A 144,179-nucleotide genomic window follows, 5' to 3' on the forward strand; every position below is an offset into this window, starting at 1 on the left:
AACAGCATCACCCTGGCTGTGCTGAAACAGGTGAGAAGCAGGCACGAGTAAGCTTGGGGATACGCGATAAGGTAGGAGAAAATTAAAGGGGGGACTGGGGTCGGGGCCGGTCGAGTGCTTTCCGTTGTCCTTTTAATTAGAGTCAGTGACTGGTAGCCCGACTGGACGTGGTGAGAGGGGAGACCAGGCTGGACAGGTGGACACTGGGCTCCGAGTGGACAGGCCGGCGGATGCGGCGTCTGGGCGGGGCTGAGGTCCCGGCGGGGCTGCAGCGCAGCCACCCGCAGCCTGAGCGCACGGGGAGGGCGGGCAGCGGTAGGGAGATGTAGCGGTGCCCCAGGAGAGGATGAAAACGCGGGGAGGGGGCGGGACGGGGGCAGAGAGGGGAGGGGAGGAGACTGAACTGCTCAGGCCCAGCGGGTGATGGTGACGAGAGGAGGAGAGAGCAAGGGGGGACGCCGAGGGCGGACCGGAGGCTCTCGGGGGAGCCAGAGCCCATGTGTGCGTGACCCGGGGAGCAGGTGGCCGAGGCCTGGAGAGTCAAGGTCACTCGAGGTCATGGACGGATGGGACGAGGAGCAGGGAGAACCAGGGAGGGGAGGGCAAGCCACGTGGGAGGGGGACGGGTCAGAGCCTGCGGGGTGGAGCCGCGGGAGTGACCCGACCCCGGTGCATGGCACAGAGCACGCTGGGCGCCCCTCCCCCGCGCATGCCAGATGAAGCGGCTTTGGCTCCTCCCCGTGACCACGTGAGCAAGCCTCCCAGGGCCTCGGGTTCCTCTTCTGAAACCAAGGTGATGATACACAGGCACGTGACTGTCGCGTGGCTGATGCCCGGTAAACGGCGCCCACGTCCGAAGACCTGGAAGGTCAGGGTGGGCGTCCAGTAGCTCCCGAGGCTGCGCTGCCGCCCGCTGCGCACAACTCACCCGTCTGGAGCGTGCGCTGCAGTGGCGCTCGGCGCCCACGGTCTGCATTTCCCGGCACGGCGCCCTCGCAGCCTGGGCAAAGCCCCCGTGCCGTACGCAGGAGCCCCGCTCCCCACCGCTCCCGGTGACCACTAGCCCGCCCCGAGGCCGGGGACTCGTGCCTCTGGACGCGTCGGGTCAGTGCAGTCACACGATGCGTGGCCTCTGGGTCTGGCTTCGCCCGCTTGACGTGTTCAAGATACACCCACGTGCCAGCGCGTGCCAGAGCCCCCCGCTCCTTCCACGGCTGAAGGAAGCCCACCACGTGGACAGACATCTCGCTGATCCGCTTCTCTGGTGATGGACACCTGGGCTGTTCCACGTTTGGGCTGTTAAGTGGAATGCTGCTGTGGACCTTCACGTAGGAGTTTTGTGTGCACGTGTGTTTCCACCTCCCTTGGACACACTCCTGGGCGTGGCCTGGCTGGGTCAGGTGGAGACTCAAGGCTGACCTTCTGAGGAATGGCCAGACTGTCTTCAGAGCGGCCGCCCCAGGTCGCCGTCCCCACCAGGAGTGTAGGCAGCCGGGTCCCCTCCTGCGGACTTCAGACTTCAAACCACTTTGGAGAGGGTTCAAATGCGTTTATCAACGAGCTTCCGGGAAGCGGTGGAGACGGTCACGTGTGGCCATGTGAAGGCTGGGTCAGCACAGGAGGCTGAGAAAGCCCAGGGTTGGGGGGTGCGGGGTCACGTCGGGCCCCCTGGGGCGAGGCCAGATGGGATCTGAGGTTTCAAAGGATTGACTCAGGTGGAGACAAGGGAGCCAAGGGAGCAGCGTGGGGACTGCCCTGGGGCTCTGGAGGTCACAGCGGTGCTGGTAGGACCCAAAGAAGAGAAAGGAACCCACTGCCCGGGGACCCCAGGACGACGCGCTGCTACTTCCGCCACCGGGCGGCTATAACCCGAGAGCCAAGCATGCTGTATGCGGAGACCCTGGGGGCATCTCGGGGTGGTGGCCGGTGCCTGGGCTGCCCGTGACCTGCTGTCCACTTCCCTGACCGGCCAGGCCTGCGGAGGATGGAGGCTTCGCGGGCCACAGCGGGAGCTCCAGCGTGACCTGGGCTAAGGTCTCCCTTTATCAGCCGAGCCTTGTTCCCCTGTGATATAGTTTCAGCTAAAAAGCAAGACACTTGCTGTCCTGGACCGAGTGGTGTTCCCCTGGGAACGGTGGGAGCTGCCCTGGCTTTTCTAGAACAGGAGAAGCTCTGCTGGGACCCACGGCAGCCTCTGGGGAGCCTGCGCGACTCCCCTCCCTGGTTAACGTCAGGGTGGGGTTTAGCTGAGGACCTGCGGCCACACTCAGGCCAGCTTCTGGGAGGGCAGGTACCCCACCCAGGCTGGAGGTGGGGACCGGCCAGCGCCCGTGACGGGCTGAGTCGTGCCCCCACGAGATGCGTTCAAGTCCTGACCCGAGTACCTGTGAACGTGACGCTGTTTGAAGCTGGGTCTTTGTGGATGTCACTGGGCTAAGATGAGGTCATTGCCATGGCCCTAAGCCAAAATGACTGGTGTCCCACCAAGGAGAGAAAACAGACACACGGGGAGAAGGGCGCCGAGAAGACGCAGACGGCCATGTGCCAACAGAGGCAGAGCCGGGCGCCTCTGGGACGGGCGCCACGGGGGCTGGAAGGGGCCTCCCCCAGTGCCTCCAGAGGGACCCGGGCCCCCCGATAGGCAGGCTCCAGACTTTGGGCCTCAGGACTGTGAGAGAATCAGCCTCTGCTGTCAGGACCCACCCAGTTCATGGTACCTGTCACAGCAGCCTTGGGAAAGCAGCACCTGTGCCATCAATTTTGCTGGGACACTAACCAGAGAAGGAAGCCTCCAGACCCTAACGCACACCTAACGTGGCTCTTAGGGGACAAAACAAACCCAAGGGCAGTGGCTTAAAGGTGGGTGGGCCACGCCGCCCAGGGCTGGAGCCCCAGGTTCCGGCCACGTGCTCGGCCCTCACGGCCAGGACAGAATCTGACCGGATTCCTCAGCGCTCACTCCTGCAGGGGTGCCTTGTGCAGGGGCGGCGCCACTTCACGCCTCCTTCCAGTTAAGCGCCAACCACTTCTGTTTACGAGTAAAATCGAGTTCGTTAAATACCGCATGTAAGGGAGAAATTAAAACGGCGCAACTTCAGCCCCCGCGGAGCCCAGGTGATCAGCCTCCAGCCATGTGTTAGGAAAAGGCAGCCTCGCGTGACCTGCACGCAAGGAGACCTTCAAAGAGCAGCACTGCCCCCATCCTGTCCTGTGGGGCAGTTTTCAGACTGTCCAGCGCCTCCCCCTCCCTCTGGTGGATTTCCAGAAAACACTGGAAACTCCTGGCACCTTCCAACCCAGAAATGAGAGAGGACCACCCTACGGTGATGTAGCATGCAGCCCCTTCACAGGAAGCACTCGGCAAACTGCTGGCGTGTGACCCGCGGAGCGGCGGTGGTGGCCACACACCTGAATCTTGGGGAGTAATGGGCACCTGTTACTTCTACACGGACTTCCATTTTCCCGCAATAAAGTCACGCCACGCGAGCAGCAGCGGCCAGGCGAAGGGCCTCGTCCGGGACCGGGAGGCCAGGGGGCCGGGGGGGCCGGGGGGCTGGCGGGCTGGCACGGCTCCTCCCGGGATGGAAGGCCAGCGGCCCGCGTGCCCGCTGCCCTGCCCCCCGTCCTCCCCCAGCCAGCGCGGTGGCTCCCTGGGCCCCGGGGAGCAGGGCGGGGGGCAGTCCCATCCACCGCGCCCTGGGAACCTCTGCTGGAGAGGAACCTTGCGGGGTGGGGACGGCAGACTGCGGGCTGGGTTCACTTGCTTTCTAACTACTGCCAGATAAAGGAGAAATTCGGTGACGGATAGACTGGACAAAACGAGCATCACGGGGGCGGGTGGGGAAGCCGCCACCGGCTCCCCCACCCCACCGGTTGGCGAGTTCATCGTGGAGCCCGTGGCGTCGATGTGAACATGTCAGGACATTTCAGGCCGCATTTAAACCTCCCTCCCTCCCCTTCCTGAGGAACTGGAACCGTAAAGCTGGGAAGGACATCACGTCTAACACTCCCCCTAGGAACTTGGCCAGTTCTATGGAAACGTTAGAACTCAGAGGAGGTTTCTAGGCCCCCGTCACAGGGCTGCGGGCCCTCAGGGGGAGGCGCCAGCTCGCAGCTGCAGGGACCTGCGGTCTGCCCTCGCCACCCTGCAGGCCAGCCGTCTGGAGGGCCGGGGCCTGACCAGAGGACCCTGAGGACCACGCACACACAGGGACAGACAGACAGACTGGGTTGTCTGCCAAGACACACGTCCACCGCTCGTCTCCCTGAGATCCGACCGAAACGTGACAAACCCTGGCTCCCGAGTTACCCGAACGTTCCCTTAAGCCACGCTGACTGTGACAACCGTGCCACCAGCTCCGTCCTCAGGTCGAGGGTGGAAGCGCTGGGGAAGGAGGAGCGCCGGGAACCCTCTGCCCCGTCTCGCCCGCCTGGCTTCTCCCCTGAACACAGGTTTCTGGCCTCCTTAAACCGGGTGGCGTGTGGGAGAAGGGCAAGGCTGCATCACAGAAGCCACTTCGTTTGCCACGCGACACTCCTAGAAGGACCCACAGAACCCAGAGAGCAGTGCTCAGCCATCGAGCCCCTCGCTCGGTTTACCGGGAGCTCCCGGGACAGGAGCCGGCAGTCCACGGACGGCAGGCGAAGTGGAAGCCGCACCTGGCAGCCTTTCCTCCCACTTCCTGCCCCCAAACTTTGTTTTCTATTTTTATTTATCTTGCAGTGTTCCCAAACCCTAGATTTTAAAGGCAAATGTGGTATTTTCCAGTGTCAAAAATTCAAACCAGAATTTTAAGATATAAAAAAAAAAAATCAAAAGAAAGTGTAAAGGTAACACACACATGAAAAAAACACATCACAGATAAAGTGACATGTCTGTAACATAAGAAAAATAGTTTAATAATTACAACAATGTAGCATGAGTAGTCAAGGCCAGGACACCGCCTGTGGCATTTCGTGAAGCGTCCCCACAGCTGTGAACGGGGACTCCGCGTGTCCGAGCAATGAGGGCGGGGCGTGGAGGGGGCATCGGGAGTCCACAGCGGAGGCGCACGCGGGCCGCAGCGTCCCACCGCAGAGCGCGTCCCAAGGCCGCGCACGCCTCCAAGCGCTTCCCGTCCCAGGCGAGGCAATGGCTTCGTCTCCTCATCCACAAAAGGTGGGAGCAGAGGTGACTCCGGCAGGCAGGTGGCCCTTCCTGACGTCCCCATCCACCCCCCAGCCCCTCAGAAGGTCACACGGAGAAACGGGTGCAGTCCATTTACGACAGGACAGGTTTTTAGAAAGAGCTGCTCAGACCCATCCTCTCTGCTCCCTCAAAAGCTTAGTCAAACCTTGGATCTACGGGAAGAAAAGGTAATGCATTACACAAGCATGTCAACGGTCACCCCTTCAGGAGAAGCGGTGCTAAAATCAATAGGTAAGGCAGGTTCTGCAAGAGCCCCGTCCCAGGATGCTGGCGGCAACATTGCCGTCACAAAGTGCTGGAGAGATCAGGTGATGAATGGTTCCTGAGTTAGAATTTGCTCGAGACAGCAAACTTCAGTACACTCGAACTGGACTGCTTCCCACTGCAATGTCTTATGCATCATCGAAAGATACTACTGTAAAAACAGGGCTTACCAAAAAACCCTAGAGACAATCTTTTCTGGCCCTAGCACTAATGAACACAGTGCTAAGTACAGGAAGCTGGCAATTCTCGTAACAAGGTCGAGTGTGGGCAGTTCAACGTCGGGCCCCAGGCACACCCGCTGAGCAGGTAACGGCCGAGCCGGGGAGCCTGAGAGTAAGGCCGTGGGCCGAGGACCATGGGGGCCACGAGGACCGAGCCGCTCAGCTCGGGGACATCGGACCGTCCGATGCCGTGAAAGGGCACAGCTCACAGAGTCACATCTGGTGCCATGTGGGCATTTCTGAGATGTCTCCGACGCAAGGTGCTGGGATTCTGGTTTTTAAAGACACGACACTTGTTCTCTGTAGTAAAAGATTATCTCACTTTAAAAACGGCCTCTTCATAAGAGCAGAGGGCAGAGCACAGGAATCAGCTGGACCCGAGGCCGGGGCTATGGAGAGGACAGGCTTCCTCCTCTGTGTCCCCTGCTGTCTGGACACCGGGGTGGAGGTGGGACGGGGGAGGGGCACGTTTCAGCTCCCACCCCTTAGGGGAATCTCATGTGTATATTGCTTCATTCTTGCTGGAACAGTGGAAACACTGCCTTTCCGGCGAGCACAGGAGGCCTGCCTGCTGCACCCAACGGGAGAGCAGGTCTCGGGGTTAGACCGGCCTCACACAAACCCCACCCGCAGGACAGCTCACCCTCGCGGGCTGTGGCGACGTGTAATAAATAACACACTTTATTTACAGGCTCTAGTGAGCTTGCTCTCTCGGCGGGAGGACAAAACAGTGCACCTGGCCAAGTTATTAAACCAGCCTACACGTCAGTCCCCCCCAGCGGGCTGGATACCCTCCGACGCTCAGGTGTTCACAAGAAGCGGACGCGTGCACACCTGTCGCTGGACACAGTGGCAGCAGACGCGATTCCTCGGGTTCGGGGCTGAGGCCCAGACCCCCGAGTTCAGCCAGAGTGCCGCACGCCAGTGACTGCGATACTGCTTTACCAGGAGACTCTCCAGCGGGATGAAGGTGTCTCTGCAGGTACGAACAAGGTGAGTTGTTTAGGCAGACTGCAGTGGGAGGCGTTTTCGGAGCACTGCGGTGGCGGAGAACAGAGCAGGCATCTCCCAGAGACACCTGTGCGCTCTCCAGACTCTGCTTTCCACGAGTGCGTGAGCACGCGTCCCAGTGCACGGGACCAGAGAGGTGAGTGGAGGGAGACTGCAGCACAGGCGTCAGCCCCGAACAGCAACCACGGATACGCATTCAAAATGGAGCATTTACAGGCAACGTATATGTAACATTTATATATATTCAATCAAAGCCTGAAAGACCAGACGCAGTCACTGCACTGACTGCAGAATGAGGTACTGAGATGTTGAGAGGAAGGCAGCGCAGTCCGGCCTCGGCGTCTGCACCTCACGCTGGTTCTTCAGGAACGCCGCGGCCGTGATCAGCTGCAGCTTTTCTACGCACAGGAGGCAAGAGGACTCCCGTGCAGCCCTGCTCTGTGGTCCTGAGAGTCACTCGGGTGTGGTCACGGGGCTCCAGCTTGGTCTCGTAACCGGTCTTCGAGAACGTTCCTTAGAGGTTGGTCTCGTCCCAAGCGGGGTCGTTCATGTTCTTTAGAACCTTCCTCACCAGCTTTTCCAGGTCTTTGCGGGCTCTCTGCTCCTCCTCCAGAGACTTCTTCATCTTCTTGTTATCCTGTAAGTGAAGCAGACCAGCGGGTATTAACTGCCTTCAGTGCTGAAGCGGACCCCCTCCCCCAGGAGACTTGGGGCCTCACTGGAAGAAATCCTGGGCTGGGACCGCCCTGCGCCGCGGCCAGGGGTGCGGTGACCAGGACCCCCCAGTGTCTGATGGACGCAGAGCTGCTCCTGGGCACCAAGACAAATCACAGACGGAGCAGGCCTAGGGCCCCCACTTGTAACTGTGAACAAGAGAATAAGTGAACGGCTGAAAATAACAGAAGGCACACCTCGCGTCCCTCCTACTTCCTTCCACGTCTGCGATGACCCATCTACAGAGCTCTATAAGAAGGGGGGCAACAGAGACTGAGTTGAGTTAGGACCCGTCACCCCCCCCCCCCCGCACGCACAGACGTATGCCGCTGCTGAGAACGAGGAAGCCCTCGAACGGGGACGAGAAAGTATGTGGACGGCCAAGGGCAGCTCTGAGCACATGGCTGGCGCGCCCGCCCTCTGCCCAGCCCAGGCCACGCCGTCCTCAGGCTTCTCCTCGGCCTCCCCTCCTCGGACACCAAAGCCACTGATACAAACAAGTAACGCACAAACACACAAAGTACGCTTGGCTAGTTAGCCAAGTTTAACTGACTTTCTCATGTGGCTTCTCAAGAACAAGGACCATGTGTTTGTTGCACCAGAAAGTGGAAGAGAACGGTCACAGTGGGGACCTATCAAACTGTTTAACTAGATGGAATTTTAGATCTCTTGCCTGATTATTCCAGCAGAATCTGGGATGGCTTATGATGTCAAAAACAGTGCAGTGAAAAGAAAGCCGCTTTGAAGATTCACTTCCTGGTCTATCACATTTACAGAAGACCAGCTGTTGTCCTGCTTCTGAAATCTGAATACTGAGAGTCAGGCTCTCTTTTCCGCATTACTGCGCTTATGGACAGCTGGATTCACTTCTAACGCCGTGTTTCCCTCTCTTCCCCCGTTAAAAGGAAGATTAATGACGGACGACGACCCACCTGTCGTAACTCCTGGACTTCATCCTTTAGTGCATACACGGTGTCGACAAGACTCCTAGGCAGAAGAGAAGGCGCCCTGAACAAGGACCGGGTCAGAGGGGACGCCCGGAGCCTCCCCGGACGCACATGCTGCCCACCTGCCCTGCACGCCCAGGCCCTAGGTCCGGGGAGGCCCACTTCTGCGCACAGGGGCGCTGACCCCAGCCAGAAAGTCCACACCCCGGCCCTCCTGGAACCATCCTGAAGCCGGTGCCACCCCTCCCCCGACAACCCCCTTCCCCCGCCCGCTTTAAAGCACTGGAATATAGCTTACTTTTCTTCTATCACTGTCTGACCGTTACTTTTAGTTTCTTCAACTATAATTTTCTCTTCTTCTGGAAGCAAAACTTGTGGCGCAGATTCTTTGCGTGAACCTATCATCATTTAAAACAAAACAAAACACCCTCAGGTAAATACCATGGCAGAACTAAAAGGAGAACTTGACTATACAACACTACTTAATTATTAATATTAAATTCCAGGTGTTAATTCCAGTACGTTAAAAAATATATTTTCTAGGTAAAACAGGGAAGGGCAACTTTTGAAAACTCCCTCTCTCTGTGTACTGAACCCAGCCTTCTTCATGCCTAAAGCATGACCGAGGAAAGGAAACATTAGCTTTCTTTGCCATTTATTAAGCTTCAGTTTCTTAATCTGGACCATGGATCTTTTAAACCCTGAAACCTTCAACAGAAGGTTCTGACCATCTTGCCCGGGATATTTTGGAGGAAATATTCGAACCTTTTAGGGATATTCGTATCAACCAAATTTTGTGCCATTTTATTCCAGGAATTTTACAAAGACCCATCGGATCATGCAGTAGACATATACCAACTGTTTATCAAGTCAATGAACTGGCCCTTATGACACGTAGCTCCCCAGCAACGGCTAACAGTGTTACAGCACATGGTTAAGAAAAGTGCATTTTATTACTTGGTTCTCTTACGAAAACTTTATTTACATTCCCTGGCATATAAACGTTTTTCCCAAAGGAAGGAAGTAAACTGTTTACAATATCAGAGGAATGTTTACGTCATTTAACCAAGATCCAGCACAAAAGCTTACCCAGGACAGTGGCCTGATAAACATTTACTGCAAAATACGTACTTCAGAAATTAACTGGGAAACCCAAACGTTATAAAAGGTGAAAAACGAGAATCCAATCTTATTTAAGGGTGCAAGGAAGAAAATAAACTTTTTAAAAGGTTATACTGTACAGCACTAACATATATCACTTATATTTTTGTAAAATTACATCAGATGCACATTCGAGGAAGGACAGAACCCACCACAGACCCACTGCGGCTGGTGTTGTGATAAACGCAGCTTCTCTCCATTAAAATACACGTGACGTCGGATATATGCTCATTAATCACGGAGATGGCGGTTCGGCTTGCTTGATCTTGTTTTTTTCCTGCTTTACCCTTAGTTTGCCCTCCCAAAGGTCTGTCACATTGTAAGATGGCACTTGTGCATCCTCACGTCGTGGGGACATTGCGTATAACACACGTTTTCAGGACAGGACTTAATGGTTTCACCAGCGTTTTACTGCAAGCTTACACTCCTCTGAACAGAACAGGGCTGGTGGTTACTGTCAAAGCCTGATGACAAGAGACTCATTCGATGCTCCTGACATCCAGAGAGCACGTCCGTCACCCCCAGGGCAGCTCATGACATGGAGAGGAGGACCGCCGTCTACCGGCCCCGGGAGCCTTCCCACACGCCCCCTGCGTCTGCAGGGCCCGGCTCCACCCCCACCCCACAGGCTGGGAAGGCTGCTTGGACGCCGACCTCCTCCTCCTTTGCTGTCGCAGGCAGAGGAAACTTCAGCTCTGGGTGGGCAAGGACAATTCCACGTTACACAGTACGAACTTCTAGACAGATAAATAGGTACCTCACACCAGTAAAGGAAGGGCTTTATGCGTCCTGAGCAGAACTTCCGTATTATAATCACAGGCAGTACTTAGAATTCTGTCACAAGCCGTAACGAGCTGGCGTATCGGAGCGTATCTGTACTTAAGTTTGTCGATTACTATTTCAAAGACGACCCTCCGCTAGTGCCTTCGTGTTCACACCGAGGTGCGGGCCCCCAGTAGCTGCAGCTCTGGCTGTCGGGGGAAGGGTGGTGCCCAGCTCACACCCCACCCAGCACAGTGACCTGCGCGGCCAGGGGGCGACTTCTCAGACAGAAGGCGACATGGGCCCACAAAGGGACACACCATGAAAGGCTTCGTCACGCTGACAGCCGTGGGCTGCTCCGGGGCCTCCGTGCGGGGCTGCGGGCACGGCGTCTCCCAGGCCTTTCTCAGTAAACGGGAAGTGCTCCTGGGACGTCTGGGCCGTGTGGGAACGTGCTGCTTGAGAAGGAAACGCGCACGTGAAACACGACGGAGGAAAAGCACAGGGACGCTGCCAGGTGACGAATTCTGAAGGTCGAGAAATTCCTGCGCTTCCGACACAAACGCAAATGCCAGCCGTGTTTTTATCAGGAAAAGTGAACTCGGGTTATTTTCCTTAAAAACAGACAAGGATTCCTAAAGATTCAGAGGTGTGTACCACACGGACGGACAGTGAAGGGGCCCACTTAGTTTTCCCTGTAAAGAGAAGCAGGCAGGTGACATCAGACCACTTAGCGCCTGAGGGTTCCCGCTGTTACCTGCTTTGCGCCCAGACGTTGCTGTGTTACCGCCAGATCAAGAGCTACCCGTGGTGTATCTGTCACGTTCGGTTTCTAATACAACATTTCTTCACGTGAACTAGCTAATGAGACAACAGGCTGGAAATGTTTTCTTACGTAACAGTGCTTTAGGGAAGACTAAATTCCATGTATTTCAATTACTTTTGCATCTTCTAGCTTCCTAGGCAACCTATTTACATCCCGTGTTTGCAGCAGTAAATTCTTCAAATAACACATAAAATAGAATCACGAGGGACGTCGACCCTGTGAAGCGCGGGTCGGAGCACAGCGGGCTGTCGTGCAGGGCCCGGGGCTGCAGGGACTCACTCTCACGGGTCCGTGGGTCTCGATAAACTCGGGCCTGTCACCGATCCGCGGAGCCTCGATTCCACCACGCGTAAGAGAGAACAACAAAACAACCACCTCTGCAGAGCTGTTCTGGGGATTAATTTAAAAGTTGCATCTTATAGATATGTTTTACCAGATGAGTTTGTAAATATAAAAGCCTTACACTCCACTATGCGATGTGACTGAATCAGGGGAACTTATTAAACGTGTGGGAACTGGTTCAAGAACTGCCCAAGCAAGACAGACGTTGTTCTTATTTTTGCCAATACACTTAAAGCACACAAGGAGGCGACAAATGTAAGTATGAGAATGTTACGTTATAGACAGGATGTACTAACTGCTGGGTTCCTGAAACGTGCCACGGTGAAAAATGTCATTTATGGATTTGATGGTGAGCCAGGAGGCTTGTAAAGGAAGATTATTTATCAGCCTGAATAGAAATCCATGGGCCTCCTAGTTTCAACATAACATATTTTTGTAAAACAACTGAAAAAAATTGATAGTCTTTCAGTAAAACAACAAAGGAATATTCTCCAGCCAGGTTTATAAATAAGTTGACTATTTCTCTAAGAACAAAGTTCTAGAGAGTAGATAGATTTAACAAGCTCTCTCAAAGATCATTTTAGTATTTTTAAAGGTACCACAGCACCTTTTCTCTGAATTGGTTAGGTTGGAAAAACCGTTTAACAGCAGAACTACCACAGACTGCTCTCTCACTTTACTTAAAATCCTCTAAAAGGGGCCGAGACACAGATGAAGTGTGTTCACGGATGTTCCAACACACTCAAGATCTGTGTTTCCCAAACTCTGTACTAAACACAAAGTTTTGTGCTTCCAAGAGATAACTGGGATTCTGCAACACGTAACTGGGAAATTCTGAATGCTGTAGCCACCTCCTGGAGATTCACAGTGCACACTTAGCGTACTGAAGGTTTTCAGGAAAAATACCCATTTAACTTGAATTCAGCATTTCCTAAGCTTGTCTGAGTGCTGAACTTTACCCCCCCCCCCATCATCAATATTAACATTTTGCAGTTTTCTGGTTAACAGTTTGAGGAGTGCTGGACTGGCCTATAATCCCACCTGTGTCTATGAACACACACACACACACACACACACACACACACACACACACACACACACACGAGTGCTGGGTGGCTTTGTTGTTGTTCAGGATGGGGATGAATACAATGAAATAATAATCATTAGCGCCAACCCAGCCGCCAGCGCCCGCTGACAGGGATGCGGCAGTTCTGCACTGCCACCAGAAGGGGCCGCTCTGTGCCCTCAGCTGGAGACGGAGCAGGTGCTGGGGGCCATGAACTCACTCAGACGTGTGATCCAGAAGCTGGAGACACGGTCAGAACCCTGTCCTCTAAAACAATCACAGGTCGCCAGAGAACTGTGGACCTTAGGTTGAGAAACACAGATGCGTGCAGCACTCCCACCTCCTGGACAGAGGACCTGCCCAGGCAGCAAGGGCCTCAACCCAAGGTGCCATTGTGGTGGTCAGCCTGCCACCCGGTGCCTCACCAGATGGCCTGCGGCTCTCACACCCAGGGCGCATGCGGTGCGTCTGCCCTGCGAGGGGGCTGGCCTGCACTGAGAGCCTAAAGACAGGGTAGGTTTGTCAGGAGAGAACATCTGCCTATCTAGCCAGCGGTCCAGCACATTTCTAGCAAAATTCACATGACTTCTTAAATTCGTAATCTTTCTAAAATCTGCATCTAATTATACTCAACAGAAACTGAAGTAACTTTCAGAATGAAACAAAATGTTACATTTAAAAAAAAGTCTACTGAGTAAAATCTCTCCGAAAGGCCACTTTGTTATTTATGGCTATGATAAGCTTCTAATTCATTTTTCTTAAAAAACAAAAACACGAGGACCCTCTTTAGAGAGGGATGTGCATTTGTTTATCGTTTGCACCTTGTCCTGGCCCCATACCTGCCACAGGTACTTGTTTTCCTTTCATTCTGCTTCTCCTAGTCAGCTGGACATGCACTTTACCAAACAAAAATTAAAAACTGATCTCAGTCTCGGTAAGAAACATTCAAGTCGGGGCTTTTTTCCGTTTATGCACACGTCCCCACCCCCATCAAAAAAGAGAGAACTCTTCTTTCTGAAAACAAACATCCCAGTGATTGAAAACTTGTTTTAAAAAAAATTCGAGGGGAACCGATGAAATAAAAATATACAAAGAGTCACCTTGCATCGTCCAGAACACACTTAACCTAAGAAAGTGCAAGCTTTGCTATCAAGGCAGATAAAAGGTGTTCTACTGCCCGGCCTCCCTGTGGAAGAGGTTACATTCAAACAGCAAGCGTCAAGCTGCAAACTCTGCTACGCCCTCCGCCCCACATAACAAATATTAAAGGCCACAGGCTAGCAAATGCAAAATTTATTTCAACTGTACATAACAGATGTCTTTTTTTATATATATATAAAACAAACACTTCATTGCCATATGCAACCACAAACAATATGCATACTGTACAGTGCAATGCAACATTCAGGTGTACATCCCACGGAGTCTCAAACGGCAGTCACCCAAGGAAAATGGCTTTCCCGTTCACAAATAAAAAGCACAATATATAGATTTTTTTCAAGGTCTTATACCACTATATACAAATCACTGTGTTTTCGCAATTTTATGCAAAACACATAATTAATATAGCTTATATACTTGTGGCAAGTGTCAATTCAATGGGAACACCGTTTAGGCCATTTGCAAAAGCGCCTGGTAATGGCTTAAACCTACCTTCTAGTTCAGATTCTTCACCCTTTCGTTATAATACTAACTGTACACATAGATATTACAGAATTGCATAAATGTAAGGTACTATTTCAGCATGACTAAAGTTCCACAAAAGTAGAAACACTGGCCTTGGGATGCCACATCACTACTGCCACGTGAGAACTGTTTTCAAGCCAGTGGCACTAATACTTCCAACCAGGTCACAAGAGCTAATGGTGCCAGACATCAGAACAAATCCAAACAAACAAATAGCCAGGTTGTTATTCTGCAGTGATCTTAGCATCAACAAAAAAATCATCGTCAAAATGGCTTTAACTGGCACAAAAAGGAATGATGAGAAAATGTCAAAACTTTGGTGTACAGAATATCAACGAAAATGTCTCATCAGGACAACCCAAATGACACTTGGTGTTAAAGAGAAACCCAAGTGCAGCAGCTGTGGTGCACACAGCACATGACACGACAAACCCAAACTCACTAAGGCATGGTCGAGGCATGTAAGCCAACACACGTTATCACAGTCTCCAAGCAAACAAAAGACCCTCTACTGTGAGTATCAGAAAAGCTGCAATGTATTACTTGACGTGATATAAAGTAAAACAAAACGCTTCTAAATTCATTGCATGATATTAAGTATGTGAACCTTGGAGTTAACCTATTTCTCCCACAATCCCATTTGCTATTTGGCTGAACGTATATAAGCCCGTCTCTACCACGGGTGAATTCTGGGCTCCGACGAATATTAAAAGATTGCTCCTCAACTTTCTTATTCATACTAATTGATACAAAAATTTGAAACCTCCAGATGGCATAAGCAGTTCAGTAGCTACCTGGGAACAACAGACAGACGTTTGGATTTCCTGGTTTTCCTAACCACCTCCCTGCACGCAGTTCTGAGGGTGCCGGCTCCCTAAACAATGGGGGGGGGGGCCTCCTGCCGGGAAGGATGGAGGGCACCTTGGGCTGTGAGCAGTGGGACCAGCCCCCCGACACAGGGCGGAGCACAGCAGAGCCGCTCTGTGCAGACAAGGTCAGAACACCGAACACATGGTTTTGGCGGGGGAGGTGTGGCGGGGGCAGAGGGTCCCGGCCACCCTGAAGGGAGGAGAAGGTGTTCCTCCCACTTATTACGGCATCTCGTTTTCTGAAGCTGGTTTCAAGGAGTCCCTAACACACCACCTCCGGTCCCACTTGAACACCAAGCCAGGCGTGCGCGGGAGGGACCCCGCTCTCCTCTCCAGTGTGGACCGGGTGTGGACTGAGTGCTGCCACCGAATGCAACAGGGCGCATTCAGTTCTTTCTGAAGCAGAAATCGGTCTGAGGGAGGGCAGTGAGGTCTCCTTACAACGAATCCCAGGGAAGCGGGGGGTCCCTCCAAATCTGAGACGTTCTTGCAAGTGAGTTACGTGGCAACTCAGCAGGTTTTCGGGCGACTCATAACCCCGTTACGATCAAGAGTGAGGGTGACGTTCCACCGGGGGCCATCAGGGGAGTCTCACGGCAGCTCTTGCTGAAAAGAAGCCATGCGCCCGTCACGGGCAGTGAGCTCGGACGTGGATGCCGGGAGCACCGCCTGCTTGGGTCGGCACACCGACCGGCCGGACACAGCCTGACCCACGCGCTAGGGGGCTGGGCTTTAACCCTTCGCTGCAGCGGCACAGGCTCGCCACGTGCCTCTCAAGAGAAACTCCTCCAACTAAGGGAAGTCTGGCGTGGCGGCGCGTAGGGCCCGGCCCGCGGAGAAGCGGGGCCGCGGAGCCGGCCGCCTGTGGCGTGCGGACTCGCCACTAGTGCCCCCGCCCGGCCGGGCCCCCACGCGCCGCCACGCCGACAGAGGCTCCTCGCGGCGCCCAGGGCCCTGGGGCAGCCCGGCACTCGGCCGTCTGATCTGGACTCGGCGCTCTCGGGGCACGGGTCGTCTTCTTATCTCTCCACAGCTACTGGGTCGCCGCGTCCAGTACACACACAAAATTACATCCCTGTACGGAAGGCCAGGGTCTCCTCCGTGTCGCTGGCACTTAGATCACAAACCTGTGTGGTTTCAGTATAAAATACAAAAGCGTTCGTACGGCTGTATCTAAAAAGAAATGAGACAGTTGCTACACTGAGAATAAAAAACCAAACCATCCGGAGACGTAAAGCCACCACTGCCCGCTGAGAAAGGACCCTCGGGTGCAGGCTGTGTGGGCACCGTCTCCTTCAACAGTCAGTAACTTGAGTGGATGCTCCAAATGGCAATTAAACCGCCACAAAGTACAATGGGAAATATCAGAAACGCTCTCAAAAGTTGTTAAAATATCACATAAAAGAGACAAGAAACAGCAAGAAAACATCTAAGAAAAGCAGGCTGCGGTACAACAAGCATTGTTAAGATAAGCTCAGAAGTGCATTAGTTCTGGTGAGAGATATATGAGCAACAGCTCTTACGAGATGTAGAACCCATCCTGTAACTATGGGCTGTCCATATACTGTCATAGTCAGAGTCTTCCGAGAGGTCTGAAGGCTCCAAACGAGAAAGGCTGCTGCGACGACCCAGGGAGTCTAGACTTGACTGGTCGTCATCAGCCAAGACGTGATTATGCATCAGGTCAGTGCCTTGCCACGCTAAGACGGGGCGGGGGTGGGAGTGGGACGACAGCGGGTGGGGGGACAGGCAGAGGTGGGTGAGCAGGAGGACGGCAGGAAGAGCCACAACCGAAAACATGGAAACAAAAGCAAAAGGTGATGGGAAGAGAAGGGAAAGAGAAAATACTGTTAAAAAACGGCAACAACGTTCATTTCCCCTTATTTATGGCTGGGTTTTATCTACGAACTTATTAATTAGCACAACCCTTAGACTAAAACTAGACCAACTGTTATTTAAACAAACATAGGTCACGAGTCTGTTTCCAAACTGTTCCTTTTTAAAGCTACTGCTATTAAGCCCTCACTTACGAAATCTTTTACAAATTAAGCCCATGTTCACAAGCAAATTCTAAAGACATCTGACAAGTAACCAATTCTGCCACACATTCGATTAACAAACAGTCTCACTTGGGACACTTGTGAAAGGAACCGTTCATGTGTTTAATGCGGATATACTGAATGCAAAATACTTTCCAAGGATTTCTGGTGGACTTCTTCAGCTATCTCTTCACCAGACTTGAAATCACCAGAAGCCATCTTAGCAATGGGGGTCGAAACTTACCTTGTCACATTGTAGTGACTGAGAAAACTTCAGGCGGAGAACAGGGTTACACAGGCCCCTTCCCCCTCGCTCCCCTTTCCCGCCACCCCAGGGCGCTCACCCCCACTCAGCCAGGGGAATGGACATGGCGGGGAGACACGTCTGCTCAAACGCCATCAACCCGGACGCAGACCCTCCCGCTGCCATGAAGGGAGACGTGAACAGGGAATGCCCCTGTGTCAAAAGCAGGACGGCAGAAGGAAGTGGGCACAAAATGGGAGAAGAGGAGTGAGCCCATGAGTGGCTGGCGACGTGAGCAGTGATGCTGGCCAGGCGGCCGCGAGTGGGACGCGCAGGCTGGAACGGGCCCGTGGAGGGGCCGGAGGACACACACGCTTGACGGGGACCAGGGATGGCTCAGCACAGCAGCCACGGGCTCTGTCCTTTTCCTGCTCTGGGCAAAGTTAAACCCATTCCCAAACCAAAACAAGAGCGAGCAGTGGGCTCGGCTGGTTTTCTTCGACTACATCCCTATGGTCCTTGGGGAGGAAATCAATACTAAAGATGTCTGGATGGTGAAGGCTTCTTGGCATCCAAACATATACTGAACAGAACTGAGCTTTAGGTGAGATATATCGTCCCAACTGTTCTTACTATGCATTTAATATGGACAGAGCTGCTCTGGGGTCAGATGCACCTGACCCCATCTCTAGATTCTTAGGTACACTGCCTGTCCAACATAAAGGACCCATTTCCCCGTCCTACCTGTTCCTGAGAACGTTCAGTTTAAGGTCATCTATGACTGTAAGACCTCTGAGGCCCCAGACTGGTTAGCCCATAATATCAGTGAAAAACAAAAAACACTGTATTGTCCAGTGCTTTTCTTGCATAGAAGTGGAAACACATAACACAGGCAACGCGATGAGACCTGCACACACCAGGGCCACAGGAGAGCAGGGCCCCCGTCTCCTGGATGAGGCAACGCAGCTCACACAAAAGCTCACACAAAACTCACATCACCAGGTCGGTCCGCCTGAGATGGCCCGGTTAAAATTTTATTTCAAATAGTTGAAGTGGAGATGAATAATTTTTTAAAACTCTCAAATTCAAAACCCAAAAAACAATGGCCACATATAGCCTATTACCTAAAAATACAGTCTCTTAACAACTATAGGAGACTGTAATATCGTAAATGACAAATTACTGCTCCGTCACCTGCAGGCCCTTCCATTCCTCTCCTGCTCTGCTGACTAGTCACTACAAACAGGCGTCTTCATCAGACGGAGGACGGACCGAAAGTCCTAACATCATAGGTGGGACACGTCAACCACCAGCCATGAAGAAGTTTCTAGATCACCTGCAGATTCAGCCGGGGTTAAGCCCGCTGGCCCTGTCCTCATACCTGTAGTCATCTTTAACGGAAGCTCAAGCGGTTGTCTGTCCGCCTTTTCTTTTTCTCCCCATCACTGGTTTACACCAGACGTGACACTGGGTTGAACCACCACATTGCAGGTGGTGCCAATGAAGTGAGTTGAGCAATTTGCCAAAAGTCAAGGTGGCCAAAAACACAAAATCTAACAGAAACCAGTTTTCATGCCAGGAGTAATATATGTCATCCAGTTTGAAAGAAAGGGAGGGAGGGGAAGGGAAGCTCAGCCCCTTTTCTCCTGGACAAACCACATCCTGACTACACCTACTGCAACCACCCTGCACCCCACACTCCCAAATGCTGGGGAAGCTCCACACCAGAGCCCGTCTTTTTAGTGTTCACACAACAGATTAACATTGTTTCCACATCAGACATTATGCATAAGATGCAGGTAAACTCAGTGGTACTGAAATCTACCCGATATCACTGGTGTGTCTACTTCAAAAAATTTTTAAGTGCAATCATTTTTTAAAAGTTGGGGAGGGCTAAAGGAACTCTTACTCTAGGCTTATATTTTTGACAACTCTAAGGAGCAGCCCCCCCCCCCAAACTCCAGTACCACACGCGTAGTGTAAACAGCTTAAACAACTGAGCTGAGCGAGTCCCCGCTGTCTTCCAACCCGAGGGCGCTTGATAAACTCTGGCAGTGCCCTACACTTCCAGGTTTCCCAGCGGAACCTTCTCTAGAAACCAGTTGTTTTACTGACAGCTCAGATCCCTTCCCTTGACTGAGGGACGCTAGGCCAGGCCCCGGAAGCGCCCTCACCGGGGACCATGCCCACGAGCCTGCCCAGGGCCCACAGCTGTGTCCTTCAGGTCATGATTCTAAAAAGCAAAACAAACCACCAGAGTCCCAGCGGGTTCCCACGACACTTACTCGAGTTGAGCGTCTGCCGCGTCTTGGCGCTGGTGCAGTAAGCCTCGATGACCTTCAGAATCTGGGCATCCTCCTCCAGCGCAGCCGTGCCTGCAAGGGACACACAACCCATCACAACCCAGAAGTAACAAGTACAGTTAACCGGACAAACACAAATCATCAACTCAACCAACGATGGTGACAACTAACAATCCCTCCTTTTGTTTTCTCGCCAGATAAATGTTCTCTGATATTCACAAGATAGTTATATTCAGAAGGATTTTTATTTTTTTACCTGCAACATATCTGGCAAAGGGCTAATATCCTAAATATACATATAAGTTGTCTTACTAACCCACAAGAAAGACAGTATCCCCCACCCTGAAAATGAAAAAAGGCAAGAAATAGGAACAAACAATTCACAAGAGAACAATCAGAAAGGAAAAAATGTTCCTCCTCACCAAGAAAAGGAGTGAAAATTAAAACTACATATCATGTTTTCACATGTCCGCCTGACAAAAATCAGAATGCCCGAGAATTCTCAGTGTGGACGTGGATATCAGAAAGGACAAGTTCCCTCCATCCTCATCTGGGAGGGGGGAGTGAAGACAGGTATGAGCCCCTGGCAAGGCCATTTGACCCTACTTACCAAAGGCTTTAAAGCGAGCATCTCCTCTGATCCACAAGTTCCTACTAGAGAGTTAATCTAGGACACTCCAGAGCTCTCCCGTAAACTGGGCTCCAGACCCGGCTTCCTCTGCACTCAAGAGGCCACGTGCGTGGAGCGTGCAGCCAGCAGAGCAAGGGCCCCTAAAGGTCCTGGTACCGGGCGCAGACCCTCGCACCCAGCATAGTTCATACCATCCTGTGGTTCAACTCTGCTTTCTGCTTTATTAGACTTTTCTGCATCTGCTAAGATATTACTTAGAATATATTTTAAAATGCTCAACTACTCTAACAAAAAAATGTGGGAAGAATGGAAGACTAAACTATTTATAAGCTGTATCAAAAAGCCTGCACGCCATCGTATGATATAGACACACACAAGGCGGGCCGCATGCTCGCTGCTAAGAGTCAGCGTCAGCACAGAGAGCTGAGGGGCGGCTGAAAAGCCGACTTAAATTCCGCTAACTGGGACCGGCCATTAACGGGTTTCCGCAAGAACAACGTTTAACTAGTCTCGCTCCAGGACACGCTGGGAGGTAACGCCCACAGGCAGGGCAGGCCGCTCCCCTCTGCCAACAGGAGGGCAGCCGCACGAGTGATGCTGCCTGTCCCGCTGATGCAAGCAGACCTCCATCTTCAGACATGGGTCAGCACGCTCGTGGCACGCAAAGCGCAGCGCCCGCACACAGAAGGCGCCCGGCAAGCGCTGGGGGTGAAGGCCCACCAGGCCTGGCTCAGAGCTGCACATGCGGAGCTGGTGTCCACCCCCGGCCGGACCCTCTGCACAGGTGGACCCTCCGCACGGGGGTGCTCGGCCTCCCCCGCTCCATAAGGCGCCCCGCAGGTGCGCTCAATATCTAAGGAAGTGACCAAGTAACCGCAGGACAGCAGGACGAGCGGGGCTGTGGCAGGGGACGTCAGGTGGCCCGGGCGGAGGGAGCTCACCCGGGAGCAGCCTCCGGGCCATCCCTGCGCCCACTTCCCGAGGGCCACCATGACCCTCGCCAAGGACGGGCGGCGGGGGGGGGGGGTCCCACTTGCAGCCACTGCACCAAGCCGCCTCCTCCTCGGGGTGACGCTGGCTACTCGGCTCCAGTCTAAAAGCCTTCTTCTGGAAGTGAATCCAAAATGGGTGTGGGCAAAAGGAGCAAAGGTCCGGAAAGTCACAGAGCCCCGTGGCAGTTCTCGGGGCGGGGGGAGCTGCAAAGGCGGCCCGCAGAGCCCCTCCCGCCTGCCGCGCCGGGTCGCTCTTGCCACGCATCCACGCGGGAGGCCGAGGACCTGGAGGCGCCGTCCACGCCGCCCACGGCATCTCTGGAGTCCTCACGGAGCACGGGGGCCCTCCAAGCACAGGGTCGGTCCCACGGCGGAGACCCGCAGCCGCCGCCCAAGCCAGGGTGACCCCGGGTCGAGGGGCCCCGCAAAGACGTCCACCCAGGGAAGGCCCACCCAGGGGAGGCCGGGCGGGTCCCGTGGACCCGCACCTCCCCCGCTCCAGCTACGTCCTTTAGAGGGGACCCTCAGCTGGGCCCTGGCTCCCGCGTGCGGCCCTGGAAAGCCCGGCGCCTCCCTGCCCACGCACCAAGAGCCCCGCGTCCTCGCAGGTATACTCACTTTTCCTCAGCGCAAACTCCTCGTCCGAAGGCTTCCGCTCAGGCTTGCGCTTGGGGAGCAGCTTTTTCATGGTCTTGGGACTCTTGCTGAGATCCTAGGGAAGCAAAGGGGGAAAGGCTGACAGACCCCAAAGGTAGGAACTTGCGCGGGTCCGCGAGGAGGGCCACTGTGAAGGTGTGAAGCGGCAAACACTCCGGCACCGCGGGGGCGCCTGCTCCCCTCGAGCTCTGACCGTTCTTTGCCGGCTGCTGAGCATCATCTACAGCCAACAGGGCGCAGACTCTGACAAGAACCCTCGTGTCACCTGGATCCGGGGGCACCGGGACGACAGCCACGCCTGGCTTGGAAAGGCCAGCTGGCCGAGGCCTGCGCAGGGAGCTGTGCGCTGCTAACTCTGGGGCAGGCCCCCCCGCTGCAGCCAACCAGCCAGAGAGGGGCAACTAAGGCCACCATTAAAAGAAAGGCAAGTAAACACAACTCCTTCAGGAAAGCGTCTGAAGCCTCAAGGGAGAAGAAAAGGGTCTAAGAGCAGCCCACGGGATCGAGGGCAGAGGCGTGCAGAAGACAGAGCCCCCGCTCGCGTTCCCACCGCCCAGAGCTACGTTCACCGCCTCAGGGTCTACCCCTCCCCTGCAACACAGCGCTCGAAACCCCCCCCACCCCCCCGCGAAGGGGAAGGTGGAAGACAGAGCAGGCCCAAGCCCAACACGGTGGGCAAGGTTTTGACTGTCAAGCGTATACTGAATTTTCATGTCAGGAAAGGCTAACTTCTGCATCATTTAAATTATATAAACCGCTGGTGAACCTTACGATGAGAACCCAAGACTCGGAACATGACTCGTGCTATGGGATGGATCAGACTGAAAAGCAGAGAGAACAGAGCCTGAGTTTTTAAGGTGTCTCTTCAAAATCTTCCCCGTGAAAATGAAAATTTTAAAGCTCCTGAAAGTGCAGCAGAAATCAGTCCCTAAAGAGGTGAAGCCAGCATGTGTCCTGTGGCTTCCCTGAGCCCTGGGCAACGGAGGTGAAGCCAGGCAGAGCGCCCACTTGGCAGTGCTCTGTTCGGCCTTTCGTCTGTGACCACTTTCCACCAGGCGGTCTGCGTGCTCAGCACACTGGACGTGCTCACGGCCACACCCCTCCACGCCTTCCTCTCCCTCCTCCGCCCCACTCTCCCTCCCCAGCAATGAGATCACCAGGGCTTGCCCACACGCCTGCAACACAGACATCAGCACTCTTCCAGGCGCTGCCAGGGCGAGGAACGCTCCGACCTGGGCACAGGGACACCCGCAAGGTACACGTCACAAAAACCAAAATTCATTAACAGAAACATAAAGGATTAACTATAACTCACGCTGTGCTCTTCTATAGGTCTTAAAACACCTAGGGCTGCCAGCAAGCACGGAGGGGGTGTCTGCTCCAGGGCCTCTGCAAATGCAGCCTCGTGGACACGCAAAGGCTCACACCAGGCTCACAGCCACGCCCGTGGTAACCAAACCCCACTCACACTCATCATTTCACACCATCACCAGCCTCCTCAAGGGCAGATACTCCTGGACCCTACTTCTCGAGTCCCTTCCCTTTCTCATCAGGGCAGGGAGGGAACAGCAGACACGTGCAAACACTGTCCGAGTGGAGGAGAGCGGGTGCGCTGTGACCACGCCACGAGGAGCGCTGCCCTCACCCACCCCTTCCCCGTAAACGTTCCCTCCGCCTTACACAGGTGACCAGGCGGAGGGTTCCCGGGCAAGAGCTCAAGCCTGACAAGGGTCACACGGTGTGGCAGAGTGGCACGCACACAGTGAGCGGAGACCCATCACAACCAAGTTCAAAGTTCTTTCAGCGAGAGGCCGGGAGGCCCACGCGAAGCCTCCCAGCTCCGTGGCCTCTGGGCAAAGGGAACGGAGGGCAGGTGGGCACAGAAACAGCTCCTCCGTGACGGGCACAGAGAGGGCCCCGCCATGAGGGTCTCCCCAGGGCTCCCAGGACCACAGGAAGGAGTGACAAGAGAACAAAGGCAGACCCTTCACAGTTCTGAAGAGGCCGATCTGCTTTATGTCACAGACGCAAACACGGGATGGCCCACGTTTCTGAACTCCCTGGGCTGAAGCAGGGAACGGCCGAAGTAGCACGCCCAGCCGTCAAGTCGGGGCTCACCTCCTTGTAGCAGAGAGCAGCTGAGGGCCGGAGAGGGGGTGCGGGTCGCAGGCAGCTCAGGCTCCAGGGCTTGGGGGTCTTCGGAGGCTCCAGGGGCCCCCAGTTGATGGTGGTGTGTGGAGTGCCGTGGTGCGAGGGGTGAGGCAGCGTGTGGTAGGCGGGCGTCAGTGGCACGGGCTTGCTGTCCGCATGCTTGCTGGACGGGGTGACCGAGTGGGAGGGGAGCTGCGCGGGGCACAGGGCGGGAGAGAGCAGAGACACCGTTCAGTGTCAGGGGAGCCCTGAGCAAACACACCCGGCCCGCCAAGACGCCCCACTGGGGCAGCCCCAGCCTGTGGGCAGTGCTCTGGACTCTCCAGGTGCTCAGTCTCTGGGCCACTTGGGTCGAGCGGGGAGCCGCCGTCCCGCGTGCTGCTCCAGGCCGCAGCTGAGCTGGGGTCAGGAAGCAGCGGGGCGCTGGGGGTCCAGACCCGGAAATTCCACCCACCACCTTTAACCGCCATGGACTCACGTTTGCAAAAAGGTATTTCATTTAGTACAGATACCAGAACTGTATGACAGAACGGGCATTCCCTGCACTGAGAATGTGATTATGGCGAGGGTAATGATTACCTCCCCAGCTGTATTACTGATTCAAGGGTGGCCAAAACTAGGGCCTGATCCCTGTTTTTGTTTAAAAAAAAAAAAAAAAAAAAAAAAGCTCCTGGGACACAGTCAGGCCTATTCCTGTCAGTGGCTGCTTTTGTATAACAAAAACAAACTGTAATTGTGACAGAGACCATATTGCCTAAAAACCTCCAATATTTACCGCCTGTCTTTTATTAGAAAAATTTTGCCAATCCCTGGGATAAAACATTTTCTCAGAAAAATCAGCTTTAATCAAAACAAAGTTATATAAATCTAATTTCTCAGAAGGACCTTATTAATGGGGTTTATATTCCTAGAAAACCCAAAAGTATTCCATCACACTGACAATTAAATAAGAAAATGTTAAATAAAATAAATAACGTTCAAAATTAGCTAAAGAACTCAAATTAGCCGAAAACAATACAGTATGCTTAACAGGAGAAGGAGCTGAGTGGTTCTGTGAGCTGGAAACCTGAGTGAGATCATCATTCGGAAGAACTGAACAATACCTGAAAAACAGGCTTAAAGGGAAGCCCAGGCTCTAGCTGAGGCTGGTGTCCAAGGACAGAAGCAGTGGACTCTCTGCAGTGACCACACACCTGTGCTGGGTGTGTGTGTGTGTTGTAACGTGTTAATACAACCACTACAAAATAATTTTTTCAAACTAAATAATTCACAAAAGGAGAAAATTGCGCAAAACATCCCTTCTAGCAATGTCACGGTAAGTAACATTTGCTTTTATTTCTCCTTGCTTGTAAAAGTCAAGAGAGGTAGCTTTATGCTAAAGTTAGAGTATTATTCAAGCTGGACACAGCAATCACAGGGAGAACACAGACACCCCCAGAGAGAACCTCCGTAAGAAGAGCACACAACACTTGACAACCCTGCGTGTGGGGCACAGTGCCCTCCAGACAGCGGGGCTGTAACTCCCTTGCCACTATGTGACAAGAACAGGAACGAGAGCGGCCAGCGTCCCGATACACAGCACAGTATTACTTGATGTGACTTTATAAAGGTTAGTTTCAGGCTGTTACAGACAATCTGAGCGAGAAGGCACTTCCCTTTTCCTTATAAACACACACGTGGACGCACATATGTCCTTGGGATAAATTTAGTCCCGTGAAAGCTAAGCATCTTTAATATTTTTTAAAAGTATGGAAAAGTTATAAATGGTGGAGCCATTCAAAATGAAACATTAGCTGAAGCAAATGAGCAGTTTTAACCCCCAAACTGTTGAGAAATGGCCTAAGGCACTGCACCTGTGACCAGCACGCTGCGCCATGGCCACCGTCCCTGAGCTAAAACTTTAACCCCAAGGATGGCGACCACAGGGGGTAGAAAACTCCCAGTAAAGATCATCACAGGCTGGCAAGGATGGCAAGAAGAACCCACCAGCCAGAAATGCTGTGAGACCCTAGTCATTTGTAAGAAGGCTCTTGCCTGGTTCTTCAATATTATCTGGTAAAGATGACGAATGATCAGATGATTCAATACCAGTAAAGAGAAGTTTTAAACACGGACACTTTGGTGCTGATATATGTTGAAATGCTTAAGTATCTAAAAACTTAAAGAGCTATTGAGCTTTTCTAAAAGTAGAAGATACAGATTTCTTACAATCAAAACAATGAGTCAAAAATTACATTTTAATGCCTTCAACATGAATCTGGTCCTTTTTGTCATCGTAAGTATTCACTGTTTGTTTTTTTGATGAAACACAATAAATACAATTAAAATGCTCAGAAAAGCCCTCTATGGACCAGTGGCTCTCAGGCTTTTGGTTGAAACCAACTTAGGTTACACGACCCGCTCTGAGCAAGGCAGCTTCCTAGCCAGGGGCCATGAACTGTGTGTGTGTGTGTGCGTGCGTGTGTGTGTGCACGCAGCTTCCTAGCCAGGGGCCATGAACTGTGTGTGTGTGTGTGCGTGTGTGTGCACGCAGCTTCCTAGCCAGGGGCCATGAACCCTGTGGGTGTGTGTGTGTGTGTGTGTGTGTGTGTGTGTGTGCGCGCGCACACGCAGCTTCCTAGCCAGGGGCCATGAACTGTGTGTGTGTGTGTGTGTGTGTGTGCGCGCGCACGCGTGTGTGTGTGTGCATGAGCGTAGCGATTCACCATCCACTGGCAGTGAGCAAGTGCTTGCAGAGAAACACAACGCACATGTGCTTTCCTGACCCAGAGGCTGACTATGCCTTAAAGCACTTGATCACTTGCTGGCAACCAAACCCAAGGCTGACCCCGGAGTCTGGAGAGGGACGGGGGCCCTTACGGTGTGAGACGGCACAGAATGAGGCTTAATGGTGGGGTTTCCCGCAGAGGTGACCTTCGTCTGCTTCTGCAGATGGTCCACCCACTCGTGCAGGTCCTGCTGGTTGCTGCAGGACACTAAGATCCGCTCAATCATGTTCCCTGGAAGAGAGAAACAAAGCTAAAACGGGGAGCAGGCAGAACACACACACACGCACACGTGCACCCCCGAGGAGGGCCAACAGCGCTGCCGTGTCAGCCCCCTGGAAGGGTCGGCAAGGGCCTGCACACAGAGGGCCAGCTGCCTGGTCACCCGGACAGAGGGCATCCACAGAGTCTGTGCCTATCACCTGATATTTCAAATGCATTTCTATGATTTTCACTGTCCTCAAGCTTTGTGATTGTCATTCCTGTCGTTGGTAGCTTTCCCTAAAAAAGACCCCCCCCCAAAAAAAAACAATTAGTGCTTTTCTAGTAAAGAAGATACCATTAATAAAGTAAATATTACATGATTTTAGAAATAGCAGAGGAACTGTCTCTGTAAAGCAAAAATGCTCTTTTGTTTGTACCGAATGCATGTACAATATGAACCTCTATCTCAAACAAGAAATCGTAACACTAGAATCAAGAAATGAGCCAGCAAAAAGGTACAGGGCGGCAAACCAGAAAAAAAAAAATTTCATCTGATGGGCTACTCTAAACATCAACAGCAGGACACAAAAACATTACACATCATGATAAAAAAACTAGAGTCTACAGTGGCTATTTTAAATGATGTTCTTTATGCAAAGGAAGCACAGATTTGCCTTAAAGAAATGCAGAGGAAGTTCCACGTCTGAAAGCAAAGTAAGGAGGAAACTGGAGCAAGAGGAACTGTACGGTAGTTGTGCGTGGTCGTCACCAGACAGGAAGTCGAGAGCTGTGCTGAGTGCTGCACAAAATGCAGAAAAGAGCAGCCAGCCCATCCGCTCTGACAACAGAGGGCCTGGGGAGGGGAGCGGGAACGTCCACGGAGAGGGGCCGGAAATGGGCCGGAAGGGACCAGCACAAATAACAGACACACCACGGAACGCGGTGGCCAAGCAAGTCCTCAGGGAAAGTCTCTCCCTGAGGACTGGGGCCAAGCCGCCCCCGAGAAGCAGGACTCTCAGTGGGGTGGCGGCGGGAGTCCTGGCGCCGGCAATGCCACAGCCCACAGGGCTCCTGACGTCTACAGGGCGGGGGCCAGGGGTGACGCCGAGCATCCCACAGGGCACGAGGCGGTCTCCCCACCCCTCCCCTCCCGAGACAGGTATCATCCAGGCCACGGGCCACCGGGGCTCAGCAGGCGGGACAGGGTAGCACCGGCACAGCCGTGGTTAGATGCAGACAGACGCCCTTCCAAGAGTCCTAAGGCACAGGGGTGACCAACAGCTCCGAGAACTCTCCAGGAAACAGAGCTGCAGGGCTGCATTCAGCGCAGCGGCAACCCCGGCGGAAAGGACGTGCTCACTGTTGCTGGATGTAGCGCTTTTTAACATCCCTTAGAGCCAGAAATGAATACTGACAGTACGTGGACCGTGGGTCACAGCACTTGGAGAGAAAGCCCCCAGGAACCCGTGCACAGGGCGGGAGAACAGTGCTCTGCTGGTGGCATGTCAATGCCAACATCCTAGGGGCCTAAGCCTGTCCCAGACGGCAACCTCAGCTCCTGCAGGCCAAAGCAGGGCCCCGACTCAGCCTCCTGGGTGTACAGCACGAAGCTGGAGAACACTGATGGAAAAGGACCAAGGCCACTTAAAGCGGGAGCCGCCAGTTTGGGGGAACCTGAGCAGGTGCTCCCTCAGCCAGACATCAGTCAGCGGCAGGCTTACAGATTAAGAGGTATTATTTTTCTAGGCTTGCCCGTGTACAGCTGCTTCCTCAATTTTAAAGTGCTCCTTGTGGAGTGTGCGATGACACTCCCCTTTGGGTGGCAAAGCTTTCTGTGCAGGTACAAACAAGCCACGGACACTCTGGACTCAGGACCCACTAGAGCTCTGGTCGGGGACAAAACAAACAATGTGCTACGTATGCAGAAACGCAGCTCAGAGAAAACAAAGGACGACTTCTGTTGAAACAGCATCTGGTGACTAGCCAGGCCTTGAAAAATTGATGGGAAAGGCAGAAGCTTCTGTAACTACACAGAGAGAAGGCAGTAAACCTTGCTAGAAGCTCCTACTAGACAGACAGAAAAAGCATAAAGCACTTAATATCACATGTGAAATTAGCGCACAAAAAAGAAAACATTTCCCCTTGCGTGTTCTTCTTAAATCAGCTCTCATATTCTCTCAAAGAAAAACAGAAAAACGATCAACAACAGAAAGGCTAAACGATCGTCCACTACCACGTACACCACCCGACGTGTGCCCAAGACCCACCTCGGCCGCGGGTCCCCCTCCAGCTAGCCCGCTGCTGTGCCCACCACGTACCAGCCACCAGGAAAGAAGCGGCACACGACTTGGTGGCGACGGGCTGGCACCGCACCTCAGCAGTCTGTGTCCTGGGGGGCAGCTCCGCAAATTTTAGTCTCCTTCTCTTTTTGCTTTGGATTAACACAAGTATCCTAATTTGCACAGTCACATCGAAATGCACAGACAGGACTTGTGTGTACGTGTCTGGATATAACACTATACATACAACACTACACGCAGCCCACAAACAGATGCATGCAGTATTGAACGCAAAACTCAAAACAAGCCTGGAAATGATTCTCAGATCCACAATAAACAATTGAATACAAATTTAAAATGTGTTTTACCTGGTATATAAAACCACTCATCCTAGGACTGGCAGACAACATTAGCAAAATATTTGGGAAGAGCAGAAGATATCGTTCATTCTTTTCCTAATGTAAAAGAGCAAATTCAAATAATTGTTTTAAAAACACGTATTTTACAGTTGTGAGAAGATTTGTAGTAGGCCTTAGGAAATATTATATCATACTTCCTGTTTAGATATTTCTCTCTACCAAATTTCATGAGCTAAATTAAATGGAAACAAAATTATGATAAATTCTTAGACTCACAAGTAGCTCACGTTAACATCTGTTTATAAAATTTGATTAAGGAGTTTAGCTCTGCCATTAACTCTTAATTAGTAAAATCTTCTTTCTGTGGTTGAGAGAAAATGGAGGAAAAGAACCTGTAAGCTTTTAGGGGCAGTGGGTAACCAGGTGGGCCCTTCAGGCTGAAGGAGGGTGGGATAAAATGCGGAGATGGATTTAGTCCACTGGTAGACCCTGGCACTAACCTAAAATCCAACACGTCAACTCAATGTTTCCACCCACCCCATAAACTTTACCCAATCTACATGAAAGACCTAAAAGCACTGTTTATGTATTAAAACTCATTTGCTTCAATAGGTAAGAAAAGCCCCACAAAGACCACAGTGAAGGACAAACATTCCCAAGAAACTAAAAGGAGTCACAGAAAGAGAAACGCAGGCAGCACTTCCATGCGCCGCCATCGACACACCGCTCACAAAAGTGAAGGAATGCTGGGAAGCCGTGTCCCAGGCAGGCGCCTCCCAAACCGGCCACGTGCAGGGGCCCTAGGAAAGCCGTGCTGGGAATGGCGCTCGCGCACTGCGGTACCTCGCTCCCAGCGCACTGAATCAGGACCTGGGACATGTAAATGACGTTGCCCAGGGTCTTAATGTCATCCCCCTCCCAGCTCCGGATGGCTTCCGTCAGGATCTGCAGCTCCAGCTCCTTCCTCTTCCGTACCTCCTGACACTGCGCCTGAGAAGCACACAACACCGTTAGAAGAAACGGGACTCCTGGAACCTTAGGTTCTGGCCATATTGCTTTGTATCTTACTTCTTAAGACAGATCACCTGGTGAACAATTTGCTTACTTCACAAGTATGGAATCGAGTCAAGAGAGACAAAACACGCAACAGCTCTAGAAGGAAAAACACTTTTAGAAAAATATAGCCATTGCTGCCACTTTTAGAAGAAAAAAGGTGGACTGGGCAAGAAAAATATTTTCTGCTTTTACTAGTGAACGCAACAGAGAAGACTGAGAAGAGGGGAAGAAAGAGTAAGTTCCACTTGTGCTGTAAATAAGACACGTATTCCAGAAACTCAAGTCAGTAAGACAGCATGACAACAGACAAAAAAACCCAACAGCATTCCATTTCACACTCAGTCACTAAAGACACTGTGGGATGCGGTTAAGAACCTGTTCTGAATCACTGTAGTAGCTCTAGCATTATGTGGTGCCTTTTTAAAATGTAAACAATTATCATTTCATTTTCCTGGTGTCCACAGTCCAGTAAAGCCTGAGAGTTTACCAGCCATGGCATAACTACTATATTTTTATTTCATCAGAGTAAATCCAAATTATACTTCGCAAGTAATTTTTCTGCATTCGTTTGCCATAATAATGTCTGACGGGGAAAAAAAAACAACGTGATATGCTTAATCACTTACTGAAAGGTTTTTGAAGGCAGTCATGGATTTTTGAATGTCTTGTCTATCTGGATGATAATCCTTTGAATAAAAGAAGCACACTATTAGCTTTCATAATGAAAAGTTTTTCTCAGAAAGGCACTCTGTAGACTGGCGCGGGCCTTCCCTAGACTTTTCAACCTGGAACCTGTCCTATTCTTCGCAGCATTAAAGTGCCGTTTCTTAGTCCTCGAGGGGGTCGTGGAGCAGAGTGATCTGGGCTCTGCCCTGGGGAGGGAGGCCGGCACACGGCCATGCCCAGCCCTTACGGGCCTCTGCTGCTCTGGCACCAGAGGACAGAGGGGAACAGCTGTGAAGCAGACTGGATGGCCTGCCCTTTGGGAAATGGTTCCCTACGGCCTAACCAAGCCAGTAACCTGAACCCAAATTTCTCCCGGGCCCGCAGCCTGCTATCTGAACACAGAATAAATACGCTTCATTAGCTGATTCTTTCGCTGTTATTACTCTATGACTTACGTACTTCACAACACTGTAAGTACGCGTTCCTGATACGACACCTCAACGCTATGAGCGTTTTCTAGCGACGGGAAAATCCCCCGTCAGCAGCAGTGGGTGGAGAGGAACTGAAGGAGCAGACGCTTTTCTACAGCTGAGATAAGGGAAAGCAAGTTCACATTTAACAACGTCATTCTGAAAACCCCGAGTTACAGGCCACTGGTTAAACCCCCTCTGCAGGCTCTGGCCCGGGAGCCCTCTCCCGGGCGTGGCTGGCTGGCAGGCGGGGCAGGCATACGTACCTCCATGTGTCTCTCCAGCTCCTTGAGCAGTGCAGGGTATTTGTCCAGGCGCATGAACGGCTTGCTGAGGCCGGTGGTCAGCACGAGAATGCCTGGGCTGCTGGCGCCCTTCATCTCCATGAACTCGCCCAGCTCTTCACTGACCACGCGCAGCCACGCGGGGAGAGGAGAAGAGGCCACCGTTAGAGCTCAGAAGGGCCGCGCCCCTGCCCCAGTCCCACCAGGACTACGAAGTACCACGCGGTGTCCCTGACGGTTCAGAGGCTACCGCTGTCACAGCCCAACACGTGCTGGTTATCTCCAAACGCCAGAGCGGAGATCCCCACACAGCTCATGTTCTCGCCCTCAGTCTGAGCAAAACCACGTGTGCCTAACACAGAGCACCTGTGCTTTCCCAGCCACCCCACCCCCCCACCCCCACCCCCCCCACCCCCACCCCCATCCCCATCCCCATCACGAAAGGCCACCTCAGTGAGGCACTTTCCTGTGGAAGAGTGTGAATGTGCGTGGCCTTCTGAGCGCAAGAACAGGGCCCCGTTACCTGGAACCTCAAGACAGTAAAACGTGTCAGGAGATGCGTCCCAACTACCACCAAATGAATCACGGCGCTGACCCTCCAGGTGCTTTAGTCCCCGAAGGCGGCTGCACGATGCAGCACGATAAAGTAACTCACACATCCTCGGGCTTTAAACTTTCAAAAGCATTTTTGCATCATCATTTCATTTAACCCTCCCAGTGTGTGTGAAGAAAGTTTTCCGCATCTGTAGGTGAGGACACCTAGTATACGCTCAGAAGCTAACTCAGCTCTAAAAGCACGTCTTCAATACCGTACTCCTCCTCTGTCACCCTCACCCTCACCACCTTCCACCTAACGCTCCAGTGGCAACGCCCTCCTGAGCCGCCCCACATCGTGCCCTGTGCCGCCCTGGGGGCTCCAGTTCAGGAAGACCCCAGGAAGGTCAGGGGCACAGCTGTGGGTCAAGCTCTGTCACTCACACATTTGTGGCTCACGTCTGTGACTGAAACTCTGTGCTTCTGTCTCTGCACTGAGGGACAGATGACGTTTATAAAGGGTCCATGGGAGGAAGCCAGTCTGTGCCCCTCACTGCTGCCGAGACGTGTCCCTCCAGACACCGGGGGACGGAGGACACCTGGAATGCAGGCTGTGAGAAGAGGCGGCACCCACCCACTGGGAGGGCAGGACAACCTCGGGGTCCTGAAGAATCACCGAGCCCATCCCCCCCGGGTGCCGGTCAGCTGAACCCGCCTCACGCCTCACCTCCACCCCCATCTGTACGTGGCCGCCCGCCCAAGCTTCCTAGGACCAGCAGCCCCACTGATGGCTCCTGGCGAAAAACGGGAGGTATTCAGGCTAAACCGTCTGAAACTGCTAGTTCAAAAGCGGTGAATACGAGAGTCTCCTACGGTACAACCTAGAGTGACTTTCTGTGGGACGTGTGACAGCAGAGCTGGTGCTGGCACTGCCCACCTCTTACTCTCAACCCTGCACATCGATTCTGCTGACATATCCAAAGGGGAAGGTACCTGACCCGACTAAACCAGCTCAGAAACAAAAGCTTCCAAGTGTCAGGCTGCAAACAAATCCATCAACCCCTGGGAAATCAGCCTTATGTCTCTCAAGCAGTAAGACCTCTCTCGGAGACAGCTCCTGTCTGCGCTGGGGCTCGCGACAACGTGGGCGGCCTGAGCCGGAGCGCGTCCTGGCTGCGTACGAAGAATGACAGCATAGTTAACAGCACCTGCCATCTACCTACCTACCTATACATAGTTTTCTTCAAAAATCAACCTTGTAAATAAATATACATACACATTTAGGAGCTATGATCAAAATCAAAGCAAATTATAAAACGGGAAAATGTTCACAAAGTCCTCGTTATAACAACTCAGCATATACAATACACATTTTTCCCACTTCCATCAGAAGGAAGGCTTCATGACGACTTCCTTCCTGCGAGACAGCCTGCCACGGTGGTGCAATTTAAAATATTTAGCACAGAAGCAGCCTAACTACTTCTAGGGCTCTATGTGCACACGCGCGTTCATAGGCAACGCGACCCAACACCTCTGTGCACAGAACTCTGTGCTTTCGAAGAACGGCTTTCCCGGAAAACCACAGGGCTGGGCTTCCGAAGCCAGGCAGGCGATGCTCCGGGACCCTGCTGTGGGGCAGCCTGGCGCTGGCACTGCTGTGCACGGTTCCATGCTCTGCCATCACCCTGCCTTGCCCTCCTTGTAGGGCTGGCTCTTCCAAGCCCGACCCTCAGGGCTGCCTCCTGGCCCACCTCCCCAAGCTCGGGCAGAGGAGACGCACAGGCAGGAGCGCACGTCAGGGAGAGGGACAGAGCAGGGGCAACGGCACCGGACACGCACTGTGCATCCTTCCCGCCCACGCCACCCCGGGCCTGAGACAGGGGTCATCGTGCACGTCTGCAGACGGGAGCCACTGCCAACAGTGGCCGAGCCCAGGTGGGGCCCCCTACCCACGCGCGGCCGCTCCACGTCTTGTGCCCACCAGGCCCGCCCTAGCCCTCAAACATTTTCACTCGGAAACGTTTGCCTCTTCAGATCAGCCCACCCATCCCTAACACGTGAGCAGAGAGAAATGATGGCTTTATGGAGGAGAAATTTATACTTTACCAGCATTTCTCTGAATGTTGAACAAATGATCAAGCACAGTCCCATAAAAATGAACCTTAATGATATTAACAGTACATTTCGACTCCTTTAAATATAATCCAGTTGGGGCCTTTTCTACCACAAGAAAAATCGTCACAAAGTCTCTTCAGGCCATTTTTGATACTTCAGTATTATACGTGCAATTTCATAACCATAGTTATGGCAGACAATAATGAATAAAACTAAGCAAATTATCCTCATCACCCACTCACCCATCCCCCAAAATTCCCTACAACTAAAAATTTCTGTGAAATTTTTGCAAAAGCAAAAGTAACTTCTTTTAACATTCACATGGCAGCCTTTCAATGCCAGACACGTGCACAGTTAAGAAAGGAAACAGAACTTTTTATAAATCTTTACAGATCACTGAAATCGTTTTTTTTTTAGTTTCAAAAACAAATTTAGTACTACAATAAAACAAGACAAAACGGCTGGTTACAGCTTTTCTGACAAAACAAAGGCTCTTTCAGCTTAATTTCTACTGAGGCCGGCGATCCTTACACAGCGTACCGCCTCTGTATTTACTGAAATGACACCATGGGCCGCAAGACGGCAACCAGGGGAACACACAGAGAGCCATCAAGTAGCCCAGCAAAAAGCCACAGGTAAAGTGCTGGAAAAAACGAAACCCGTAATTCACTCAAAACAGGCAGCCATGAGCCTATGAGGCTACTATCACGTGATAATGCAAAAGGTACACGTCAGTTATAATTCAACAGAACTGGTGCTTCTTTTTTTTGCCATCCAAGGGCAGCTGAACTTTTTTTTTTTTAAACATCTTTATTGGAGTATAATTGCTTTACAACGGTGTGCGAGTTTCTGCTGTGTAACGAAGTGAATCAGCTATATGTATACATATATCCCCATATCCCCTCCCTCTTGAGCCTCCCTCCCACCCTCCCTATCCCACCCCTCTAGGTGGTGACAAAGCACCGAGCTGATCTCCCTGTGCTATGCGGCTGCTTCCCACTGGCTATCTATTTTACGTTTGGTAGTGTATATATGTCCATGCCACTCTCTCACTTCATCCCAGCCTCCCCTTCACCCCGTGTCCCCCAGTCCATTCTCAACGTCTGTGTCTTTATTCTCCCCCTGCCAGCTAGGTTCACCGGTACCACTTTTTCAGATTCCATATATATGTATTAGCATAAGGTATTTTTCTCTTTCTGACTTACTTCACTCTGTAGGACAGACTCTAGGTGCATCCACCTCACTACAAATAACTCCATTTCATTCCTTTTTATGGCTGAGTAATAGTCCATTGTACATATGTGCCACATCTTCTTTATCCATTCATCTGTCGATGGGCATTTAAGGTTGCTTCCATGTCCTGGCTATTGTAGATAGAGCTGCAGTGAACATTGTGGTACATGACTCTTTTTGAATTACGGTTTTCTCAGGGTAGATGCCCAGTAGTGGGATTGCTGGGTCGTATGGTAGTTCTATTTGTAGTTTTTTAAGGAACCTCCATACTGTTCTCCATAGTGGCTGTATCAATTTACATTCCCACCAACAGTGCAGGAGGGTTCCCTTTTCTCCACACCCTCTCCAGCATTTGTTGTTTGTAGATTTTCTGATGATGCCCATTCTACCTGGTGTGAGGTGATACCTCACTGTAGTTTTGATTGGCATTTCTCTAATACTTAGGGATATTGAGCAGCTTCTCATGTGCCTCTTGGCCATCTGTATGTCCTCTTTGGAGAAATGTCTATTTAGGTCTTCTGCCCATTTTTCAATTGGATTGTTTGTTTTTTTGATACTGAGCTCCATGAGCTGTTTGTGTATTTTGGAGATTAATCTTTTGTCCGTTGTTTCATTTGCAAATATTTCCTCCCATCCTGAGGGTTGTCTTTTCATCTTGTTTATGGTTTCCTTTGCTGTGCAAAAGCTTTTAAGTTTCATTAGGTCCCACTTGTTTATTTTTGTTTTTATTTCCGTTACCCCAGGAGGTGGGTCAAAAAGGATCTTGCTGGCTTTGCAGACGCCGCCACCCCAGAACCTCCCGCGCTGCCCAACCATGGTCAACCCTACCGTGTTCTTTGACATCGCCGTCAACGGCGAGCCCTTGGACCGCGTCTCCTTTGAGGTGAGGGACCTGGAAACCAAGAAGTGACTGTTCATCCAATCCATAAAGCTACGTTAACAGATTGGAGCTGTTTGCGGACAAAGTTCCAAAGACAGCAGAAAACTTTCGTGCTCTGAGCACTGGGGAGAAAGGCTTTGGTTATAAAGGTTCCTGCTGTCACAGAATAATTCCGGGATTTATGTGCCAGGGTGGTGACTTCACATGCCATAATGGCACTGGTGGCAATTCCATCTACGGGGAGAAATTTGATGACGAGAATTTCCTCCTGAAGCATACGGGTCCTGGCATCTTGTCCATGGCAAATGCTGGCCCCAACACAAACGGTTCCCAGTTTTTCATCTGCACTGCCAAGACTGAGTGGTTGGATGGCAAGCATGTGGTCTCTGGCAAGGTGAAAGAGGGCACGAATACTGTGGAAGCCATGGAGCGCTTGGGGTCCAGGAATGGCAAGACCAGCAAGAAGATCACCACTGCTGACTGTGGACAAATCTAACAATAAGTTTGACTTGTGTTTTATCTTAAAAAAGGATCTTGCTGTGATTTATGTCACAGAGTAGAACTGATGGTTCTGTATATACATTTTCAAGATTCATACTCAGAATTCAAACTAACACAATGTAAGGATCATAAGACTGTAAGTAAGACTTTAAAACTGCAAAACACTACGTTTAAATCAATGCTGAAAAAGTATACTGACATATATACACTAACATGTATAAAATAGATAACTAATAAGAACCTGCTGTATAAAAAAATAAATAAAATTAAATTTAAAAAGAAAAAAGTATATTCAAGCAAAAAAACAGATTTATCTACCCCTCAGTGTGGCGGCTTTTAAGACTACAACAAACGTAGGGAAGCGGGAAAGAGGCCACAAGCTAGGGTCCCAGAATGGAAAGTGAAGGCCAACAGAGGCCCCCAGCCCCCCGCGAGCCTCCTCTCAATCCCCCAACTTACGCTTCAGAAGCAGGGTCTGACCTGCGGGCGGAGTGGGCGCTCTCGCTGCCCCAGGACCTCAGGAGGGCACGCAGGCAGCGCATCCTGCGGCCTCCACGCTCTCCCGCCGTCTCCGGGCTCACAGGCCCAGAGCCTGACCTCATTCCACCCGCCTCCCACTCCGGGACTCGCCACGTGGTGGAGGGCAGAGGTCCCCACTCAGAACCGCATCTGTATTCTCTCCCTGCTATTCTGGGGAAAAGCTCCACTGAGGTTTCAGCTACGACACAAACAGTCATTAAAGTAATAGTACAGAAGAGAGGAAAACAGCACATGCTTGCGAGCATTCCCCTTGAACGTCTAAACATTTTAGGAAACTTCAACAGTCTGAACTGCTTTAAATGTCACCTTCGGCACGGAGCCTCACAACCACCCTCTTTTCGTACTTTCAACCCACCCCTGGGGGATCAACCCCTGACCAAAAAGGGGGAAGGAGAGAGCAAAATTAAAAAGGTGTGCAATTTTACCCTAACATTCTATTTGCTGTTTATCTCCCCCATGGCTGTGTCAGCAATTCCTGAGGAATTTTCAGAGACACAAATGTAATCTCTGCATTTCACCGGTATGGAAATTCCATTTAACTTGTCATTCCCAGGAGTGGATGCCAGAGCATGTAACTGCATCCATGCTTCACAGTTTAACTAGGAAGGTACATGCTAACACTGCCCACACTCCCAGAAGCGTGAAGAAGAAGACCCGATGGGTTTTTCATTTCTGTGGTCGCCGTGTGTCCTAATCTCTCTTCTTTCCATCACCGTGTCAAAGACTGCTTGCTTCGCTGCAGGACTGGAAACGCTTTACTACAAATGGAGGTTCAGTATTTACGCACACAGAGAAGCAGTAAACACCCAGAGTCCAGATAAGATAATAAAGCAATTCGCATTACTGAGCCTTCATCGTGCTCACTCAGTCCTGACAGTTTACATGTTCTGCCTCACGCCTACAGTACCCTATGGCCAGCGCTCTCAGAGAAGAGGGGTGACCTCCTGAGACCCATCTGCTTCAGAGAGGCAGTGAGGGCTCAAACCAGGTCTGACGGGCCCAGAGGCCCTGCCACCAGGCCCACACAACCCAGGCGCGCTCACAGGGATGCTACGCTGCAAGCTCAGCTCAATCTCGGCAATGCCTGCTTCCCAGCAGTTTCTAAGCTTCAAACCGAAATGCTTAGGAGTGCGTTGAGGTTAAATATTTAAACCACAAGCACAGTGGCGTTTACCCTGATGCGACTAACACAACTTCTTCATTTACGGGTTAAACAGTGATTGAACCGCTACTTATGGCTGAACTGCCGTTTTCAGAAGAAACCGTAAATGTTTTCTAGGACACTTATTAATGCAAACGCGTGCCCTTCTGGGGGCAGAAACAGCCTCATCACCCACTCCGTCTGCAGGCCGAACCCGTGGTCCTCGCCGCTGCCCAGGGTGCCCAGCCCTCCTCCAGGACACAGGTACGGCCTTGTCTTACCAAACAAGCTGGAAATCAATCTGTCCATTGTTTCACTTGTTGCACCGCTGCTTCGGGGTGAAAAGCTAAAGCTAACGGTCTCCAACTTCATGTTTTCCTAAGAAATCCAGGCCTCACTGTAAATGCACATTTAGTCCTACAGCAAGTGTACTTCTGTCTCACGTGGTCTGGTGTTTACGCGCTGAGAAACGCGATTCCAGCAGCCCGGACTCAGCCTGCAGCCACATTCCAGAACACTTACCAGCTCCTTCAACCCACTGTCCAAAGGGTACGAGCTGAAGGGGAGACTTCAAAACACATCCTTTTCTATTATAAAAGCACTAAGCAGGATTTCAAAGACTTCCAACCAGTACTTCTCAGGCACTAATTCCGAGGGTAATTAAAATGATCATCTTTGAATAAACGCGTGAATGTTCACACTGCATTGCACGTAACATCTGACAGAAACAAGCTGCTCCAGGGGGGACCCCATGACGCCACTCCCCGCTCGGGGAGGCAAGTCCCAGAGACGCACCTGTGCTCCGTGAGGACGCTCACTGCAGACGGGTGGTTGGCACAATACGCGAGGTACAAGGTCTTCATCTGCGGCATCAGGTTTAAAAAGCAGCCTCCGACTCTCTGCTGGGCTTCAGGCATCCTGGAGAGGAGAGGCACAAGGGAACCATCCTGAGTGCCACAGACAGTAGTGGACGTGGGGACCATGCGGGAGGAGGGCCTGTGCACCACCCCACAGAAACGGCACACACGAGTCCCAGACTGTATGTGCTCCGAACACGAGCCAGCGGGGGGAGAGACCTGCCTCGGAAGCCGCTCTGCCATAAAGCAGCCAACCAAGCCCGTCCTTTTCTCCAGCGTCCAGATGCCAGGACCTGTGCACAAGTCCAGGATTCCTTGAGCAGTGAGGAAAATAATGTCATGAAGCCTTAAATTGTGTGTAAAATAAGGAGAAATATAACATGTGGTTACTTGGTCGGTAAGGTTTTCTACTGAAGGAGCATCAAGACAGGCAGATGAGAAAACACGACAGCCCTCTTTCCCTTTGGGCGAAGGCTGGAGAGAATCAGTGGTAGGCAGAGAGACAAGCATGCCAACGAAACCTACAGGCCATCATCGCCATCATCGTCACTGACGTGGGAAAAAGACTCGTCCAGAGCAGGAAAGGCACCTTAATCCTGCGGGAGGACGGGCCAGCTGCCAACAGCACTTCCCTAACGCAGCGCCTAACTCTGACCGGGCGTGTGCTGCTTCTTGCGAGTTTCACTGCTCAGTTCACTGATTCAGATCTGAAGCCACAGTAAGCTAGCACCCGCACTTCTAGCAGACTCTTCTCCAGTGTGAGCTTAGCCCTAAGTGGGTTTTCAATAGCCTCCAGGGATTAGTCCCAGTTCCGTGTATCTGCAGGAGAAACAGTCACTGACTCAACAAATTAACTTCAACCATTCATTCAGGCACTGCGAACAGATTAAAAACAGAGAAAGAAATGATCTCTACCTAAAAAGCGACTGCAGTCTTTTAGGGGAATACAAAACAAGTTCAAAAATGAACTGACTATAAGACAGAGATGGTGTCTCAATTTTCTGAGACGCAAATTGCAGCAGCGCTCAGAGGAGGACAGCACACACCTCCAGGAGAGGGAAAAAGACTGGCATCCTTTCCAAGTCACCAAGGACCAGGCATCACACGCAGCCAAGAACGCCTTCCTCAAAGACACACTGAGACTACCTGCTTGCTACCAGGGTCCAGGCACCTAAGACACATCTATTGAGACTATGACACACTGACAATGGAGCAGGTGATGGTCACACTCAGACACAGTGAAACGGGAGGACGCTGGCTTCTACAACAAGAAATCCAGCAGGGAACCCCGACTGCCCAGCTGAGGGGACTGCTGAAAGCAACGGCAATGATGGGACGTCAGAGATTGGCCAACAAAAACAGAACACTGCCGGAGACAGGGCACAGGAAGACGAGAGATGCACTACCTACATGATGGAGCTCCTGCAACGGCACACACCCTGCTCAGTGCTGGGCTACGCGCTGTCAGGACGTCACTGCCCACCTGGCCCAACACCACAGCCCCGATGCACTCAAAGGAGAGTGTAGTTAAAATCTAGGTCTAGGGACTTTCATTTCTTACATGTCCATGGATTATATACGGACAATGACTTCACTATACAAGGTTTTCTTTCTCTTTTCTTTCCTTCCTTCCTTTTTCTTTCTTTTGACCTGTTGAGCCTTGGTCCTACAGTTTTATGACCTCTCTTGGACCAGTTCTGCAGGAATTCACTACACTTGCCCCCCATCAGTTTATAAAGCCCTCATAATCCATCAACTCGCCGGAAGGCACCAGCAGACAGAGCTCAGAAAGGTTACATGGGCGGTCCTAACACGGAGCCCAGGTCTTGTGCCAACACGCCTCACACGTAACACCTCCTAGAGCACTGAAATAACGGGGCATGCAAAACTCACAAAGACCATCAACATGGAATATGACTTAAGAACTGAAACAGAGGATCTTCATTGTGGTTCTCTCTTGTTGTTCTAGAGATGGTTTCTAGAGCATGACAACGTGTAGGCAGGGCCCCCAATGGCTGTGGAGGCCACAGGGCTGCTTGTCAGCCACATCTACCTGCAGCCTCCTGGTGGCCCAACGCCCAGCTCTGACAATGGGTACGTGGTCAGCAGTGGTCTGATAAGTATGGTTTTACCACTGACCTGATGACAGGTGGTTTTACCAATCAGTGGTCTGATAAGGGGGGTGTTATCAACCGAGGATCTGATAACAGGTGAGGCGTTATCAATGGTCTGATAATAAGAGGCGGGTGACACAAACAGTCCAGCCAATAGTCTCTGTAGCAAGAGGGGATAGCCAAGGGCCTTTCTCCTTCCCTAGAGTAAAAAGGAATGAATCCCAGGAAAAATCCGAGAAATCAGAACTGCTACACCATTCCCCCGCCCCCCCCCAGCACATTTATTCCTGCCGGTAATGCCAGCTGGACAGACAGAGGGTTCACAGTCCGGTAACCACCGATTTCCAAGGGGACACGAAGATCAGCACGACGGCACGGCTGCGCGCCAGGTGAGCCTCAGCACGCAGTTCACAGACAGCGTCGAGAGAGGTGTCTACACGAGTGGCCACAAGCGCCCACTCGTAGGAGCCTCAGGGGCCGCCGGCAGCCCCCGGCAAGTCCTCTCCTGCTGAACCCCAAACCCTAAACGTGGACGACCCTCCTAAGGGTGCCAGAGCCCCGGGAAGGGGCAGCATCTGAGGCTCTGGCGGGAGGAGTCCCTTCCCACCAGCCAGCAGCTCTCTCAGGCTCCCCGCCCCGGGCCATCTGCCCGAGTCCCCGCACACGCCACTGGTCTGCCTCACTTTCTGAATTCCCTAGACTCTTAAGGTTCTAGTGCTGGACATGTGCTTTGAAATCACGTTTCTATGGAAGCTTGCAGTCTCAACAAGTGAGGAAATTATGGCAAGAGCTACTCAGGGCCTCCCAGGTGACAGCACGGCTGGCCAGGGGCAGGAGGTCAGCTCTGACAGAGTCCACCGTGGAGACTCCGCCACTGAGGCCAGAGGTGATCCCATGATCGGAGTCGCCTGGGTCAGTGCGCCATCAACCCCAAATCACCTCCAAATAGGCTCAAGTCCTATGCTCTGCTCTTTAATAAGGACGCGGCCCAGGCAAAACCAGACGTGTGCTCTGCATCTAAGCCAGTCTGTTCTACAAAGTTGAATATTATCTCTGGATCACCCATGCTTGCTATTATTTGGATGGTTCAAAAAAACAACTTTCAAACAAAATGAACTACATCCTCTCGTTCAAATTTGTATTTTGATAATCATCTAAAACAAATACTATTTTACTGTGAAAATGTTACAGTAATGGTCCGTTATAAAAATGAACTTATTTATATCTTAAGATACGCTTTATAATTAACTTTTGAACAAAATCAATACACAATGTGTATTTAACCAACAGCAATTACACTAAATGCTTATTTATTAAATATTTTCTTCTACAAGCTGAAGCCCTACAATATATAAGAGAACTGACGGGAACTCAGTCTACAATACACTAAAAAGGAGTCTGCAAGTAAACAAAGCGCAAATGTGCATGTGAAGAAACGCGGGGAGAGGGGCAGGCTGGGACTGGGACTGACTGTGTCCACTGGGCTGAAGGAACCAGCGGGGTTTCAGTAAGAGGAACAGCAGGAGGAAGTGGATCCAAACGGAGGGGTCAGCAGGCAGGGCCGGGTGGGGGGTCACCTCTCGGCACCCCTGCTCCCCACCCCGAGGGTGGCGGGCAGTGACAGAGGCCGGCACAAGGCGGGGAAGGAGCGGGAGAGACGGGCGGGAGCCCCTCGGGGAGGGACCCCGTCAGACTGCCACCACGCGGGAGCTCATCTCCTAACTTAGCTCTCCCCCCACGAGGCGGCCTATACAAGCACCTCGAAGGCCAGTCTGTAAAACGCAGCTGTGAAGCAACACGTGAGTAACCGGGCGCCACCCGAAGCTCCTGAGCAGAGCTCTGACCGGAGGCTGGTGGAGAAATGGACACGCAGGGGCCACCTGGAGGTCGAGGCCTGGTCAGGAGTCCGTGCAGGACACAGGGAGGACGAGGCCGGCCTGAGCCAGGGCAGTGTCAGCACAAGGGCAGGGCAGATGCTACCACAAGAAAGAGAACTCCTTTCAGGCCAGGAGAACGCCTGGAAAGAGAATACCAGCTACAAGAGCTCTGGGCGTGGGGTGACCCGTGAGGGAGGGGGAACAGGAGAACTAGCAAATGCATGAACGAACGAATGAATGAGCACACAAGTAAGTGATGAGACAGGCTGGACCACCCCCTGACAAGGGCGGCTGGCACAAGCTGCAGGGACCTCGGGGAACACACTCGATCCTAGAAAACCCAACCGTGGAGACATTCCGTCTAAAGTAACTTTTACAAAAGAGAAGTCAATTTTACTAACAGGAAGGGTTTCTAGCTACTCTTTGGAAATCATCCTACAAGGTGCCTGAGGGTGGGGCGGCCCAGCCCTGCCCTGAGGCTCCCCTCCTGCCTCACAGCTTCAGCCGCAGCCCACTCCCCCCTCGGGTATCTCTCCCCCTCTAGAACCCTAATCCCACATTTGGGCTTGGCTCCCATTCCTGGCACAGAGCTCCTAAAACCCCTGTCATTTCCTGAGTGACAGGAGCATCTTCTGTTACCCATACCACGCCCCTTTAACCACACCGGGGCTTGGGCTGATCCCCCAGACGGCTTCAGGATGGAGGGGGGGGCCCTGCCGGGGGAACCCACCATGTGATTGGAGGGTGGGGACTTCAGCCCACCCCAGACCTCCACGGAGGGGAGAGGGGCCTGAGACTGGGAGGATCGCCAGCGGCCAGCGATGTATTTAATCAATCTCGGCTCTGCAACGAGACTGCCGTAAAACCCCCAAACGCCAGGGCCCCGGGGCTTCTGGGCTGCTGGACACATGAAGGCGCTGGGAGGGTGGTCCCCAGGGAGGGCATGGGAGCAACGTGGCCGCCCACACGGTGGCACGTAAGGCACGAAGCCATGCGCACCCCAGGCCCTGCTACACACCGTGCTCTCTCCCTCTTCAGGGTTCTTCAGCCCTGCTTCCCCGACCCCCCGCTGGCCCCAAGCCAAAGAATCACCACTCAGGGGAAGCCTTTCTTCTTTTTCTGAATAGTCAGTAGATCCCTCCTGTGAAAATAGTCTAAAACACAGCTTTTACTATAAAAGTTGGTATACCCCAAGGATTCAAAATAACCTAGTTTCCAGAGACTTCCCAGGCGCAGTCAGTGGTTAAGACTTTGCCTTCCAATGCAGGGGGTGCAGGTTCAATCCCTGGTCAGGGAGCTAAGATCCCACATGCCTCGCGGCCAAAAAAAAAAAAAAAACCAAAACATAAAACAGAAGCAATATTGTAACAAATTCAATCAAGACATTAAAAATGGTCCACATCAAAAATAAATAAATAAATAAAATAACCTAGTTTCCACCTTTAGAAATGTGAATTCTAAAATTATGCTAAACCTGATCCTTTAAATACCATTTATATCAATCTGAATTTTGCAATTTTTAGCATCTTACTTACTTGGTACATTCTTCTAAAGACTGTACAAGCATTTGCTGGAAAGAACATATTTCTTCTAGATTTCCCATTAAATATGAAGTGTTTGCTGAACTTAACCTAGAGCCGAGAAAACAACAGGAGAAATAAGTGAGCAGTTTTACTTACGTTCCTCTCCTCTCCCAGCCCAGCACCCTATTAAAAGTCTAATAAACAAATTGCTCATGTCTATAGGAAACTGCTAATTCTGTTCCAGTAGCTCAGCCTCTATTCTCTGAAAATACGAAGGGACAGCCAAGGTGACGACTCTTTCACACTTGACACAATTATCTAACTTACTTCTCAGTGGTCTGCAGTGGCCGTAGATAGGTTGAAAGCACAGTCTGAAGTTCTTTAGAATATTCATTTTCTGTTTCCAAAATATTCTGTAGCACCTACAACAAATGATGAATAAATATTATTTGACACTGAGATGTATGAGCATTGGCAAGTTCATCACCATTGCTCAATTCACACTGTGGCTTCTATGTATACTAATTTGTTTACTATCACCAGTCACTCGCTGTGATTAACTACTGAATCCACGTAATGGACTGCTACCGAGGCCACACAACTGCCTTCATCTCACCGCCAAGCACACCTGACGCAGGTACACCTAGAATGAGGCCAGAACGAATTCAGCATCAGATAGGTAATGCCGAGTCCGTTTAGGAAAAAAGAAGGACCCACTGATACTCGCAACAGCGTGGATGACTCTCTACAACACTGTGTCGTGCAAAAGAAGCCATTCACAACAAGGACATTCCGCACAGTCCATCTACAGCAAGTCCAAGAACAGGCAAAACTAACCTATGATGGCAGAAATCAAAAGGCAGGGGTGGGAGGAGGTGACAAAGGGGAAAGGGGCATGAGATAAATTTCTGGAGTAATGGACAAGTTCTACATCATGGTTTGGGTAGCTGTGACACAGATACATATACCTATCAAAGCTCACTGACCTGTATTCTTAAAATCTATGCATTTTGACATATGGAAAGTCTATCAACTAAAAAAAAAACATGAAGTTTACCCTTTAGACGGCGTCTAGTAAATCTCAGTCCATTTCTGGGAACCTCAGACCTTCATTAGAGAAGATGATCAACTCAGATCATCCTATAAACATTAAAAATTAAAGGTCTACCAGTGTAAAGCAACCTTTATATAGCCACTATTGTATTTAAACATAGGAGGATAATTATAAATCAACCTTAACATAAAAATGTTTCCTGATACCCTATAGCAAATATAGCCAAAATCAGTTAACACCTCTTAAAAACATAAACACAAGTACAAAACAGCCGAACTAAAACACGTGCCCCTTTCCATCAGCGATCGCCGAGAGCAAATCTCCTCCCTGGACAGGGCGGGACGGCTCCGGGTCTGCAGGTGGAGGCTGATGGAGCCCAGGTGCAAAGGTGGCCTTCTACTAACTCCCGATGCACGCTACACTCTGGGCACGGAGCAAGGTGCCCTACCCATAGTATCTCCAATCCTCGCAAAAACCTTCCTCTTACAGAGGAAAAGAGTAAAAGCAGAGAGAGGTTAAGTAACTTATCCAGAGCCAGAATGTGAGCCTTCAGCTGACCCTGCACTGCCCCACGCTGCCTTCTCCAGCCACAGGCTAAGGGCTCCAGTGGAAGCAAGTAAGATCCCTTCCTCAGCTATGGTTTCCATCCCGCTCTGTTAGAGAGCCAGCATCTTCTTCAGTCAGAAAATCATACTATGTGTATTTTCCGAGGATCTACCGCATGCGCTAAAATGTGCTGTCCGTCTTCCAAAACTGACACATCATCCTAAATTAATCCTGCCGAAGAAATTATACAGAATAAAGGTATCAAACACACTTGGTTTTCTCCCACGATTTCTGATAATCAAAATGCATGTCTAAACGTTTAAGAAAAAAGCAATCATTAAGCTAGATTTAGATTTCAACACTAATACAAGCAACACGGATTATTATTCTGCTCACTGCTGTTTCCTGCATTCCCGAGGAGAGTACAGTCATTCATGAGTAAATGCAACCCTGATTCGATAACTCGCATACTACACTATGTAAGATGAAGAGAATCAGGCTCTTTCACTGACTCTCAGCTCTGGTTTCGCCCCTGAATGGACCTATTCACAGATGCCTGGTGGAGCGGGCGGAGGGGGAGGGGTTTCTCCAGGAGACCCTCCCTTTGCGGGGAAATGTGGGTGCTGACCTTACAGTTACAACGCCTCCCCTCAAAGAAATACTCAGTGGACCCAAGGGTCAAAAGGCTGGAGAACAGAGAGAACAGTGTGGCCCTGCCACTGCATCCCCACAGCATACACTTTAATCCACATCGTATCCTGCAAAATGACGTGAAGCAAACAAGCCAAGCGTCATGAGTCCCTGAGCTAAAACAAATTAAAGTTAAATCTGTCACAGGTGTGCAAGACAAAAAGCCCTTTCCTGATGTGAAAATGAACACTAAACTATGATTTCATGTCTCAGTTACAACCGTTAGGAACTGTTAGCAGCACTGCTTAGGACATGCTTGGACACCTCTACACCTGTTTTCTAAAACAGAAAACAGCTCCTGTGCGAGGGAAGAGGAAAATCCCTGCGTGGCAACATCAGGCGCACGGGCACGAGGAGAAGAAGAAAACGGCATTTCTTCCATCACAGCATGAAGCAGAGCAAGCAGATACAAAAGCTTCCCAGAGAATGTACCAGAAGCAATGCCAAAGAAAAGACTGCAGCGATTATGAAAGTTAAGGTGGTAAATTTCAACTACTAGTTGTAAACATGATCTTCAAATAAGTGCTCAAGTCAAGCTCTATAGTAATCCCACCCAAACCATCCAAGTTACACTTAGCTTTTCACAAACACACGACCAAGACTTGCTAAGTGAGTCATGCTGGCGCCAACCATCCACGCTGCCAGGAGGCCACATGTCCCTCCCCGAGGTCAGCGGCATGTCTGTGTGCTCCAGCCATCACCTGTCTCCCCTTTCTTGACTTCTGCACACTCTGGCTGCTGCAGGACCCCATGAGACCTCACAGCCCGGCTGCCACAGCTCCATCACACAAAGGCTGGTCCAGAGAACGCGAGCAGCTTTCACAGGAAGAGCAGCCTTTACTCGGCACCGTGAGGAACAGCCGGGCTGAGCCCAGCCGACACAAGCTCTCCCCGAGGCGGGAGGCGTGGAGAGCCCAGTCGGGTCAAACAATGGTGCCACACAGGAGGACGACATTGGGCAAGCCGCACAGACAATCCCTGAACTGTCAGCCGTTACAGCAAAGCAAAACAAAGGACCAACTCATTACCCTGCAGACCACAGAAACTCACTTCATTATTGCCGGCAAAGGGGCGTAGAGCAGCGCTCATTTTACAAATGAGTCACAACTTCCACTGCAAATTTTGGTAGCTGCCATATGTTCTATTTTATGTGTCATTGATAGTCCTTTAAAAATAAATAACTGATTTACGTGTAAGAGAAATAAACAGTAACATTAAGTCATCTGACCCAGAAACAATAAAAGATTATCATCGCAAACTAAAACCCAATTTCAAAACCATGAGCCTGGTTCAGAAACACAGTAGGAGACACTCAAGAATGGCACAGCTATTCTTACCCCTCTCCCACCCACCGAACTAGCCCCATGAACCACAAGGAAGAATAACCATCGCACGTTTCCTTTCAGCCTGGTCTATTTAAACTGTATTTTAGGGGTTAAAGTTTCAAAAAGTAAGAGAGGACTTGAGCGGCTCATAGCTCCCCGCCCCGAGGGAAAGCAGAGGAAGGAAGGCCAGGCAGGGCAGGAAGCTGTGTCTGCAGCCCTGCCCGCCCGCAGAGCCAGAGGCATGAGGACAGGGCTGCAGCCCACTCCCCACCCCCACTGGCAGCCACTGATCTAACGCAGCGTGCTGATTTCTGCGTGCTCTTAGCACTTCACGACATTAACTCGCAGAAAGAGTCTGAGGGGCGGGGCACGCAAAATGTGTATGTTACTGTACCTTTCAGAAGGAGTTATGTTATTTCAGTATTTCTAAACTTGGGAAGTCATGAGGTCTTGGGACGTGTTTCTTCCGAATGCTGAAGGTTTACTACACAAGAGCTCCAGCAGAAGCTGCAGGGCCGCTCTGGTCTGTGCCGGCCAGGGGCTGCCCTGGGAGCCAGCAGACCCGGGCGTGAGTCCCAGCTCTGCCATGTCTTCACCAAAGGGCTCTTACTGGTCTGTGACAGACACTCAGAGTCCACTCCCTGACTTCAGGTAGGAGGCAGCTTACAAACCTCCTCGGACTCTGCCTTCCAGCCCAAACCCGCGAAAGTCCTACTTGGAGCTCCGTCACGTGACTCCATTCTTCAGGACGTGACTAGTTCACAAGACGGCCTTTCCCACGACTGAACAGCTCAACTCTTTCTTCATTCACAGGCCAAGCCTCAGCTGCTACTCTACCCAGCTCCTGCTACCAGCGGGAAATCTCCATCTATATAAAACAAGGAAATTACATAAAAACAGTGGGAGCAGAATTTGTCACAGACACCAGCAGGCCCCTCGCCGTCGGTATGAATGTGGGTGGGATACAGGAGAGGAGGGCGCAGCTCCTCAGAGAGCGCAGGGAGCTGAGCTGCCCTGTCCCGGGTGAGAGCCATAATGGGCCTGAGCCTCTGTACAGGTCCCGGGCGGAGACACCAGACGTCAGGACTGAGAAGCAGTCTTGGCTAAGGTGGGCGAGGTAAAGGGACCATAAAGGATAAAAGAAGCCAAAGCAGTGCTTAGGTCAGTGTGGCTCTAGGCCAACCTCCAACCACCAGGCAGAGGCTCCAGGCAACTCCAGGAGCCAAGGGGATGGACGGGCACAGATTCGCTCTGGAGCACCGGAAAGGTCCGTGGAGGTTTCCTACAGCATTTTATGCAAGATGCACGTCTATTCTGAACATTTATTAAAACCACTGATTGCTACCTATTATATTTGCAATCTTTCAAAGACAAAGCTACCTTGCCTTTTCATTGTACTCCGGGGAGTAGAAGCAAACAATGCCTCATTTGCTGTCCATAGATAAGGAGTACTGATGTAACCCTGGAAAATAAAGCCACAGTGCATCACAGGACACGGAAGGCCATAAGGACCCATATCTTCCCAGATGGACATATTTAAGAAACCTCGTTCTCTACTGGTGACATCCCCTAAAAGGGGTGTCAAAAGACCATTCACTCCCTCTGGGGGTGGCATCTAGCTTCTAGAAGAGAAGGACTTTCTCTGATCTCCACCAGGAAAGGCGTCTGCTACCAGGCTGTAGACGCAGTCAACTCCTTTCATTGTCAAACCCATCAAGCTCGGGCAGGTGACAAACATGTTCCCTTTCACTGTATGATCCTGTCGCCCTTGACTCCAGCCCTCCCAGGTAATTAATCCTCAAATGGGATGCTTGTTGGCAAATGGGCCTAATGCCCCCAAGGCTTCTAAACACTCTTCCTAATAACCATGAAAACCTCTTAAGGGCCAACATTTCACCAGGCACCTTAAGGCCCACTGCTAATCCTCGCAACAACACTACAAGGCCAAGGCCAGCATTTGCAACGTCCTTTTACAAACACATGACTGTGCGAGCAGCTGGGGGGCTTCTGCCAGGCCAGCCCCCCAAGAGGACGCCCAAACACTACACACAAAGCCAGAGCACCCCTCCCCCCAGAACCTAAAGAAGGGCTCTCCGGACCATTCACTGACCTAAGCCTGAAGACAGGCTGACCTCAAACACCTTCACATTAGAAAACAAAGTTAACAGTGCTGGCTGGCTTTGCCACAAAAACTAATCAACTCTTCACTTAAAGCAAAGCTACGGGTTTTTTCTTCCATCATGACTCTCCGTGTCTGAGGCCCGGACTCCCCCACCTGAGGTCTCTAACGCCCTGCTGACATTTCCAGCACAGTCTGGGCTCTGGTGCCAAAGTAATCCTCCAAACATCTCTATTACTTGCATTATCAAGTAATGAGATTCTGCCACACTGTCTGGCACACTTCCTTCTACTTGCAGGGACAACATTTTTACATAATTACATCACATTATCTATGTAATTTTATGTTCTGCTTACTGCACCTAAAATGAATATTTGACATTTTTTAAAGCTTCATGTGCATTTTTAAGAATTATAAATGGATGTACTGCTGGCGTCTGAACCATTCTTGTACTGCTACATATTTAGGTTGCTTGCAACTTATTGTTGTAACAAAGCATCCTATGAAAACACCCTTGAACAAGCATCTCTGAATACCTTTCAGGTAACTTTTCTGGGGTGGATTTCAAGAAGTAGAATTACCACATTAAAGGGCTTGAGTGTTTATAGAATTCCATGAACAGCTGCCATATTACTTTGGAGAAACAGTTCCTGGTTCTGCACGTGAGGAATGTGGAAGTCGTCACTCCACCCTAACAACAAGTAAAAAGCTCAACAGACTGAAAATCGACAACTCTTCTCGAGTCCATAAGGGGAGGGGACACAAGGCTACTGCCCCCAAGATGTCGCACTGCCTGGAGCAGAGATGCTGGGGTGGGAAGACCTGGGCTGTAGTTGATGACGTGCTAGAGGCTCAGTGCAGACCAGCCTGAGCTATAAACCCTGGGGGGACACAGTCACGGGGGACCCGTACCCCCAGTATCAGGAAATTTACCTCTAGGAGCTCAACCAGGTACCCAAAGTAAATATCAGAGAAAAGTCGACAATCTGGATGATTCCAACTATAAGGCAATAAGAAGATTAGTGACTGCCAGAGGTAGGGGTTAGGGTGGGGAGGAAAGAAGCCGCAAAGCACAGAGGATTTTTAGGGCAGTGACATACTTGACACTGTAATGATGAATACACGCGCGCACAGAGAGTGAACGTTAAAGTAAGCTGGGGAGTCTGGATGAGTGTGCTGTCAGGGCGGGTCCATCCTCGGTGAACAATGTCCCATCTGGTGAGTGATGCTGGTAATGAGGCAGGGTGTGTGGGGGGGGGGGGGAAGAGGGTACGTGGGTAGTCTAGCTCCCTCTCAAGTCTACCGTCAATTTAAAACTGCCGTAAAATAATAAAAGTCCTATTTAACAAAGTGTCCAAAGAACGAAAGAAAACTATGCTTAAAGAATTTTTTAAAGTATAAGAACAATGACTCAAATACAGTCTGTACTGAACTATAAAAATAATCAAATGGAAATTACGAATTGAAAGGTAGGCACTCAAGATCAGATTTGAGCTAGCAAAAGCAATAATTAGCAAACACAAAAAACTCCCTAGAACGGAAGGGAAGAATGAAGAAAAATGAACAGCACCTCAGAGACCTGCAGAAGGCCAGCATGTCTGCCAACACGTGCACGGGGCGGGGGGCCTGGTCCCGGAAGGGGAGGAGAGAGAGGTGACGCACGGCCATAAGTCACTAGGAGCCACTTCCTGCTCCCCAGTCTTGACCATCACATGACGGCGGAACTTCCTCACGGTCTCTTGACCTCCACGTGTTTGTGCCTCCACCTAGAATGCTCTCCTGTGCTCCCCACTGACCCCAAGTGGAGAGCTAAATCTTTCACAGGTCATCAGCCCACACTGGTCTCACCTCCTAGAAAGTGTTCTTATCTCTCAGTGGGGTTAAAGATATCTGTACTTCTGCAGTTTTCTGTGAAAACAGAACTATACAAGGAAGTGCGAAAAGTTTAACACATTATCTATTCTATTTGTTCTGCGTGTCATACTGTGCCCCACATTTTACTTTTCTGTATAATTTATAAATATGGAATTCAGGAAAGCTGAAACTGACTCCTGGCTTCGTCACTAACCAGTTCTGTTCACTGCAAAGTGAGAGTGCTATATGCCGAAAGATGGTTCCCGCGAGCTCTATACGTCGATGTCCGTCACGACCGCAATTTTAACATGCGCTGTTCATTCATAGAGCTTTAGGTAAACAACCGTTTGGATGTGATTCTGAAGCCAAGGCGTTTCCCCATCATCCAGAATGAAAGAGTTGGCTGACTCCAAGACAACAGCACATGTGACACAAAGGCTCTTCTCCCTGTGTAAGCGCAGTTAAAGAAGGAAATCTAAAGCAGCACTGGTTACGTTTCAGTCCAGAGAGGACTGCACGACACACAGTGCCGAAGAAAACAACCCACCAGGGTTTCTAGAAAAGCACGGCTACCTACTTTTACAAAACACCCAATGGAAGCAGGGTCCCCGGAGACCAGCGCAGTGCTGCTGGCACCAGTTCACACAGCACCGACTGCTTTCCTCTGATACAATTATCTGGACAGACACCAGTGCAAGAGGAGGCTCCCCCTCTGTGGCACGTCACTGTGGATGAGGAGTGCGCTGCTCGCTGCAGCCTCCCCCGGAAAAGAAAGCAACGCCTCACCTGAGAATGTGCACGAAGAAAAGGCAGCTCCGTAAGTTGAAAGTTTTCCCCCTAACAAACCCTGAAGCGGCACAGGACCCCACACATAACGCATTCCACGCACTGAAGAGCACACATGTGCGCAGAGCCACGTCCCAGGAACAAACCCCCAAGAGACAAAGATTCGAATGAGGAGGGTTTGGAGAGCAGAGCTCGGCCAGGAAAGGCAGGCGCCCTGAGCCCTCGGGGCACAGGTTTTATGTGCCAGCGGGGGTCGGAGTCCAGATGAGGCCAGTGAAGAGCGCTAACGAGAACGGGGACAGACCAGTGAGACGGTGGAGAGATTCAAGGGAAGGAGGTGACCAACACGAGGAGAGGGGAGGCCACGGGCCACCAGGGGTGCGCTCAGCGGCCTGGCGCACGAAGACCGGGCAGCAGAAGAGGTACAGAAGTGAAGTCCTGCAAAGAGGAGGCCACGGATCGGGGGCAGGTGTTGAGAGGAAACACCGACGGGGAAGGGTTCCTGCCGTTCTCTTCACCGCTGTGTAAGCAACACCTTTAGCAGGGCCTGGCAGAGCGAGCCCCTGACAAATCCTTAAGAAATGAACGAGGGTCCCCAAGGCCAACTTGCACTGCAAGATTTGGGGGCAAATGCGTAGGAGAGAGCTGAGCGCGCAGCCCCAGGTCACTGGTTCAGGTCTGCACGACTCTGCACCATCTCTTCATAAAAGCACCGGAGACGGAACGCTCGTGATGAAAGGGCTGCTGCCAGGAAACGCTCAGCAGCCACTACTTTACTTCAGATCCTCAAAGGTCTCGTGGCTCAGATTTACATCTCCAATCAAGAAAATAAAGAAGACTGGGAGTGGGGAAAGAAATAACTAAGTAAGTGCACACTTCCCACAGAATTCAAAACATAGCTGTGTTTAGAAAGTTCACCTTGCTGGCTTATCACACCAGGTAGATATACACCGGCAATGTAAAATTTACCCAAATCTAGACTATCATTTCCCATTTCCAGCAGATGGAACAGTTCAGGAAAAAGGAGGTTTGGATTAGATATTAGATTTAATGCCACAGGTACTTTTTAAGCTCACAAACTGCTCAAGTTTCAAAATGCAGCAAATTTTAGGATTCTGAAACCCTTGTCTTCACTATGTACAATGTCTACACACTCTCCTCTAATTTCATGCTATTTGATATATATACACATATCAATCCCAGAAAAGACTACGTTAACATACAAAATGAACTAGAAACTGTACTGATCTGGAAAACTGACCGTCTACTCCCAGTATGAATATAATGGCCTCTGACGCACATAAAACCTGTAAATCACATTATGCACCTTTTAGAATCCCAGTGTTGAAGAGCTGTAACCGCATGGGGAAATAATCACAACGCCCAGCTATGCAATAAGAACAGGGTACTATTCCACACCACATTCATACAAAACTACAAGAGTATTACAGAAATACGTAGAGGTCAGAAGGAAACAGAGCAGAATAGTAACGGTGGTTGTATCTGTGTGGCGGACGATACGTGATTTTTATATCCTTCCTCCCTCTCTAGGCAGTTTACCTACATTCTACACTGCTCAGTTTTAGAGACATTCAAAAAAACAAGTTATTCTTCAAAACTGTTTTGCGATTACTCACCACGTTGTAATAGCTTTTGTTAATGGCAGTTGTATCAAATCCTTTGGGAGGGCTCTTCAAGGCTCCAGATTTGGGTGACACGGGCTTTTCTGAAATAAAGACGTAGGGCAGGTTTACGGCTCCACCCTAGAGAGGACCACGCGCGGCAGCCCCGCACGACCCCAGCTTCTGGGCCCAAATGAGCCCCCAGTCCAACGGGCGGCGGGACAGAAGCCCGTGCAGCCAGCAGGTCCCCAGCCCCATCTCCACCACACGGTCGGCTCCCTGAGCTCAGAGGCCTCCACAGCCGTGCCTCCAGCCCGTCCTCCCAGCCCAGGCTGAAAATCTGACAGATTATGCACCACTGCTGTCAACCAACAACAAAGAACTAATCTATAAGCTACACATGCAGCTCAGGCGTGCAGTACGGGTGAATTATTAGGCCCAGAGCATCAGAGACAACGTTGGCAGACACGTAACAATATTAAGACATCAAGACCCACAGGCTGGACTGTATTTGGAGGGATCCAGGTCACTCAGGATGCAGAAGTCCCTCTAAACAAGGGCAACAGACAGAGAAGGAGAGCCACCCCACACAGGGCAACAAGAAAAAAACCTCACTGCCTTAGGAGCCTCCACACCAGGGACGACAAGGAAAGCGGTCACGGTTACTGCAAGGATTCAAGTACTGAACATTACATGGCTTTCATCCAATTCAAGAGAGATTTATTCAGAATAGGTACTGAAGAAGCGCTTGCCAACTGATTCCTTGGCACTCTGTGTGTGTGTGTGTGTGTGTGTGTGTGTGTGTCTGTCACTGAGGTTCTGTGGGGAGGGTGTGTCTGTCACTGAGGTTCTGTGGGGTGCGTCTATCACTGGTTCTCCAAGGCCACATCAGAGTGGGGCTGGTGGGGAGGAAAGGAGAAACTGTGAGGAGCACTGCCTGGGGGCCTCGGTCTGTACGACCCCCTTCCTCCCTTGCCCCCTCTGCGGGGCCCTGCTGTACACGTGGCTGCCGGGGCCCCTCCGGCGTGTTAGGTAAAAGCATGCTGAGCACACCTGTCCAGAATCTCTCTCTTTAGGCAGCATTTCCCTCCCACCCCAAACACTCCTGAGCTCCGGGTCCCTAATTCCAACTGCTCAATATCTCCATTATCTTCTCAGCAACAGAAACCCCAAAAATGCCCAAAGCAAAACGTACTGTCTCTAGCTGTGGGTCCCCCTCCTCCTATGGAGCTGTTTACCTAAATCTTCTTTCAATGCCTCATTGTAAGGGCTTTCCAAACAGCTGAAAATAACGAACAAAACAGAAGGTGTTATTCCTAGTTGAAAGAATTCTCTCTGCCCATGGGATGGAAGCAGAACACCACAGAAAATAAACTACTTCTAAACCATGAGAAATACAAAGAGGAAAACCAATCTAGTCTAGCTAATACACTTTGCTTCCCAATCTTGTATCTGCAGCTAAGCATTTAACTGTGGAAGAAAAAACTACGACGTTTCCATCCGAAGAAAACAATGCCTTTTCATCTTTAAAATCTGCAATTTGGGGGAAGCATATGCAACGACAGTAAAGGGAGGTGGCTGAAGCCTAAATTACCGCCCCGGGGATCATAAACAGCACATGGTGGAGGAAGACACACAGCAACACGGGTGCAAGCAAGGTTAATTCATGAGAATGACTTGAATCTGCTTTAGATTTTTTAAAAGCAAATAACTTGCCAACTGCCTCATTTTACTTAAACTTAAGACATACCTCACAACATCACGGTTAATAAAATTCAGTCGATTTACTATGAGAACTACAAGGAAGAAGCTTTTTCAAAAGCAAGCTCCAATCTACTAATATTCTATAAAAATAAGGGACAGGCAGAAGAGACCCAGACAAATCAAGGTTTAAGTCCAAAGAGGTTGTCTTTTCTCCCTCAGAAAAAGGAAGCATACAATGTGCTGGTCGCTAAACGGAAACTTCTGGGCTGGGAGGCGTCACGAACACACGCCTGAAGCCTTGGGTCCAGACGCTCAATGAGCTGTCACACGAAGGAGCCGCCAGCACGCCCTCTGCAGAAGGTGCGACTGCCGCCGTGCCACCTGCGGGAGACCCGGGAGGGCAGCGCTGGCTAGCGCTCCAGGCCCAGGCTCCAGGGACAGTCGTCCGTGGTGGCGGGGCGAGGAGAAGCGCAGGACCCCTGCGAGCCTCGGGTGGCCTCTAGCGCCTCCACCAGAGAAAACTTTGAAGTGTCAGTGCAACATAACAGAGGCCAGGTCATGGGCACGCATAACAGAGGAAAATGCACAGGAAACATATTAGAAAATACTCAGCCTTCCCCGTACCCTAAGAAAAACAAGACATTGTTCTGGCCCATCCAATGGCTAAAATAGATTCCACTCACTGGGACGAGGGGGGGGAGCCAGGAAGACAGCACAGCGCCGCCTTCCAGGGCCGACGGACGCAACACGTGCCCCCCTTTCTCGCAATAAATGTTCAAAAACGCCGATAACAACAGAAGCTAAACACAGATGTGCTAAACGAAGAGGGGGATGGGGACCACCCCCACCAGGTGCCCAAAGTAAAGGAGGCCGCAAAGCACCGGCAGTGGTGGGAGCTGCCCTGCGGCCGGGCTGCAACCAGTGCTGTTACAGGACTGCCCCGTCCCACCGGGCGGAGCTCTGGTGACCCGCACGGCTAACGAAAGAAAGCCTAGAGACTTCTGTCCGCCGGCCAGAGAAGCAACTAGGAAGTGTGCTGGCCACTCAGGGATGGGGGACACAGCCTGTGAGAAACCAAACCAAGGCTGACCCTGCCAAGCATGCAGTCCAAGGCCACACCATCTCCTGCAGGACCACCAGGATTTGCCAAGGGCAAGAAAGCTCTCGGGGCCCGGAGGAAGCCAATGTCAGCTGTCTCTGTAGGTACTTCTGCAACCCAGGGTACAGAGGTACCCACTGAACAACCATCCACCAAAGAGCAGTCCATAAAATAAAGCACAAGCTCATGAAGAATGAACCACCAAGAGAGTGTAAACAGAAAACATACGAGGGAACCAGTCCCCGAGATGTAGAAATTAACAGGATAATCTAGGAGGCTGTACAGCAAATGTGCTTAAAATGCCTGGAAAGAAATTAGGACCATAATGAATTAAAAAGGCATCATGAAAATGAAGAGCATCCGGAAAAGAATGAAACAACTTCTAGAAATGAATACGATGGTCACTAAAACGAAAATCTTGGTGGACAGGTAAACAGGGCAGTGAGGAGGGAACAGGGAAGGGAAAGATCTGAGGAATGGACTCCAAGTGAGTGTGGTCCAGTGAAGCAAAGAAACGAAAGCATGAAAAGCGGATTAAAAGCCACGGAGGGTAAAATCTAACCGGATGTTCAGGAGACAACAAAGCAAACGAGCAGGCAGCGTTACTTTCCAGAAACAGCAAGTTCTCGCGTCCTGGGCTAGGGCAGCACGGCAGCCCTACACAGTCACCCCTCCACCCCCGGGGGGCGGCCCTGCCGCTGGCGATGCTCCCAGAGGCAAAGGCAGTCACACCCCGGCCACCTCAGGGCCCAGCTATCGTGGGCTTTTCTTCCGCCTCTTTCTGGAAGGGTAACGGCTCCCTCTCGTCATCCCTCATTTCCCTCTGCCTCTCCTGTCCGAAGGTTTCACAGCCCTGCTTTCTGCGCTGGTGGCGGCCCTCCCGCCAGGCTGTGTGCACTGACCCCTCGGAGCCCACGGGCGACGCTCAGCCCTGAGGACAACTCCAACTCTGGCTCCCGCTTCTGAGTCTCCACTGTTTGTCACCCGGCCTGGAAACCATTCTCCCATCCCCGGTCAGGCTCCCCAGGGGTTAAGCCCCACGGTCACTGGTTTCTGTGCTGCCAGTTTCCTCAACCCTGTACTCCTTCCTATTGGCTTTCAACTGCTGAGCGTCTTCCTGGTTCATTTAGCGACAATCTGTCCCTGTGGACTCTCCTGAACCTCGGTCTGACCCTCTGTTACAGAGATCTCCAAGTGTGCACAGGAGTGGGGAGAACCCCACACACGTGTGCCCCTGCTGAGCCTGTACCCCGGCTGCTCTCATACCCTCTTTCCTCCTGGAAGCCTCACAGCAAAGCCCACCAACACTTCCGTGTCCACCCTACTCAGAGGGATCTCCTCTTTAATTAAAATCCCAACATCAGGCACTTATCACACCTGACAAATTCCTAATAATTCCTTAATATTATCTGATGCAAGTCCATATTCAAATTTCCCGGTCGGTTACAACATGACTTTTGTAGTTGGCTTATCTGAATTAGGAACTAAATAAGATCTACACCATGCATGGGGGCTGCTCTGCCCTAAGCCTTCTTTATCCTTTCAAAGCCCCTCCTCTCTTTACTTAACGCCAGCAGGGAGCACAGGGCACCGCCCCCTTCCCCATCACCCATGCTACCCAATTTTCTATTCAGGGGACCTCAGGTAGGCTTCCCAATTTATGGGTAGACATTCTGTTGTTTTTTCACTGTTGTTCCCCCAGTTCCCACAACAGTGGCCACTCAAGTAAATATTTGTTGAATGGACGTTGGCTGTGATTTTAGAACTGAGTGCAATCGTTAACAACCTTGGAGTATGAAAAACAGAATGCAAAGGTGGAAAAAGGTCAAGGGTAAGTCCTCGTGTTACGCAGAGGGGCATCAAGAGATGACTGTCAATGTCCGTGGACATGAAATAAAGGATATTGGTTAGCATTCCTGATAAAGGGAACCAACAGGAGAGAGGGCAAGGGAGGACAAGTCAGAGAGAAAGTCTGCAGGACACAAATCAGGCAGAGAAGTCCCACCACACACAGGAAGGGGCTGCGCAGAGAAGGCAGCTCATGGCGGGGGCCGGGGTCTCCCAGGGGCGAGGGCCAGGAGGGGGGGAGGGGGGAGCAAGCGACCTCTGCTCGTCACCCCATCGGCTTTTCTGTCCCACGTGCTCTGTTTCCACATGCCTGGATTACTTTTAACGTAATATTTCACAAATAAAACTTTTTTTAAAAAGAGCATCTCTATTACTGAAGACTATGGACCCTGACCCCAAACTGCTACAGGACAGTTGACCCATGGGCGTGTCCTTGAACCAGGGGGTGTTAATCACGGTCACTGGGACGTGGCCACGCTCACAGAACACGCCCTACAGTGCCCAGTAACATCGGTGTTCGTGTGAGCGTGCGTTTATTATGTTACTCTAGAGGGACACTCACTTCCACATTCCAGAACAAATTACCAACCCCCTAACTGCAGGCCGCTCTGTACATATGTGAGGTTCCCCACACGCCCCAGAGATGCCAGGCTTACATTTTATACTCTCCCCACCCAAAAAATGTGCATCAGGAAGAGAGAGCATGGACAGGCACAGCCCCATCCCGGGTGCCTTCAGAAACAGAGCATCACGTGCACCCATGCACAGCGTGTGCATGCACACACACACGCCCAAACCCATTCCATGCCAAAGAAGGGGGTGAGGGCAGAGGCTTTTCCCTGCCACACTAATGAAACAAGGTTCTGTGTCACCCTGTCCCTCTCCCTGCACAGGTTATATTTCTATCAAACACTGCTCTTTCACAGCCAGAGTAATAACTGCGTCCAAAATCCAGCTTGCATTTCACGTCACTTTAGTATGCCAAAATTAAACAGAAAATACTGGAAAATGAGAAACTTAGGAAATGGCAGTGTGAATGCTCATTAAACATCACACTGCAAGTGAGAGTCATTTAAGTTCCCACATCACTGCCAAGCACGGCTCATGACTCAGCACCCCAAGCTCACCCGATCCCAAAGGAACATTTCCACGAAGTGCCTTCACTGTTCACTGATGAGAAATGGGAGAAAGTAAACTCAGCGCATCAGAAATAACCCCTTAAAAGAAACCTGGTGCACGAGGTGCACACGTGAACCGGGACTTGTGAGCATCCCGAGCCCACGGGTGCCCCAGCAGCCGCCCGGCCACGGCAGTGCTCACGTTCTAACCCATGGGAGACCCAGCGCGTCCGCGTTCCCTGAAGGAGGGCAGCAGCAGCGCCGCTCACTACAGAGCCGGCCTCCTGGCTGCTTTCCTTCCATCTCTCTCGAATTTAAGAAACTATCGCACGTGCGTGTAAAATACACATCTACATCTGTGTGAATAAAATGAGTTTCACGTATTCAGGAAGAACACCCAGTGCGTTTGCAGCAAAATGTGAAATATCCTCAGGCAGACTCTTGGAAGAGATCTGTCTTCAAGGAGGGAGTATTTCAAACAAGAAACCACACACAGGTCCAAGACATGAACACGCGGGGTGAAGCCTGACCAGAGCACTGCCACCTCCGGCCACAAGGGGGCAGGCGGCCGCGGCCGCGCACACGCCCTGCCCGAGAAGCCGGACAGAAGCTGGACACTCGAGAACTCACCCGGAGACGTGCAGCCCAGGGGACATCACGGAGAAGGAATCTCAGCTTTGTTTATTCGATAAAAATATTAGTAAATCAAATCAAAATTTAACGCAGAAGAGAAACTCACTGTTTAAAGGAAGTCGCTGTTTGTCTTTGGTAAGGAAATGACCCTGACGTGATGGCCAGTTAGAGAAGTCTGTATGTTGGGACCTGGCACATTTTCTTTACAGAAAATTAAGCATTAATGACACTGTGAATTACAACACTTATGCTAAACTTGCTCTTTCAAAAAGGAAACCTATTCCAAAATCAAAAAGCCACATTAATTACTAAAAAAAAATGCAATACAGAAATGTTACTGTGATCCTAGAGTTTCACTCTCAACTGTTACAGAGTGATACGGTAAAAACATGGTTTCACGTCTTTCCTTCTCAAATGCCCACGTTTAAAATCAGACAGGGACAGCTTTCCTTAGAAAATACTGGAGTAACCTGAGGACACCCGGGATAGAAACTTACCAAAAGAGGTTAGTCCTTTGGTTCAACAGTCAAATAAAGAATACTCAGCATAACAGATCACCAATTTAAGCAAATATGTTATTCCCTATATTTTAAAAAACAAACAGGAAAAAAAGGAAAGTTTTCAAAGTTACTTGGGTCTCAGTTTGGTATGAAAACTAGGGATTCCATGTGACCCCTGCAAACAGCCCTTGGACAACAATGCAGTTACGCACATACAATGAAAAGGGGTCTCTCTCTCTCTCTCTCTCTCACACACACACACACACACACACGGACACACAGAAACACAGGATTAAGACACAGAAATAGGAATTTTAGGCAGAACAAAGTGATGCAGTCACTCCTGATGCAGGTAAACACTCATAAACATGCAATGGCTGGTTCTCCTTAGAGCCACATCTGCCCCCCTCGCCACCCCCGGCTCTCAGCCCCAAAACCCCCCTCCAAAAGTGGGGCTGAGAGCAGAACACTCATGCCAGGCTGCTAGATGCTCAGAGGCCAACAGCTGTGAACAACCCGCCACCACAAATGACACTGACCACACTCATACATCCACCTGAAAACAACAGACGGCACTGACCATACTCTCATCCACCTGAAAACAACCCTCTGGGACTATCTTTTCAGTGTAATTTTCAAAGGTTAACTTTGGAGAAATACCTGAAAAGGAAAAATTCATTTGCACTCTTACTATGGTGACTCAAAATCAGACCAGAATTCCCATTTAAATGAGCTGCGCACAGCGAAATGCAAGAGGCACAGGTTCAACAGACGCCTGCGCATCAGCACGTTCCACTCTTTATGGCTTTGCCACCACCAGCCCCGTGACCCCTGAGGACGTGCCCACCACCAGCCCCATGACCCCTGAGGACGTGCCCACCACCAGCCCCGTGACCCCTGAGGACGTGCCCCACCACCAGCCCCGTGACCCCCTGAGGACGTGCCCCACCACCAGCCCCGTGACCCCCGAGGACGTGCCCACCACCAGCCCCGTGACCCCCGAGGACGTGCCCCACCACCAGCCCCGTGACCCCCGAGGACGTGCCCACCACCAGCCCCGTGACCCCCGAGGACGTGCCCCACCACCAGCTCCGTGACCCCCTGAGGACGTGCCCTACCACCAGCCCCGTGACCCCTGAGGACATGCCCACCACCAGCCCCGTGACCCCTGAGGACGTGCCCACCACCAGCCCCGTGACCCCTGAGGACGTGCCCACCACCAGCTCCGTGACCCCTGAGGACGTGCCCACCACCAGCTCCGCGACCCCTGAGGACGTGCCCCATCACCAGCTCCGTGACCCCCTGAGGACGTGCCCACCACCAGCTCCGTGACCCCCGAGGACGTGCCCATCACCAGCTCCGTGACCCCCTGAGGACGTGCCCACCACCAGCTCCGTGACCCCTGAGGACGTGCCCATCACCAGCTCTGTGACCCCTGAGGACGTGTGTACCCTATGCCCTGAATATACCAACAGTACTTATCCTCTGGAGTTGTGGTGAGGACTGAAGTCACAGATGAAAAGCACTTTCTACAGGAACCAGAACATCAAAACTTGGCTATTATTGCTAACTGTGTTATTATGATAATGAAAATACACTGCTTTTATTATCAACAATAGAACGGTATCAACTATAGAAAAAGAGCAACAATGAGACACCACTTTACACCCGTTAGGATGGCCATTATCAAAAAAACAAAACAAAACAGAAAACAACAAGTGTCAGCAAAGATGTGGAGAAATAGGAACCCCTGTGCATTGCTGATGGGAATGTGAAATGGTGTAGCTGCTGTGGAAGCAGCACAACAGTTCCTCAAAAACTGAACATAGTCACTGCTGTATGAGCCAGCAATTCCACTCCTAGGAATATACCCAGGAGAACTGAAAGGACTCAGGACAGGCATCTGTACAGCCATGTTCACGGCAACATTATTCACAAGAGCCAAAAGCTAGAAACAATCCCAAAGTCTAGGAACAGAAGAATGGATAAACAAAATTCGGGTGTGAAGTAAAAACACGTACACATATGTACTGGCCTCTGCCCCCGGTTCCTGGCACGAGGTTCCCGAAGCCCTCGGAACGTCCTGACGAGGCCGCTGGGAGCATCTTCTGTTCTAACAGGTCTCTGACCCTGTTCCTGACACACAGTCCCTAAACCCCCTGCAGTTTCCTGGGTGACAGGGGCGTCCTTTGTTCTCATGAGGCGACTCCAGGGGGGCTTCTGGATGGCTCCTGGTCACCACAACGACCAAGCCGTGATTAGAAGCTCGGAGCTTCCAGCCCCGCCCCATTCTCAGGAAGGAAAGAGGGCTGGAGACTGAGTTAACCATCACTCATGCCTCTGTGATGAAACCTCCGTAAAATCCCAACAGCGTGGGGTTCAGAGAGCTTCCAGGTCGGGGAACACACCTACGTGCCAGGAAGGTGGCACCCCAACTCCACGGGGACAGAATCTCCCGCGCCTGGGACCCTTCTGGGCCTCGCCCCCCGTGCCTCTTCATCCGGCTGTTCATCTGTGTCCTCTCCTCCGGGATAAACCAGGAAACCTGAGGAGCGCTCCCCCCGAGTTCTGCAAATTATCAAACTCTAGGAGAGGGTCACAGGAACCCCAATTTACAGCCAGTTGGTCAGAAGCCCAGGTGACAACCTGGGGCCGGTGGCATATGAAGTGGGGTCAGTCTTGTGGGCCTGAGCCGTCAACCTCTGTGACACTGACCCCAGGCAGATGGCTATCAGAACTGAACTGAACTGCAGGACACCCAGCTGGTGTGATCCAGTGGCGTGATGTGTGGAAAGCCCACACACTGGTGGAAGAAGTGCTCCAAGTGTGGCGGCAGTGTGAGAACAGAGGAGAAACACAGAGGTGTGAGGGTTTATCAGTGGCATAATCATACAAGGGCATATTATTCAGCCTTAAAAAGGAGTGAAATTCTGGCACACACACTACAACACGGGTGAACCCAGAAGACATGCTGAGTGAAATAAGCCTGTCACAAAAGGACAAATCATGTATGATTCCCCTAACATGAGGCTCTTAGGAGTCAAACGTCAGTCGAGACAAAGTCGCATGGGGACTGCCAGGGGGCTCAGGGGAGACAGGAATTGTTTAATGGGTTGAGAATTTGGGAAGATGAGAAAGTTCTGAGACGGACGGTGGGATGGCTGCACAGCAACGTGAGCGTACTTAGTGCCACTACACCGTACACGTAAACATTTTTAAAATGTTCAATTTTACATTATGGTAAATTTTACTACAATCTAAAAAAGACAGAAGAAGCACGTGTTATTCCCCCCCAAAATCCAACACCGGAAACCTTTGCCAATCAGGGCTGCAGGCTGCCTTATTAAAATACTTATGGTTTGGTGTCACTGCTAGGAAAATACTCGTTTTATCAAAACTGTCACGTTCACTTTTAGACAGCTCTTCTTCTTGCTACCTCAAAAAGCCAAAGAGCAGCAATTGGCGCTCCCCGGGCTCCTGCTCTGTGCCACCAGGCCCGCAGCACAGGCGCACCAACGCGCACCAGGGAGCCCCACTGACCCCACGAGGGAGCGCCGTCCCCGCACCCTAACCTGAAACGCCCGCGGGCCCCGGGGCTCCTCCCCGCGCGGAGCCGCTCCCATCACACTCCTTCCACGCGGCCCTACCCGCACCGCGGACCACCACCAGTCTCCCCAGGCAGAAGCAGAACACCGCAGCACGCGGCAAGGCCTTTCCAGACAACGGACGACATGCAAGTCAAGTCACAGCAGACTTGGCCTGCAAATCCCTCCCCACCTCTGCGTCTCCGGCCACCCACTCTTCCCTTTAAGACGCTGGTTCTGAAATCTCACTCATCAGAGCACCTACACCCCAGCTCCATATGAATACAAACATATACACACACACACATGAACCCATGAAGGCAAGGACTACATGACTGCACTGATAAAACCAGCAGTCTCTATCGATAAATTAACGCTGCTTCAGGGAACGAGGGACTACTGGGCAGACGTGCTCGGGAGGCCTGCCATTCCCCCCCGTGACGCCACGCAGGACGGCACCACGCACACACACGCAGAGGCCGTGCGCCAGAACTTCCACATCCATACCGGAGTGACACAAATCACAGATCCCGGGCCGTAGAGGGAACCTGCGATTCCACGACGTGAATCTAAGCAGAAATGAAAACAGTGCCAGTACCACTCACTATTCCCTTTCAAAACAAGATAAGCATCTGAATGATTTTTTAAATTCAGTAATGTTAAGCCATTGCAGAAAACCTAAGGAAAGCGATGCATTTTAAAATGCTATTATTAGCACAAAGAAAAGGACAGAAATTACTTAACTGTACATGACGGGCAAAAGCACCCACAGCAAGAAACCCACCACACCAAGAAGCCACCACAGCCTGCGGGACAGAGCCAGCTCTCAGTCCTGACAGGAGCCCTACAAAGGGCGATAAAGTTTACCTTATGTAAAAGCGTAACCACAAAAATAAAACCCCAACAGATTGGAGCTGTTTCTCCTTACAAAGGGAAAATAACAGAGTAAGCCTCTATTTTAAAGTGCTGATGTCGCAACGGAATGAAGAGCTAGCCTGTGACCGTGCAGCCCTTTCCCCAGCGCGGGGGCAAACACCACTCCCCCTCGCAGAAAGGACACGGGAGACTGGCCCCGCCCAAGACAGGGGGCACGCGCCCTGCCTCCCGCTCCCCCCGCCGGCCACTCACCGCTGGGCTTGATCTCGCGCACGTAGTTGCTGGGGAACCAGCCGGTCCTGCCGCTGTGCGTGCCCTCCCACCAGCCCCCTTCCTCCACCCGCGTGACGTGGATGACGTCGCCTTTCGCAAAGGACAGCTCGTCTTCATTCGTCTGCTGGAAGTTAAACTTGGCTCTTACGACCAGCTGATTGTTGCTATTATCCGTCATGTCCTAAAAAGGGGAGAAGGGAGGAGATGTCATGAAGGACACACATTCTACACTGTGATGACACGAACAGATTTCGCTTGGACAGACACGGCGTAACCACCCCGTTCATGTGGCAGAGGGGCGCTGGACACACCAAAGTCCCCACGGCCCTGTCCACTGCCCCAGGTCCAGTCCCGGAGGAAACCCTCAATGGCTGCAAAGGTCTTATTCCTGCCAGCGTGGTGCCTACATGAACAGAGACACACTTTCACATACATTTACACGCTACACACTTCTCTACAGTTTGCAACAAGTTAATGCACTGTGAGCATTTCCCCAGCGGTCCTTAACTACTTCAGTCTTAACCGCTTAATATTACGCTGTACGGCAGTGCCATTAGTTACTTAACCAAGTCTCCACTACTAGACCTGAGACCATGTCTAGGTGCTTTCTACTGCAAAACAAGGCTGCATCAGAACTGTCTGCACATGTCTTTGCACACGCCTGTAAATGAGCCGATACGTTAAATTCAGGTCAGAGAACACGGATGACACATTTTAAATCTTAACGCCCACTGCTAAGTTGCCCTCCAAAAAGGTCCCAGACATTCCCGCCAGCAGCGTCTAAGACGTCTGGCTGCTTCAAACACTCACCAGCGCTGGATACCGCCAAGCCGACAGGAGGGAAGTGTACCTCATTTTAACTTGCATCTTTCTCAGAGGCTAAGCCTAACTGCAGATCTCTGAAAAGTGGGCAGAGGCAGGCAGACTGGCTAGAATGTCTGTCTCCATCTATCCCAGACCGGGTGCTGGAGAGGCCTGCAACCTGGAACTGCCAACGGAAGTCGACAAACAAAAATCCCCAAGCAGAGTCTGCTCTCCTGGCCAAAGGGGCGGGAAAGGGACAGCACATGGGCCACTCAGCCAGCACGCGGGTGTCCAAGGGGACCAGGCAGGACGTCCCGTGGCCCACCAAGCCCCAGAGCTCCTCCAGCACCAGTGACATCAGCCAAGATGAGGCTGGGAGTCCAGCGTCCAGTCCCCCCAGGTGGCAGCAGGCAGCCCCATGTGCCCACACAGGTGTCCCCTGCCCTCCACCCAGCCTCGTGGGGGGAGCCAGGCCCAGCGTCTCCCCGACCCCCCTCCAGCAGCACTGTCAGGGGTCCAAGAGAAACCCCAGTGACACCAGGTCAATGAGTCTGACCCGACACCACTGCAAGGAAACCAAGCTGTCCCCAGAACCACGGTCTACCACCCTCAGCCAGGACCGCCACACAAAACCCCATCAGCCAGGGCTGCAGCCGAAGACGCAAGATCTCAGCAGGATCCAGCATCTTCCAACACACTCTCCAAAGTGTCTAGGATAGAACTGAAGACACCCCTTATTCCAAGAACAAGGAAAATCGGAGCCTGACTGAGAAAAGACATGGATCCCAACACTAAGATGAAGCTCTCTCAAAACAGACAAAATAGAAAATCCCAGAAATGAAACAGAACTTACAAAATCTACTCAAACTGACAGAGTGAAAAAAAATTAAGAGAGCCCCAGGGACTTGGGGGAAATGACAAAGATCTGAGATTGGAACCATCGAAGTCTTGGAGGAGAAAGGACAGAGTTGAAAAGGAGTCTAAGAAATACGGCTAAAAATGTCCCAAATGTGACAAAAGACACAAACACACAGGGTCAAGAAGCTGAGTGAACCCCACACAGGACACACCTAAAGAAATCTGGACCAAGTCACACTGTAACTAAACTGCAGAAAACTAAAGACAAAAAAACTTTCGTCTCAGGATAAAAAAGACGTCTGCGGATATGCAAGATCTGAACAACTTTACCTCCCCTGCACCCTTGCTCAAGAAGTTAGTATAAGATGCACTCTTCCAAAACAGGGAATTAACCACGAAAAAAACGAAGACACAGAAAGACATGGAGGAAGTCGACTCGGGTCAAAGGAGTCTGCAGGTGATGAGGGAAGCACAGAGGCGGCAGATGGCACAGCCTGGCTGCAACCAAGAGACGCTCCGGCAGCCAGAAGACTTCACCAGCGTCCCCCCAGGAAGAGGAACTGAAAAACCCTAACACGTCTGAATGCGCAAAGACGAGATTCTTTCAAGAAAGGCCAAAGACCAGGCTATAATCTGCACAAGGTGCACAGAAAACTAAAGAGGCAACAGAAGGTCATCAGGAAAGCACAGTCCCAGCACACGGTGGCCCCACTGTGAGTCTGGGTCATGATGATGTTGCACTAACACCCACCCAACGAAGCCACTACAGGACTCAGCCATGGGGAAGGGAGGCCCAGAAGCACCCGTGAAGCTAAGGCCCAGGGGAAGTGGAAGAGCCCTGATGCCCCCTGCCACTGTGGGACATCCACAGTGGCAACACTGTGTTATTTAAAAAAAAAACCCCAAACCAACCTTTATATAAGGCATTTTATTTAGAGAGACACAGAGAAAACATGGGAAGCGGTTGTGTCTCTACTGATTGTTTCCTAATAGCAAGTCTTGGAGAGTTACCTGAGTCTTTAAACTAGGTTCATGTATCACTAAACAAGATGAAAAAGATAAAGCACAAACACAGTGCTCAGGGAGAACGTCGAGAAGAGGAGCTGACAGAATGCCTAAAATAGTTCATGTGTGTTTATCTATTTATGTGTTTATACGTTAACTGCCATAAATCGTGTTTATTTAATAATTCAAATTAATACATTAAATATCTAACGAATTAAACATTTAATGCATACTTCACATTTAATACTCAGAATATTCGATAAAGCAATCTCTCATCCACATTTGGCAGGAAGCCTCTGGCTGACCACTGTCCCCTCAAATGCGGGGTGGCAGGGGCACCTGAGCGGTGAGGGCCAGACAGGGCTCACGTCACAGCCGGGACACAGCACACGCTGTCCTCGCTCTGGTCAGAGAAACGCGACCCGCTCATACACTGTGTCGGGCTCTCTCTCTGCAGCCCACTGACATCACTCATCAGCCATCTACTCTGATCTCCACGACATTCTCCTTTTGGTGACTTCCCCTGGCTTTGCAGAGCCGATTCGGGTGACAAATTCCAATAACGAACATGACACGTAACAAACACAGGCGCAGAGGAGGCCCCTAAGGAGGTCAAACTGCCCTGGGAGCCCTGCTGCCGGCCTGTCTGTCCACCCTACTGCTGGGCGCACGCCGGGCGGCATCCAAGTGGCACGCAGGGCTCTCGTCAGGATGCTGCCGAGGCGGTGACCTACACTCTCCCTACAGTTGCAGGCCAGGCAAACACCAGGGACGCCTTCCCCACCTCAGAAAGGGACACTCCACTAAGCACAGGACAGGGTGACGTCTGCACAGGGCCAGGCGGCCAGGCTGGACCCCTTCATTCTGACGCCACAGGTTCCCAGCCGTGGAGCACGGCCTACACTCAAGGATGGGCTCTAGGAGCGCTGTGAGCGGGCACGAGCCCAGGCGGGGTGAGGACCACGCACCAGGCAGACAGCCCAGCCCTCCGCACGGGGGGCTACCGCCACCGCTGCCGCTGCCCCGGGAGGCTGGAAAGGGTGTATTCAGTCACTAGCTTACCGCTTCAGCTCTTTTCCTCCCCTTTTCTAAAAGCTCCCCTGAAACGAGGGGTGCAGAAATCGTTATTCCCTTTTTTTTTTTAAAATAAATTTATTTATTTTATTCTTGGCTGCGCTGGGTCTTCGTTGCTGCGCGTGGGCTTTCTCTAGTTGCGGCGAGCGGGGGCTGCTCTTCATTGTGGTGCGTGGGCTTCTCACTGCGGTGGCTTCTCTTGTTGAGGAGCACGGGCTCTAGGCGCGCGGGCTTCAGTACTTGTGGCACGTGGGCTCAGTAGTTGTGGCTCGCGGGCTCTAGAGTGCAGGCTCAGTAGTTGTGGCGCACGGGCTCAGTCGCTCCGCGGCATGTGGGATCTTCCTGGACCAGGGCTCGAACCCGTGTCCCCTGCAGTGGCAGGCGGATTCCTAACTACTGTGCCGCCAGGGAAGTCCGAAATCATTATTCTTACCTAGCAGGTCAAGAGGAGTCTCACCGCGTTCGCCTCATGAGCGGCTCACCGGGTCCACGGCACAGGCAAGGTGGCTGGGGCTTTTTAGTTCTGATGTAACTTGAACTTTCTTTTGCTAATGAAACACCAATGCTATACTTACCGTGATCTCAGCAACATTCATCACAACAGAACATTTAACTTTATCTTACTAAAATTATTCCTTTGCAATCCAGTCCTCATTTACTCAAAAACAAAACGAACAAAAAAACCGACAACTGCCACAAGCAAATGGGTCCGACAGCAAAGGTTTCTCTATCCAAAGCTTGATTTTTCTTGCATTTTCCTTGCATATTTCATAAAGCTAATTGAAACTATTTTTCAAGTGGTCTGGGCATCTTCCCTTGCTTTGGACCACAGAGCTTGCAATGGGACCCTCTAAGTCCGTCCAGCCTCACGGGGTGGCCGTGAGGGTCACACGAGTCAGTCCAGGTGAGACACCGAACCAGCCAGAGCTGGCACAGAGAAAAAAACGCTCAGGTGTGTTGTGTTGTTCACAAGGCCTGAAACAGGGCAATGGGACTTCTCAGAGAGGAAGAACAGTCACAGACACACAGCATGGAGAGTTAGTTCGAGTTCAAAAAGTTCAAAAACACATAAAAATTATATCCCTTCTACAGCTCTCCATTTTTACCGCTGCTTCGTGACCAAACTCAAATTAACTTCTCTCTACAACACACAGCTCCAACGAGGTCAACTTCCGTTTCCGAGGATCACACCAGCTTACTGGGCAATACTCCGTTGTGGTAAAGTAGAGAGCAGTGGTCTCTGAAGACTCCAGGGGGGTCGGTTCTCTTCAGACTCACAGGACGAGCTCACTGATTCTCTAACATACAATAATTTACTAAAGTGTCGCATGAAGCGAAGTCACAGCACCGGCTGATCGAGCTGAGGACCAGGCCACCATCCGGTCCAGAGCGGGCTCGGCTGTCCGGCAGGCGGACACGCGCCCCGGCTGGCGGATGGGGCGGCCCCTCCCCACGGTCTCCGCTCGGCCCTGTACTTCACCTTCCCAGGTCCTCATTTCCAAGCCTGTGCTCGCAGCCTGTCTCCTGACGATTTACAAATGGGTTTTCCTCACTTTCCAGGAGGACTGTTCATCTCAGGTGGCTTCCCCACCTCACCAGCACCGTTATAAGGGAGCCCCTCCTTCACAAGCTGCATCCTGACTCAGTAGGGTGCTGTCACGCTTTCATAAAGAGAAAAAAAACCCTCTAGGTTCTTCGGCTTCCAGCCATTTCTTCATCATCTAAGTACTAGGTATGGATTTCTTATTCCCAAACTTCCGTACCCTTGTGCAGAGTAGGTAAGAAAATATGATGCAAGTGACCAGGAAAACATTTTAAAGGTCACATCCCTCCAGATAAACAGGTCTATATCTTAAAATAGAGCGCCCCAAATACACAGATTTCTTAGAAGCCGTCATGAAGCACGACACGCGGATAATCTGGTGATGGGCAAACGTCAGACCCGAGAATAGGAGCAATGGCAGCAAAGGCAAACCACCCTCTGGCTGAGCAACTCCCCGGAGGCCCGTGTGTCCTTCCAGACACGCTGCACACGCCCGGCTCCCCAACACACTCCCATTCTCAGGGACCAACTCTCACACTTACCAAACTCCGATACTGGCCCTGGAACAATTTTGAAGTCCGACCGTGCGAAGGCTGGGGTCCCAGGGAGTCAAAAGACTTGATCCGGTGAGAGGAGGGCCGGGCACACACGGAGTCACTTCCTAGGCCGATGTCTGCAAGGTCGTCACAGGGGAGAGAGCGAGCTGAGTCCCCTGACACTGCGCCCACACCCCGCACCGGGCTCCGAGGGTCAGGGGGCCACCCGCGCAGGAGACCAGGAGCAGAGTCCCCGCCACGGGACCGAACGACCGCACGCGCCCCAGGCACCTTCCCGGGAATTAACTGAACATAGCTATTTAGCAGTCCTTCTCTAGCTAAGTTCCGAGTTTACAACGTGTTTCGTAACTGTTTTCAGTACTTTCCCCTCACCTGGAAACAAGAAGCCTCTCACACTCGACTCCTGAGCAGACCAGACTCCCCCCGCATCCCCACCGCACGCCCACTCCTCCAGGATCACTCTTCGCGCAGTGGGCGAGCCGCAAGCGTGATCGTGCCAGAGACGGAAAAGACTCTCTTACTTGAAACAAACAGAACCCCCAGGCACTTTCCGTCCAGAAAGGCCCTTCTGAGGATGATGCCCTCTGCATGACGGCAGGCACACTTCACTCACCTCACAAGGCTGTGAAAGGACGAGAGACCACACAGCACTAAAGGCTCAGATCTCTCTCTGGAGTCGCTGCAAGATCACACACCCCACTCAGGCCACCAGCACGTAAATGTCAGCAGCCCACTTCGCAGAAGCGATGTGATTTTTTAAAAATGAGGCCACGAGAGAGTTTTCTAGGGAAATCATTGTTTTGACATGCACGCGCCTAGCAATTTCCTAAAGCTATGTGGGGGGCCTTCTATAAAAATGTCCTGAAACTGGGGGTCTCCAGGTCCTCCTTCTCTGGCGGATCCCTTTGGATTGGCTTACACAGCGTCTTATGACATTCTGAATTAGGTACCAACAACTGGAAGTCTGGGGACTCCTCAGGGAAACCGGCATTCCCAGCTGTTCTTGAAGCACCGGGGCTCTGGCGCCTCTGGCTCTGCGCTCCCTGACTGACCCAGGGCTGAGCAGGGCCCACGCGGGCAGAGCAACCGCTGCCCTCTGCCACCCTCGCTCCTCCATGCTGCCTGCCGGGCTCCACGGACCTGGCGTCCGGGACCCCTGCCCTAAAACCACCTTGACGTCTCAGTGTGTAAGTCCCTCCAATTCTCAGGCCCTGCTCAGTGCTGGCAGTAAGGGCCAGTGATTGCTCCCGCCGTGTGGCAGAGGCCTGGCAACTGCGAGCACAAACAGCGCCCAGAGGACAGGCGTGAAGAAGCTGCCCCAGTGGCCACCTGCCGTACCCAAGGAGTGTTTAGGATCCCTTCCTTCCCCACCTCCAATCTCTCCTCTGTCCAAGTAAAAGGCAAGTATTCCTCCACAAGCCTGGAGAACACGAAGGGTCTCCCTGAAGTGCCGGAAGCAGAGGAAAGACGGTGACGGGCTTCCCCAACAACGACCCTGGAGTCAGCAGGTGCACCTGTCTTACACTTGCGTCAGCCCCTACAGCCGACGGCTGAAAAGGCACCGTCGCACCGTCACCTCCTTCACGCTGACTTCAGAAACACAAATGAAGAGCAGCAGCCAACAAATACAGAAGCAAAAAGTTCTCTTCACCTGAGAAGGCTCAGTCCTCTTGTTTAAAAGCTGAAGAGAGAAGTACCAGGTTTATTTCAGAACTTCCAAACAGGTCTTCGTAAAGAACAGCGCTACACGCTCTGCGTCCAGGGTATATCCAATGATGTCAAGAACACACGAGAAACACTTCTGCATCAGATGGGGGTGGGAACGACGGTAACACATGCCCGGAAGATACAGCTCCCGGCCTGTGTCCATGCTTTCCATGGCCTGCGGGGCTCCGCCTCGATCACCGAGGGTCTCGCGGCCCGGTGGACGGAGCAAAGCCACCCTCGTGGCTCCCCCTCTCCTTCCGACCCACCCGAACTTACACACCCAGGGCGAGAGCAAACCTACCGTCTCCCACCCGCGGCCTCACACGTGGGGACCGTGTCTACCAAAGCCGCTCTCGCCCCAGCTGCCAGAGAGCGAGCCCAGCGGAGGGCAGTGAGTGTCAAACTGCGGCCCAGACGCCGGCAAAGTGCTGCAGGCGGGCCGGGGCCGGGGAGGCGCCCGCGCTGCACCGCCGCCTGCACGTGCTCCTCCCCTGTGAAGCCCACTCATCGACTGCCAACGCTTCGACCGTGGCAGGCCGGCTCCTTTATTATCTGCCTGCTCACGTTAGGTCTATCGCTTCTCCACGGAGGGATCGAAGAGGCAGCACAAGCTTGACAAAACGCCACAAGCCTCCCGTCTGGAGGGTGCGACGGCTGCATGTCCTTATGTCCGCCTTGATGCCCCCCACTTCTCTGCCCCCTCTCGCCCTCCTCCTGGACTTGGGCCCTCACGCTTTCCTACACTCGCTCACCTGGGTCCTAACGTAGCGTGTCCTCAGGTGCTGTCACCTCAACAGCCCAAGACATTCTCAACTTCAAGCCCGAAGTCAAGCTATGAAAAGGGAAGCCCTGCCCGGGACGGCGGGCAGCACAGGCTGCTCTGGGCGCACGCCCGCAAGCGCGGACAGTGGGGCAGCGCCCAGACAGCCCTCCCAGCAGACGAGTGGCGTGAGGGGCCCCGGAAGCGGTTCCTGCAGCCCCGAGCGTTCCAACCCCATCCCGTCCCCACACAGTGAGGAAGGGTAGGGGCGAAATGAGAGGAGACCCTGACAAGAGAAACTTACTTTTTCTGATCAAAAGAGACAGTATCACAGGCTAACTGCCCCTCCCAGGCATCTGAAACTACAGTCCGTAAAGGTAAGCAGAAAACAAACATGACTTTAAAACAAAAGAGCCTCTAAGCCCTTCTGGTGCCTCAGGCAGCCTCCAGGCCCGAGCTAGCCCCACAGGAGCACATACAGACCCCGCTGTCCTCTCCGCGGTCGGGGAGCCCACCTCTCCCTAGAGGTGCAACTGGGGCTCGAACCCGCAGCCCACAGAGCCCAGGTGCCCTCGTCACCCTCAGGAAACCTGGCCCAGGTAGGTGTTTACTGTAGAGACCAGCTCACTGGCTGCACCTCAAAAACAGGCACTAGATCTGCTCACTAGATCTGAGCTTTAATCAGCATGAACTTAATAAAACTCCAGAGCAAGGTGCTTCAAGCTCCAGGACAGCCCATGAGTTGCCCCTGTGAACAAGGCACTCCCCCTCTGCTGTACTTTTCTCTCTGCTCACAGGAAGGAAAGCACTGATATCTACCAGGACCTAAAGAGGAAGACTCTGCTCGCAGCAAAAGTGACAACCAAAATTTTAATGCAATCCTTTTTTAAATTCAGTGATGTTCACTCTGCCTCACTAACACAAAAGCAACAAGGTTTTTGCCCCTTTTTCTTCCCCTCCCCTCAAGTTCAGTAAAAAAGAGACTTACCTGCTGTTACTTTATTTAGAGTCACTAAGGAGCTGAGGACCTTGCTGAAATTCTGCCCCTGATACAAATCGTTTGCATCAAATGTCTGAAAGGGAAAAGTGAACAAGCAGAATTAGCAGAGTCCAGTGTCGGGCAGTTCTGCACAGTAAGAGGAAGACAGTAGGCTTCGCAGGCGAGACCCCAGGAGGCGGCACACCTGGGAGCCCGGCTTCCGGTCGGAGCAGGAGGCCAGGCCAGATTCCCTTACTGGGGCCGCTCTGGGCCCGAGTCCAGCTTCCTAACCACCACGTCCCCACCCTGCCGCACCCTCCTTCATAACCTGGGGCACTGCTGGCACTCCGTGAAGGCTCCTCTCCTTAGACTGCGGCTGAGGCCTCAGGGCAGGCCTACTACAGACTTCCTCTCCTGGCCACAGCCGATGCCAAAACCAACCGCAGCAGAAGGGAAACGCCGACATCAGAGAGGATACGAGAGGGAAGGAAGGGAAGGCAGGAGAGGCCGATTCCAGAAGAGGGGGAGCGGGGACGCCGCCACCCTCGGGGCAGAGCACGAGGCCAGACCAGGACCGTCTAGTCTGCATCGCTGCAATCTCGGCCGCCTAGAGACGGGGACGCGCCCAAGCTAGTCCCCTCCCTGCCCACCCTCCAACATCCAGGAGCTGAAAGATGCTGCGCCTCAGGCTGCCTAGACACAGCACGGCTGATCCACGAGGTGTGCGCAAACACACGCGCTAAAACAAACACGCCTCATCCCCAAACACTGTCTAAAGACCACATACACCTTCTGATCACTGAATAACTCCTTCCCTCCCCCAAATTTAATAGTCAAATCATCCACAACTCTGTACCAGAGAAATTATGCAGAGCACTCTTTGAGATGCAGTTAACAGAAAGGTGTGTTTAGAGGCCCGAACGAAAACTGCTAACGTCCTTCAAAGGCTCTCTCACTGGGGCAAGAATGAGCTAAGGTGACCAGTCGTCCCAGGACTGACTTCCTCTGCAGGCCGCCTGTCACCCCTCCCCCGACTCGGCGGCTCCTCTGTCTCACAGCCTGCCAGGAGCCCCGGCTTCCCCCCTTCCTGCTTCTCCCTCCCCCGCACAGCTAACTCTCGCTCATCCAGCTCCCGCCAGCCTCAGCCGCCACTAGGCTCAGCAGGGCCCAGCCAGGCTCCCGCCACACTCATCGCCACAACCCCACGGCCTATGTGTGCGCGCCGCCCTAGACCGTGAGAGCTACGCAAGCAGACCTCACAACACCCAACATCCGGAAAATGGCCAGCCCACAGTAAAAACACAAACGTTTGCTGAATGGGTAACAAGGCATCAACCCACCCCGTGGCACTGAATGTCACCGTGGGACAGACACATAAAGAGCAGCTGAGAAGAGCCATTCCAAATCTAAATAACCACTGCTATCTTCCACAAAAGTCTTCAGTCTTAATTTCTGAGATGAGTAAAAATCATCATGAGGTATGTTTATTTAAACATGAACAAGAGAGAGACAAAACCAGAAGTTGAAAAACCACCTCCAGGAAGCAGGCCATCAATTGAATCCAAGTCAAGAGAGGAGCTGCAGACACAGAGCTGGGAAGGGAGCCGTAAACACAGACACCCAAAGCCCTCTGTGAATGTCACTCACGCATTTCTCATCTGATGGAGCAAAAAATAAAACAATTCATGATGCCAGATCCTGCCTGTAAAAAGGAGTATCCCCTTAGAACTGTCTTTAGAATCACCTAATAGTACAGACTTTAACTCATTTGTTCTGATATCTATTATTTAAAAAGAAATTTCCAAGTCAGATGAGAGCATGATCTAGGCTGATATATCCAGCTACATTTTGTAATGGGCTGGTTGCATTTTTTATCAAAGGTATGACCCTCAACAGGCCTTAGCTTCCTTCTGCGCAGGACATAAAAGTGCCTTCTCTCATAAAAGGTGGGAGCAGGTGATCTCAGCTCTCAAGTTCTAATTCTCGAGCTTGGAAAATTCAAATCGTGGTATTCTGCAAAAAAAGAAATATACATAAAAACATCCACTAACCTTCATCGTGGTGAGGCAGAGAGTCACAAAACCGAGAAAAACAGGATGTTGAAAACCGAAATTTCCTGTTATTCCAGAACTATATATCTTTCTTACTTGGATACCAGGAAGCGTCTGGTTGGCTGAAACGGCCCACCAATGGGCTCCAAAGTGACATCAGAACTTAAGTGAATTCACACACACACCACATTTCTTAACAGGAAGCTACACAATGAGATGAGACAAACGCTTGCCACCGAGAGGGGGAAAAATGCACATTCTGAGTCGATAAAATGTTTTGACTAAGGTGCTTCTCTAGAGAAAGAAAACTGACTACTTCCTGAAATAGAAATCTATTCAACAAAAAGCAAAAACAGAAAAATCTTAGGGTACAGAGAAAGTCTGTACTGTGGGAATAGAGGAAGGTCTCATTAACAGGGCACACAGTGACCCCGGGGTGCTCATGCTTAGGAGATAAGCCTGCCCCTCCCGTGGACCTGCCATGCGGGGGCTGAGGGCACACACGCCCACCCTCCACGCCCCTCAGGTCCACGCTCCCATGCCTTTCCTCAGGGGGTTCTCAGGAGGGGCCGCACGTTAGGATCTCCCAGGACCTTAGAAAACCAAGACACTCAAGCCACATCCCAGACTAATTATCAACAAATTAGAATCTCCAAGAAAGGGACCCCGAATCAGAATGTTAACACTCGTCAGGTGATTCCACGCAGCCAACGGTGAGAAGCACCTCCCTGGAGAGAGGGAAGGTGTCAGGAACCCTCTCCCCAGGCAGGCTCACCCCTCGCACCCATGACCATCCCTTATAAGCACAGAGAAGAGGGAACACATACCCCAAAGATCTTGGAATCTACCCAACTGGGAACGTGTATTTCCAAAAACTCACCCTCACTTTTATATTTAAGTGAATTAAAGGTACAGTAGACTAATCCAATATTCTCAAACTTATCCTACCAGTTTTCTACCAAAGAAACTCATAATATTAAATGTATTAGTTATAGTTCATTTTTAATATCTTACTTTCAAAAGAAACAATACTACGTAATGAAATACAACAATTACCAAACCATGTGGAAACCAGGCTAGAAGGGACCCAGAGTATTTAAAGTGGGACATAAAAATACTTTCTGAGAAGTGTCTGTCGTCACCCACAAAGGGGAGCGAGGTTGGGACGAGCTGGGAAGGAGGTGGACAGTCCTTCTGAGCTTGAAGGCTGCCCCCCCCGTGGTTACGGCCCTACTCCGTGTACTGAAGCCCTCTGGGCCTCGGCTTCGCATCCTTGAGACGGAACGAGGAACAGACAAAGGCCTGAGGATGAGGATGCCAATGGCGGGAGGCAGCACCGTGCCAATGACCCCCAAGTTCAAAAATGAGTGAAATTACAGATACTCAATCTTGTACACCAAACCTCAAGGTCTCCTGAAAAAACTGACCCATTGATAACTACGTTCAACCAAGGAAAATTCTTTTTCTATAATACAAACAACTACAAAACAAAACAGAGAAACGTTCCTCCAGGTGGGGTGCTCAGGAACGGAGAAGAACACTCGAGAGCCTGTGCAGAGAACAGGCCACACGGCTCTGCACAGCGGCAGGCACTGCCCTCCACGGGCCCCCAGCAGCGCCCCAGCTCGCGCCTGGGCGGGTGGCCACGTCACTCGCCGCAACGCCGAGGCTCCCCGCAGAGCTCTGTGCACACCAGAGGCGGCAGCAGCTCCACCACCGGCATCGCTCCGCGTCTGTCCAGCAGAGGTCCAGGTCCTCAGAGCACCCAACGCTCTGACCACTGACCCTCAGAAAACACTGTCAGTGCCACACCACCAAAAGGGCCGAGCCTGAACGTCAAGCACCTGGCCCAAACTCAACCTCCCAGCCTTCACTTTTGCTAGCCCTCTAAATTATCCTATTTTGACATATTCCTTATTTCTACTTAATATCGCATTTCCAGATGTTCAGGTTTAGTTCCAGAACTAACACCTGACATAAGGAGTTCTCATCGGCACCTCAGGAAGATGAGGCTGCACATATGTCGACCGTCACCAGCACCAACCTGGCAGGGCGCGGCCATCAGGGTGACCCACATGCATGGGCTGGAGCTCTCAAACGTGCAAAACTCTAGCCAGAAAGGGGATGACTGTGCTTTGGCAGAAAGAGCCGCCGTGGTTTTCAGGGAAGCATCACCAATAATGTTGTAAAATAAAGAGGTTTCCAAGGCACAAGATAAGAGCTGATGCTGATCAATCCAGAAAGTTCACGTTCATCACACTATTTTCCAACTTCCTTTTTTTATTCTTTTAAAATTTATTTATCTATCTGTGGCTGCACTGGGTCTTCGTTACTGCATGCGGGCTTTCTCTAGCTGTGGTGAGCAGGGGCTACTGTTTGTTGCGGTACACAGGCTTCTCATTGCGGTGGCTTCTCTTGTTGCAGAGCACGGGCTCTAGGCACGCGGGCTTCAGTAGTTGTGGCTCTCAGGCTCAGTAGTTGTGGCTCGCGGGCTCTAGAGCACAGGCTCAGTAGTTGTGGCACACGGGCTTAGTCGCTCCGTGGCATGTGGGATCTTCCTGGGCCAGGGTTCGAACCCATGTCCCCTGCGTTGGCAGGCAGATTCTTAACCACTGTGCCACCAGGGAAGTCCACCAACTTCCTCTGTCTAACTCCAGGTCACCCCTAAAGAGGGGTGTGCGTCCCCACCCACTGCCACGCCTTCCCATGGGTTCCGGCCAACGAGCTGTGAGCACACGTACCCGCTCTGAGCAGGACAATGCGTGCCAGGCCCCAAGCGAAGCTTTAGGAGCCTTCAGGCATTTCAGCCAGCCTCCCCGGTCTTTTCCTTTAAGTGAGCATGGCAAGGCCCACACTGGAGCTGCCCCACCAGCCTGGACCCGAGAATAAAGAGGACACTCGGAGCAGAGCAACCCCGTCTCTGCAGCCAACAAGACGGGCAGGATACACCTTCAGTGTTGTGAGCCGTGGAGACGAGGGGGCTGCTGGCTAACACAGCACCACCTGGCAAGAGCTGGCGATACATCCACATCCCACATTCTCCCCAACTGAACTGGCTCTTGAAGGGGAGAGTACATCTCCAAACAACAAGCAGGAACAAAACGAAAACGGTATTAAAGTGAAGCAGTCAGCTCATGTAAAGTTGGACCATTTTAACACTAAATGGTACAAGTTAAAACCTCTTAGGCTGAGCCACAGAATTCCCCGTTATTCGAAATAAGACTGCTCCCCAAAAAGTACCTATCACTCCATAGCAAACAAAGTTCTTCCCTCCCTCCCAAATTCTAAAGACGGTCATCACGTAACTGCTAAAGGCTGCTGCTTCACAGAAATCTCCAAGAAAAGACATAAATGCCTCCGTGCTCGCCCTGAAAGAGCTCATTCTCGCTCAGAAGACTTCCTCTCCCCTCCCCGTTTATCAGCAACCTTGAGCAGGTGCCGTGAGAGCCAGGAAGGAAGGCGGGCTCAGGAGATGGAGGGAGACCAGAGCACAGCGCCACCTGTAACCTCCAGGTCACCCCTAAAACTCAGAGGCCTAAACACAGGGGGTCTGGGTGTCAGAGGAGCCCAGAGCCACCTGGCGGGGACGTGGCTCAGTCTCCCACGGGGAGGCCCCAGGTGTCCACGGCCAGCCTGACAGCTCCCGGGGCTGAGGCTCTGGAACGACGGCTCACCGCACGGCTGCGTCCTCTCGGCATGGACAAGGCCCCAGAGCCAGTGATGGGCAGCGACAGCAGGAGAGGGAAGGAAGCCCCGGGGCCTGCATCGCAGGAATGGCGTGTCCAGCGCTCCAGACTGCTCCACTCGGGGGTAGGGGCCACGCCCCACCTTCAGGAGGGAGGGGTGGCCCTGCTGGGAAACCAGCCGCCTGTCCACCCCTATGGGAGTCCTGCTTCCTGCGTCACACTCTTCTCCCCAAATCCAGCTGCCACCCCTTCTAACTGGGCCCATCAGATGTCACAGCCACTCGGCAGAGCGCTGGCATTCCTGACAAAGAAGTGGGGCAGACCCCCGCCCCGGCAGGGTAACGGGAGGATGACGAACACTTCCGTCTGAAAGGCTCCCCTAACCCCAGCATCAGTTAGCTGCTTCACCTTGGAGTCCAAATGCACAGGTGGCACTGGAAATCAGCACTACCTTCCACACAATAAAGCAGAAAAGCCAACTTCACTTCACAAAATAGAGCGTGTTACACTCCACGTAACAAAGATCTTGTTAGTCAGGGACCTTCCAGCTGTAAGCAAGTGAAACGCAACTCAAACTGGCTTAAACAAAAGAAGAAATTACTGGTTCTCGTAACTAACAAGTCAAGAATGGCAAGGACCACAAGCACTGAAGTCGGAAGCTTCAGGCCACCTCCTGACTTGGCTTGCCTCTGCGTGGGCTGCAGCTTCAGGAACGTCCTGGCTCATGAGGTAACACGACCGCCAGCAGCTCCAGGCCACAGCCAACCAGTCCACCACCTCCGCTGCACCTGGCTGGCCCTGCCTGAGTCACAGCCACACGGCCAGAGGCAGAGCGGCAAGGCGAGCTGCGCAAGGCCCAGGCGATCACGTGCAGCAGCCTTCTGGCGACCTGCACACGTGTGCGACTTGGGGCAGGCAGGTAAGGCAGCCCTGTGCAGCACCGGCACGCACCAGCGGATCCAGTAAAGGACGACACGGCAGTAATGAGCTGTTACCACCACCGCCCCAGAGGCTCATCAGCAATCACAGCGACCTGGCCTTCACAGAACCCAGACATCACGACCACAGCGGACTCTGACGCAGCCGGCCACACCGATACAACCGCAGAAGCGGGTGACTCACCCCTTAACGATGTCACCACCAGCTGATGACGCCCCTGGGTGTACCCAAGGAGAACATACCAGGCAATGCGGAGAAGTCTTCCTTCCCCCACCCCAGTACTAATGGAGAGACCCCTCACCGACGCAAGGCAGACCAACCAAGCACTTTCTCAGCTCATGCAGCCTTAATATTCCAAATGCAAGCAGCCAGGTCAGCTCCTCAGAAGGGTTCATGAGGAAGCTATTTCTGACACAAGAAATTGTTACTTTGGGCACAGTTCTGGAGTGTGGTTCTCGAAGTTTAAAAATATAATCTTGTCCTATCACATTGTCAGATGGAATCTGTGATTTTAGAACAAGATGAGTAAAGACGAATCTTAAGTAAGTTGTGCTATTTAAGTTTAATGCAAATGGTCCACATTGTTGGGGACAGACATGTGGAAAACAGGGATCCAGCAGGGAATTCTCGCCTCCTTGGCTTCTGTAGATTTTGTACTTAATTCCACCTACTCCTACGCCCTAGGGATAAAATTAAAGTTTGATGACGGATTCTATCAATACACAGCACTTTCACCCAATGTGCCCCCCATTTCTTTTAGTTTAAAATGACAATTAAATCATATTCAATTTTGTGGATTCCACTGTATCAATGCCAAAACACTAGGACAGGGACCACTTATACAAGAAAAGAGATACCAAATATTTTAGGTAGTTTCCAGGAAGGGCTGGGGCGGAAGGGGGAACAAAGTCCTGAGAAGCGAGGCAAGATGACTGATGCAATGAAAGGGCTGCTACGTCTCTGTCCACCGTAAAGGAGCAATCATCCCAGACAGACATCACCAGGTGAGGAAGAAGAGGATGAAGCATCCACTGGAGCATCCCCTGGGTGCTATGCTGCAGATTTCATGTCAATCTTATTTTCTAAAGGGGAAAAATGAGGCTCCAAAACACGGCATGACAGGTTCCACAGGCGAGCAAAGAATTGAACCTGATCAGTCACTGCTGCTCCCCCTGCCACACACATGGGTCAGTGGGGCAGCACCCATGGGCCCACGGGTCCCAGAGCCAGATGGCACAAGCGCAGCACCCGTTCAGCCCACCGTGGGCTCCTAGTCTGACTCCTAGGGACAGTGAAGCAAGCCTGCAGAGGACAGCCACACGGTCGCCAGACACAGAGGGTCTGGGCAGGTCACAACAACTACTTAGGCTGACAATTAGTTTAGGTGCTAACATAGAGAGCCAAAAGGGCAATGAGTACCTTGCATTAACTTTAATACTCAAAACAAGTAGTTATAAAACCCAAACTTTGAGAAACATTTCAAGACAGTAAACTGCACACATACATAACCTTCCATCCCTCCCAAGGTTCCACTGAAATAACAGAAAAGGCAGGCTTTAAAAAAAATAGTAATAAACGGGACTTCTCTGGCGGCCCAGTGGTTAAGAATCTGCATTCCAATGCCAGGGACATGGGTTCAATCCCTGGTCGGGGAGCTAAGATCCCACGTGCCATGGGGCCTAAGCCCGCGAGCCACAACTACTGAGCCCACACATTCTGGAGCCCGCGAGCCACAACTGGAGAGAAGCCCGCATGCCTGCATGCTGCACCAGAAGATCCTGCATGCTGCAATGAAGATCCTGAGTGCCACAACTAAGACCCGATGCAACCAAATAAATAAATAAATAAAAAGAAAAAAATTTATATCTAGTATATAACCAAACATACTTTATTTTTTAAAAAAAAAAGTATCTGGGTGAGTGGAAAGTGAGTGTGTTAAGGAGTGTGGTCTGATGTAGTATGAATGCCCAACAGTACTTGAGGTTGGAGGGCAGGAACCTAACGTGAGACGAGTTGGCATGATTAAGTATTAAAAAAAAAACAGTAATAAAGACTCCACTGCAGTGCTAAAGGGAGTAGCGGAGAGGCCATGAGCAGTCGCAGTGAGGCTTAGGGAATCCTTGAGGACAGGAAATAGACGGGCTCTGCATGATCAAGAAGCGCTCTAAACAGCACCTGTGAGGAGCCTGGGGGAACAGTGCGGACGGCAGGAAAACAGCACCCAGTAAACCGCAGCACAGCAGCCCCTTCCTCTAGGAGAGGCCAAGCTTCCAGACCCCACCGAGGAGAGCCCACTGCCTGCACTGGCTTCCCAACGTCAGCGACAAACCTGAGGTGCTGCTAGACCCACGTAACAGGCACTGATAGGAGGAAACAAAAATGAAATACCCTAGGAGCTCTAACCACAATAAAGCCTGAACTGTGCCAGAGCTGGAGGGGGGCAAGGAAATGGGATGCAGGGACAGTCCACCCCTCCACCCTGCTCATGGGCATCACCCACAGTTCCCCTGCCTGCTCCCAGCCACGCCCCTACGGTGAAGGCATCCCACCGCCTACGTGGCTTTACACTCCCATCAGCTACTGGGCCCGTATTCACAAACAGGAAGAGGAACCAGGGCCACGTTTGACAGAATAGTAAAGAGGAGGACAGGTGAGTTCCGGCTCCGAACAAGATGCGGCAGACACACTCTCCTATTCCTCCGCCTCAGTGCAGCAAAAAGCCCTGGGCGTCCATGTAAAACAAACGTAAGACAAGACAGTGCTGGACATGACAGGCCAACGGCCCACGGGCTTCAAGACCTGAGAAACAACATGGCAGTGGGTTCTCTGGATCTTCTTTTTGCTCCCCCAGACTGGGTGCTGGAGAAGCCTGCAACCCAGACACACCAAAGGGTGCAGACTAACAAAGTGCCGGGAGAAGCCTGCCCTCTCCGGCCAGAGCACCAGGACAGGAGCAGCCCGGCAGACAGGAAACTTGTAGACAGTAACCAACCCCCCACCAAAGCCCGCAGGAAACACGGCCCACCCTACCAAGGCCTTAACGAAGTGCCCTCCCTCGGCCCTGCCTACAGGGGCCCGCAGAGTCACACTGAGTTCCTCAGCTTTCACACAGGAGCAAAGTCTAAGACGATAAATCAAGAGATACAGGCTTCTGGCTCATTATTTATAAAGGTAGCTACTGAAAAATTAAGAATCACCGAACAGTGCAGTTAGTAAAATGTGGGACACAGAGGGATTGTGAGGACTCAGGGCACGGGTGCCAAGTCCTGTCCTTTCATGCGGATCTAAAGGAAGCCAGAGCAGGACAGACAGGAGGAGCCGGCTTACAAGAGGATTTCATGGGTAAAAACGAAAGGGCTTTGAAAGAATGAGCTATTACAGTGAGAAAATGAGAAAGTACGTCACAAACTATTCAATGCTACGCAAGTTTAACTTTCACCACACACACGAGACGTTCAAAGGAAGCTTGAGTGACCAGAAAAGTCAGAATCGTAGTTGGTGCTTGACATGAGACTTCAGGGTAGATGCGAGATCAAAACATCCAGATGGAGGTGTTCAGACCATTTCATACAGAAATAAAGCCAAGAAAAATTCAGCTGTGACCAAACATGTCTCCTCAGAACAAGGCTCAGGGAATGTCCTCATAAATCCTGTGCAGACTAACAGCACCTGGAAAAACACGTCCCTGTTCTACACTCACAATGAAATAGAAACTTACTCTTCAGTCTCCTATAACACATTCTACCCAATAAATGCTCTGCTTGAAGGATCCACCACCTCATCCTATCTGAGCTGCGTACCAGTCATCCTAGGAACGCTCCAGTCACATGAGAATTCAAACTCTCCTCTCCCAGGGCCGGTTCTAAAGTAAGATTCCAACAAGATGCTGGAAAACAAGAAGGGAAGTTTCCAGGTCTTCTCTTGGCAAAGAGGTGTCAAATCTGAAGCTGGAACAACATGAGACTCTCCCTATACATACATCCCATCCCCTGAGCTGCCTTGTCCTTCCTGGTCCTCCAAACATCGCCATTTGACTGATGTGCTTCAAATTCCTGACCATGATCCTCAATAGAGAATGCATTTTACATCACAACCAGTACACACACACAAAATCCAGACAGTTGTTGTGCAATCTGAATTTTTAATAAATTCACCACTAAGTAAGAGATAAGCGGTTAACAAATGCAACAAGGATAGAATTTATTCAGGCTTTAAATAAAGTTGCTAGTGAGCCATGGGTTCTAATTTCTTTATTCTCCAGTTATAAATCTTTCACTACACTGAATGGCTTTAACTGAGTTACGTATTACACCCAAAATGATGGAGGGATATGTAGAAAATTAACATTCTGCAACTAAACCCCCTAAATCTTAAGTAAATTCCCTCTTCAGTTGCATGGTGCAGATTATTTATAACTACATTAACACATTTATTACAAATTCAAATTGCATGGATTATAGACACTACATTCAATGGTTCCCTAGAGAAGATCAAATGCCCAGGTGCCCACCGTCTTCCCTCTTAACGGAGCTTCCACCAACTGGAGGGCCACCGTCCCCTTCTTCCAGCTGACCTTTAGTTCTAAATGTGTAAGTTCTGGAATCTCTGTAAACCTGGATTCAAGTACCAACTCTGCCCCTTAGTGACTATTAGAGATCAGGCATATTCCCTCACCTCCCCACATCTCATTTCTCCTCTGTGTACCGGGGCTCACTGCATCTACCTGGCAACACTGCCTTGTGGCTGCTTCGGTACTTAGGAGCCAGTCAGCAAGCTGCTATGCGGCTTTAAAGGCCTTGACAGGCACACCTTGGAGATATTGCAGGTTCGGTTCCAGACCACCGCGATAAAGTGAATATCACAATAGAGTCCCATGAATTTTTTGGTTTCCCAGAGCAAATAAGTTATGTTTACACTGCAGTCTGTTGAGTGTGCAACAGCATTATGTCTAAGAAAAAAAGGTGCATGTCTTAATTTTAAAATACTTTATAGCTAAAAAATGCCAACCATCATCTGAGCCTTCAGCTAGTCATAATCTTTTGCTGGTGGAGGGTCTGGCCTCGACATTGATGGCTGCTGACTTCTCAGGGTGGTTCGTGGTTGCTGAAGGCTGGGGCGGCTGCTGCAATTTCTTAAAATAAGACAACAATGAAGTCTGCCACGTCGACTGACTCTTCCTTTCACGATTTCTCTGCAGGATGTGGTGCTGTCTGATACCATTTTACTCACAGTGGAACTTGTTTCAAAATCGGAGTCAGTCCTCACACACCCTGCCGCTGCTGTATCAACTAAGTTTACATCATATTCTAAATCCTTTGGTGTCATTTCAACCACCTTCACAGCCTCTTCACCAGGAGCAGATTCCATCTCAGGAAACCACTTCCTCTGCTCATCCAGAAGCAGCAGCTCCTCGTCCGTTAATGTTTTATTGCAAGATGGCAGCAATTCAGTCCCACCTTCAGGCTCCACTTCTAGTTCTAGTTCTCTTGCTGTTTCCACCACATCTGCAGTTCCTTCCTCTACTGAGGTCTTGAACCCCTTGAAGCCATCCATGAGGGTTGGAATCAACCTCTTCCAAACTCTGTTAATGTTGGTATTTTGACCATTTCCTATGAATCACAAATGTTCTTAATGGCATCCGGAACGGTAAATCCTTTCCAGAAGGTTTTCAACTGACTCTGCCCTGATCCACCAGAGGAATCACCATCCGTGGCAGCTGTAGCCTTACAAAATGCACTCTTTAAATAATAAGACTTACAAGTTGGAATTCCTCCTTGATCCATGGGCTGCAGAAAGGATATAGTGTTAGCAACATGGAAACAACATTAATCTCATTGTATATCTCCATCAGAGCTCTTGGGTGACCAGGTACATTGTCAATGAGCAGTAACATTTTGAAAGGAATCTTTCTGAGCAGCAGGTCTCAAGAGTAGGCTTAAAATATTCAGTAAACCATGTTATACACAAACGTACTGTCATTCAGGCTTTGTTGTCCCATTTACAGAGCGCAGGCAGAGTACTTTAGCATAATTCTTAAGGGCCCTAGGATTTTCAGAATGGTAAATGAGCACTGGCTTCAACTTAATGTCACCTGCTGCGTTAGCCCCTAATGAAAGAGGCAGTCTGACCTTTGAAGCCAGGTACTGACTTCTCCTCTCTAGCTATGAGAGTCCTAGATAGCATCTTGTTCCAACAGAAGGCTGTTTCAGCTACATGAAAAATCTGTTGTGTAGTGTAGCCGCCTTCACTGATTATCTTAGCTAGATCTTCTGGATAACTTGCTGCAGCTTCCATATCAGCACTTGCTGCTTGACCTTGTACTTTTATGTTAGGGTGATGGCTTCTCTCCTTCAACCTCATGAAGCAACAACCTCTGCCAGCTTCAAACTTTTCTTCCGTAGCTTCACCTCTCTCAGCCTTCATAGAATTAAAGAGAGGGAGTTGCTCTAGATTAGGCTTTGGCATAAGGGAACGTTGTGGCTGGTTTCATCTTCTATCCGGCTCACTAAAATTTTCTCCATATTACCAATAAGGCTGCTTTGCTTTCTTATTTGTGTGTCCACTGGAGTAGCACTTTTAATTTCCCTCAAGAACTTTTCCTTTGCATTTACAACTTGGCTAACTGTTTGGTGCAAGAGGCCTAGCTTTTAGCCTATCTCAGCTTTTGACACAGCTTCCTCACTAAGCTTGATCATGTCTGGCTTTTGAATTAAAGTGAGAGACGTGCAACTCTTCCTTTCACTTGAACGATCAAGAGGCCACTGTAGGGTTATTAACTGGCCTAATTTCAATATTGTTGTGCCTCAGGGGACAGGGGCTGGAGGAGAGGGAGAGGTGGGGGACGGCTGGTTGGCGGGGTGGTGAGAACACACACAACATTTATGAAGTTCTGCGTCTTATATGGGTGTGGTTTGTGACAACCCACAACAATTACAATAGTAACAAAGATCACTAATCACAGGTCACCATAACAAATATAATAATGGAAAAGTATGAAATACGTTGAGAACTACCCAAATGCGACACAGATATGAAGTGAGCGTGAAGTGAGCAAATGCTGTCGGAAAAACAGCACCAACAGACTTGCTCCATGAATGGTTGCCACAAACCTTCCATTTGTAAAAAGTACAGTATCTACAAAAGTATGGGAAGTTTGTACACAGGTATGCAGAGCTCAGAAGTGAATGGCTAAGTTCACAAACAGTACCGGTCTTCAGATTCTGGAAAGCAGAGGTAACATTTTCTCCTCTCCCACATGCCAAAATATACACAACTTTCTAGCTCAGATCCCAACACCGCCCTCAAATGTCCCTTCCTGACCAGAGCTTGAGGTCCCAGAGGCAGCCTTGTGCCGCAAGTCCCCATCAGGCAACCCTGAGAGGAAGGAGCCCCGGGCAAAGGGCTCTGGGGCCCCGCCCCACAGACTGCATGGCGAGTACAAAGGGAAAGGGCACCAAGAGGCCTGGTGGACGTCACCTTAGCCAAGTGATGGAACTCAGCGCCGGCAGCACACAGCACGTCAGCATCGTAGGTCTGATACGACCCACGGGAACACAGAACGGCACCTGTGCAGAATTCCTGCCTAAAACACTTGACCTGAATCAGATCCTGTCCAGACTGTGGGGCACTCTACACGATAACAACCCCAGATTCTTCAAAAACGTGCAAGTCATCAAGGATAACGGTGGAGGAACCGTTCTGGAAACTACAGAGACCAACGAGACATGACAAACTGAATGCAACACAAGACCTCTGTTTGGTGCCTGTGTTTAAAGAAAAGCCACAAAGGTCACCTGGAGACCACTGGGACCGCGTCTGAGACGGCATCCCTAGAACAGTGTACAGTGTCTGGGCTGTGCCAGCAGGACATGGTTGCACAGGAGGAGGTCCCCGTTGTATAAATGCACGTGCTGAGAGCATGAAGAGGCCAGTGGCACGATGCGTGCACACGGTTAAATGGTTAGTGCAGCAATGTCTGCACAACGACGGAGTGAAGGCACAGGGCACTTACACTAGTCTTCCTGCCTTTCTGCTAGTTTTAAACCTCTCAAAATAAAGAAAAGGGGGGCAGGGCTTCCCTGGTGGTGCAGTGGCTGAGAGTCCGCCTGCCGGTGCAGGGGACGCGGGTTCATGCCCTGGTCCGGGAGGATCCCACATGCCGCAGAGCGGCTGGGCCCGTGAGCCACGGCCGCCGAGCCTGCGCGTCTGGAGCCTGTGCTCTGCAACTGGCGAGGCCACAATAGTGAGAGGCCCGCGTACCGCAAAAAAAAAAAAAAAGGGGGTGGGGGGCAGATTATGAGGCTCTCTCTCGCATCCCCTCGCCACTCTGGCTTCACTTTTAAGTAGACAGCGAAGACTCCACTCACCATCCACAGTTTTCCTGTAAAGGTCTCATGGAACAAGGACTCAAACCAGCGATCCTGACAGGCCCCCGTCACTTCAATCGTGGCCACACCAACTTCCCTCAAATGCCCGGCACAGCCAGGCTGGCCTGATTCTGCCACAAGAAGTCTGGAGGAAAGCAGACTTCCCTCTCTGTCTCCTCAGCTGGCCAGGCCCCTTGGCCCTTCGGCAAGCCTGGGGAAAACGCATGGCTCCCTCTCCCGGCCAGACCGCTCCTGATGTCACCAAACCATCATTTAAAGGGCCTGCCAGGTCAGCTTTAAACACGAACTAATTAAATCAGATACTCTCCAAGGGGATGCTGGAATCACTACCTTAAAAGCTCCACAGTCTACAGCCCAAGCGGGCACCACGATCTACCTATTAGTCTTCCTGAAGAGCACGTGCACGCACGTCATTAACCCCAGAGCACGGTGGAAGATACTAATGGTCGGAGGGAGTGAGGCCCTTCCCTTCTCAGCTCAAGGACCAGGCACTTTCTCTAAACTACCAGGGAAAATACCCAATACACACCAAATAAATTGGGTCCAAAATTTGGGACAAATTAGGTCAGATGCATATTCTGGCTAGGAAGCTCATTTTTTAAAACATACAAAATGCAGATCTTCACGTCTAAACACGGTCTGAAAGGCCTCGAGATTTGTTTTGCTCTGTAATTATTCACTGGGATTCTCTCCGCTCGCTGGTTCCCAGGACTTAAGGGAACTCCTCAGGGACACAAACTGCTTTAGGGCAACGGGGGGAAGGGGCTGCGCCTTCCTGCGAGACCAACGGGGAAATGCCTGTCAGGAAAAGGGGTTCCCTTCCTGAGAGACCAATGGGGATTTTCTTGATTTGTTTTAAAATGAAAATATCAATAGAAAAGTGACAGCTAAAAGATATTCAAAGAAGTCTGTTTTACTAGACTTAAAAAAGGTGGGAAATAGGAAGTAAAAGAGGGGAATGAGGTCAAAAGGCAGGACCCCAAGTGACTAGAATCTCCTAGGGCCACAGAAACAGGCGGTCGCACCAGCTCAGGACTCTCCCCATGCGCAGGCAGAACGCAGCGTCCAACAGCAGCTGCCCTACCTGAGTCGCTTCCCAAAGGCCACCGGGCCGTGACCAGTTTGCAACAGGAGAAAGAGCGTGTAGAGGGACAAGGGCACACGGCAGAGCGGCACGTGGGCTTCTCCAACACACAGCTGCCCGCCCTGCTCCAGGCCCTCCCACGGCCTTCCACGGTGCAGCCAGAGGACACGGTGGGGACCAAGAACGCAGCCCTGTGCGCCACCTCGGCACGTGGAAACAAATGTTCCCCCCGAGGCTCCTGCCAAGAGCCCACCCAGCTGACACCCCGTCCAGGGCCTGTGAGACCCTGAGCACAGAGCCCAGCCGAGCTCACCGGACCGCCAGCCTCACTGCAGAGCTGAGAGGCAGGAAATGGCTGTGTTTCTGCCACTATATTTGGGGTCATTTGTTAGGCAGCTACAGAAAACCAACACACGACACCAGCTGTCTCACAAATAAAATGCAAGAACTGAGATCAATTTTACCGCAGAGTAGCTATAAGCCCACTGAAACCAAAACTTCTGCAAGAGATCTAGACTCTCAACTCAGTTCTCCCTTTGGCAGAAACTGAGGCACCTTTCTCATTCCAGTTGATAGGAGACTTAGTGCAACAATGGAAACAATAGTGAATGGAATGAAAGTACTTTTATCGATCTTGGGAAAATGTAAGTGCTTTTGTTTTTGTTTTTAAACAAGTCAGGAGATGCTTTTGCTACCCTGCAGTACTAAAGAAAGCACTTCTGGGATCAATTCTCCCCTCTCGGCTTAGTGAAGTGGGCAGTGGGTTCCTAGCCTCGGAACCGCACTGGCAGCTGGATATCACTCCCTGGGATACACAAGAGCTGTTCCAGATACTCTTCCAAATGACTCGGAGTAACCGACACCTGACTCCACAGGATCAGAAGCCGCCTTCAGGCTCAATTCAGGTCACAAGGTGAAACTAACAGACCCGCTGGCATGCCACGATGCTGCAGCTACTGCTCAGCTAAGCACATCCTCATTTTAAAGCACCATCTTTGGCACAGGCTGGGCATTAGCCAGGTAGCCTCCTTCTTAAATGAGCACCTGGCGTGAAGGAGCTCCAAGAGGGAGCTCTGAGAAACCGAGCAGCTGTGGAAAGATGAAACAACTAGAATTTTACCAATAAATGCCCCTCGAAAGCGACAAGCTAACCATTATCAACACAATAAACTGAAGTAAAGATGTCGCGGTGTCTCATCTTCTACCTCTCAGATGATCACACAGGCCGATTCCAAGGTCTACAGATTATCCTTTTCAAAGTCGCATTTTACAGAAGAAGAAACTGAGTCCCAAAGGGGCTAGGGGTCCTTATCTGCCCTGAACGTCTCCAGACATCTTCTGGGGATCTGCCCTCATACAAACCCAATTCATGGACATCCAAATTGAGGTCTGACCCAAGAGTGGAAACCAGCAGGGTGTCTACCTTCAAAGCCCTACAGAGCGTCCTGAATGCACCTGTCCTATATGCTGGCACCTCCTCAGCAGCTGGCCACGGCTGAGACCATCCTTCCTGCAAAAGGACAGTCCATTCCCATGAAGCACGTCTGAACGACACATCAGAACCCTGCAACATGAGCTAAAAAGATGGAGGCACAATCGTTCACATGGATAAAGTGAACATTAACGGATTAAACCTTACTGCTGTCCCGTCCATCTTGTTCATCCTTGGTCTCACGCATTCAACACAGATCTGACCTGAGTACCTATGCATGCCAGCACTGGGACCCACGTGTATTCACAGGGCCCTCGAGGTTCCCAGGCCAGTGGGCTGGATGAGGAGGGAGAAGCTTCACTGAAGACTGCAACCCTAGCTTTGCAGGACGCGGACACGTGCCCAGCCCAACACCCAGCCTCTAGCCGAGCCCCTTCCTGGAGGCTCCGAAGAGTCAGACACAAAGTGAAGAGACATGATTCCAATTCCTCCAAGAGAGCCGTCCTCCCCTTTCACCCCACAGTTCTCCTGCCTCCCACCCTCCACCACCCAACAGTGGTCAACAGTCCTCAAAAGGACCCTTTGGAAAAGCAGCCCCAGGTCCGTGTGTTGCTTCCTGTCATTACTACTGACAGGCGGGAGGAATGGCAGCTGCCTTGGAAGCTGCACTGAACCTCAGTGCACCAGAGACGAGGAGGTGCCCTCGCGGCGGGGACGGACGCAGGCCGAGCTGCCGCGTCCCATCTCAGCCTCATTCCTCCGTCTCCTCCAGGCCGGGTCAGGGACACAGCTCACTGGGCTTACCCAGCCTGCCTGGGACCAGCCTGGGGCTTTAGCCTCATCAATACGACAAGTGACAGGAGCTTAAAATATCCGAGCCACCTCCACTTTTCCCATTTCACCCTTAATTCCACCTTGCTCTGTTCCTGAACCTCTTCGGGAAGCTTCTTAAGGGGTGTCACTGTTCAGGAAGCCTCTGATGAGCGGGACGGCGGGCTGCTCCACCTTCACTAGCTGTGGACGTAGGCAGGCACCCTACACGCCAGCGCCTTGGTTTCCTAGTCACAGCGCGGGCAGAACGATCCAACCTGAGAGAGCTGCTTGAAGACTGAGCGAGCTGACCCGCGTCTACGGGGCAGGGCCCAGGATGCAGTGGGCACTCAGGGGCCGCCACTCATTCTCGCCACCTCTCGGGCTCCTCTAAGAGCACCGCCACCAGGGGAGGCCCAGCGCAAACTGAAACTGCAGAGCTTGTCAGAGGGGGACAGCAGAGCATTAAACCCAGCACGGGGCTCCGCGTGACGACTCGGTGGCATGCCCACGAGGCCAGCCCTGTCACCAACCAAGCTCCCCTGAGAACCCCGGCTAGGAGTCAGGCTAAGAGGACTGCCCTGCGATCCTCAGTTCACCTAGTCCAGCCCGGGCACAGCGTGCCCAGCAGAACGCAAACGCTGGTTCACACCCGCTGGGCTGTGACCCGAGACCTCCTCACCACCTCAAGTCTCCATCTCCTCGGCTGCAAAATGGGGAAAGCACCACCTCCTCCGCAGGACATCTGGAAGGATTAGACGATACAGCACATATGAAACGCCTAGGCACCTACTCTGTACCTGACAAATGCTAACCCCATTTAATTCCAAGCTGACTGCCCACCCCCAGCCTCTCCAGTGACCTAGACTCGCGCGGTCCAACATGGGGCCGCCTGCCTTGTGAGCTGCTGAGCGCTTCCAGTGTAGCTGATTCAGAGTGAGAGGTGCTGCGAGTGTGAGAAACACACACCAGATTTTAAAGACTTAATGTGAAAAGACAAAGTAACGTCAATAATATTTTAATGTTAACTACACGTTGAAATAAGAACATTATAGGTACACTAGGTTAAAGACAATGTATTATTAAAAATAACTTCATGTTTCTTTTCACTTGTTTTTAATGTAGTTTCCAGGAAGTTTTAAAAAAACAAATGTGGCTCACATTATATTTCTATTGGATGGTGCTGATCTAGACAATGAGACACCCAGAGACCTGAAGGGAAGTCTAGTTCTCCACAGTGGAAAGCAGCCTGGATGCAGAAGGGACTAACCACTCGCCCACAGGACAGCTGGCCAGGCTCTACAATGGAACACAGAGGGTGAACGCAGACACTGTCTGCCAGGAAAAATTAAATAGAATCATAATATCCGAGTAGAATTTGACATTCTCTGCTTATAAGTGCCTACAAGGTATTCAGAGAATAGTTATCCATCTCCTAAATGACTTTTTAATTACTTACTGTCTCTCAACTTCTTTAAACGGCAAGTTCTGGCAAAAACATGAATAAACTGACTTCAAGAATTGAGTCGGTCAATAAATACTACATCATTACCTACCACTTCCAGCTCACCATGGAGTCAGGAGCACAGGTGACCAGCTAAGATGACAGACTGCTGTGTGACCTCAAACACACCTTCAGTACAAAGTTGTAGCAAACAACTTTACCTGAATCTAGGTCGAAGGTAACACCTGGGTGGGGCATCTCATTCCCAGGGAAAGGACTATATACTTTTGTCTTTGTTTCAATTAATCCTGAAGCCTACATCAACAAGTTTCAAGTTTTCACATGAGCATGCCTTAGTTATTCCAATAGTATTTTTAAATATTCTTTTGGAGAAAAATCTCAATCATAACCTTGTTAAAAATCTAGAAGAGAATTGAGCACGAGGACAAAGAAGTTTAACAAAAGAATCTGTCCGTCAGAAATACACAAAGAAGACGAACGTTTTAGAAAGATGAGTTCTTTCCCTAACTCAGCCCATCAGCCTAGCTGACTACAACACTGGAGAGCCGCCTAATACCTTTCCCTTCTCTCTCGACTTTAAAGACAGAAAATGAAAACTTCATCACTCACACAGAGGGAAATCGGCACCTCTGCACACAGTCTCAAGCGGTGCTTCCAGCCAGAGTTCCCCCTTTATAGAGCGACCCCGGAACAGCCAGAGGTTACTTGTCAGAAAGCTGGAAGGAGCTCTGCCAACGTCTACAGTTTTCAACTTTGATTTCCTAGTCTAGCAGCTTTCCTTTCACATCCTCCTTTGTGAGTCCAATGGAGGAAACCTTGAGTGCGTCATATCTGCTTTTGTTTACCATTTACGCAGGAATGCGGGCACTGCAGACGACACAAGAAAGAAAAGCCAAAATGTTTACCCCAAGGGGCTTCCATTTTCCCGAGGGCAAGAGAAGCAACTGATACAGGCAGTCACAGGACTGACTGCAAGGGCGTGCTCTCACACACTGCTACGGGCAAGGCAGGAGGATAAAAATGTCTCTGGAGACAATGTGGCAATAGTGCTTTAAATGTTTAAAAGCCCTACCTTTGACCTATGCACTGCCCTATCAGGGAATTTCTCCTTCAGAGATAATCAAAGATGCAGGATTCTGTACAGAAATGGCCATCACACAGATCACTGTCTACCACAATGAAAACTTAGAAACAACCTCTACATCCAAAAGTGGGGATTAGCACCACAAACTACGGAGAAGCCATTAAAGATAACTAGACAGATACTGAAGACAAGCAAACAGCCGCTACGCTAAGTTAAAGCACATCATAAAACATCTATACTACGAGACGTCGTGGATATTTTAGAGCATACTTACGTACGTGCGAAGGGGGGAAAGACTGAAAAATATACACTAATTTTCATATTGGTTATCTCTAGATGGCATAATTATATAATTATTTTCTTCTTACATTCTCCATTTCCTGAAGTCTGTATAACTGAATATGGATTATGGGGCAAAGTTTTTCAAAAATACACACCAACGTCGTTCAAACTACAAGAAAACGATAACAGTAACAGCCACTGTCTATTTAGCACCGAAAACACGTGAGGCACTGTTCTTAAGTGCTATATGCTAATTCATTTAATCCTACAACAAATACGAAGGGCCTGCATCGTGGTGATGCCCCTTATCCAGATGGTAGAGCTGGCAAGAGGCAGAGTGGGGCAGAAACCCAGTGGGCTTCAGGCCAATGTGCTTACCGGCCCTGCGAAGCAGAAAGCTGATATTCATGGGCAACCACCAGGAGGTGAGCAAGGCCCTGCAAGTACACAGGACGCTTTTATTAAAGGCCCAAATCGCAGTGGGAGAGCACGCCCAGCTGACTGTTCAGCGCCCGCCCCAGCACGACCTGCTCGTGGCTGCTCAGCACCACGTACACAATTCCCGGGAAGTGAGACAAACTGGGTTTTTGGTGAAAAAATTACTCTGAGAAGTGGCCAACTGCCACTGATGGTGATACAGGTGGAGAGGCCTAAGAAAGTAATGACTCAGCGAACAGATATAACGTTGTTAAAAACAGGTAAAAAATAAGACGGCATCCAAGTCAGCAAAGACTCACATCTGTGATGTGAACAAGTCCACCATTCGCCCTGCAAAACAAACACCGAAGTGCCACCAAAACAGTCTCATAGAGCGAAAGTCAGAACGTTTCCTCCTCGACAGTCTCACGGTCAAGGGAACAGTTTTCTTTCACAGTTTTAAGCACTAATAAACGACTACGGCATTATTTCCCTTACACAGATCTGCCTGTTCCGGCTTACCTGTGGTCATTACAGACATACATTAGTTTGCAACTGCTGACGATTTACCTAATCACACAGATTAGTATAAAGTGAGTAATGCTGCATCCCAAACCGGACACCACCTGCTTCTCCAGGAAGGGTCCAAGAAGCAGGGCTGCCTGCAGCAGTGGAAAAGCCCCTCACTCAGAGCCAAACACCAGCTCCGTGCCCCAGCTCCGCACCCCGAGTCCCCTCAGCGGGTTGCACAGCCCCAGCTGGCCTTTCTGCTTACTTCCAGCATGGAGACTCTCACATCCACCCCCACTCCCCAGGACCTGCTGAGCGCACAACCTCTGGAGATGGGTCCACACATCAGTATTCCTTAAAAAGCCCAAGAGCAGCCCTGTGGCTAACGTTCACCCAGTTAATAGTGAGAACTGATGAGTTAGGCTGCGTCTCCTTCCTGTAAAACAAGGACCGTAATAACTCAAAAGACGAAGGAGCAAACTAAGACAACACGTGGAAGTCCTTTAGAAAGTGTTACAAATAACCAAAAACAGCATGCTATTGAGAACTGAAATCAGGGCTCAGATGAAAACTCTGGAAAACTATACAAAGACAGGACTTGGTCAGCATGAGCAACCTTCTCTCTCACACACAACGTTGCCTGCACGTCCAGGACAAGTTCTGTCCTTGCTACACGTGCTAGGCAAACGAGGGTTTCCAAACACAATATTCCCAAGCTGGAGAGAATCACGGTGCCTGGCTCCTTGTATCAGTAAACTTAACTTTCTAGAAAAGTTCCAACTTTATTTATCAAGACATAATAGTTCTAAACAGGGTCATCTTATTTCCTTATTACACCATTAGGAACATGAGAAAAAAACCTAAATTCTTATCAAATTCCATACTATTTAAGGAAACAAAAAAGTCAAACAAGATGCTTGCTAGGAAGCAAACATTATATGAAAGATGAAAAGATCATCCAAGATATATGTGCTGTTTTCCTAAACACAGTTTTCCAATTTTTAAGTTTTTTAAAATTTTCCAAATTTAAAAATGTTTTCCAACTTAAAACTTAAATTGCTTCTCAAAGTTTAACAATAAATGCAAATCGTACAATACTCCTTTAAAATTAAAACTCCTTTCATAATCAGAACTCATTAGGGGACTAATACTTGATTTTCCACAGCGAGTTAAGGCGTGTATGTGTTAAAATAACTGATAAAGTAATTATGACGTTCAGTTCCTCTCTTCCTTTAAGAAATCTTAAGACAGTTTTTTTTTAATAAATTTATTTATTTATTTTCGGCTGCATTGGGTCTTTGTTGCTGTGCGCGGGCTTTCTCTAGTTGCGGCAAGTGGGGGCTACTCTTCCAGTGCATGGGTTTCTCGTTGCCGTGGCTTCTCTTGTTGCGGAGCACAGACTCTAGAGCACAGGCTCAGTAGTTGTGGCACACAGGCTTAGCTGCTCCATGGCATGTGGGGTCTTCCCGGCCCAGGGCTTGAACCCGTGTCCCCTGCACTGGCAGGCAGATTCTTACCCAGTGCGCCACCAGGGAAGTCCCCTTAAGACAGTTTATAATGGTGGTAGACAAGAAAATACATATACCAAAGACAAGCAGTCTGTTACAAACACAATGCAGTCTAAACTAACCCCTGGAAAAACCTACCTTGACACTTATACAGAACAAAAGCTAATTAGAACTCAAGCTATCAATCTTGAGTTTCATGTTTGTAATTTCAAAAGCTTTCCTGTCTCTTGTCTTCCAGCATTTTGTGAAAATGAAGTGTGTAGAGCTACAAAGTGTTTCAAAAGAGCAAAGTCCTTCCCTCCTCACTCCCTTTCCATGTATTTTTCTTTAAAAACACTGGGAAACCGCCCACCACACTGTGTTCCACGTGTGAGGCTGTCTTTCAGTGAACAAGCCTGTCCCTTCACATCACAGATTACAAGTCTGGAAGCCCAAGTTGAGTCCATACCGTACAGAGCTCCTTTTTCAGAGTGACTAACAAATGTATGAGCTTTCTGATGTGCTTTTTAAAATTATTACCTCTTCTTTAATTGAAAGTTTTAAAGTTTAACTTATAACTGAGCTTGAAAGAATGTTAACTAAACTTGCCTCTATTGTAAATTTACTGGAAGAGATATTTAAATACCACAAAATAAGTCATACTTGATCAACTTCTTTATATAAAAGGAAACCTTTCCTCTCAACTACAACTGCCAGGTCATCAGGCAATCACAAGTATTAACTGAAGGCCTACTATACGCCAAGCACTGCTCCAGATACTTAGGATGTGTTAGTGAACAAAGTCTCTTCTAGAACATCTTTAAATAAACTCAATTTAACAAAAAGAGTAGCTATATAAAATTTCAACAGCAACCTTTGGAAAACTAAGGATGAGGTGTTTTGGTTTTTTTTACGTTCAACATTCTTTAAAACAATACCTTCTTGCAAAGTGAGTTTCAAATTTAGTCTAATGAGAAACTAAACTCAATAGTTTGAAGGGGATAATAAAATTCCTCAACGAAGGTCAAAAAAAGCAAAAACTGCTACAAGCATTTATTATCACAGCCTAACAGGGAAACTCAATGATAAAACGACAAAGCCCATCCAGCAGGGGAAAAGACCCTTCTGAAACAATGTCTCTCCCACGCCTAAACAGCCACCATCTCCACTTTGGACTCTCCTCTGAGCATTTTCACTTATCTGTACATGACTTCCTCACAGACGTCAAATGCTACCAACTTAGTGTTGCCAATCATATTCATAAAGACAGTAATTTACTCTTATCAAACTTCAACCAAGAGATAAGCGTTCCATATAGCCTTCCTCACAGATTTGATGACTTCTACATTTATTTCCCAAGAAACCTAAGAGATGGTTCTTTTAGGATGCAGTGGTTCTGTTGCAGATTCTTTCATATACTGTTACCTAGAAGCCTGGTATAATTCATCTCAGTACTCAGATAAGGAAACAAAGGCAGGGAGTGGTAAAGCCGCAGGTAGAAAAGGCAAGATTTAAACCCCCAACTGACTATAACCACATTAGTCTGTAATTTCCAAATAAAAAAGCAGCTACATTTCTGATCTAAAGCCCTATCCCAGGATTAAGAAAAACCACACGTGGTAACATAAGATGAAAAAGAAATTTCCAGGGCTTCCCTGGTGGCGCAGTGGTTGAGAGTCCGCCTGCCGATGCAGGGGACACGGGTTCGTGCCCCGGTCCGGGAAGATCCCACAGGCCGCGGAGCGGCTGGGCCCGTGAGCCATGGCCGCTGAGCCTGCGCCTCCGGAGCCTGTGCTCCGCAACGGGAGAGGCCACGACAGTGAGAGGCCCGCGCGTATGGCAAAAAAAAAAAAAAGAAAAGAAAAGAAAAGAAATTTCCAGAAAGCTGCTACTGAAAGACTGTATTTAGCACAGTGACAAAATTCTAAGCACCATGGAAATGACACCCACGCCCCAAGACATAGATTAACATGTCCCTAACCTAAACATCAATTGTCAAAGTAAGAATCACCTAAAGGGAGTGACACTTGGAGGACTGGGGGCCCATTTTATTTCTCCCGGCTCCGCCTGATCACCTGCTTAGGGTTCTGACGGCTGACCCAGACCTGGATGCGCGTCCCCCGAGAATCCCTAGGGCAGAGTTAAAGCTAAGGCAAGTACCAAGGAGCCAGAAAGCGCCCCTGCCCAACAAACGGCTGTCGAAAACGTGTTGTCACCTGCACCACGAGCTACTGTAACCACCTGTCCCCATCGCAGCGGGCAAAATGTGGGGCTCCTCCCTGCCCTGAGCCCGCAGTCGCCCCTGGGGAACCCGCGAGCCGAGCCCCGGGCGCCGCCGCTACGGGCCGTTACCACGCCCGCCCGCCTCGCGCCCCAGCGCCCCGCCGGCCCCGCCACTCACCTCCAGGCGCAGGGACGCCCCGCAGCCTCGCAGGAACTCGCGGATGTTGCTCAGGCACTCGCCCTCGCTCCGGGGCTCCGGGTAGACCTGCAACACAGAGAACAGGCGCTGAGCGCCGCGGGCAGGCCGCGAATGCGCCCCGAGGGGAACGCGACGCGGCCCCGGCGGGCGTGCCGGCCGCGCGAGCGACCAGGGCGGGCTGCCCCGGCGGCCCGGAGCCAGCCCGGCCGCCCCCGGCGCCCGCCCGCTCGGCCGCCGCCTCTCCTCACCCTTTTTCCTTCCTCCGGGACGCACCAATCTCAGCCCCTTCCCTCACCAGGAAGTGGAGCGGCGCCGGAAGTGACGTCTTCAGACCGCGCCCCGGCAGGCCCCGCCCGCAACCTCTTCCGGTCCCCCGCCGTGAGGGCGCGGCCTCTTCTCTCGACAGCTGGCGCTGGTCTTCCGACGCGGCCTCCCTCGCCCGGCCCACGCGCGGACTTCTCCCCGCACTTGGAGCTCGCCCTCGGACGCGGCCCACCTGGCCCGGCTCACGCGCGGATTCCCCATCCCCGCACCCGGCGCTCGCCCTCCGACGCGGCCTAGCGGGCGCAGCCCGCCCCTCCCAGAGGGACCCGGGAAAGCTTGGCTTCCTCCGCTTGAAGCAACCACGAAGGGACTGTTGAGAACCTGTTGTTTTCTCAGTTCTTCCCTGCGCCCGGCTCGGGGAGAGTGGAGCTGGAATTCTAATACGATGACTTAAAACAATTAGCGACGTAAATTATGCCGGCTGGGATTAGAGTGCATTGTTTTCTTTTACTACATATTGGCCGTGTGCTTCATCAATGATTAGCCAAAATAGCTGGTCACTCGTCAGCGAAAAGTCAGCTGGGGAGAGATTGTGGCGAATGCAGCCTCCATCACAGGTGAAGAGCAGCGAGGGCTCCTGCAGACTGTCTGGTGCTTGGTCCGAGGCAGAGCTGTAAAGGCCACGGCCACACGTGTAAGCAGTCACTGACAGCTTCCCAGGGCAAGAAACAAAGGAAACCAGGAACGGCACCGGTTACACAGAACCATCAAGGGAGAAGCCTGAGATCTCAGAAGAGCTTTTTGTTGTTCTGAACAGCATGTGAAGACTTTTTACACTAAAGTATCGTACAGAATTCTAGCATTTGGGGACGTTCAAGACATTTTGTCCTTCTGTCCTCTAGGGGGAAATAACGACATTCATTTAGGGCCCTCTCAGGAATACTGCAGTTTCATTTCAAAGTGGTCAGGTCTTCTAAAACTACAAAAGAAAACCAGGGTGTTGAGCAGTGCCAAGAGGGAGGAAATGACACTTTTTTTTCTCTACAGTTTAAAAATTCTTAGAAGTGCCAGCATATTTCCCTCCAAATACTGAACAGATTTGTTTTTTTTGGTGGAACTTGAGAGAGAGTGGAACAGCAAAGCCAGAGCTGCCTTCTAGTCCATTTTACTCCTCCCTCACACTGTTTTTGCATACAAATACAATCAGTCCTCATTCACGGATTCTATATTTGCAAATTTGCCTACTCGGTAATATTTATGTGTAACCCCAAAATCTGTATTTGCGGCACTTTCTCATTTATAGACGTGTGCAAAGCAGCAAAATATTTGAATTGCCTTATGCACACGTTCCCAGCTGAATTTGAACAAGGCCATGCTCTGCCATCTTCTTGTAGCTCATAATGTAAGCAAATGTCCTTTTCACTCCACTGGTGCCACATTTTTCACTTTTTTTTTTTTTTTTTTTTTTGCTTTTTCTTGGTGATTTCACTGTTTTAAATGGCCCCCAAACGTAGTGCTAAAGCACTGTCTGGCATTCCTAAGCGCAAGAAGGTTGTAATGTGCCTTACAGAGAAAATACGTGTGTTAGATAAGCTTCACTCAGGCCTGAGTTATAGTGCTGTTGGCCGAGAATTCAATGTTAATGAGTCAACAATACGGTACATCCAGAAAAAGGAAGAGGATATTCGCAGATCTGTACGTGAAGCCGCTCCGGAAAGTGCTAAAGTAACCTCTGTAGTGCGTGATGGAGCTATGGAAAAGATGGAAAAGCAACTAAATTTGTGGATTCATGAGATGACAAGCAATAAAAAGAGTGTAGTGGACAGCGTTGTTGTGAGGCTGAAAGCCAAAGAAATTTACAGTCATGTTACCCAGGGTCAAGAAAATGTTAAACCCTTCTCAGCTAGTGCAGGCTGGCTTGCACGATTCAAAAGGCGATACCACATGAAAAATGTTAAACTTGCAGGCAAGGTAGGTTCTACAGATCAGGAGGCTGCAGAAGAATTTAAAAAATACCTGCTAAGCATTATACATGAAAAGGGTTATATGGAAGAGCAGGTTTTCAACGCTGATGAAACTGGCTTATTTTACAAGAATGTTGGCAAACGAACCTATGTAATGCAAATGGCCTCCAAAACTCCTGGCTTTAAATCATTCAAAGACTGTGCAACCTTGCTATTATGTGCAAACGCCAAGGGTGACTTTAAGTGCAAACCCCTCATGGTACACAGAGCACAAAACCCACAATCACTTAGAGGGAAAAACTTGAACCGTATGCCAGTCCACTGGAGATGGAACAAAAAAGCATGGATGGCGTCCAAAATATTCTGGGATTGGTTCCACAACTGCTTCATCCCAGAAGCTGAACGTTATCTCCATGGCAAAAACCTTGCCTTCAGGGTTTTATTAATTTTGGATAATGCCCCAGTTCATTGCCGTGAAGAACTCGAAAATGCCCACCCCAACATAGAAGTTCTCTTCATGCCCCCAAACACAGCATCTCTTATCCAACCCCTCAATCAGGGCGTGATAAAAGCTTTCAAGGCACACTACACCAGGGAGCTTTATAGCAAGGCTTTTGAGGCTCTCAACGCCAATGAGGAGACCACCATGATGGACTACTGGAAGTCAGTCACCATACGCAATGTTATTGATTATATCAGCACAGCCTGGGACAGCGTCAAGCAGGCTACTATCAACAATTGTTGGGGAAATGTTTGGCCAGACTGTGTGAAAAATTTTGAAGGTTTTGAAGGTGTTACAGAAAATATAACAAGCAGTGTCAAAAACATAATGCATATTGCACAACAGATAAGTGGAGAAGGTTTCAGTGACATGAAGGAAGGCGATGTGGAGGAAATTTTGGCAGAAGTGGCAGTAGAACCCACCAACAAAGACCTGGACGAGATGGCAAAACAAGGCAATGGAGTTAGTGATGATGAGGATGGTGAAAGTCAGCCTGAGACTCCAAGAATCGTCCCTCTCACAGCAGCCAAAATAGCAGAATGGAATTCTGCCTTGGAAAAAATTTTCAATGACATGGAAGAGTGTGACCCTGTGCCCGAACGCAGCCTCACGTTTAAGCGCCTCACCTCCACTGCGTTCATCCCTTATGCCGAAACACTTAAAGATTTGAGGCAAAAAGCCAAGCGGGTGAGGCTGAAGCAGTTTTTCAAGCCAGATTGGGAGGGCAAGTTGCTGACACCGTCACCAAACTGGGAAAGCCAGACTCCTGAGGCAGAGCTGCCAGATCTCACAGGCCACCCTCCCTGACATCTTCCTTCCTGACTCTCCCTCCATTCCCGTACAGCAAGCCGAGGTCACCAGGTTTAACCCCACCATGCACTGCCCTATCACGTGTCCCATGGCTCCATCAACAGTAAGGTGGTTTCCATAAATTTTAAATGTTTAATCTTTGGTTAATGCTTTTTTTGGGGGTGGGGGGGCTTTCTCTCTTGCATTATGCTGTAGTATCCAATATACAGTGTGTATTTGTGTGTGTATGTGAGCGGTGAACATGTGTACTGTGTATGTGACTGAATGGAAGAGCTAAATTAGAACAGTCACACTATGGTAGACTACATTACATAATGCTGTAATTGAGATGGTGTTTTATTATAAAGATATACTGCATGTAATTATTTGTAAATATATATATATATATGTTAAATAAGCTATCTTTAAACAGAAATACACCTAAAAACAAGATTATGTATTGATTGGTTGACCAGATGTTGTGACCAGAGGTTCAAAGGAAACTAACCTTGTATTTCTCCATGAACAATGGTTCAGTAGTTGCTAATTCAGTGGTCATGGTGCCCTTGTAGAATGTAACTACCACAAATAATGAAATCAACTCTACGTTTAAAAGTATTGATCCATAAGGATCTAATTGTTATGATTTCTCTTCTGAATTGAGTCAACACAGCTATTGTGAGTTCACAAATGATGGAAACATATGTTACAGTTCTTGATAAAAATTATTAAATATAAAATGCAAATTTTATTTGGAAATATATGTCTTCATGAGATGTATAGGGTTTTTTTTTTAATTAGTTCATTAACCCATGGATAATCATCACTTACGGAGCAGCGCCAATTCTATTCCTATCTTGGGGTTTTTTTAATGCAAAAACTGAGAAACCTTGTTCATAAACATAAGCACATGGAAATGGAAAGGAGTTTTGTTAGGATGCCTCTTTGAAGCCTTCTGAGTTACATAGCCAAAGTCCAGATATAATCTGTCATAAATAAAAACTTAAAATCATCAGCCAACAGCTTGATTGAGGTCTCCTTCAATTTCTGTGAAAGCTAAGAAGTACAACCCTGAGCTGCAACATGCAGTCATCAGAGTCACTCCCCTCCCAGCACCGGCACCCTTTGTGACAGCTGGGAGGCCTTCCACCTGGCAGCGTGCACCTCGGGAAGACAACAAAGGGTGAAGTGGGAGAAGCCCATTGTGAAAGGGGAGGTGGGACAGTCGGACCAGTGTGATGCTCTCCTTGTTCAGAGACAGCTGCTCTGGCTCCTTGGTTTTAGTTGAGCATGGATGCAAGCTGAGGACCTAGAAATGGAAATGGATTCCCTTAAAACTATCCTGAAGTTTACCTAAAGCAACATACCTGTTTGGAGAACTGTAATGTAAAAGAGTCAAAACTTTATAGTCAGTAGTTCCTAACTGTAACGCACATACTGATCGCAAACAAGCCACTTGACCCCTCTATGTCTACGCCTCTATCTCCAGTTTAAGGCTGACGCGTTCAGCGTTTGTCAACAGGGCTGCTGGGAGGATCAGATGCATAATAAATTAGTCCGACAATATTGGACCTAGACTCCTGCCAGGTCATGTGATGAGCACTGTGACTGCAAAGAAGAGGGGGGCACAGCCCCTGCCCTCGGTGAGGAAGAACTGCTCACAGTGTGGCAAGTGCAGCCACACAGGTGTATGCTCAGGACCCTGGAGGCACAGACAGGGCAGGCCAGAGGCTTAGCCACCCCAAACGGTGACAACCGAGTTGGGGACGAAAGGGTGAAGAGGCAGATGGGACTGTATTATCAAGGGTGTGACACTTGAAAAGTCCATCGTGTTTTCAAGGGTGGTGAATAATCAGGGCAACTGAGATCATGGGTGAAGCTGCAATGGAAAAAAATGCATTGGAGCGATGATGATACAAAAGGAGATATTTAAAAGCTCCCCCCCCACCATATTTTGTTGAAGAAGCTGTATGAATGGTAAGTGAGCACATGAAAAAGTGTTGAGCATCATTAGTCATCAGGGAAATGCAAATTAAAAGCACAGATAACACTACCCACCCACCAGAGCAGTGAGATGGAAAAGGCTGACAGTATCGAGCGTTGGCAAGGATGGGAAGCAACGGGAGCTCCCACGCGTGACCGGTGGGAGTGTCAGGTGGTGCGCTTGGGAAACCGGCAGTTCCTTGCAAAGTTAAACATACCTAAGCCCCAGCAATTCCTCCCCTAGGTGTTTACCCAAGAGGGATGAAAACATATGGCCACAAAAAGCCGTGTTCAAGAATGTTTACAGCAGCTTTATTTACAGTCACCAGAGCCTTCAGAACCTGAAGGCGAGCTCCGCTCAGTGCATCTCCAGATGTGTTCAGAGAGGAGCTCTGGCCTCAGATGACCAACAGCTGCCCCATGTGCTTTCCAGAAATCCTCTCCCAAACTTGCCACGATAATAAACTCCAGGCTTTCCCGCCAAAAACTCTAATCAGGCAGAGGCATAGACAGGCCCCAAACCATTGTGATTTTCCTTTGAAATATGGCTTTTGTACTCAATATTTGGCAAGGGGTGTGTCTGACACTCTGAGAATTTGCTACAAACTAAATCACAAGGCAATGTTAAGGCCAGACTTCAGAGACCTCCGCAGCTGCCCAGCTCCCACCTTCTCAACTCCTTTCTACCACCCACTCCACGCCGGGGACAGCCAGCTCTACCCTCAGTCCAAATAAAGTGCCAACTAGAGGAGCTGCCTTCTCTCCAAGTTTGAAGGAGTTTAGAGTTTTAGTTTCCAAAACTGCTTGAGGAAGAAGAATAGGCAGCTCTAGCAAGCAAAGAATTAACATAGGTTCAGTGTTACTGCAACACTTAAGATGGAGAGTACAGAAAACCGCTGCAGCTTGTAACAGCTGGGAAACACTCAGCTGCTCAGGAGCCTAGTTCCCAGAAGCGGTGGCCTGAACTGGTGACTTCCCAGGGTGCCTCCACGTCCTTATCCCTGCCCTCATTTTGTAAATAGTCTCTTTGTTAAACTCTCTTCAACCATTTCTGTTTAGCATGCCGTCTGTTTCCTGCTGGGACCCTAACCCAGTGAGCTTCCTGGTGGTACGGTTAAAAATAGAAAACAGTGTCACAGCAAAAGATGAGAAACAATTTAGGGAAAGGATTAGGTCAATTACAGTCCTGCCACAGAACAGACCACCAGCCTACCACACAGCATTTAAAAAGAGTCAGCTTTATATACTGATAATGTCACAACCTCCTGGTCACAGTAGGTGTGGGACAAGGAACATGGGGAACAGTATGCAGGACATGCTGCCTTAGTGTTTAAAGAAAAAAGCCAGAAGAAGATGTGCCTGGGTGTTCAGAAATGCATGGCCTGGGACTTCCCTGGTGGTGCAGTGGTTAAGAATCCGCCTGCCAATGCAGGGGACACGGGTTCGATTCCTGGTCCGGGAATATCCCACATGCCGCGGAGCAACTAAGCCCGTGCGCCACAACTACTGAAGCCCGCATGCCTAGAGCCCATGCTCTGTAACAGGAGAAGCCACCACAATGAGAAGCCCGCGCACCACAACAAAGAGTAGCCCCCGCTCGCCGCAACTAGAGAAAGCCCGCGTGCAGCAACAAAGACCCAACGCACCCAAAGATAAAATATAATAAAATAAATCTTAAAAATAATAAAAGAAAGGCATGCCCTGTCCCTGGAAGCACATGCCGGATAACAGGGGCTGCCTCCAGGGAAAGGACCCGGGGCTTGGAGGACAGAGGGGGAGAAGGGAAACTTGCTTTGCACTCTGTACTTTTTGGTACCCTTTGAATTTTGTACCACATGAAAGTATTATTAAATAAATACATTTTTTAAAAGAACACTCCATTCTAATGTTCTCACAGGTCAAGGTGCCTCCCCATTAGAAAACAGTCCTCTTTGGAGAGCCCAGCTGTCAGTGTGTTGGGGTCCTCGTGAGGCAGATCTCCACCATGCCATGCCAATATGCAACACTATGCTTAAAATCCTAAATTCACCACCTAATAATTAGCACTGAATGTAATGACCTGGTAGCCATGGCTTTATTCTAACTAGAGTGCAGCTGTCTCCTGATCAGGGACCACACTTGTCCATAGCTCTCCGCTCACTCTGCAGCCAGAGAGTTTCAGGGGAGTAAAGGCAGAGGTCTGCAGAGCTCACTTGGAGGCTACGGGGCTCCTCCTCCAAATCCATGGAAAACAGTGAAGCATCCAGCAGAGAGCTCAAGGACTTGGCAGCTAAATACCAGATAGTAAATTAGCTCCCAAAGTGTGTGGCCTGGGTTACAAGTAGTTTACTGGAAGACACTTAAGCTTTTAATAAAGTACATTTTTCTTTGGCTTCCCTTCTTCATTATATCCCAAAGCCCAGCTCCTGTATGGATGCTATGGTCATCTGGGGAAAAATAAAGATGTCATCCATTAGTGTGGAGCTAGGCAAGCCATAAAGGGTGATCAGAAATATGAATGCACTAAGTTCAGCCATCCCAGACATGGGGGATGTCAGGGGCAGGCGGACCAGCAAGACTGCGTGGCTTAAATTAGCTCGGGTGTCCCCCGAGGCTCGGTTCCCACAAGCTCCAAAAGCACATTTTAAGTCCTTCAGAGATGGTGGCAACAGTCCCAAATTGATACCAATGCCAAAAATGGATTTTTTAAAATGTGGGCATAAGCTTTCACCAGACTACCTAGGTTAAATTTCTCCACTGCATTTGTGTTTTGCTCTCCCAGTAACGTTAGATCAAAACAGGTAGGTGTGTAGTAATCGTCAAATGAGAGCAGTCTTGAAAACAGCACATGCCCTGTGGTGGCTGTGATCCAGACACCTGGGACGCAGAGGTGCACGGGCCAGGCCATCATTAATGTCTTGTGCCTTCCTTAAGCAGACGCCATTTCTTACACCTCGGAAGGATCTTGATACAGGGAAACAGGCGTACGAATTCCTAAGACAACTCAGATTGGGCCTTGTAATCAGAGATTTTTCTTAACTGAAGTTTCACCTGTTAATATGGAATAATCATCCCTTTTTTCCTCTCATTCTCATGCTTTCAACCCAACGGAAACATGTATTTTGTAAATCTGAGCCACTGCTCACTTTCTTCTTAAGCTCAATTTCTGCAGTGTTTCTGGTCCTTTGACATCCATCTCCTCTCCTACTGAGCACATTTCAGAATGGCTACCGATGTCTCTGCCTGTGTCCATTGGTGGAAAAGCCTGTAGAGAGGCTCGTGGTCTCCGATGGGAGGGTGCCATGCACCTCTGCAGTGTCAGTGCAGCAGGTAGGGGCGAGAACACCCCCAGGAGAGGAGCCCCGCCCCCCAGGAGCATGGGGCACTGGTGGCCGCAGGTCTCACGGGTCTGCTCTTTGCCTCACGGACAACCCAACCCCCTGCCTTTGACCGAGACACCTCAAGGGAGAATGTCAAGTCCTGTCCCCGCAGCCACTGCTGGGATTGCACCGATGAAACCTGTGTCCTCAGATGTCTGCGCGGGGCCTGTGTGGCCTGCCACCCCATTGGTTTACCTCGCTGTGCACGCTCCGCCTTTTCCCACGCAGTGAAGCCAGGGGCAGCAGTGGGAACTTCGGAGCAGCGCCCTGCCTCATGCCCGACCAGCCCTCCCGGTGAAAGAACCCGTCTTTCATTTCTAAACAGCCCAAGAAGCTTCATTTAAGGCAAGTTAAAGCCTCTGGGCCAGAAGACGGGACACTGACCACCTTGGAGAAAGTTCTGTTTTCACCCACACGTTAGCATGTGGGAGGCTTGAAGGCGCGCAGAGAGGGCTGGCTGACTTTGGAGAGAGGCTGGGAAGCGAAAGGGAGCCTTCACCAGAGGAAGGAACGTGAATAAGGGGAGAGGAAAAAGCTGAGGACGCTCAGTGGCAAGTGTGCCTCTCTATAACTAGCAGCGAAGACCCTCCCCAGAGGGAACGGCAGGGGAAGCAGGCGACCACAGCTTGGAGCACTCGTGCTGTAAAAGCCTCTTGCGTGAAAGAAGCCAGTCGAGACTTCATATTAAGTGTGAGTAATAAAAAGGTGATAAGAAGCTCATTATCTCCCGAGCTCTTAAGTACCAGCAGAGTACCCACTGAAATAGGGCCGTAGCTGTAAGATGTGGAGCAGTATGTAGTTCAAAACTACGTTTTCAACGATCACTTAGAAAAACTGAGCTTCATTAGTTAAAGATAAGGCGGCCAATGCATACTCAGGAATTCTATTTCTTCCATACTACTATAGCTGGAACATCTCCCTGCACATTTACAATTTGCCTGTCACATCACTCCTCTGCTCAAAACCCTCAAAAGCCCCCCATTTCACTCAGAGTAAAAGCCAAAATCCTTTAAGAGAATAAAAGGTAAGACACAGACTGGACGAAAGTACTGCATTTGCAAAACACACATCCAATCACGGACTTTTATCTAAAACATACAAAGAACTACTAAAACTCAACAATAAGAAAACAGCCCATTGGAAAAATGGGCAAAAGACCTGAACAGTCTCTTTACCAAAGAAGATACACAGATGGCAAGGCCACTAAACATATGAAAAGATGCTCCACATCATATGTCATCAGGGAAATGCAAATTAAAAGAACAGTGAGACACTGCTGCACACCCATTAGAATGACACAAATCTGGACTTCCTTGGCAGTCCAGCAGTTAACCCTTCACCTTCCAGTGTAAGGGGTGTGGGTTTAATCCCTGGTTGGGGAGCTAAGAGCCCACATGCCCCGCGGCCAAAAAACCAAAACATAAAACAGAAGCAATATTGTAACAAATTCACTAAAGACTTTAAAAATGGTCCACATCAAAAAAAAAAAAAAAAAGAATGACACAAATCCAACACTGACAGCACCCAATGCTGGCAAGGACGTGGAGCAACAGGAAATCTCGTCTGCTGCTGGGAATACACACTGGTCCACACTGTGGAAGAGACTGACTTATAAAACTAAACATCCTCTTATCATAAGGTCCAAAGATCTTGCTTCTTGGGTAAATTCGCTTTCCCCAAATGAGTTGAAAACGTGTCCACGCAAAAACCTGAATACAAATGTTTATAGCAGCTTTATTCATAATTGCCCAAAGCTGGAAGTAATCAAGGTGCCCTTCAGTAGGCGAATGAACAAATAGGCTCTGGTCGGTTCAAAAGATGGAAGATCATTCAGCAATAAAAGAAGGTGAGCCACGAAAAGGCATGGAGGAGACTTCATGTTACTAAGTGAAAGAAGCCAATCTGAAAAGGCTACGCACCGTATGATTCCAACAATGTGACATCCCGGAAAAAGTAAAACTATGGCAACAGTAAAAAGATCAATGGTTGCCAGGGACTAGGGGAGAGGGCGGGATGAACAGGCAGAGCACAGAGAATTTTTAGGGCAGTGAAACCATCCTGTGTGACACTGTGATGATGGATACGTGTCATGTCCAAACCCACGGACTGCACAGCACAGGGTGAACCCTAATGTACATTATGGACTTTACTTAGTAATGTATCGGTACTGCTTCATCAACTGTAACAGGTGTCCCACACTAGCACAAGACGTTAATAATAGGGGCGAGTGGAGAGGGGTGGATGGAAATTCTGTGTACTTTCTGCTAAATTTTCTGGAAACCTAAAACTGCAAATAAAGTCTACTCATTTATTTTTAAAGTCAAAGTCCTTATGATGGCTGGGCAGGCCCTGCACGGTCTGTTCCCTCGTTCCCTCCCTGACCTCATCATCAACCAGCTGCTACTCTCCCCCAACTCACAGTGGCCTCTGCTGTTCCCAGAATTTGCCAGGCAGGCTCCTACCTCAGGACCTTTGCACAGCCTAGTCTCTCCACCTGAAATTCCCTTCTCCCCAATATTCACGTCACGCCTTGCTCATATACATCAAGTCTTTGTTCAAATGTCACTTCTCTGTAACGCCTACCCTACCTACCAGAAGTAAAACTGCAATGTCACCCTAATTGCTGGCATCCCCCCCGTTTTTCTCCATAGCCCTATCACTGTCTAACATGCTGTGCCATCTACTTGTGTACTATGTACGCGTCCAGAATACCTCCCTGTGCCGTGACATATATGCCCCACAGGCAGTCTGTTTGATGAGTGTTACATCTCAACACCTGGCACATACAAGCACTTAGTATATTATTGGTTCGGTGAATTAATGGTTTAATTAAGGACCTTTGCCTATGACACTAATTCGGTACCAGAATCACTTGCTTATAGCCACCTGAAGTGAAGGTGTGATGCTGACGGCACCTAGAACCAAAAAGTAATATAATTGGTCTCATATGAGAATTGAATATTTGAGACAGGAACTGTGCTGAAAAACACTTGGAAATATAATCACTGTAGACAAAACATTACAGAGACGTAAAAGACGCTCTTGGGTTTTACCATAAACCCTAAGCCCTGTCTGTCACGGCTGACGGATGCATCCTGTTACCACCGGCTCCGTCTGAGGCCGGCCGCCCGGCTGCTGCCCAGCCCTCCGAGGACCGCCAGCTCGGCGTCCAGGGCTCCGTTTTCGCTCTGTGGGTATCAGGCGTCGGTCAGCCGGGCGCCGCTGAGAGCCAGCACTCTGGTTTCAGCGCCGTCTCCTGTCACTAAGGAGGATCGCTGCCTCGAAGCGGGGCTCCCGGAACCAGCTGGCTGGCTCCCCCAGGCCTCAGCTCCTGTCGGCGGCTGGCATGTTGTACAGCCGCCCACGAGACCTGCGTGGGGACAGGCTTGCCTTATGCCCGGGTCCCAAGTTTCACAAAGGGGCCGGGACAAGCTGATGAGGCAGGCCCTCTCGTGATTCCGACATTTCAGAGCTGAGAGACCCACGGGGAGAGCGGGACAGGGAAAGCAGTGAGGAAGGGCGCCGCCAGAGCTGCAGCTTGTCTCCCCGCGGCCTCGGGAGGCAGGCGCAGCCCTCACCGCATCCCCCTCCTTCAGCCTGCTTCCTCTCCGTCCCCAGGTTCTGTCCTCTCCACTCGACTTCTGAGCCCAGCCGCTGAGCTTTACTTCGGTTATTCTGTATTTCAGCTCCGTAATTTCCGTATGTTTCTTTTTCATAAGCCCTCTTTCTTTGCTGCGATCTCCTATTCTTCCACTTGTCTCAAGAGACTCTGTAATTGTTTTTGAAGCCTTTTTATGATGGCGGCTTGAAAACCCTTGGGAGGTGATTCCAGACTCATTCACTGCGAGGAGACGGTCGCTGAAGCTCGTCTCCGCCACGACACCTAGAAAAGCAGGTCCTGTGACCAGACGTGGGTAGGGGTCTGGGAGGTTGCCAGAAACCATCTCTGTTTTCTCCGTATTCAGTGACAAAGTGAATTCTTAGTTGGCTACTGAATTGAAAAGCATAGACTGGAATGAACTCAAGACGCACGTCCTCGGTGGCGGTGGAAGGCCAGCATGCGCCACAGACCCTGCAGACCTGCAGAGAAGCAGGGCCCCAGTTTAAGGACCCTAGGCCCACGGCCCCTGGGAGCAGCAAGGGACAGAGGCACAGCTCAGCAGACCGACTCGCTGGACCCAGATGCCCCCCACCCACAGCTCAGCAGTGCGGGTGATTTACCCCTCCCCCGAAAGCTGTAGTTTCCAAGAGAACCCTTACCCACAGGTGTCTCCATATCTTTTGGTAGCTTTCAGTGACTCATCATCTTATTTAGCTATAGTTCCTCCCAACCCTAATATGAATATTTCAAGGATTCCTCCTTAAGTGCCTCAACTTAAATAATACATTCATCAAATCTCATACAAGCCTCCTGAGCTCGGCCTCAATACAGATGGTGTTTCTCTTCTGTGTATTTTTTTAAATATTTATTTATTTGGCTGCGCCGGGTCTTAGTGGCAGCACGTGGGATCTTTAGTTGCAGCGTGTGGGATCTCTTGAGTTGCGGCTGTGGGATCTAGATCCCTGACCAGGGATCGAACCCCGGGCCCCCTGCATTGGGAGTGTGGAGTCTTAGCCACCGGACCACCAGGGAAGTCCCTCGCTTCTGTTTTATGCAACAATTTTCTAGATGTAAAGAAGCATGAGGAATCCCATTTTCCAGATAAACTCCAAGTGCCCCTTCCAATCCAAGGCAGGATTCGTTCCAGGCTCTCTACCTCCATGTTTCAATGCCCCAAAAGCCCACAGAGAAGCAGCATGGGGTCTGCTCTGTCCTGAACTAAAAGGCACTAGGTTAGGAAATTTCCCAAGCATGGGGGTGGGGGCCAAATCCAGGTAGGCGAGCAGCCTGTGCTCACCTGTGGAAAAGCCCCCAGGTGACCACACCTCGGTCTCCCGTCTTCTTAAAGCGCCGTGCATGCAGTCTGGCTGGTCCCAGGTTACGGTACTCCTGGGCTGAGGAGCTCAGTGGGCCGTCAGAGGTGCTGAGATGTGTCCCCTGGACCAGCAGCATCAGCACGGCCTGCACACCTGTGAGAAACGCTGATCCTTCCTGCACACCTGTGAGAAGCGCCGATCCTACCTGCACACCTGTGAGAAACGCTGATCCTTAGCCCCAGCCAGACCTACAGAATCAGAGACTCTGGGCTGGAGTCCGGCAGTCTATTTTCACAATCCATCCAGGTGCATTTGGGCACACTCAAGTGTAAGAACCACATAACCACCTAAGCCAAAGGTACAAAGCGATGAAAAGCCCATCATTACTTGAAAACAACTTGAAATGCAGGTACTGCTAACTCTGATATCAGTAATTTCACTAACATTTTTACATTAAATTGTAAAAATTTTTATACAAAAAATTGTTGGGCAGCTATGCCACTTCCAGCTGTAAGAAAAAGAAAACCATCCCAACCCAGAAATTTTCAAGCCATAAGCTCCTCAATGAGAGAGAGAGAGAGAGACTTCTTCCTTCCCTACCCCCGCTCCCAATAATACTCTCCCCACCATCCTCTCAAAGAAGAAGGATTAAGGAGAAAAAATAACTGGTGAGCTTCCATTCCCCACACGTGGAGACAGGCTGAATAGTGCGGGTTTTATTGCTTTGACTGGGAAAAATAATACCCGAAAGCTAAACACTGCTTACATTTACTGTGGTTATTTAGGGACAATATTCCCGATAAACACTACTTGATTTACCTTTATCTCCCTTCTTTTATTATGATATGTAACTAATTGTGAGCATTTTCTAAATGAGAAAGAGAAAGCAAATCCCAGGAGAGATGTGTGTATACTCATAAAATTATAAAACAAATAGGCCTCAACTTGAACCTGAACTTTCTAAAAATTATACGTTGACATCCCCAAAAGGCCTTACCTCCATCAGATCTGGGCTTTGAAATGTCAGCGGCAAAACACAGAGACAGCCTAGAGCAGTAAGTTCTCAGCCACGTCCCCATCTTTACCTTTAAAGCCATTCATGTATGTAAAATGAATCAAAGGGGGAAGTAAAGTGAATCAAAGGGGGAAGATTAAACACCTGACGTTAATTCATTTAAGACAAGACGGAAACCTCAGATGGCTCAGAGTCACCACTGTGTAGTCTCAACAGACTCTGGACTTGAACACATGTTAAAACAGGTAGGAAATGAGGGGGAAACACCATAGATATACTTCCCTGAAGCCACTGAAAGAAACAGAGTTTTCTAGAGTCTCCTTTATCAAGAAAAAAACAGCTGAAGGTCAACTTCCTCTTAACAAAATTTCCGAGTTCCTGAGCATCATGATGTGAAAACTCGCTGTAAATTCATACATCCCTGCGTCCAGCGGGCCCTCTGTGGGTGCCCAGCTGTCCCCCACTCTCTCACGCTCCACGCTCTCCTCCAACATTCTCTGCTCCCCACCTCCGTGTCCGCAGCTGCCTCCGTTCCAACACCCCCTCCCCAGCTCCTCTGTCTGTCCTGAGCTCACACTCCCCCCCTTTTCCTGAGCACAGGCGCCCTTGCTAAGATCACAAATGACTGGGTTGAGCGCTCAGCCAGGCCTGTCCAGCACAGTCCGGGCGTGCCCGCTGTCCCAGGATGATCAGTGACAGAGCCCTCTTCCCTTCAAGCACACTGCCAACGCTTTTTGGGTGTGGGGTTTTGAAGCCCACTCCCTTGACCTCCTGCAGTCTACTGGACATCCCCCTCCACTGACTTCAGGTCACCACACTCCCCCCGGGACTTAACCACCACCTTCCTTAGCCCCTCAGGCTCATCCGCGTTGCCTGGCCAGCCATGTCTGAGTCCCCAAGGCCTTCTGGAGTTCTCACCTATAATTTCCCCTTGGGAAACCTCACCACCCCACACTTGCATTCACATCTCTATGGTGTCACTCCCAAATTTATACCCAGCCCAAATGTCCTCTCTGAGCTCCAGTTCAGCACCCTCAGCACTGAATCCATTCATGACCTTCTTGTTCCAAGCCTAGGCCCCAGGCCAGGCTCCCACTCACACAGGTGACTCTGCCAGCCATCCCGGTGCGCAGCCAGAATCCCAGGAGTTACCGTGGACCCACCATGGAGCCCCACTGACTGCCTTCCCTCACCCTCTCCCCCGCCATCTTCGTGGTTTTTGCAGCACGGTGTCCATCCCAATCCCAGCTCCCGCTGGCTCTCAATGGACCACACTAAGAACTTAATAACGCTCTTCTCCGCATCCGTTCTGGGCCCCATCTAATCCATTTCCCACACTGGGAAGTTTGGAGTATTGTTTTCAAAATCTGCAACTGATCACATCATCCTTCCCTTTAAAACTCTGAAAAAATCTTTAAAACCCAAAGTCACTCAACGTCCTGTGGGGCCTGGCGCGTGGCTCTCTCTCCAGGAGCACTTGAGCTCTCCCTCGGTCTCAGCACTGTGGCTACCCAGAAGTCCCGCACTGCTCCTCTAATTACACACCCCCTCTACTCACGCCAGAGCCCACTCATGTACTGCTTCTGGAGGAGACCTTCCCTAAGACACCACCTGTCCCATCTGCCAGATGTAAGTCAGCTTCCTCTGCTACGCACTTTGAGAAATCTGCTCCTTGCCTCCAGAGCATGTATCTCAATTTGTAAAGCAAATTCAAACAGTATCTTTAACGTGCTTCTCCTTCACTAGATGGTATGCGAGTCTATTTTTGTTCATCATTAAGTGTCCCAGCACAATCCTTGAACCACAGTAGACACCTGATACGGATTTGATGAGAAGATAGACAGATAAATAAGTGAGCTCTTGGGCAAGGAGGCTAAGTATACTTGCACTTTAAAATTCCGTACACGTTTTCTGAACAATCAGGTTCAGAAGTAGAGGGCTGGCAGTAAAATGAATTAAAGCTCCACTCCGTCAACGTGCAGGGTGAAACTGTCATGTAACACACACTGAGATGTGATCCACATACAGTAAACTGCTCATACTTAAAGTGTACAGTTGGAGCAGTTGCAACACATGTGCACTTGTGAAACCATCACCAGAATCAAGGTAATGAACACCCCTACCCTCCAAAGAGTGTCCCTATGCAAGCGCTGGTCTACTTTCTGTCACTACAGATTATGATGGCTTTTTTGTAGAATTTTACATAAGGGGAATCATACAGCATGAACTTTTTTTCTAGCTTCTTTACTCAGCATAATTTTTACCCACGCTATAGCATATTCCCTTTCATTGCTGAGTAGTATTCTATGGAAATACAATACTTTGTTTATCCATATACCAGTTGAAAATATCTGGGTTGTGTCTAGTTTGTGGCTATTTAAAAATAAAGTCCCATTTTCTTGGGTAAACACCTAGAAATGGAATTGCTAAATCATTTGGTTGATGTGTATTTAATATCTCAAGAAACACCATTTTCTAAAGCGCCTGTACGATTTTCATTCACATCAGCAGTGGGTGAGAGACCCAGCCCATCCACATCCTTGCCGACACGTGGTAGGCTCGGTCTTTTCAGTTTTAGCTGTTCCAATAGGTGTGTGTAGCGGTATCTCACTGTGGTTTTAATTTACATTTCCCTAGTGACTAATAATGTCGAGCACCTTTTCACGTGCCTGCCATCTGTATATCTTCTTTGGTGAAGTATCTGCTCAAAACGTTTGCCCATTTTTTAAATTGACTGTTTCCTTATTATTGAGTCTTGAGAGTTCCTTATACATTCTGGATATAAGTCTTACTTGGTAGAATTCACCACTTAGGCCATCTGGCCTGGAATTTTCTTTATGAGAAGCTTTTAAACTACAAGTTTAAATTTTGTAATAGATACAGGGCTACTGAAGTTATCCGTTTCTTCTTGAACGAGTTTTGGTAGTCTGTGTCTTCCATGGAAATTGTACTTTTCATCTAAGATATAGAATGTATCGGCATAAAAACGTTCATAATGTCCCGTTATTACCCTTTAAATAACTGTAGAATCTATAGTGATTCTCCACATTGGTCATTTGTGTCTTCTCTCTATTTTTCCTGACCAGTTTAAGAGGCCCATCAACTTTATTGATTTTTCTCAGAGAACCAAGCTCTTGGTTCTGTTGGTTTTCTCTAGTAATTTTCTGTTTTCCACGTCACCCATTCCCATTCTGTCCTTTATTGTTCTCTTTTGTGTATTAGTTGCTGTGGGTTTAATTTTGCCCATATTTTTCTATCTTCCTAAGGTAGAAGCTCTATTACAGCCAACAAAAGACTTAAATCATATGCAGGGTGAGTTCTCTCTCACTCCCAGAATATCGTTTTAACTAACAATTTATAATCAGGGTGCTTAAGACTCACACCCGGGTTTCCCTGGTGGTGCAGTGGTTGACAGTCCGCCTGCCGATGCAGGGGACACGGGTTCGTGCCCCGGCCCGGGAAGATCCCACATGCCGCGGAGCGGCTGGGCCTGTGAGCCATGGCCGCTGAGCCTGCGCGTCCGGAGCCTGTGCTCTGCGTCCGGAGCCTGTGCTCCGCAAGGGGAGAGGCCACAGCGGTTAGAGGCCCGCATACCGCAAAAAAAAAAAAAGACTCACACCCAACAAAATATAGTTACCGTTAGTTATTTGAAGAACCAGCCTTGGCTCACTGACATGGCAGTTACTTGAATTCAATCTAAGTAAATGTGCTTGGTCAGAGGTCAGAGGAAGGAGAAACAAACTCTTCTTCTCCATTTCTCATCCACTGACTAAGTCTGGGAGACACTCAGTTCCAGTCTCTCATCACTTAAAAGCAAGGCTTAAAAGTGTGGTACTTTCTGGAAGCTTAACCTTTGACACAAGGCTGTCGAGAATTTAACCCCATTCTATTTATGGAGCTTGTTTTCAAAAGAAACAAAAATGCCTTAACAAATAAGAGAACTGAGACCAGAAAATTTCATGTTTCCGTGAGAAGAAATCTGTTACCAGCACCAATGTCATATGAGCATCGTTGAACAAGGCAATTTCTCCAGCACCACAGAAAGATCGCCTGAAGAAGATTCCATGTGTTCCCACGCCTCTTACACCTCCTGAGAGCAAGCAACAGAGGCTATGGGCCAGGATGATCTCTCTGAAACTCCTAATTTTCTGTCAAAACCCCTCTAGCTTTCTTTCGTAAAGTGAATGACAGTCATAACCTTTTGGCATGCGTTCAGAAAGTAACAGGCTTTTTCAGATAATCTGTATTCCTGACAAAAGACTTCTGAACAAATTTGCTAACTTCAGATGCAACTTAAAAGTCTCTTATGAACTTAAACTGTCTCAAGCACAGGAAATCGGTGGGAAAGTGTCTTCCTGGCAGAAGCATAGCACTGAGACACTCAGAACTGAGGGAGAAAGGCCACCGCAGGCCAGGGTGTTTACAAATAACCCAAACCAGACTGTTCTAAGGATTTTTGTTAGACTGCTAAAAAATCATGCTGCCAGGGCTTCCCTGGTGGCACAGTGGTTGAGAGTCCGCCTGCCAATGCAGGGGACACGGGTTCGTGCCCCAGTCCGGGAAGATCCCACATGCCGTGGAGCGGCTGGGCCCGTGAGCCATGGCCGCTGAGCCTGCGCGTTCGGAGCCTGTGCTCCGCAACGGGAGAGGCCACAAGAGTGAGAGGCCCGCGTACCGCAAAAAAAAAAAAAAAAAAAAATCATGCTGCCAGAGCATGACTTCACTGCCAGAAACTGCGACTTCAAAGCAAACTTGGAAATGAGGATTCCCATTTTAAACTAAAACTAGATATAAACTGGAAGAGGTTTCAAGTGCTACACTTTTTCTGGCGCTGACTTACATTCACCTTCTTTAAAGGAAAGACAGGAACTTTATCGGTCCCTTTAAAAACAGCTGCTCTAAGTGTAATAATAATTAAAGTTACGCACAAAACACCACTTCCATTCTCCAGACTTGTACCGTGTCTACTGCCACGGTGAGGCTGCAGGACAGGCAGCCACGAAACCTCAGTGGCAGCTGAAGTGAGCTTGCGCTTTGTCCGTGGGGCTGCAGGTCCACCGGGCAGTGCTGGGCTCGCCTGAGCTCGCTCACGCAGCAGTGAACTCTGATCCGGGTAGCAGCTCTGCCGACCTTGGCTAGCCTCTCTCACAACTGGGGTTGGTGGGCTTCAGGTGGGCCCAGGAGGCCTCGGCATGGACAGTTGAGCTCTCTGCCCTGTGGTCTTGCATCCCTCAGCATCCGAGGCCCGGGCTGGTCCTCAGGGTGGAAGCAGGGTCTGAGAGAGCATGGAAACACACAAGGCCTCTTCAGACCTGGGCTAGCAAGTAGCACTTGTCACTTCTCTTTTGTTTTTAATTAATTTTTTTTTGGTTGTGCCGGGTCTTAGTTGTGGTAGGCGGGCTCCTTAGTTGTGGCTCCAGGGCTCCTTAGTTGCAGCATGCATGTGGGATCTAGCTCCCTGACCAGAGATCGAATCTGGGCCCCCTGCATTGGGAGCACGGAGTCTTATCCACTGTGCCACCAGGGAATTCCCACACCTGTCATTTCTGCCACGTCCCATTGGCCAGAACAAGTCAAGGTCAGCTCAGATGCAAGAAGTGAGGAAACAGGCTTCACCTCTCAATGGGAAGAGCTGCGCTACAAGGGCATGGCTACAGGGAGGATGGAGAATTGGGGCCACCTCCATAAACTACCACAACCTTCCTCTAATCTGCTGTGTACCCTAGGAGGCTCACCTCCATAGAGGCTCACCTTTATGCACCACTGCCCCAGAGCCTTCCCCCAGCACTGTCCTGGAGACACCATGCACTTAGACTACAGTGTGAATGACTCTCCCTAGACTGTGCAGTGCACAACTTACACAGCCATATGGTGCTGCCCTCAGTGAACCCAATGATGAGTTTGGGCTGCGTGACGTCTTGAGTATTCCTTCCACTGAGAATTCACAAATGCTTTACACTTCAGACCCGACGGCTTCTCTTATGACTTGACTGAAAAGTCAGTACAGAACACACGTATGTGTGTGCATGTGTCTCCGTGTATATGATGCGCACACTAGGTTGCACACAGTAGGTGATAAATACATCAGTTAGATTTAACGATTTTGAAAAACTGTGTTGGAAATGTGTAAACGTCCCCACCCTATCTCCCTGCCTTTAGACTACAGCAGACACAGCATACTATCCCACAGAAGCAAGGCTGAGAACTACCAGACTGGTTCATAAAACTTTAAAACTTCAGAGCTAACATTAGAAATATAAAAACATCGGGAAACAAATTCTCCTAACCTAAGTTGGTAGAATTGAAGAAGGAGGGGAAAAGTCAGAAGTCGAACCCAGGATACACAGGGCCCGGGGTGGCCCCAACGCCCTCCCTCTGCAGACACAGGGCGGGCTGGTGGGCCCTCACTGCCCATCTGTGACTCCTGGCCCTTCCCATGTGTGAAACTCTATCTACACGAAACCTGAGCCCGCAGCTTGGCCCTCTGGCCCCGCGAGCCAGCAGCTGCATGCGCTCAGCAGAGGGCTCAGGAAGCCACATTCCGTGTTCCCACCACCCCAGACGATGGTAGTCTGGGAGGGTGGGAAGGGAGGGGCCACCAGCCCGCTAAGGTTGCAAGAATCTGCCCAGTTGTGAGAATAAGGAAATATTCCGGGATTCGAGTAGCCTTCTGGTTCAGATCCCGGCTTAGAGTTTTCCTGGACATAGCAGGAGAAGTTTTCCGTGTTGATCCATAAAATAATAATAACTTCCATCTACGAGGACCTGTTCTGTGCCCAGCACTGCACAAAACCCCTCACATCTACTTGTTTACCCTCATAATGACCCTACTGCCCCAATAGGCCATTCCCTCCAGACAGGAATCGTTCATCTTATTTTTAGGAGGAGGCAACTGAGAGAAGTTAGGCAGGTTGCCCAAGGTCACACAGCAACTGGATGACTCTGGAGCACATACTGGGACCACCCCATTTTACAGTGGCCCCGGGGGGCGGCCAGTGGGTCTTAGGGACCCGCTAAACCTCCCAGCCCCCCCGTGCTGCCCGTGGTGGAGGTGAGTGCCCAGAGGGAGGGTGTGCCTTTTGCCACCTTCTACCAACAGTGACAGACTCATGGGCGACTCCGGCTCCCATGTGATTCCAGTCCAAAAGTCTAGAGACAGCCCTACCAAAAAAGTTTATTATACACACACACACACACACACAGAGTATTGTTTCAGATCTTGGTTTAGATAGATTCCCAGTAAATGCAGAGTAATCCCTGAAGCAGGAACCAGCCCTGACTTAGCGCAGGTGGGTGCCCAGCAGGTGCTCACTAAGGCAGCCCGAAAGGTCCCCAACCAGGGCAGCAGGCACACCTGGGGCGGAGCCTTCCACGCTGAGCCAGCTGGGGGCCCGGGCTCGGCACACTGCTGGTCTCAGTGTCTTCACCTGTGACACGGGGAGACTCGGGAGGACAGCGGGACAGCAGTTTAGCACGGTGCCTGCAGCTCAGGGCGCCCACAGTTGTTTCTTTAAAAGAGAAGTAACTAAAGGCGGGCAGTGCTCAAAGAAATGAGGGAAGAAGGCCACGACGGGTGTCACTTCTATTAATAGAATGCGGTCCTGGGAGAGCACAGACGCTGAGTCCTCCCACCGGAGAGCTCCCAGAGGCAGCTGCCCCTGATGAAAGGCCATCCTGCAGCCCTTCCCCCAGCGCCCTGCAAGCCCAAGTCACCCAGGGCGCGCGCGCGCGCGCGTGTGTGTGTGTGTGCGCGTGCGGGGGTTGTGTGTGTGTGTGTGTGCGTGCACGCGCGTGTGTGTGCGTGCGCGCGGGTGTGTGTGCGCGTGCGTGCGGGGGGGGGGTGGTGCGTGCGTGCCAGCGTCCACACCATAGCACTTCCAGCGTGGCTCTCGGGAGATCTCTGGAGGTAGTCCCGATTTAAATTGATTTTAGGTGGGGTTATTCTGAATGAGCCCGCAAATGCAGTTACATGGGGCCTAAAACCCAAACAAGAATCACCCTGGTGCAGGGTCAAGATGGTACTTGAAAGTCACATGCTTCAAAGGCGGCTGTTCATCATGACAAAACGAGCCATTCTGAAACCTTAAGCAGTTTCATTAGAAGCACCTTAATACAGCCAGTAATGCAGTTTGCAAACTTTAAAGGAGCCTCCTTAAAAAACACAGGCGGTCACATGTTCTATAACTTTTCCCCCTGCGGGCTTCACCCGCGCTGCCCAGCAGGTATTTACAGCAGCCACAGGGCAGGGCGCCGGCTTCCAAACCGGCTGGTCCTGAGTGAGGCCTCACACACCACACTGCCATTGCTGACCACGTCCTTCTCAGGGCCGAAGGGCCTAGAAAAGGCAAACTGCTCTCAGCGGACACTCAGAACTGCTGTCCGACGGCCACTGGGACTTCTCTTCCACCCCACCCCGCCCAGCCCCAGAATCCTAGGACAGAGCAGAAAGCAAGTCAGGAATCAATTAGGAAAAAGCAGTTTCTCCTTCCCGTGCTGCATCAGAATTCACTGATTTTCTGCAAGTCTGCGGAAGATCAGCGAGGACTGCCAGATCACAGTTTGGGGAAATACAAACCATATTCTAATCCACGTGTCAGAAAAATCAGCGGAGGCTGGGCAGCCCAGACGCAGGTCCCTCCAAGGCCTTCGTTCCTCAGCGCCCGTTCCCTCTGCCTGACATCCTGACATCCTGACATCCTGACTTTTGAGTTCCTTCTGCCCCACGCTGCTCGGGTTTTTTGGGGGGATTTTTTTGAAATTTTGAATTTTATTTATTTTTTATACAGCAGGTTCTTCTTAGTTATCTATTTACACATATGAGTGGATACATGTCGATCCCAATCTCCCAATTCATCCACCACCACCCCCCGCCCCGACCACTTTCCCCGCTTGGTGTCCATACGTTTGTCCTCTACATCTGTGTCTCTAATTCTACTGCTCTTGTTTTTATAGTTACGTTTTCTCCTGGACTAAAACGCTTAAGAGCTTGTCATTCAATCTTTTTATCTCCAACAGCGCTTTGCACCCTGCAGACAGGTAAACACTTAATAAGTTGGTTTGGTTCCAACGTATCATCCGACCTGTTATGGGTTGGATTGTGACCCCTGAAATTCATATGTTCAAGCCCTAGGCCCCAGGGCTGCTGAACGTGATCTTATTTGGAAACAAGGTCATTGCCGATGGAATCAGTTGAGGTCATACTGGGGGAGGGAGGCCCTAATCCAATGACTGGTGTCCTTATAAAACGGAAGTTTGGACACAGAAGAGACCCCAGGAGACGCCATGGGAAGACTGGACTTGAGCTGCCCCAAGCCAGGAACCTCGAGAGGCCTCGGGGAGGCCGGGACAGACCCTCCCCACCCCTGCAGAGGGGCAGCCCTGCCCACACCACCATCCGGGACTTGTGTCCCCAGGGTGTGAGAGAATGAAGTTCTGTGTTTAAGTGCCTGGTCTGTGGTACTTTGTTACAGCAACCCTAGGAAGCTAATACACAGCCAACAGCTTAAACCAGTCTGAACACACACGCACACCCAGGGCATCTAGCAGGGCCAGAGGGCAGCACCTGGTTTGTGCATGACACAAACACTGACAGATGGAGTGTCTCTTGGGCAGCATTTTACGGGTTACGGTGTGCTCTGTTATCCTGGGCAGAGAGACAGAGAGAACCAGTTTCCTTGAGTGTTTCGTGGTGAACCAAGAAAGTTCATCTGCTGCAGTTACACGTAAAATTAAAGCAGCCTTGGGAATCCCCTGGCCGTCCAGGGGCTAACACTCGGCTCTTTCACTGCCACGGGCCCGGGTTCAGTCCCTGGTCGGGGCACTAAGATCCCGCAAGCCACGTGGTGTGGCCAATAACTGACTGACTGACTGACTAAATCAAGCAGCCTTTCATGACTTCCATGATCTGAATGTGTCTTCCTAGTCTTATGGAAGTTGCAGAGGATGGAACATGACTGCCCCTCAAGTTCACCCCCTCTGACTAAGTAGCCCAGGGATGTTTAAAGTGTTAACTCACGAGCTCAGGGCTCACAAGCCTCCCCGGAGTCTCCAGCCTTCGTGTGTTTCTCATCACAGGAGGAATGACGGAAGCAAACAGTGTGGGCAGGTCATCAAAACATCCTGGCCATTACTAGACAAAATCAAAGCAGCGGAGCCTCATACACGAGGATTCAGGAGACCCTGTAACACCCATTTTTCTCTCCCCTACGGCAGAGAACGTATCAGAACACAGCGTTGGCGATAACTAAATGTGTCTCTTTTCACAAGCCCCTCTCGTCCCTGGCTGACCTTCCACCTAAAGAAAAGCAGGCTGCACGAGGGGAACCTCAACAGAACGCTTTTTAAAATGAGCAGAACAATCTGAACTGAAACGAACCTGCCCTTCGTTCTTCACCCTCTTCGCTGGCCCTAAAACAGAACAAACCAACAAAATGCATGAAACACACTACGACATGTTTTCTTAATAAAAGGCACATGGGAAACCCAAGCCACCTCAACACTTTTCTCCATTCTGCACTATGCTATCCCCAGCCGAATGGGTCGTGTTACATTTTGTGAATTTGCAAGTTAAGCTGCAGGCTGCTTACATCTCGTTAATCAGTCTTCTGTGTGTTCACGTAGCAAACTGGGGTCAAGTTAAGAGCCTTTCAATTCCATGTGAATACTCGGTGAAGTTTCCAAATGTTCCTTTTTAAGGAAAAACGTCCTCAGACTAACATTCCCACATTCGGTGAAGGCTGTTCAGCGTGTGTGCTCTCTGGCAGACGTCATTCGGTGTGCAAGCAGACATCAGAAAGTTCAACTAAATAACTCTTCTTGGGAAATGGAAAATGCTCGTGACATTTCTAAAACCCAGGGTTTCTAGAGGTGGAGAATGGCTAACAGTTTACTGCCCAAACCTACCTTCATACCACAGAGAATCGGTAGCTCTGTCTCTAATTTGTTACTTTGACGTTGAACTTTCACTGTGACTGTGTCCCTCTAAACAAACCAGTTGGGGCTCAGGGGGAATAAAAGGGTAGCTACGCTATAAGAAGTTTCAAATGACCACAGTTTTAGAACATGTTGGGTTGTTTCAGTTTGGCTTCTGCAAATTAAACATGTTAATCATTCCTCTCTTTGTTGTTTCCGAGATGAAAGGAATGCTACAGTTTTCTAAGAAAATCTTTCTACATTTAAAAGAAAGTGATTATTGAAGTCTGCCAGTCAGTATGAATGCAGTTAATATGCCAAGTAACATATGCATTGATAATGACATGTTTTTATCAAACAGCCTCTGAAGTTTCTTAAAGCTTCACTTTTAGAAATGGAAGTCTTTCACATAAGCCTATTTCGGTAAACTTAGCATGCATTTTCTATGCCTTTCAACATCTGTCTTTTATTACCAGAGGTCCTGATATCCAGATGACAGTGGAGTATTCTGAGTGCCTGGAAATATAGAGCCTGCTCCTTATTCTTGTCTTAAATCATAATTTTATTGTGACATCAGGTTCATTTAGAAGCAACATTTTTATCTCCTGGACAGACAGGCAGCTATTCACTCTAAAATGCAGGTTCTGTTTTCATAAATATGTTCCTAAAACTAGTAGGTGTACACAATTCATATTAAATAAAATCTTTTCTGACCTTTTAAATGTAGTGCCAGAACATGGGCAACTTAAAAGTTTAAACAGTTTACTTTTTAAAGTCACCTAATTAACATTTTATTATTAGCAAATTGATACTGTGCGTTTCGGGCCAATACACCCCATTTAAAAAATTAAATAGTTTTTCCTAATTATGGTGCACTTTAATTTCTACATTTAACACCATTTAAGTAATTGTTGATCCTAAGATTATGTACTGGCAAAAAAACTGGGATAAGACTGTAGTGTCTTTGAGATACAGGGATCCACCGTTTTAAAAAGCGCTCTCTCCGCTCGCCCCTGCTTTGTCAGCTGAGCCAGAGGAAAGCAAACTTGAATCACTCAAGAGTTGCAGCCAAGGTTCACCCTCCAGCCCCGAGGAAACCACAAGTCACGAAGAGGAGAAGCAGGGTCTGTAGGACTAGGGATTCTGTTCAAAATCAGGTACGAACCTGAAACTGAAATCTAGGACTTTAAGCCAGGCTTGAAGTATGCCAGGGTTTTCCAACCCTGTGTCTGCCATCCTTTGGGCTTGGAGACATGAGCATTCTTTCATGGGGAGGGCAGTAAATCATTTCACAACCCAGCCCTCAGCTACTGATACATGCATCCTTTAAAAATGCATAGCAATTGGTCAATTAAACAGAGGGCGAAACTCTCGTACGATACCACCAACAAAAGCTGTTCAAACAAAGCCTGGGAGGACGCTTTGCACGGCGGTTTTCTGCTCAGGTCACAGAGAGGGGCGACTCCTCCTTCGGGCGGGGCAGAGCGGAGCTCCCCGTCCCTCCCGGCCTCCCCGGGGCCGTTCCCCTTGAACACGGCTCGGACCCCTCCCCAGCCGGCCCCGCACACAATGGCGCCCCGAGCGGGATCCCGCCACCGGGTCCTCGCGCCAACAGCGCGCCCCCCGCGCGGGCCGCGTTCCCGGGTCCGCGCACAAAGGAGGCGCGTGGGCTCCTCCGCGCCCCGCGCTCTCCCGGCCCGCGCGGCCACCAGGTGCCGGCGCCAGCGACCCCGCGCCCGAGCGCCTCCGCGCATCCCGGGCCGCGGCGGGGGCAAGGTGGGGCGCCGGGCCTCCAGCCGCCCGCGGCGCCCGCCGCCAGGCCTCCCAACGCCCCGGGCCTGGCCGCCGCGGGGGCACGGGCCGGGGGGCACTCACTTTCTCGATGGTCCCGGGCAGCAGGCGCTCCAGCAGCCTGCAGAGGACCACCCCATCCTTCAGAGACGCCTGCAGGAAGCCCTCCGGGTCCGAGATGGTTTTCTTGGGCGACTCCAGCACCCCCAAGGTAATGAGCCACGTAACGGTCTGCTCGGCGGAATTCATAGCGGCGGCGCGCCCGGCCTCCCCGCGCCGCGAGCCCGTCTCGGCGCCGTTCACCTCGGAGCGGCCGCGGCCCGGCCGGCTGCGCCCACCGCCCCCTCCTCCTGCTCGCCCATGGAGAGGCCGGCGACGGCGATTGGCTCGGGCGGCGCCGCGGTCCGGCCGGCTCGCGCTCCCTCGCGTGCGTCCTGGCCGACTGTCAAGTGCCTTTTCATTAGATGCACATGAACCTGCGGCGGCCGCCCGGCGCCGCCCCCGCCGCCGCCTCCCGGCTCCCAGCCGCTGCCGCCGATGACATCACCGAGAGGAGAAGAAAGACGCCGCGCTGGAGCGGCCCCGGGCCTCCCGGACCCCGACCCCCGGCCGCCCCGGCACCCGGCGGCCGCACACGCGCCCCCGCGCTCGGGCCCGCCGCCGTGCGCCCTCCGCGCCCCGGCCGGCTGTGCGCGCGCGTCCCCACCTGCGCCGCCGGGTGCCGGGCCCCCGCCCCAAGGGCCCGATGACCTCCAGCAGGCGACAGCCCGCCGGCCGGGAGGGCTCTACGGGCCTCCCAACCCGCGGGCCGCGCGCGCCCTTAACGGATGGCGCCTGGCTGGGCCCAAGCGCAGCCCCCTGGGACGCGAGCGCCCGGCCAGGCTCTTCTCGTTGTCCTGTCCCTTCTGCTTCCTTCTTCCCTCCTTGGAAGACTTGGAATCCTTTCCTTGTATTCTTAATTCATGAGTGTTTAAATTATTAAGTGCTTCCCAGAATGCTCTTTTTATTTTTGCCGGTTTTATTTCAAGAGGTAGGGGGTGAGGGGAGCTGCAAACGAGACGCTTGCTTCTCTCCGCTACCTTGCAAGCCAATAATTACAGAACACGGTGATAATTAAGTCTGTAACCAGATGGGTCTAATTCGGGGAGGAATTGATTTTCCTGATACTGCTGCGATCCGTGGGGACGTGGACGCCCCGGAGCGCGGCGTGGCCAGTGTCACGTGTGCCCCCTGCCGGGAGACCGGTCCACAGCGCGTGTGACCTCCCCGGCCGGGAGGGGGCCGCGGGCCCACTCTCCAGGACCAGAAACCTTGGAGCGGCTCCACTTTAAATTGATGCTGATGTTTCAGACACTGTCAGAGGAAGGTCAGGAAAACAGCAGCGCCTGAACTGGGTGATGATGGGGAAGGAAGGACTGTGAGAACAGCCCAGTCCTAACAGGCCGCTTGGCCAGATCGCACGGTGGGCAAGAGAGGCGCAGTTGGAGACCCGGCTGCGAACCCACGCGAGGGCCAGACATAAAGCGCTCAGACATCCCACCGCCAGGCAAAGAAGAAGCTTCTTCGAACCAGGAATGACCCTGACACATGTACATGCTAAGGAAGGGAGAGAGAGTCTCCTGAAAGAAGGACCGCGAAGGTGTGCACGTGTGTCCGTTTGCTCTGCCCTGTACCCGAGTGCCTTTCCTGTTTGCTTGCTGTGACTCTGCCCTGGCAACTTACAACAGCATTTGCAGTCACTCACAGAGAGCTTACTGTGTGCCGGGCGCATATATTAATCTCATTAGTGGCAAAAGCTAGAAAACGTGAAGGTTTCAAAAAACAGAAGCTTAACTCTCCCCTTCCTCTGCTTGCTTTTGCAATCGTGAATTGCATTTATTTCCAGCTTCGAGTTAAGGTCCAGTTTCCTTTCCACGTGAGAACACAAAGTGATTTGAAGAGCAGTACGAACTCTGGATTATAAGGGCCACGTGTTCGGTGGTCACAGCTCCCACTTCCTGAGCTCCCAGTGTCTCCCAGCGCTTGCTCCCTGCTTCGTGTGGCATAATCACGACGACAGCCTTAGGGAGTCTCTCTCATCGTCCCCATTTTACTGGTTGCACATCCCACAAGTGGTGAAGATGGACTCAAGCCTGGGCTCTGCAACTCCAGGACCAACCCGCCTCGCCCATTGTCCAGACCGCTTCCCTATACACTTTCTGGGAAACAGGACGATTCACAGCTCCATCAAGTTTTGTGCCCAAGGACACTTTATCAACAGAAGGGTATTAACCCAAGAGTAGCTGTTCACTGAGATTCCTGTTTACTCTCATTCCTGCTGAATTGGACACGTGATTTAGAATACAGTCATTACAATTCCAGATTCCATTAAATTAGGTCTGGCGCTTATCATCTGGTAAACAAGAGTAAGATTCAACTTGACTCAAGGAAATGGTCCTGCAGAAAGGCAGCTCTAGGGAGTGGCCTTAGGTGGCCAGTGAACCTGGCAGCCAGTCATTGTCAGAAGGGGGACCCAGAGGCCACCTGCTATAACTGGTCTTGGAAGTCCCTGAACGTTTTAATGCTTTATAGCGACTAGTGGCACTCTTTTACCTTGGAGGTACATTTATTTCAAAAAAGCTTATTTGGAAGGTATTCTAGAAAGTAACATTGTTCAAAGCTAGGCGTTTTGGGGACTTCTCTGGTGGTCCAGTGGTTAAGACTTCACCTTCCAGTGAAGGGGGTGCGGGTTCGATCCCTGTTCGGGGAGCTAAGATCCCGCGTGTTCCGTGGCCAAAAGACCAAAACACAAAACAGAAGCCATATTGTAACAAATTCAATGAAAGACTTTAAGAATGGTCCACATCAAAAAAAAAAATCTTAAAAATAGCTAGATGTTTTTAAGGGTTTAATTGAGCTGAGTATCCAAGGTGAGCATTTGGTTAAACTTAACATTTTTCCAAGCTCCTATTACAGAGGACACATGCTGTGGAGGAGAACTCATTGTTCTGGTGGGCTGGCACCAGCTAAGGTTGTTGTCGGTAGAGGATCCTGGCCTTGCCTCTGGAGGCCCTTTGGCGCACCTAAGGATCATGGAAGGGCTCTCGGGTCAGGTGTGTGTCCTTCGGTTCCCTCATTTCTCACGAGGGAACGTCAGCCTCATGTCCAGCCTGGCCGGCTGTTAATGCCTGATGGCCACGCACAGGCCATTGTTAGGGGTTCACCCACACATAGCCCCAAACCAGGAGCTACCCAAAGCTCAGCTGAACTGTGCTAACTCAGTTGGAGGACGGTGTTACAAAGATGTTAAAATCTACCCCAGCCTGAAGCCAGACGGACAGATGGCTGTTTACCTGGCCATCACACCCTGTAGAGTCGCTTTTGTTGAATTGGACCATCACCTAGATTGAAAAATGCAGCGAGAAGCAGTTCTATGAAGCTCACTGTATCTAATGTAAGTATTACCAAAGGCGCTCAGTTTATCAATCAGTGTACTATTTATCTGGCATATGTATGGTCGAATGCTAAAAATTAAAGATGCAAGGCAGGAAAAAATATTTTCTGAACATACATAGCTGAGAAGTTACTCAGGACAGGAAGAAATTTACAGATATAGTAATCATGACACGTAATGTCAACAAGACGCGTATCCTGGTTTGGGTCCTGGAGCAGATCCTGCGCCACCTTGGGTGAACATAGTTCACTTGGGGAGTGATCCCAGGGAGGACAAGTGAAGAAAAGGAGAAAGTGACCCAAAGGTGTGCAGTGAGCAGCAGGGCTCCGGGAGCCTTGAGAAGCAAAGTGGATGCTGTATCAGTCAGGGTTCTCCAGAGAAACAGAACCAGTAGGATATGTATAAAGACATTTATTACAAGGAATCAGCTCACGTGATTACAGAAGCTGGCAAGTAGAATCTGCAGATGGACCTGCAGGCTGGAGACGTGCAGGAAGCTGATGTTCCAGCTTGAAGACATCTGTTGGAGAGTCTTCCCTTACCTGGAGGAGGACTGGTGTTTTTCTTCTATTCAGGCCTTCAACTGATTGGGTGAGGCCCACCCATATTGGGGATGGCAATCTGCTTTACTCAGTCTACCAATTCAAATGTTAATCCCACCCAGCTGTGGTGCCAGGGGTGTGTTAACAAGCTGGATACCACTGGCGGCATGTGGGTTCCTCTGGGGCCCTGTATTAGATTCCTGCCGTGACCATAACAAAGCACCACAAACCTGGGGGCTCAAAACAACAGAAATGGATTCTCTCACAGTCTGGAGGCTGGAAGTCTGAGATCAAGGTGTGGGCAGGGTGGATTCCTTCTGAGGCTGTGAGGGAGGACCTGCTCCAGGCCTCTCCCAGCTCCTGGTGGTGGCAGGCCATCCCTGACCTTCCTTCTTGGCTTGTAGATGCGTCCCTCCAATCTCTGCCTCTGTCTTCACATGGCATTATCTCTTTTTCTGTGTCAGTGTCCAAATTTCCCTCATTTTATAAGGATACCAGTCACCAGATTAGGGCCCATTCTCATCTTAACTTGATTACATCTGCAAAGATCCTATTTCCCAATAAGATCACATCCAGAGGTACTGGGAGTTAGAACTTGATCATATCTTTTGGGAGAGAAAATTCAACCCACAATAGTACCCTTTGAGAAACCAGGACCACGCCTGCCCCAGACATATCCCACCAGAGGAAGCTTCCTATCACATGACATCAAAGCAAGTACGAAATCTCAGAATCCCTCTTTACATGATGTTCGGATCCATGGGAGACTCTGGTGGTGTCATCCCGATCCGTCCATGATGAATCTCCCCGTCACTGTCATTCGTTTCAGTAGCTGTCAATAATTCCCTCCCAGATTCCATATTTCACTTGGAATTGCCATGGCTTGACATCCCTCCGATACTTATCAGCTGGAATTCTGTAAAGAGGCCCTGTTACTATACAGATAGTTCCTACGGGACAGAGAAGATAAACGCTTATTTTCTGCGTTTACCAGTTTTCAGTGTCATGGGTTGGTGCTGTAGCATCCTGCCAAGGAGACCAATGATTTTTGTAAGTTTCATTATGAATTATGGATCTTGAAAAACATACTTGATGCATTTCAGCTTATTTCCCTCTTCCTAGTTTCTCTTTTTTGTACTTTTGGGAGATGCTTCTCCGGGAGTCTCTCACATTTCCGAATATCTGAGCAGTAGTTATAGCTTTTGTTCTATCTTTTCAAGAGTGTTTTAGACCAAGCACCAAGCCCTTTGACGATAGAGATATGGTCCCCTCCTGGGCAGAGGACAAATCTGCTTGCTGACCAGTAGATTAAAAGTAACGTCTCCTCTGGGACGAAGTTCAGGCAGGTTCACTTGCAGTCCCTATAAGATCGGGGTTTGCTAAGCTGGGGTTCCTCAGCTGTGACACAAGCCCACCGTGTGTGTGGCGCCCACCTGAGCCCAGCCTGCATTGCCTTGGACTTGGGAGCAGGAGGCCCTGGTGAGAACCTGAGGCCTCTGCTGTCTGCCCTGCCAAGTCACATATCCTTTGTCTCTGACCCGGGAGTCTTGTGTCTTCTGCCAGCGCCACAAAACTCTGGCTGAACTGTGTTAGCTTTTGAGTAGGTTAAAAATCCCAGATCTGTTATAGTTCTTTATGGTGCTTTTACTCATTTCCCAAGGTTAGTTATCAATTACCCCTTTTTTTTTTTTTCTGAATATGGCTTTCACTGTGTCCCATGAGTTTTATTAGAAAGTACTTTCTTTTTCATTGCTCCCAAGAGGATTTGCAATTTCCCTTTTGAGTTCCCCTTTGAGCAAATCTTTCCTAGGAATATGGTTCTTAATTACCAAGAAATTGAGAGTTTGTTGGCCATTGACTGTGATTAGTCAGCTGAGCCTGTGAATCTCTGCTTTTCAAAATTTGCCAAGATTTTAAACGTCCCATGAACTTAAAAGGATGCATATGCTCTGTTCAAGAGATTATATACTTATATGTATTATGTAAGGTTTTTGTGCTTTTTTAAAAAGAACTTTTTATTCCAAAATAATTTTAGACCCACAATAGGTTGCAAAAATAGTACAGAAGGCTCCCAGGTAGCTTCACCCAGCTTCCTTCAAAGATAACATCTCACATAACCAGAGGACAGTTCAAAGCAAGGGAGTTGACATTGGTATAAGACTATCAGCTAACCTACAGACATTATAGGATTTCACCAGGTTTTATATGTATTTTTTGTATGTACTTCTATCAACTCCACCGCGTGTGTAGGTGATGTCATCACCACCACAGTCGGGCTGGAGAACTGATCCGTCACCGCAGCAAAAGTCCCTGCCGCTGTCCCTTTGGAGTCACACACTCCCCTGCTGACCTTTTGAGTCTTGTCTCCCCTTTCCTATGAGATACATCTAATTGGCAAAGACATAAATGTTAAGATCAAGTTTTCCCTAAATCTCAAATCACACATTTGAGATGTTCAAAGCACAGGGTAATTGAAAAGTTTTATCTTTTTTTTTACAAATTATGCCTTAAATCAATTCATAATGTTCATCTTTCTCTTGATTATTTCTTTTATCCTTATTTTCCCTGGATCTGATAATATTTTTCCATTCCTGTTTTCTTGTACTTACCTGATGACTCTTTACCTATATCCTCATTTTCAGCCTTTCTTTATCACTTTAAATTAGATTGTGTAAAGAGCATAAATGGGTTTATTTTTTGTGCCTCATTGACAGTGTCTGGTTTTTTTAAATAAGAAAATAAGTCCATTCATGTTTAGTGTACTGACTGATAGACTTAATTTTGTCCCTGTTATTTTAAATAAATTATTTTTTACTTTACTTTACTTTTCCTCTTCTATGTGTTTACCAGTGTGTTCAAATGGCTCTTCATTCCATTTTTTGTCCATTGTTTTCAAATTCAAAATTGCATCATAGTTTTCCATTTAACAAATGGTTATCTTTCCTATCTTGGCTTGTAGTCAGGCTCGTATACCCTTACTTTTTACGGTGAGATACCATGACACACTATTTCCCCACCAACACGCTCTGTTTTTTACCTGCTCACCACCCGCCCCATAAGATGAGACTTGGGGGACTTCCCTCGTGGTCCAGCAGTTAAGACTCTGTGCTCCCAGTGCAGGGGGCCCGGTTCGATCCCTGGTTGGGGAGCTAGATCCCGAATGCCACAACTAAGGATCCTGCATACTGCAATGAAGATTCCGTGTGCCACAACTAAGACCTAGCGCAGCCAGATAAATAAAATTTTTTTTTTAAAAGATGAGACTCGGAGAATGCTTGTGCCACCTCCTCTTCATCTGCCTCAACCCCGCGCTTTCACAGAGACCACTGGAGAGCTTTGCCTGCTCCCCTTCCCTTACCCCAAATGCCCATATTTTGCAATCAGTTTAGCTATCTATTGTAGGATATACCTTCTTTTCCAGGAGTCTTTATTGAGCACTTGTATTACACACGTGGGCGTGTGTGCGTGTGTGTCTATATGTCACTGCTCATCACCACTTGTTTACCCCTCCCTTCATGCATTCTAAGGTTTGTGTGCTGTTGGTGTCATGTCTCAGATATCTACCTCTAACAGGGCACAGGTGATAGACTATTTTATTTCACCCATGCGTGTAAAAATACCTTTATCCCCCAACAGTGAATGGGATCTTGGCTGGGTATAGAATTACTAGGATGAGTCCTCTTTTGATCCTAGTATCTGGATGGAATACTAGGGTGGAAGTATCCCATCCAGGTGCTCTCCCATTGTCTCGCAGCTTCTAGTGTTGCAGAGCGGGAGTCTGCTAGTCTGATCCTTTTATTCTCTGTAGGTAACTTTTTCTTTTGGTCTAGAAACTTGTAGGATTTTCCTCTTTATTGTTAGAGATTAGGATTTTCATCAGGATATGATCAAGGGGTGTGTGTGTGTGTGTGTGTACTCCACGTGTGTGTGTGTGTACTCTCCGTGCGTGTGTGTGCGTGTGTACGTGCACATGTATTTATCCTCATTCTTACCTGGACCTTGATGGCCTTTTCAAACTCCTGACTCCCATCTCTCTGCAGCTTAGGGAAATCTTCTTAAATTACTTATATTTAATACCTTTCCTTCATCTCCTCTTTTTTTTTTTTTTTAAACACCCTGGAGCCTCTCTTATTTTCCTGTTAACCCTTCTTTACGTATTTTCAATGTTGCTTTTTTCCCCTCGTGGTTTCTATTCTATATTTTTCCTCTGTGCTTTGAGGTATGTCTTTCATTTTATATTCTAGTCCAACAATGTGGGTGTTCTTCTCCTCCGATTCAGCAATTAAATTTTTCTTTTAGATTCAGGAAGTCATTTTTGTGTTGTACTTGAAACTCCTTAAGCCTGTTTTGGTCTCATGTTTATAATTTTAGGAAAGAAAGTATATTTTGAGAGGAAACATACTCCCCTTCACAATAAGGGGATCTATGGTGGCTAAAATGATTGTTGCATGATTTTGTGGCCCAAGCAGAGAGCTAAAGGGAGATTCAGGAGGTTCCTGGGGATTGGCAGCCCTCTCTTCTCGTTTCACAGCCACTCTTAGTATTTCCGCCCTGTTCAGATGCTTCACTCTGATTCTGCATTCCCTTCTTTCTGGAACGTGCGTGTCATACTAACTCAGATTTGCAGTCTGTTTGTCACACTGAGCTCTTGCCTGTCCTCTGGACGGTGTTCTGCTAACCTCCCCCCCCCCTTTTGCCATCTCCTCTCTCCTCCACTGGTCCCTTCCTGTCCTCTGCTAACACATCCTCGGTTCTCCCCACCCTCTCACCCCTCACCCCCACCGCACTCCCAGCCTTTAGGGATCCCTCCAGCACCTCGTCCTCCCCTCACCTCACTGTCCTGTGATCTCCTTCCCTGCACCAATCCCTCACGCCCCGTCACCCTGCACTGAGTGAGTCTCTGTCACGGGTTCATGGAAACAAAGCACAGTTTATGTTGGGCACAGAGTTAACTCTCTGGCTGGTATCAGAACCTCACCGGGGCTGAAAGGCTTCCACACCTTTCTTATCTCCAGGAGGAGAATGAATCCAAGGTTCTCAGGCAGGCTTTTCACACTGGCTCTGTAAGATCTTGGGGTTAAGAAGCCCTTTGAGTTCTGATGGAAACTAAGAAACCCTCCTTGGAGGCAGGGAATGTCAGAGGGCTGTGGGATTCCCTGGAGTGTGTCCACGGGCCTCAGGTCAAGACCATGCTGGCTCGAGAGCAACTGTGAGCAGAAGACACACACGCCTAACAGCTTCTGTGGCTGAGCAAACCTACTTAGACAAAAGCAACAGGCATTAAGATTAAACTATTCCAATCATTTTTGTTTGTGTAAATTGTGATGAGGTTGTAATAGACAAGGATTTTAGAAAACAGAATGTTTCACAAATCTGTTTCTTCCCTCATGTGAAGTTACTTTGGGGATACCAGTGAGTATCGTTCTCAGTGCCCCCGCCTGGATACTATATAAAAATATAAAATATATACAAAACACCAGAGACAGGAGTAGATCTGGGTGCCAGGGCTCTGTGAATCTGCTATAAGCCTGAAATAAACAGTGACCCTAAAAGTAGGCGGTGCTTTGATTTTTATTTTAAAATACCCATTGATTTTTTTAACCTATATTTCCTGCAAAACCTAAAAATATTTTTCTGTTGGAGAAGTACTTTTTGAAAAAGAACAGGAGCAGATGCCAACAAATAAATATTTGGTGGCATCATTAGTTGCTGTCGTATTTTATACGAGCGCAACAAAATCCATCTTACATGAACAGATTTTGCTTTATAAGTGGTTTCATCCATTTGGATGTAAAGCCTACTTCCAAAAGGAAACTTTTTTTTTTTTTTGCGGTACGCGGGCCTCTCACTGTTGCGGCCTCTCCCGTTGCGGAGCACAGGCTCCGGACGCACAGGCCCAGCGGCCATGGCTCACGGGCCCAGCCACTCCACAGCATGTGGGATCCTCCCGGACCGGGGCACGAACCCGTGTCCCCTGCATCGGCAGGCGGACTGTCAACCACTGCACCACCCGGGAAGCCCGGAAACGTTTTTAATTGCCCCATTTTCTGTCCTTTTGACTTATTGCAGAAAAAAGCACCTCAAATGAATCATGGGTTTGATTAATTGGAACCCAATTTTTAGAAGCCACAAATTATTGAAGATTGAAAATAGAGAAGTCCCTTAGGGAACAAGGCCTTGCGTGCTTATCCAGTTACTAAACTTCATTAAGATGCTGCCTGAACAGTGAGCGAATTAGCCTGGTGTGGAAAAGCCTCAGTCCCCACAGAGCAGTTTCTGATCAAGAAGGTCCTCTTAGCTCACGGAAACCAAGCAGAGAGGAAGGTGATGAAGTAAAATGTGGATTCACAGCAGAGTTGAGAAAATACGGCTGGAATTACAAGTCCAATAGAACAGGAATCAACCACAAGGATCAAGAATGGGGCTTCCCTGCTGGCGCAGTGGTTGAGAGTCCGCCTGCCGATGCAGAGGACATGGGTTCGTGCCCCGGTCCGGGTAGATCCCACATGCCGCGGAGCGGCTGGGCCCGTGAGCCACGGCCGCTGAACCTGCGCGTCCGGAGCCTGTGCTCCGCAACGGGAGAGGCCACAACAGTGAGAGGCCCGCGTACCGCAAAAAAAAAAAAGAATGGTGGTGGGGCAGATGGAGAGGCCCAGAGCACAGGCTGGCGGTGATGTTGCAGGGACACGTGGGTGTGGGTACCAGGTGGCCGCACTGGAAGGTGGAGATGGCCTCCGAGTACAGGGTGAGGGTTAGGATACACGTCCAGTGAGGGGAACGTAACACACACACGTGCTTTCATAGCAGCAGCGTCCATTAACGTAGGAAGCAGGAAGATGTTCACATCGTTGGGAAAGAGCTTGGCAAACATCCATGAGACAGGAAATGCGAAGAGTGGGAACCAAGTGTGTATGAACTAAAGCCAGATTGTGGCCACCGTGACTGCGGAGCAGTGGGACAGGGCCGCAGCGACCGCTACCTGGAGCTGGGATGCTGTACATGAGCGTGTAATCATTCCCAAGGTCGGGAGACAGCCCGGGTGTTGCCACCGTGCGATGGTGCCTGGGGACACGCGGATACAGAGCGGAACTGCCTGATTCCCTAGAAAGGGATCCTCGCTGCCCCGGGGCTGCTGCACCTGCAGTGCACTCCGGTTGGCTGGCCCAGCAGGGCTGGAAGGTGGCACGTTGCGCTCGCTGCCCCTGCCACCCCTGCACCAGGCGTGGGCTGCTGCCCGTCTTCAGTTCTGCCCGCACTCCCAGCTGTCCGGGCACCACCCCGCTGGGCAGACCCTGGCTAGAGGGCTGAGCCCCTGGGCCGCCCACCGCAGCCCCATGTCCCTCCCGCGGAGGTGAGGCCCACATCCCTCTCACAGCCCCCCTGCCCCTTCCCCTCAGCACCCCTTCGCCTCGGCCATCCTCCCACACCTCGTACTCGGCAGCCCGTCCCGTAGACTCATTCTGTCCGTTCGGACAGCCTGTGTGGCTTCATCCTCCTGCGGCACCCGGGCTGACACAGGATCCTGGAGAGTGAGACATCCAGTCCGAGTCAGGCCTAGGGTGGTGTAGACGCAAGGAGCTGAGGACGGTTTCACAGGAGATACGGAGCAGGGCTGTGTCGGGTGGGATAAGAGCCCACTGGAAACGTCGACAAGCAAAGGGAAGAAACAAGAGCAGCTGTACTGCTGCAGAGAAACGCCTGGTAGGGATCCCACATTCTAAAGTAAGGTGCTGGGGGCGCCCGGAGCCAGGGTGCTGCCAGTCCCCCTCATCCCGGCCCAAAAGGGGAGGCCGGGAATCGGCTGTGGTGGGCTGGTCAGAGAGCGCTGGGGAGCCTCCTCTGGAAGGAGGGGCCGAGGCTCTGCCCGAAGGCAAGAGAGAGCAGCACCTGGGGCCACTCAGAGCTTCATCCGCTGCCCGGGTTGGGGGTGCAGTGACAGGCACCCCAGCTGACTCATCTGAGTGGTGAGACCAGCGCTGGACCAGGACCCTGTGTCCAGACTTGGTGCCTCAGAGAGGCTCGCCTCTGAAGCAGACCTCTGGAGAGGTGAGGTGACAGCAAAAGTGGGGTCTCGGCGGGAGGAGGGGGTCCTTCTGAGGCTCAGGAACAGGCCGGGTGCACGCCAGGGACCTGTAGGCAGGAGGTTCCCTCGGGGCCATCTCAAAGGACCCACCCGGGCCCTTCTATTGGCAGGAGATACCAATCCCCCTGCAAGCGCGTGGCAGGGGAGGGGAGGGGATCCAGGTGGGAACCTGCTAGAAGCACAGCGCCCCTACCCCTCTGCATCCTGGGTCACGGTTGGGACCAGGCTGGGGGAGGAGAGCGGTTTCTAACTGAATAAGAAGTGGAAGCCTTCATAGTAGAGTGGACCGGGAATTTTTTATGCCCCAAAAATGTGATTCTTTGTTAACACCTGACAAGGACCAGAAAAGCGACGCCCTCTGCCCTAGATCTCCTGCAGCGTGTTTCTGGGCTGCCCGCAAAGAGAGGGCAGACAGAGCGGCTTAAAGGGGCTGGAGAGAAGGAATAAAGGCGCTTTCCTTTTTCATCCTACTGAAGCCAACTTATTAATAAACTGCAGACACTCTTCCGTGAAAGAGAACGTTCTGACAACATGGGATGGTCGGCACGAAGCTGGAACGTGGGCGCATGAGCAGGAAGCTGTCTTGGGCTCGGGACCAGAGGGGTGGGCGTGGCCAGGGACAGGGGACCGAGGGGGCACTGGGCGCGAGGGTCGTGCTCCCAAGAGGGGACTCCTGAGGGCTGGTCCCCACACGCCACGCGCCACCTTCTAGCTTAGTGAACAAGCTGGCGTTCCGAGTGTGCGCCTGGCAGGTGTGGCCGGCTGGAGCCACCCTTTCTGCCCACGGCCAAGGTCTGGTTTCTGGTCCTGGAAGTTTGGGTCCACGCTTCAGAGTGTTTCTACAGGTAAGTAACCACGTGCTGGCAAGACTGCTCTGCCCCGCGCTGGGCTGAAGACGGGCCCCGCCCTCTTGTTTCTCCTGTGAAGAGTTCGATACTGGCCTGGGGTGGGGGCGACTGGGAACCCCCGGCGGGCTTGCAGCCAGTGGTGGCGAGCGGCGCACACCCTGCGTCTGGCCTCTCTCGGCTCTTTGTCGTTAACCAGGGGTAGTACGCCTGTCCTGGGCACCACGGAATCCCTCCATCCTCGAGGGCAGGGTGGCTGGTGGGTATGAGGGTGTCGGGGAAAGAGGCGGGGGCGCGTGTTTCAACACAGACCCAGGAGCAAGAGAACCTATCTTCAGTCATAGCAACGCCTTACCTTATTCCGTACGAGGCAGTGACTGCAGCTTCTGAACAATGGGTAAACGTATTGGATTGACCTACTGGTCAGCTCAGTGACTTTTCTGTTATGTAGAAGAAAACTCAGGCTATGTGGACAATCTTCATAATGAGGATATACCAAAGCTAAGATGTGTACACCCATTTTTACATAAGGAATTTATTAGTAACCTAGACGTCCAAAACCCAGACTCGCGGAATGAGACTTGACATTGATTCTCATTGGCACAGTAAATTATTCTCCATGTGCCTGTATATCTTACAACTTAATAGTTTTTAATGTTCTGTCCTCAAGCTAATGTTTGCTGTTACAAAATAACAGATGCGTCCAGCACAGGTGCACTTACAGCCGTCCTGAGGCCGGGAGACCCTCGGGTCAGCTACTTGAGAAAAGGTGAAGCACTTGTATCCAGACACGGCTGGTTGCTGAAGTGTTTGGTACTGGCCCTGTCACACCCCAAAACCCAGCCACCACACCAGGTATAAGCTGGGGTTCGGAGCAGTGGTTTTCATATACTTTTACTCATGAAAAATTAGTATAGCCTTGCAAACTTTTAATTTGATTTCTAAAAGTTTATTTGTAAGTTAAAATTGTTGCAAAGGGTGTAATGTTCAGTGTGTCATAAACACTGGCTTAAAAATAAAATCAGGTCACTCCTTTAATGGTATTCAATGGAATCTCTAACAATAAAAATTATAGTTAGAGATAAACACCCACCATATCCATTTAAAAATTCACTGATTAAAAAAAAATGCACTGACAAGTTCTTCTTTAAAAGTCTAATTTTACATTTTACTCTTTTCCCTTAAAATTGCATGTTTTAATATACTTTCTCCACAGAAAGTGGAGTATATTGACACAACTTCTGACCAGTATAATATGGCAATGTCTTTCAAAATTATAAAAGCACTCTTTAAATCAGTAATTCCACTTCTAGGACTTTAAATTTAACCTTCAGA

At 50.4% G+C, this 144,179-nt stretch overlaps 2 protein-coding genes across 23 annotated transcripts; one reads left to right on the forward strand and one right to left on the reverse strand.

The window, feature by feature from the left end:
• Positions 1–4,876: 4,876 nt before the first annotated feature.
• ARHGEF7 (Rho guanine nucleotide exchange factor 7) lies at positions 4,877–102,791 on the reverse strand. Of its 22 annotated transcripts, none has more exons than XR_016388631.1 (22): positions 78,442–81,092; positions 76,400–76,484; positions 72,930–73,060; positions 67,083–67,284; positions 55,484–55,572; positions 45,800–45,894; positions 45,485–45,580; positions 39,897–40,019; positions 32,140–32,278; positions 31,364–31,423; positions 30,525–30,671; positions 29,691–29,777; positions 27,262–27,340; positions 26,934–27,073; positions 24,042–24,266; positions 21,885–21,978; positions 19,626–19,715; positions 16,581–16,757; positions 8,644–8,743; positions 8,331–8,406; positions 7,404–7,547; positions 7,209–7,321 (listed from the first exon to the last, which is right to left on the reverse strand). XR_016388631.1 is itself a non-coding variant. In XM_089899353.1 (21 exons), the coding sequence occupies exons 4-21, from the start codon at positions 67,279–67,281 to the stop codon at positions 7,199–7,201; spliced, it is 2,139 nt and encodes a 712-aa protein (XP_089755479.1). In that variant the 5' UTR covers positions 67,282–67,284; positions 72,930–73,060; positions 76,400–76,484; positions 102,426–102,686; the 3' UTR covers positions 4,877–7,198. The 22 variants fall into 22 exon arrangements, 20 of the variants coding, with proteins under 20 accessions (XP_089755479.1, XP_022432444.1, XP_089755473.1 ...); XR_016388632.1 differs by having other exon boundaries at positions 8,331–8,385; positions 78,442–81,091; XM_089899353.1 differs by lacking the exons at positions 7,404–7,547; positions 78,442–81,092 and adding an exon at positions 102,426–102,686 and having other exon boundaries at positions 4,877–7,321.
• Positions 36,839–37,430, forward strand: LOC111176375 (peptidyl-prolyl cis-trans isomerase A-like). Its single transcript, XM_022576740.3, has 2 exons — positions 36,839–36,922; positions 36,990–37,430. The coding sequence occupies exons 1-2, from the start codon at positions 36,854–36,856 to the stop codon at positions 37,413–37,415; spliced, it is 495 nt and encodes a 164-aa protein (XP_022432448.1). The 5' UTR covers positions 36,839–36,853; the 3' UTR covers positions 37,416–37,430.
• Positions 102,792–144,179: the final 41,388 nt, after the last annotated feature.

This window comes from Delphinapterus leucas, chromosome 18 (genome assembly GCF_059928025.1).
Source record: "Delphinapterus leucas isolate spDelLeu-1000000601 "Yukka" chromosome 18, BTC_Dleu_Yukka2, whole genome shotgun sequence".
Taxonomy (NCBI): domain Eukaryota; kingdom Metazoa; phylum Chordata; class Mammalia; order Artiodactyla; family Monodontidae; genus Delphinapterus; species Delphinapterus leucas.

Bases quoted from the DNA above. Each gene is read 5' to 3' on its own strand.
- LOC111176375 (XM_022576740.3), top strand. From the start codon at position 36,854: ATGGTCAACCCTACCGTGTTCTTTGACATCGCCGTCAACGGCGAGCCC. The intron at 36,923-36,989 runs GTGAGGGACCTG...AACAGATTGGAG, and splicing joins TGGACCGCGTCTCCTTTGAG to CTGTTTGCGGACAAAGTTCC.
- ARHGEF7 (XM_089899347.1), bottom strand. The intron at 45,895-55,483 runs GTGAGTAATCGC...CATTTGTTGTAG, and splicing joins ACAAAAGCTATTACAACGTG to GTGCTACAGAATATTTTGGA. The intron at 8,744-16,580 runs GTAAGAGCTGTT...AAATGATGATAG, and splicing joins CAGGATGGGTTCTACATCTC to GTTCACGCAAAGAATCTGCG.